The sequence below is a fragment of the Narcine bancroftii genome, chromosome 3 (assembly GCF_036971445.1).
Source record: "Narcine bancroftii isolate sNarBan1 chromosome 3, sNarBan1.hap1, whole genome shotgun sequence".
NCBI lineage: Eukaryota > Metazoa > Chordata > Chondrichthyes > Torpediniformes > Narcinidae > Narcine > Narcine bancroftii.
Genome location: NC_091471.1, coordinates 262,167,652 through 262,311,830, shown reverse-complemented (window position 1 = coordinate 262,311,830; position 144,179 = coordinate 262,167,652). Strand labels below are relative to the sequence as shown.

General features: G+C 40.5%; 3 protein-coding genes across 8 annotated transcripts; 1 reads left to right on the top strand and 2 right to left on the bottom strand.

The window, feature by feature from the left end:
* Positions 1–30,029: 30,029 nt before the first annotated feature.
* Positions 30,030–83,880, bottom strand: pgpep1 (pyroglutamyl-peptidase I). Of its 5 annotated transcripts, XR_011354372.1 has the most exons (8): positions 79,757–80,064; positions 61,244–61,296; positions 51,190–51,306; positions 50,073–50,305; positions 33,922–34,095; positions 32,454–32,588; positions 31,367–32,326; positions 30,030–31,253 (listed from the first exon to the last, which is right to left on the bottom strand). XR_011354372.1 is itself a non-coding variant. In XM_069927910.1 (7 exons), exons 3-7 carry the CDS (start codon positions 65,356–65,358, stop codon positions 47,210–47,212), a joined length of 606 nt encoding a protein of 201 aa, XP_069784011.1. In that variant the 5' UTR covers positions 65,359–65,441; positions 66,261–66,446; positions 69,163–69,244; the 3' UTR covers positions 41,045–47,209. The 5 variants fall into 5 exon arrangements, 4 of the variants coding, with proteins under 4 accessions (XP_069784011.1, XP_069784009.1, XP_069784008.1 ...); XM_069927910.1 differs by lacking the exons at positions 30,030–31,253; positions 31,367–32,326; positions 32,454–32,588; positions 33,922–34,095; positions 79,757–80,064 and adding exons at positions 41,045–47,402; positions 65,349–65,441; positions 66,261–66,446; positions 69,163–69,244; XM_069927908.1 differs by lacking the exons at positions 30,030–31,253; positions 31,367–32,326; positions 32,454–32,588; positions 33,922–34,095 and adding exons at positions 41,045–47,402; positions 83,744–83,880 and having other exon boundaries at positions 79,757–79,944.
* Positions 83,881–84,004: 124 nt separating this feature from the next.
* Positions 84,005–138,502, top strand: LOC138758643 (hippocampus abundant transcript 1 protein). Of its 2 annotated transcripts, none has more exons than XM_069927905.1 (12): positions 84,005–84,244; positions 110,170–110,265; positions 110,801–110,863; positions 112,892–113,019; positions 113,367–113,481; positions 114,508–114,726; positions 117,678–117,791; positions 119,491–119,562; positions 119,744–119,856; positions 123,345–123,442; positions 124,019–124,185; positions 129,302–138,502. In XM_069927905.1, exons 1-12 carry the CDS (start codon positions 84,164–84,166, stop codon positions 129,512–129,514), a joined length of 1,479 nt encoding a protein of 492 aa, XP_069784006.1. In that variant the 5' UTR covers positions 84,005–84,163; the 3' UTR covers positions 129,515–138,502. The 2 variants fall into 2 exon arrangements, with proteins under 2 accessions (XP_069784006.1, XP_069784007.1); XM_069927906.1 differs by lacking the exon at positions 129,302–138,502 and adding an exon at positions 123,596–123,643 and having other exon boundaries at positions 124,019–124,062.
* On the bottom strand, positions 114,768–116,471 carry LOC138756472 (protein SET-like). The gene has a single exon (XM_069922957.1). It carries the CDS (start codon positions 116,383–116,385, stop codon positions 115,555–115,557), a length of 831 nt encoding a protein of 276 aa, XP_069779058.1. The 5' UTR covers positions 116,386–116,471; the 3' UTR covers positions 114,768–115,554.
* Positions 138,503–144,179: the final 5,677 nt, after the last annotated feature.

The following is a 144,179-nucleotide window of genomic DNA, read 5'->3' as shown; positions in this document are numbered from 1 at the left end:
TTGTTAAATATATGCATTTAAGTTTGATTTAAATATGTTTTTTAAGTCTGATATTTTAGTATTAATTACTTTTCTTTTTGTTAGTATTTTAATCGGTTATGTTTTTGTTTTTTTTGTAAGTGGGTTTTTTTCTCACATATATTATTAACTTTATTAATTCTTCACTCTTTATTTTGGGGGGAAAGGGGGGGTTGGACTAATTTGAGTTGGGTTATTAATGTGTAATAATTATTGGGGAGGGTATAGTTTATTTAGATTACTGATATTGTATTGTAATTTTATTATTTTATTCTTAATTTTTTAAAATGTAATCCTATATGTTATTCATGTTATAAAATCTTAAATAAAGTTTAAAAAAAAAAGGCGGGTGAGGAGAACAGGAGGCTGCGGAGAGAGAATGAGAGGTTGTGGAAGGAGAGCGAGAGGCTGCGGAGAGAGAGAGGCTGCAGAGAGAGAGTGAGAGGCTGTGGAAAGAGAGCAAGAGGCTGCGGAGAGAGAGCGAGAAGTGTGAGGTGATCTGGCAACTGATGTGAAGCGTACAGTGAGGGAGCACCTTGATAAAGGCAGAATAATGGGAGGAGTCACGTGATGGAGTAGTGGCCAGTAGGGTAAAACCAGCCCTCTCCAGAAAAAAAGTCAAGAAAAGACAAAGTTCAACATAATATAAAATATAAGAAATAAAAAATAAAGTTGCAGAGAAGAGAAAGAAGATGGCAACCAAGAAGGAAAAAGTAAAAACAACGGGAAAAAAAGAAAAGTCACCGGAAAAGAAAGAAGAAGGCCTTACCTGCATGAAGGAACAGGGAGCCGTGATGGCAAAGAAAGTCCGTTCTCTGAGGTTGGTGTCGGCCCTGTGGAGTCGCGATCCCCCGACTGGTGGACTGCAAAAATGGTTTTCTGAGCCAAACAAAAGTGCGCAACTGCGCATGCGCAAAGAGTCGAGCATGAGCAGTGTGCAAGCAAAGGTAAAAGAAAACACCGACGGGAGGGGGCCTCAGGCGAGGAACGGGCAACCACGGCATGACCAGCTGAGAGATGCCCTACACCAGGGCTCTCAGCTGGAAGATGAGGAAGGCGGCAGGAGAGGGAGTGAAGTACCAGGTGAGAAAGAAAGTCGATGGGGTGAATGGCAAGCTGAGCAGTAGCAGGAGGCCTGACAGATGAGCAGCTCAGAAAGAGAGGACCAACAGCAAGAGACCCAGCAAGAAGAGGCCCGACAAAGTGAGACAAGCAACTCATCAGGAAAGTCAGAAGAGACACAGATACAAAGAAGAGAAGAAGAAGACACAAACACAGGTACAGACACAGAAGAAGAGGAAGAAGAAGACCAAGATCTTCACAGAGACATAGAAGGTAAAACAGACAGACAAAATATAGATAAAGCTTTTTTTCAAGAACAAATGAGAGCATTAAAAGAATGGTTGTCATTAGAATTTAGTGCAATTAAAAGAAAAATCAAAAGAACAGAAGATAAAATGCAAAGATTAGAACTAGTCATGACAGAAAAAGGGAAGAGTAGAAAATGTGGAAGAACAAGAAACAGCTATAGAAATGGAAGTAAAGGACTTAAGAGGAAGATTGGAAGAAAGTGACAAAAAAATTAAAGAGACAAGAATTGTTAGCTCAGAAAATTGATATCTTGGAAAATTATAGTAGGCGAAACAACATAAAAATAGTGGGCCTGAAGGAGGGTGAAGAAGGCACAGATATGAAGGAATTTATGAAAGAATGGATCCCAAAGGTTCTGCGAATGACAGAAATGCAGGAAGAAATGGAAATAGAAAGGGCACACAGAACAATAGCTCCAAAACCACAGCTACATCAGAAACCAAGATCCATCTTAGTAACATTTTTGAGATATACGACAAGAGAAAATATACTGGAGCGGGCAAGGAATAAAATTAGAGAAGATAATAAACCATTGGAATACAAGGGTCAAAAAATATTTTTTTACCCAGATGTAAGTTTTGAACTCTTAAAGAAGAGGAAGAAGTTTAATACAGCAAAATCGATCCTATGGAAAAAAGGTTATAAATTCATGTTAAGACATCCAACTGTGCTTAAAATATTTATCTCCGGGGAGCAAAACAGACTGTTCTCAGATCTGGAGGAAACACAAGAATTTGCAGAACGTTTGCAGGAAAGGAGGAGAGATGAAGAGATGTAATAAGAATGAAGAACGGCAATAAAATATATATAAAGATGTAAAAACAATGTATACATAAAGAACTAAAGAAGGAAAAGAGAAGGGATGGAAGGAAGTAAGGGGTTAAAAAAAAGGGAGATTTGTTATAAGTGTAAAAAAAAAGTGTTTTTTTGGGGGGGAAGAGAATAACTGTCACTGCGAAATCAGTTGACGCTTGCGAACAGGATCGCAATCCAAATGGAAAGGGGAGTTGTGGTTGCCTGGCAAGGGATAAGGGACAACTCAGAGAGGGGGGGGGGGCATTTGGGGTTAAGGTAATATTGGATGTGGGAGTTGTTGGAGTATTTTATGTTTTAAATGTGTTGTCATACATTGAGTTTAAAAAGGGAAAACTGAGAGATGAAAATGGGGAAAGGTGGGGATGGTAGTGGTGAGGGTGAGGAAGCGGAAATGAGATATAAACAAGATATTAGATGCCACGTTGAACTATATGACTATAAACATTAATGGAATACATAACCAAATTAAAAGGAAGAGGCTATTAAATTTACTGAGAAAAAAAATAGATATAGCATTTGTCCAGGAAATGCATCTAACTGAAGTGGAACATAACAAATTAAAGAGAGACTGGGTACGACATGTAGCGGCAGCATCATATAATTCAAAAGCTAGAGGTGTAGCTATATTAATTAATAAAAATGTACCAATCAAAATAGAGGAGGAAATAATAGATCCAGCAGGGAGGTATGTAATGATAAAGTGTCAGATATATTCAGAATTTTGGAATTTGCTCAATATATATGCACCTAATGAAGAGGATCAAAAGTTTATGCAAGATTTTTTTTTGAAGATTGCAGATACGTAGGGGAATATACTGATAGGAAGGGATTTTAACCTTAATTTGGATCCAATGTTGGATAAAACTGGACGAAAGACAAGCAAAAAGAATAAAGTGGCCAAATTTATAGTTAAATCAATGCAGGAAATGAAATTTATGGACATATGGAGGAGGCAGCACCCAAGAGAGAAGGAATATTCATATTATTCGTGTAGGCATAAAACATACTCAAGGATTGATATGTTTTTGTTGTCGGCCCATATTCAAGGGAGAGTTAGGAAAACTGAGTATAAAGCTAGATTGCTATCTAATCATTCACCCCTGTTATTAGCAATAGAACTGGAGGACATCCCACCAAGAACATATAGATGGAGGTTAAACTCCATGCTACTTAAAAGGCTGGAATTTAGAGAGTTTATTGAATGCCAAATTAAAACATATTTTGAAATAAACACAGAATCAGTAAAAGACAAATTTATATTGTGGGTCGCAATGAAAGCCTTCATTAGAGGGCAGATAATAAGTTATGTTACTAAGATGAAAAAGGATTACAATCAGGAAATAGAGCAGTAGGAAAGGGAGATAATAAGTACAGAAAAAGAACTAGTAAAAAGGGATGATATAATGAAAAGGAGACAATTGGCGGACAAAAAAATAAAATATGAAACATTACAAAAGTACAAGGTGGAGAAGAACATAATGAAAATAAAGCAAAAGTATTATGAACTGGGAGAAAAAACACAAAATATTAGCCTGGCAACTTAAAACAGAACAAGTTAAAAGAACTGTATCAAAAAAAAGGACAAACAAATTACATATAACCCAATAGAGATTAATGAGAACTTTAAGGAATTTTATGAAAAATTATACCAAACTGAGAATGAGGGGAAAGGTGATAAAATAGAAGAGTTTTTAGCTAAAATTGAACTGCAGAACTTGCAAGAAAACAAACTGATAAAACCATTTGAAATAGAGGAAGTGCAGAAGATATTAAAAAGGCTGCTGAGCAATAAAATGCCAGGTCAGGATGGATTCCCAATAGAATTCTATAAAACATTTAAAGAGTTATTAATTCCTCCTCTCCTGGAAGTAATGAACCAGATAGAAGAAACACAAAACTTGCCAGATTCATGTAAGACAGCAATAATTACAGTAATACCAAAGATGGGGAAGGATCCATTAACACCAGCATCATATAGACCAATATCTCTACTTAACTTGGATTATAAGATAATAGCTAAAGCATTAGCAAACAGATTGGCAGATTGTGTATCAAAAATGGTAAAACAAGATCAAACTGGATTTATTAAGAAAAGATGAACAGCAGATAATGTCTGTAAACTTATTAATCTAATTCATGCAGTTCAAGGAAATAAGAAGCCAACAGTGGCTGTTGTTTTAGATGCAGAAAAAGCCTTTTACAGAGTATAATGGAAGTATTTATTTAAAGTATTACAGAGGTTCAATCTACCAGAAAAGTATATTAATTGGATTGAAGCATTATATAATGGACCGTTGGCGAAGGTTACAGTAAATGGATATGTATCGAGCCAATTTAAATTAAGTAGGTCAACTAGACAGGAATGTCCATTATCTCCCTCATTGTTCACCTGAGCAATAGAACCATTGGCAGAACTGATAAGAACAGAAAATAAAATAAAAAGGATAAAAATAAAGGAGGAGTATAAAATCAGTTTATTTGCAGATGACATCATAGCATACTTAACAGAACCAGAAATATCAATAAAAGAATTACATAAGAAATTGAAGGAGTATGGAGAAATATCAGGGTACAAGATCAATGCAAATAAAAGTGAAGAGATGCCAATGAAGATTATACAGAATTTTAAAAAGAATCACCATTTAAATGGCAAACACAAGCAATCCGATACTTAGGTATCAGGTTAGATAATAACTTAAGACACCTGTACAAACTAAATTATCAGCCACTAATAAAGAAATTGCAGGAAGACTTAGAAGGTTGGAAAGAATTACCGCTAACGTTGATAGGGAGGTTAAATTGCATTAAAATGAATGTCTTCCCAAGGATACAATACTTATTTCAATCGTTGCCAATTCCCTTAACAGAGAAATTCTTTAATGAACTAAAGAAAATAATAAGGGGGGAAAATAATATTGGAAAGGGGGGAAACCGAGGGTAATGTTAGATAAATTAATGGAGAGGTATAACCAAGGTGGTTTGCAGTGACCAAAATTTTAAAATTATTATAGAGCCGCACAATTAAGGTATTTATCAGATTTTTACCAGACAAGGGAAAAACAAGACTCGACTAAGATAGAACTAGATAAAATAGGGGAGAAGGTACCGGAACATATACTTTATAAGTGGGATGAAAAGCTGATGCAATATTAAAGCTCACCAGCATTGCATCATTTAAATAATATATGAAAGAAGATCCACTTTGAAAGGAAAAAAATTGTTATTGACACAAAACCCACTAATCCCTTTTACAATAAATAACCTTTCCTTTAGAGAATGGGAGAGAAAAGGAATCAAAAGAATAGAAAATTATTTTTTAGGAAATAATTTATTAACATTTGAAGAGTTGAAGTATAAATATGGAATAACTCATGGTACAATGTTTGCATATCATCAACTGAAAGCTTATTTAAAGGATAAATTGGGAAACAGACTGAGATTACCAGAAGGAAGCAGCTTTGAATATGTGATTACAGACACAATGATAATTAAAAGATTTATAACAAACATGTACATTAAGCTGCAAGATAAAGAAAATGATGAAATAAGCTATAAATCTAAACAAAAGTGGGAAAAGGATTTAAACATAAAGATAAAAAAAAGAAGCATGGGAAAAGTTATGTTCTGGAAGTATGACGAATCTAATAAACACAAGGTTATGCATGATACAGTATAATTGGTTACACAGGTTATATATCACGCCTCAAAGGTTAAAAGAATGGGATCCAACATTATCAGATGTTTTCACTGTAAGAAGGAAATGGGAACAACAGTACATGCAATTTGTAAAATTACTCAAATAATTTTTCCCAAACTATACACAGTTCCCCAAGTGAGATCTCATCAGTGTTTTATAGAAACATTACATCCCTGCTCTTCTATACTATCTCTCTAGAAATGAATGCCAACATTGCAATCACCTTCTTCACCACCGACTCAATTTTGAGGTTAACCTTTAGGGTATCCTGCACAAGGACTCCCAAGTCCCTTTGCACCTCATAATTTTGAATTTTCTCGCCATCTGTAATACTCTTCCCATCAATTTCTTCTACCAAAGTGCACGACCATACACTTTCCAACATTGTATTTCATCTGTCCATTCTCCTAAACTTTCTAAGTCTCTCGATATCCTCAGCACCACCTACCTCCCCTACCACCTATTATGGTATCATCTGAAAATTTTACCATACAGCCATCTATTCCATAATCCAAATAATATATATTCAACACAAAAATAAGCGGTCCCCAACACCAGTCCCTGCAGAATACCACTGGTAACTGGTAGCCAACCAGAAAAGGATCCCTTTATTCCTGCTGATCAGCCATGCTAGTATCCTTCCTGTAATTCCGTGGGCTCTCATCTTGTTTAGCAGCCTTATGTATGGCATCTTGTCAAAGGCCTTTTGAAAGTCCAAATACACAGCATCCACTGGATCTCCCCTATCTTTCCTCCTTGTGATTTCATTCAAAAAATTGCAATAGATTTGTCAGGCATAATTTTCCTTTAGGGCCTACCTTTTCATGCACCTCCAGGTATTCTATAATCTCATCCTTGACAATTGACTCCAACAGTTTCCCAACCACTGACATCAGGCTAATAGATTAATCAATTCCTCTCTGTTGCTTCACTCCCTTCTTAAACAATGGAGGAACATTCATGATCCTCCAGTCCACTGGAACCATGCCAGACTCCATTGATTCCTAGAAGATTATTACCAAAGCCTCCACAATCTACAGGTACCTCCTTCAGAACCTGAGGGTGCATTCCAACTGGTCTAGCAGACTTATCTACCCTTATAACATTCAGCTTCTCATGATCTTGACCACACACTTCACTTCTGATAGAGCCATGACAGTATGCTACTAATGTCTTCTATTGAGAAGACTGATCCATAATATTCATTCAGTTCCTCTGGCATCTCCTTGTATCCTATTACAATTTCTCCAGCATTGTTTTCTATCGGTCCTATGTCTACTTTGGTCACTCTTTTACTCTTTATATATATAAAAAAGGCTTTTATTATTCCCTTTGATATTCCTAACCTCCTTTCATAATTCATCTTTTCCTTCGTAATTACATTCTTAGTTATCTTCTTCCAGATTTTAAAAATTTCCCAGTCCTCAATTTTCTTTCATTGTGGTATGTGCCTGTCCTGCACTTTCCTCATTTCTCGCAGAAATTCCAGCCATTGCTGTTCTGCTGCCTTCCCCATTAGTGTGGTTTTCCAATCGGCTTTGGCCAGCTCCTCTTTCATGCCACTGTAATGGATCACCGACACATTGGACCCTGACCTTGCCTTTTCAAATTTAAAAGTAAATTCAATCATATTATGATCACTACCTCCTAAGGGTTCCTTTATCTTAATCTCTCTAACCACTTCTGGTCAATTACACAGCATCTGACCCAGAACAACTGATCCCCTGGGGGGGCTCATCAATGAACTGCTCCAAAAAGCCATCCTCTAGGCATTCCACAAACTCTTTCTCTTCTGAGATCCTGACTTTCCTAATCTACATTCATGTTAAAATCCCCCATCATTATTGTAATACTGTCCTTCTGACATGCCTTATCTATTTCCAGTTGTATTTTATACTCCACATCCCGGCTGCTATTATGGGCCCTTTATATAACTACCATTAGTGTCCTTTTACCTTTACCATTCCTTAACTTAACCCATAAGGACTCTACCTCTTCTGATTCTATGTCCCTTCTTTTAAAACTGTTGCGTCCCCCTCTACCTACCTGCCAAATCTTGCAATACACCATGTACCCTTGGACGTTCAGCTCCCTATGATATCCAGCCTTTAGCCACGACTCGGTAATGGCCACAGCATCATACCCTCCAACCTGTAGCTGTGATTATCCACATTGTTTCTGATGCTGCATGCATTTATGTAGAATAACTTCAGACTAGTTTTTGAATGTACTAGCTCTGCCAACCCTCTATTATTTTGTCTCATTGTCTGCCAATTATCCTTGCTGCACACTACCTTTGCTTTACTGCGGTTTCCCTCTTCTTCAGCCCTAGCACCCCCCCCCCCCCCCCCGCCAAATTAATTTAAACCCTCCTAAAAGATATATTAAACCTTGTGAGAAACAATGTTCAGCAACTCCTGGAGGCAACAAGTCTGGACATGAATTGATTATTACAAAAGACTTTAATTTGCCCGCAAGGGTAAAAGTGGCTACAGGATTCTCTCTCTCTCTCTCTCTCTCACACACACCCACACATACAATCTCATACACTTTCATACACTCACACAGATGAGGCACATGCAATACAGCCACATCGAATGCAATTAAACCAATAATTGCTGCAAACCACATTAAATACAGAATAGAAGAAAAACACAGCATTACTCGCCACCCCTGATTAATTGGAAGAGAAGAAATACATTACAACAATGGCTTGTTTGTGTGCTCCACTATAAGCCCAGGTATGCCCAAACAAGGCAGGTGATTAAAGGAGCCAGTGGTGATATGTGTGTGTGTTCTCTTTTCCATTGGCTGAAGAAGGGGGAAACAGCTTAATGGGGATTTATGGAGGAGGGGAAGGGGTGGTGCTGGGTAAAGAAAAAAGGTTGTCAGGAGAACTGAGGCCTGTGGGCATCACAGGGGCAGAGGTGGTGGGAGAAGAAATGTACAGTTTGTCACAGAGGGGGAGACAGGAAAAGGAAAATAGAAATTTCTAAGGTTTTGTTGAGTTCTGAAAAACTCCAGGTATGAATAAGGAAGGTAACACTCTTGTTGCTGGTAATAGACGGAGAATAAATCATAAAGTTTGACGTCTATGGATGTATCTCCAAAAGAAATTCAACATACTACTCGAGCTGAACCACTAATACCCAGCAATATCCAGATGCCCTGGAATGCTCCTTTAAAAATAAAGGATATCTAGCCCAGCCTGTTGAATAACAGTGATAACCCTCCACAGATAAGCAATGGAAATGCAAGACACAGAATGTGAAAGCCACATGGACTTTACACCTCCTTCCCGTTTTCAGACTTGGGCCTGTGCGGTCACTCAATGAACTATTCAGCGCAAACTGTTAGCGTCCTCCTGCATGCCTGGTGATCATTTCTGTTGCCTCTATACAAAGTGGAAATTGTTCTTCTCCATCCCTTCTGATGGCTGTGGATTTATTGTGTGTACTTTTCATTAGGTGGTTCTGCATCAATTTATGTAAAACAGTACAGGCCCTTCAGCCCTTAATGTTGTGCCAACCCTTACATTCCTTAAAAAATACTAAACCCTCCCTACCCCTTAACCCTCTATTTTTCTTCTATTCATGTGCCTGTGTAAGAGTCTCTTAAATGCCCCTAATGTTTCAGCCTCCACCTCCATCCCTGGCAAGGCATTCCAGGCACCCACAACTCTCTGTGTAAAAAAATATACCTCCAATGTCACCGCTAAACTTCCCTCCATGCATTTTGTACAAATGTTTGCTATTCCTCCTCTAGGGAAAAGATGTTGGCTGTCCACCTTATGTTTGCCTCTCATAATCTTGTAGACCTCTATTAAGTCTCTTTTCATCCTTCCACAATCCAAAGAAAAAAGTCCCAGCTCTGCTAATCTTGCCTCATAATACTTAATTTCTAATCCAGGGACCATCCTGATAAATCTACTCTATACCTTCTCCATAGCTTCCACACCATTCCTATAATGAGGTGACCAGAACTGAACACAATACTCTAAGTGTGCTCTCACAGAGATTTGTAGTGTTGCAACATGACCTCTCTAGCTTGAACTCAATCCCCCTTTTAATGAAGTCCAAAATCACATAGGTTTTCTTAATTATCCTATCAAAATGCACAGCAGCCTTGAAGGATATATGGATTTGAACCCCAAGGTCCCTCTGTTCATCCACATTCTTAAGTAACTGACCATTAATTCAGTCCCCAGCCTTATGGTTTGTCCTTCCAAAATCCCTCTCCTCACACTTATCCAGTTTGAACTCCATCAGCCACTTCTCCACCCTGCTATGCATCTAAGGCCCCTAAGGCTTCTCCTCCAGGAAAAACAAGGACTGGTTCGACGAAAATAACCAGGAAATCCAGGAGCTGCTGGCAAAGAAGCGAGCTGCCCACCAGGCTCACCTTACAAAGCCATCCTGGCCAGAAAAGAAACAAGCCTTCCGTCGCGCATTCAGCCATCTTCAGCGCAAACACCGGGAGATCCAAAATGAGTGGTGGACTAGCCTTGCCAAACGAACCCAGCTCAGCGCGGACATTGGCGACTTCAGGGGTTTTTATGAGGCTCTAAAGGCTGTGTACGGCCCCTCACCCCGTCCAAAGCCCGCTGCGCAGCTCAGACGGCAAAGTCCTCCTCAGCGACAAGATCTCCATCCTCAACCAATGGTCAGAACACTTCCAATCTCTTTTCAGTGCCAACCGCTCAGTCCAAGAATCCGCCCTCCTCCAGCTCCCTCAACAGCCCCTAAGGCTAGAGCTGGATGAGGTCCTCACCCGGGAAGAGACATATAAGGCAATTGAACAACTGAAAAGTGGCAAAGAAGCAGGTATGGATGGGATCCCCCCCAGAGGTCTGGAAGGCAGGTGGCAAAACTCTGCATGCCAAACTGCATGAGTTTTTCAAGCTCTGCTGGGACCAAGGAAAGCTGCCTCAGGACCTTTGTGATGCCATCATCATCACCCTGTACAAAAACAAAGGTGAGAAATCAGACTGCTCAAACTACAGGGGAATCACACTGATCTCCATTGCAGGCAAAATCTTCGCTAGGATTCTCCTAAATAGAATAATACCTAGTGTCGCCGAGAATGTTCTCCCAGAATCACAGTGCGGCTTTCGCGCAAACAGGAACTACTGACATGGTCTTTGCCCTCAGACAGCTCCAAGAAGAGTGCAAAGAACAAAACAAAGGACTCTACATCACCTTTGATGACCTCACCAAAGCTTTCGACACCGTGAGCAGGAAAGGGCTTTTGCAAATACTAGAGCGCCTCGGATGCCCCCTAAAGTTCCTTAACATGGTTATCCAACTGCACGAAAACAAACAAGGTCGGGTCAGATACAGCAATGAGCTCTCTGAACCCTTCTCCATTAACAATGGCGTGAAGCAAGGCTGCGTTCTCGCACCAACCCTCTTTTCAATCTTCTTCAGCATGATGCTGAATTAAGCCATGAAAGACCTCAACAATGAAGACGCTGTTTACATCCGGTACTGCACGGATGGCAGTCTCTTCAATCTGAGGCGCCTGCAAGCTCACACCAAGACACAAGAGCAACTTGTCATGAACTACTCTTTGCAGATGATGCCACTTTAGTTGCCCATTCAGAGCCAGCTCTTCAGCGCTTGACGTCCTGTTTTGCAGAAACTGCCAAAATGTTTGGCTTGGAAGTCAGCCTGAAGAAAACTGAGGTCCTCCATCAGCCAGCTCCCCACCATGACTACCAGCCCCCCCACATCTCCATCGGGCACACAAAACTCAAAACGGTCAACCAGTTTACCTATCTCGGCTGCACCATTTCATCGGATGCAAGGATCGACCACGAGATAGACAACAGACTCGCCAAGGCAAATAGCACCTTTGGAAGACTACACAAAAGAGTCTGGAAAAACAACAAACTGAAAAACCTCACAAAGATTAGCGTATACAGAGCCATTGTCATACCCACACTCCTGTTCGGCTCCGAATCATGGGTCCTCTACCGGCATCACCTACGGCTCCTAGAACGCTTCCACCAGCGTTGTCTCCGCTCCATCCTCAACAATCATTGGAGCGACTTCATCCCTAACATCAAAGTACTTGAGATGGCAGAGGCCGACAGCATCGAATCCATGCTGCTGAAGATCCAACTGCGCTGGGTAGGTCACATCTCCAGAATGGAGGACCATCGCCTTCCCAAGATAGTGTTATATGGCGAGCTCTCCACTGGCCACCGTGACAGAGGTGCACCAAAGAAGGGGTACAAGGACTGCCTAAAGAAATCTCTTGGTGCCTGCCACATTGACCACCGCCAGTGGGCTGATATCGCCTCAAACCGTGCATCTTGGCGCTTCACAGTTTGGCGGGCAACAACCTCCTTTGAAGAAGACCGCAGAGCCCACCTCACTGACAAAAGACAAAGGACGAAAAACCCAACACCCAACGCCAACCCACCAATTTTCCCCTGCAACCGTGTCTGCCTGTCCCGCATTGGGCTTGTCAGCCACAAACGAGCCTGCAGCTGACGTGGACATTTACCCCTCCATAAATCTTCGTCTGCGAACCCAAGCCAAAGAATGCATCTTGTCTATATCCGTTTGTAACCTTGGACAACCTTCAGAACTTCTCTACCCTTTGTATTATCTGCAAATTTACTGACCCATCCTTCCACCTCTTTATCCAGGTCATTTATAAAATCACAAAGAGCAGGGGGTCCCAGAACAGATTCTTGCGGAATTCCACTAGTTATTGAATTTATAATAAAATATAACTGTAAAAAGAAAGCTCTCAGAATCAGAATTTATTGTCATAAACATGTCACAAAATTAGTTGTTTTGCAGGAGCATCACGGTGTAAACATTTATATAAACCACCTTACGAAATAAAAATACTGCAAGTAAAAGTGAAAGTAAAGCTGTGTCTGTGCTTCATTGTCCATTCAGAAATCTGATGGCAGAGGGGAAGAAGCTGTCTCTGTGCCACTGAGTGGTCATCTTCAGGATCCAGTACATTTTTACTGATGGTTGCAGAGTGAAGAGGACATGTCCTGGATGGTGGGAATCCTTGAGGCTGCCTTCTTACAACATCACCTCCTGTGTGAAGATTGGTGTCCATGATGTCACAGGCTGAATTGACAACCCTCTGGAGTTTTTTCTTATCCTGAGCTTTGGCACCTCCATACCTGACAGTGATACAACCAGCCAGAATTTTCTCCACGGTCCACCTGTAGATGCTTTCAAGAGTCTTTGGCGACAAATCGAATCTCCTTAAACTCCTCACAAAGTATAGCTGCTGGCGAGCCTTCTTTGTGATCTACATTGAGCTCCAGGACGGATCCTCGATGATGTTGACACCCAGGAATTTGAAGTTCTTGACTCTCCTCTTCTGAGCCCTTGATGAATGATTCATGTTCTTCTGACTTCCTCCTGAAATCCACAATCATCTCCTTGGTTTTGCTAAGGTTGGTGTGACACCACTCAACTAGCTGAGCTAACTCCCTCCTGTGTGCTTCCTCCTTGTCGTCTGTGATTCTGCTCACAAATGAAATTAGAGTCTGTGCTTCCACTGAACTGTGATTTCCAAACACCATCTGGATTGATTCATTTAAAATGTCAGCAGCGAGGCCAGCAGAGCCTTGCTCACCCATTTCAGGGGGCACTTATTTCAGGGGGCACTTATGAGTCAACCATATCTCTGTATCTCTGGAGTTACATAGACCAAGCTCATAAGCTCCTGAATGACAGTGGTAAATCAAAACCAACCTGAGCTTTTCATTCAACATGTAGTTAGTTAGCTAGATTTATATTCACAGTGGGATTTGAACTCGCATCTCCAGATGCCTGGATCTTAGCCTAGTAATTTAACCATTGTGCAACCACATGCTACATTGGAGTAAGGCACAAAAGGTGGATAATCTATCAGGAGTCAGTATCACATTCTGCTTAGCCCTTGCTATCAACAAGTAACAGTTTGGTGGAGCTGTGTAGTACACATCCCAGAGCTTGAATCACACAGTCTCTTACAATAACAAAAAAATACATTGTGTTCCCATTTTTCCTCAATCAAATCCTCCACGCCTCTCTGTTATACCTAATCCTGGCTTGTATTTATATATAACATTGCACCCCCCCCCTCCCCCCATCCCATCCAAATTCCAGTCTGTATCTTACTCCTGGCTGTATATACACCACCTGAATTAGGTGCTTGCCTGTAAATCATTGCTCCATATACAAAATCATTTGATTAGATTTATCGCATAAATAAACCCCTGAATCCTTCCATTAAAGTTCCAGTCTTTAACTTACCCCCAAGATATTGTTCATTTATATTTAATTCAACAGTTCCCTCTTGCCCCACTTTCTAATCTCACCAGAATCTTTCCATCAGCCTGTAAGTTACTTGGGTACAAATGGCCTAAACCTCTAAATTGGATTCTCAAATAACTCATTCCCAGCATCTGTTCTGTTAGATTTTCCACCCTGATTAACATGAGAGGGTCACATAATAGTGTGATAACCGATTCACAGAACATATAGTTATTTCAACTGTTACAATAGATAACCATACAAAACAAACAATCTGTGACCACCAAGAAGAAAAACAGAAAATGCTGAGCAGGTCAGGCAACATATGTGAAGAGTAGAACAAAGTTGATGTTTCACTGTGAAAAACTAAAAATGGCAGCTGCTGGAAATCTTGGGGGGAAAAAAGAAAATCCCAGAAATACTCAGGGTGTAGAGCATCATGTGTCCAAAGAGATTGTACGGGACTTGTAGGCCAATTGGGTGTAATTGGGCAGCATGTACTCGTGGACCGGAAGGACCTGTGACCATGCTGATTGCATGTCATGTATTGTCTTAATATTTTGGGTCCAGGACCCTTGATGAGGACTAGACACAAATAGGAATTTGGATGATACTGAGAACCTCATGTATCAGGAGCACATGAACCCCGTGTGATGAGTGGAAGGAGGGCCTGCCCTTCCAATCTACCCATCCACCCTCCCCACCAGCCACATCTTTGGAAGAGTCTGCAGTTCCTTCCTTGCCTCAATTCCACCAGGGTGGGTGCAAATCATCCTGAATCTTGAGGGAATTGCAAAGAAGCTTCAGACATTTATCCCTTCTCCTTGGCCTTGCTCTTTGTCGGCTTGTTTGGGCACTCCCCCCAGCACTAATTTAATTTAATTCTTCCTGGATGTACTGATCCTCCGGTTCCTCCCTTAATTTCTGCAGAGCGCATGGCTCTGCCCACTCACTGCTCTCCACCTGCTCTTCTAGCTTCAGATGGAAACTATCTTTTAACATCTTTCAATTAAAAACTCTCCAGCGTTATAAAGACTATTTTATTTCCTTTCCCTTACGTGATCCCCTCCCTTTCCAAAATTTGATCTGAATCTGGAACTGGAGCTCGGGTCTGCTGATGGTTTGGGCTGAACTCTGTGTAGCTGCAAGGCCTGCGGCAGCGCTGGAGACGAATCCACGGGCACTCGGGGACTCTCTCTTGTTTCTTTTTCTCTGAGTATAAGAAAGGCTTCAGGTAGTTTCTGCCGACGGCAAATCTGTTTACCTCACGGCGGACAAAAGCAAATTCCATATAATATTGCACTGTCTTTATTACATGGCAATAAATTGAATCTTGAATCTTAATTGAAAATTTTTGATAATAATCTTGTTAGTTTGTAGACTAATTTACAACTCATTTGTGATATAATCATTACAGTTCTTGTTTATTCCAACCTCTCTTCCACAACCCTTAAAAGTGGCAGCAGACCTACCATCGTGGGAATGTTGAACAGGAGTGTATTCTAGCCTTAGCTAGGGAGTGGTGGAAACAATGAGATTTTTGGATTCTTACTGCTGGACTTGGTACAATCAGCTATGTTGGCAGACTCCACAGTTTGAACCATCCCTTTCACCCTTCTAGCCTGCCTGCTGGTGTCCTGAGGCAACAGGACTCTGTTGTGGATAACAAGAGAAATTAGAGACAGCATTAGTCCAAAGAGAGAGCATATCAATTGGCCAAAAAAAGTACCACAACCGAAGACTGGGAGCAGTTCAAGATGCACCAAAGGAGGACAAAGGGATTAATCAAGAGAGCAAAAATAAATTACGAAAGTAAGCTTGCGGCAAATATAAAAACCGACTGCAAAAGCTTTTATAAATATGTCAAGAGGAAAAGATTGGTGAAATCCAGAGTAGGTCCCTTGCAGTTGGAATGAGGGGAATATATAATGGGGAATAAGGAAATGGCAGACCAATTAAATTCTTACTTTACTTCTGTTTTTACAAGAGAGGATACAAATAACCTCCCAAGGATGTTGGGAAACATAGAGACTAATGCAAGGGAGGAACTGAAAGAAATCAGTATCTCTAAGGACATGGTCTTGGGGAAATTGATGGGATTGAAGGCAGATAAATCCCAAGGGCCTGATAATCTACATCCTAGGGTACTTAAGGAAGTGGCCATTCAGATAGCAGATGCTTTAAGAATTATTTTCCAGAACTCGATAGACTCAGGATCAGTACCCATGGATTGGAGGGTAGCTAATGTTACCCCACTATTTAATAAGGGGGGTAGAGAAAAAGCGGAGAATTATAGGCCGGTGAGCCTTACATCAGTAGTGGGCAAAATGATGGAATCCATTATTAAGGATGTAATAGCGGAGCATATGACTAGCAGAGAAGGGATCGGACGGAGTCAACATGGATTTACAAAAGGTGAATCGTGCTTGACAAATCTATTGGAATTCTTTGAGATGGTGACAGGTAAAATAGATGGGGGAGAGCCAGTGGATGTGGTGTACCTGGACTTCCAAAAGGCCTTCAATAAGGTCCCGCATAAACGATTGGCTTCCAAAATCAAGGCTCATGGGATTGGGGGCAAAGTATTGATGTGGATTGAGAACTGGCTGGCAGGTAGAAGACAGAGAGTTGGGATAAATGGCTCATTTTCTGAGTGGCAGGCGGTGACCAGTGGGGTGCCACAGGGATCTGTACTGGGACCCCAGCTGTTCACAATTTACATTAATGATCTGGATGAGGGGATTGGATGTAATATCTCCAAATTTGCAGATGACACTAAGCTAGGAGGGGTTGTGTGCACGGAAGAGGGGGTCAGGAAGCTCCAGTGTGATTTGGATAAATTGAGGGACTGGGCAGATACATGGCAAATGCACTACAATGTGGATAAATGTGAGGTTATCCACTTTGGTAATACAAATCACAAGGCAGATTACTATTTGAATGGCAATAGATTAAGAGATGGGGAAGTGTAGAGAGACCTAGGGGTACTTGTACACCAGTCTCTGAAGGCGAGCATGCAGGTACAGCAGGCGGTTAAAAAGGCAAATGGTATGTTGGCCTTCATATCAAGAGGGTTTGAGTATAGGAACAAGGATACCTTACTGCAGCTGTACAGGGCCTTGGTGAGACCCCACCTGGAGTATTGTGTGCAGTTTTGGTCACCTTATCTAAGGAAGGATGTTCTTGCAATGGAGGGAGTGCAGAGGCGATTCACCAGGCTGATACCTGGAATGGCAGGAATGACTTATGAGGAAAGATTGCGCAAATTGGGATTGTACTCGCTGGAGTTTAGAAGATTGAGAGGGGATCTGATAGAGACATATAAAATTCTGACAGGACTGGACAGAATGGATGCAGATGGGATGTTTCCAAGGATGGGAAAATCCAGAACCCGGGGCCATGGTTTGTGGATAATAGGCAAAACATTTAGGACCGAGATGAGGAGGAATTTCTTGACCCAGAGGGTGGTGAATCTGTGGAATTCATTGCCACAGAGGGCAGTAGAGGCAGGTTCATTAAATATATTTAAGAGGGAATTAGATCTATTTCTTCAGTATAAGGGTATTAAAGGTTACGGGGTACTGAACTTTAAGATCAGCCATGATCTCGTTGAATGGCGGAGCAGGCTCGAAGGGTCGAATGACCTACTCCTGCTCCTATCTTCTATGTTTCTATGTTTCTATCAGGTATATCTGTGAAGAGAGAAATGTGTTGAGTCAACAATCTTTCATCAGAATGACCTTTCTGGAAAGATATTCCTGAAATACTAACAAGGATAACAGGGGTGGCCTTCGCAGACGACCCACAGCTTTATCTTTTGTGAAATTTTCTTGAAATAAGTAACAAACTAACTGAACTCCAAATTTCATTCATTAAAATAGCTTTGGCTGTGGCTAAGAAATGTATTGTGATTACTTGGAAGTCCGAGTCCCCTGTACAGATAGCACGATGGAAGACAGAGATGAACAGTTGTATTCCTATTGGAAAAAAAATCACATGTAATTTAAAGAACAAATATGATGTGGCAGTACAACATTAGGCAGGCGAACCGGCCCCGCTTTTCACGCATGCGGTGGGGCAGCTGGCCAAACTGGCGCTGTTGGGGGTTGCCTCCCGACTTCGGCACCGGGCTCAGAAGCCCATGCTTGGTGACCCACATGACGCCCCGGTGACGTCGGGCCCCCTCAGCACGGTTCTCAGCCAGGTCCATCTGGGAGTATAAGACCAGCCAGGCAGCCTGCAATAAATCAGTTTTGTTCACTGAACTCAACCCGTCTGGTTGTGCAATCCTTCAGTTAGCAGTGTTGCTGCCGCTACAATTGGTGACCCCGACAGGTTCAAACTTCTTTGAACATGACATGAATGATCCTTCGATCAATGCTATAGCCATCAAGCTTCCTGACTTCTGGGTTCAGGAGCCAGAGACCTGGTTCAGCCACGCAGAGGCTCAATTTCACCTCCACCAGATTTCATCGGATTCGACCAAGTTTTTCCATGTGGTTGCCGCCCTGGACCAGGCCACCGCCAAACGAGTGCTGCACCTCGTTCAGCACCCACCCGCAGAAGATAAGTATGGGACCATCAAGTGGATGCTCACTAGCTCCCTCAGCCTCTCCAGGCACCAGTATGCCACTCGGATGCTGTACCTTGGCGCCTTGGGGGACAGAACTCCAATTGAGTCGATGGACGAGATGCCCTCATGGGCGATCACACCAACTGCCCACTCTTCGAGTGCATCTTCCTCGACCATCTGCCTGAAGACATCTGGCCATTACTATCCCAGGAGAGCTTTGTCGACCCTAGGAAGGTCACTCAAAACGCTCAGGAGCTATGGCTCGAATGATTCCCGGATGGCTCAGCAGTCCAGCAGGTTACGAGTCACAGGCATGACCACGCGCTGCGGTGGAACACCTGGCCCCTGCAGAGCATAGCCAGAAGCAAGCCATCCACTTCAGGCCTCTGCTTCTTCCACCAGCGCTGGGGAGCCAAGGCTCAGAAGTGTCGTTAGCCCTGCTCGTTCCAGGGAAATGAGCAGGCCGGCCACTGTTAATGGCTGCAGTGGCTTGCCAAGAACACAGCCTCCTCTTCCTGCGGGATTCAGTCAGCAGCCGACGATTCCTCATCAACACCGGGGCCAAGATCAGCGTCATCCCAGCCACAGCCATCGAGTCCCAGAACCGGCCTTGAGGACCTCCCCTCCATGCAGCCAATTCAATGGAGATCTGAATGTATGGAGACAAGACTGTCCACTTCCAGATCGGCCAGCGGAAGTTCTCGTGGAGTTTCACCGTTTCGTTCCTCCCAACCGCCATCCTGGGTGTCGACTTCCTCCTCGCCCTCAGACTCCTGGTCAACATTTGAGGTAGGCGATTGGTAGATGCCCATACCTTCCAATCCATTCGCCTCAATGCCTCCCGCACAGAGCAGCCGCAGATGGCCACGGTCATCCACTGGGCTGACATACCCAAAACGGCCATCATCACCCCCTTCGGCTTGTTTGAGTTCCTACGCATGTCATTTGGGCTCAAGAATTCCGCCCAGACCTTCCAGCACCTTATGGACACAGTGGGCAGAGATTTGAATTTCGTATTCATTTACCTGGACGACACTGTCGCCAGCAGAGACCGGGCACAACACAAGTTTCACCTGCACACCCTCTTCTCCCAAATGGCCAACTTCAGCCTAACGATCAATCTAGCCAAATGCCAGTTCGGGAAAGAGTCCATGCAGTTCCTGGGCCATACCATCATGGCCGAAGGAGCTACACCTGCCGCTACAAAGGTCACTGCAGTCAGGGAGTTCCCATGCCCGGACAACCTCAAAGGGCTACAGTAGTTTGCGGATATGGTCAATTTCTATACCCACTTTATTCCAAGCGCTGCGCAGATCATGAAGCCGCTCTTCACCCTCATCACGGCCAAAGACAAGACACTCGCCTGGACTCTAGAGGCCAGCAGGGCATTTGAAGCCACAAAAGATGCCCTTGCGAAGGCTACCCTGCTCATCCACCCACACACCGACCTGCATATGGTGCTCTCTGTCGATGCCTCTGCCACAGCCATCGGCGCCGTCGTGGAGCAGCAGGTGAATGGACAGTGGAAACCACTGGCATTCTTTAGCCGACTTCTTCGCCTGCCAGAGCACAAGTATAGCGTTTTCGATCATGAGTTGCTGGGCATGTCATTTCTGATATTTCTTGGAGAGGAAGCCTTTCACCATTTTTACCGACCACAAACCCTTCACTCAGGCACTCGCTATGGTAAGAGATCCCTGGTCGGCCTGCCAACAGCATCACCTCTCCTTCGTATTGGAGTTCACCACCGACATTTGGCACAAGGCGGGGAAATACAACCTGGTCGTTGACGCATTCTCACGACCAGCCATTTGTGCACTGACACCCTGCCTCGACTTCGACCAGCTCACCCAGAACCAGAAGTCCGACGAGGAGACGCAAGCCTTCAGGATTGCCATCAGGGTCTGCTGTTCCAGGACCTCCCGACTCCTCACGGTGAGGGCACCATCCTGTGCGATGTCTCCATGGGCACCCCGTGACCAGTGGTTTCCCAGCAGTGGTGCAGGTAAGTCTTCCATCATATCCATAACCTTTCCCACCCTTCCATCAGGTCCACGGTCCGTATGGTGGCAGAACGTTTCGTCTGGCACGGGCTTCGGAAGCAGATTGCGGACTGGGCCAGACCTGCACCCATTGCCAGCTTTCCAAGGTACACAGACACATCAGAGTGCTTATACAAGATTTCGAACATATCTGGGAACGGTTCAGCCACATACATGTGGACATCGTCAGACTCTTACCTGTTTCCCGAGGTAACCGTTACCTTTTCACAGTGGTAGACCGCACCACTCGTTGGCCCGAGGTGATCCCGATGCCAGATGCCTCCACGGACTCCTGCTCCCGAGCGCTTTTGAATGGTTGGGTTGACTGGTTTAGCGTCCCGAACCACCTCACCAGTGATCAGGGTGCCCAGTTCACCTCTGAGCTCTGGGCACAGCTCGCCAACAGGCTGGGGATCGAGCTACATCACATCAAGGCCTATCACCCACAGGCCAATGGGCTAGTCAAGCGATTGCACCGCCTCACCGGCCTCAACTGGGTGGATGAGCTGCCTTGGGTGCTCCTGGGCATCCACTTGACACCCAAAGAAGACCTACAGTCGTCATCGGCCAAGCTGGTCTACGGTGCGCCGCTAGCCCTACCCGATGAGTTCGTCAACACACCTCACAACCCCCAGCAGTCACCGCACAGTCTACTTCCCCACCTCCGGGCACAGTTGGACTCCTTCACACCCCCACTGCTGCCCAGACACGGCACACGGGCCTCTTACGTCCCCAGCGAGCTGTATTCCGCAGAGTACATTTTTATCAGGCGGAGCCCATCCACGGCACCTCTATAAAGACCATACGAAGGGCCGTACAAAGTCGTCCAGCGTTCAGGTTCCACTTTCACACTGGACTTCAGTGGTAAGAGGGAACTGTTCACAATGGACAGGTTAAAGCCAGCCCACCGAGCTGGTAGTTGTGGCCCAACCCAAGAAGCGAGGCCACCTGACAAAAAAGGATATTGGTGCCGGTTCTGGGGGGGGGAACCTATGTGGCGGTACGCCATTAGGCAGGCGAACCGGCCCTGCTTGTCACGCACGCGGCGGGACAGCTAGCCAAAATGGCGTCATCGGGGGTTTCCTCCCGACCTCGGCACCAGGCTCAGAAGCCCACACTTGGTGACCCACGTGATGCCCCGGTGATGTTGGGGCCCCCCAGCGCGGTTCTCAGCCAGGTCCAGGCTGGGAGTATAAGACTAGTCAGGCACCCTACCATAAATCAGTTTTGCTCACTGAACGCAACCCATCTGGCTGTGCGATCCTTTAGCTAGCAGTGTAGCTGCCGCTACAATTAAGTATTTATAAAAGTTTGGCAACCATATTTGGATTATATAGGGCCCAAATATAAACAAAAAATTGCTATTATTATAAAAATTTAAGTGATCTCCTCAATGAAGATTTTATTTTCTTAACCCAACTGTAAGCCCTGATGGTACATGGTTTTATACTGTGAAGGGTGGTGGTGGGGGTGTGGTGGAGAGGAGGGACTGTTGTGTTCTGTTTTGTAAGAAAAAGTTTTATATATTTTAACATTGAACTTTTTTGATATGTATATTTATGGAAAAAAAATTCCAAACAAAAATCTTTCATCAGAACACAAAGAAAGAAAAGACTTATGAGAAATCATGTGGTCTCATGTTGACTACCAGTATTGCATGAAAGATAATGCAAATTGTTCACTAAAGCAGTGCAGGCTCCAAACCTGTTTAGAAGGAAAGTCCCAACCATTTTGGTGCCAAAATTATCTCTTCCTGTGCTGTATCTCTAAATTTAAAATTTCTACCCTATCTGGCTATAATATTTTCACTCTACAGCCTATAGCAATTTCAAAGAATAAATAAGAGAGGGAGAGATCAGAAGATAGTTTGTGATGGGCTGGAATTCAGGAGAAATATAAACATAGCCTGTTTCCGCTCCGTACATGGTTATATGGTTATGGTACAACATAGAAATCTACAGCACAGTCCAGGCCCTTCAGTCCACAGTGTTGTGCCGACCTAATAGCTTACTCTGTACAAAGTGAAGGAGGGAAAGTTTAGGGGAAACATCAGGGTAAGTTTTTTTTTTACACAGAGAGTTGCAGATGCCTTGCCAGGGTGCTGGTGGTGGAGACTGAAATAGGGGCATTTAAGAGACAATTGGACTGGCATACGGACAGAAGAAATACAGAGGGTTATGAAGCAGGAAGGGTTTAGTTTTTTTTATAGGAATATATATAGGTTGGCACAATATCAAGGGCCGAAGGGACTGTACTGTTCTGTAATGTTTGAAGTACTGTCTAGAATTTCCAAACTGTGTACCCCTCCATTTTTCTCAATTCATGTAGCTATCTAATAGTCTCTGTAAAGATACTATTGTATCTGCCACCACCACCGACATACCTCTTATTCCCAAGTGCCTCAAAACTATGTCCCCTCAATTTAGCCATTTCAACCCTGGAAAAAAAAGCCTCTGGCTATCCACACGATCAATGCCTCTCATCATTTCTTACATCTTGTTCAAACCACCCCCTCATTCCCCAAAAAGGGATGGGTGCAGGACAAAATGTGGTTATGAGGGGATAAGAAAAAAATCATGGGTTTAGTGATGGTGCAAGCATATTTATTGTCTGACAATAAGGACAGATTGGGAAGCATCTGCAGAGGAAGCAAGAAAAATGATGATTGAGGTCAATGATCCTTCTTCAGAACTGGAAAGACTTGAAAACATGTGCACTTAAGAAGGACAGACCAAGAAAGTTCATCCACGGTAAATGGTAGGGCACTGAGGAGTGTGGTAGAACAGAGGGATCTGGGAATACAGATACATAATGCCCTGAAAATTGTGTCATAGGTAGATAAGGTTGAAAGGAGAACCTTTGACATATTGGCCTTCATAAATTAAAGAACTGATGACTGGAGATGGGGTATTATGGTAAAATTGTGTAAGACCTCAGTGAGGCCAAATTAGGAGTATGGTGTACAGTTTTGGTCACCAAACTACAGGAAAGATATCAAATAGATAGAAACGAGGACTTTGCTCGGACTTCAGGATCTGAGTTACAGGGTTAGGATTTTATTTCACTGAAGAATGAGGGGAGATTTGATAGGTATTTAAAATTATGGGGGGGGGGGGGTAGACAGATAAGATTTTTACACTGAGGGTAGGTGAGATTAAAAAAAAACAGAGGAGATGGGTTAAGCGTGAAAGAGGGCTATGGACTAAGTGCAGAGAAGTGGGGCAAGACAGGAAAATGATTCACCACCATTCTGTGCTGAAATGTTCTATGGTTCTTTGGCAGACGGTGGGATTGAGGGATAATGGAAAATATGGAAAGAGGATCATTTGAAAGATTGAGGGATAGGGTGAGAAAGTTGTAAAAAGATTGGTTTTAATGGATGTCTCAAATATGCTGCTCCAAGCAGTTTTCAATATTTAACAGACTTTAAATTAAAATTTAGCCACGATAGGCTGGAAAGACGACAGTTAAATGAATGGACGTGGTCCGGAGATTTGAGCTCAATCTGTGGCATTCAAACTCGGGTTCGTGCATTGGGACCAGAGAGAAAATGATGGTGGTTCCAAATCTGCGCGGGACAGAGAGAAGTCCGTGAACTTTCGGAAGAAGCGAGAAAGTCCGCCCTGCCCTGGAGGGGCGAGGAAGCCTCGTGATTTCCGATCACTGATGGGATCCGTGGCGAAGCGACTCGTCAGTAGGAGAGTGGAGGCCAGTGAGAGAGGATGAATCGCCAGCAAAAATCGGTATGTTCTGCGCTAGTGTCGTCCGGAGTCGGCTTCGCAGTGGGCATGGTGACAATGTGGGCTATCAACTACGGGACGTCCTTCACCAACTGTCCCAATCAGAAGGTGAGTGGCGAAAAGACCTGGGATCTGATCGGGTCCCGGCAACAAAGTCTCCTCGGGGGCTTGACGCTGAATAAAAAAAGTCTTTGAGTTGGGCAGAATCCAACGCGAGGGCAAAGCAGTGTTGTTCAACATGTTTTTTTATGGCCTTCTCGGGATAGCTGTGTCAATAATGAGATCGTATGGCTGAAGACGTCGGCTTGACTGGTTTTATACCAGATTGTTGTATGTGGCACCATCACCGATTCCCAACACCTTGCAAATACACGTCTGGTGACTTTCCAGCAGCGCCTTCGCCGAGATTCCAGGCAGGCGGCTCCGAGCCCCTTTCGCAAGCCCAGTCAGGGGATGGGCAGGAAATACTGGCCTTGGGTGAAGGCAGGGAGAGCCAGAAAGGGGTCAGAAATCTTCCCCCCTACCCTGCCTTTTCTCACATCTTCCTCGCCCCAGATTTCATCTGAAATCCATGACTGCACGTTGTTGATCAGCGGTTCTCAGCCTTTTTCTTTCCACTCACATCCCACTTTAAGTATTCCCTCTGCCGTCGGGGCTCTGTTAAGTGGGTGGAAAGGGAAGGTTGAGAGTCACTGCTCTCGACCCCATTGTGACTGAAATCATTTGCTTGAGAAAAATGGTCATTGGTCCATTTCCTCTGGCGTTCTGAAACCGTGCACATCACGAGTCAATGAGGGACGATTAAAACAGTGGTTTTCAAACTTTTTCTTTCCACTCACAACCCCCCCTTAAGCAAACCCTTACTAATCACAGATCATCTCTGGCATAGGGAATACAAGTGGAAAGAAAAAAGGTTGACAACTGTTGTGCATGCAGTCACACAATTAAGACTCAGAGATGTGATGCTTTCCCATCCTTTACTTCTATTAGACAAACCACACAGGGTTTTAGATTATATATACATATATGGAAGGGTGACATCACGTCGTGGGCGTCAAGATGTCCAGCAAGGCAGACTTATCCCCACAAGAACTATTGCACTATGCCAACCGTGCCACCCAAATTATTATTTGATTCCTTGCCCACCACTGTGTGACATTAACAAATTCAGATAAGGAGTTGGAACAGTATTTAGTTTTACAGTCATGGGTGAAGAGGGAGTATAGTAATGATTGAGTACATATCCTTTAGTAGGAGTGCCAGTGTTGAGTGTGTTCGTGAATAAGATGTTGCTGCCCATTTTCACTGACTGCAATCTATTAGATTGCAAGGATCCAGTTGTAGAGGTGGGCACTGAGGCTTAGATCCTAAAAGTTTGGGAATGAGTTTGCCTGAGATTATGGTATTGAAGGCAGAGCTGTAGTCTATAAACAGCAGTCTGGAACATTTAGATGCCAGTGTCCACATGCTGTGCCTCTTAATGCATTTCAAGATGATGGAAGAGAAAGTTGATGGTCATTTACACCTGTTGTTGTGCTTTACTTCAGTACTGGTATCTCGGTGACCTTCTTGAAACAAGTGGGGGCTTTGGTGGATCCTTGCCTCTGGAGCACCCAAGGCCATGACCACCCTCCTATCAGAGCTCCCAAGGCCCTGACCACCTGCCCATCTGAGCTCCCGATGCCCTGATCGCAGACCCTCACCCTGGCTGCCCGCCGAAGCTCCTGACACCCCCAAATGCGTAGTCATCACCTAGTCCCAGCCATCTGAGTTCCCAATGCCTTGAACGGCACAGATAGTTACCGCGGTCAAAAGTTTGACCTGTGTAAAAATGATCCCCTCCCAAATATGACCCGAAAAATATGTCCAAAGAATTTGGCAATTACTCATGAACATAATTTTTAAACAGGCAAGCAAAACTCTGCACAGTTTTCCAGCTGCAGTCTCATCAATATCCTTTATATTTGTAGTTTCTGTATTCAAATGTTTTTGAAATAAAGATCAAGAACCACTGCTTACACATTCACTTGCTGCACCAGGTAATTGCTTTCAATAACTTTCATACAATGCATCGAGGTCCTTTTGAACATAAACTTTCCCCAACCATTTAAAAATGTTTTGTTTTACTGTTTTGTGCAACAACTTGGATGACCTCACATTTGTTCATGTTACATTCCATCTCTCATGTTCTTGGCATTCGCTTAACTTGCTTCTTGAACCCTCCATACATCTTCCTCCCTATTTGTAACCCAAGAGAGTTATGCAACAGTATGACGTTTCGTACACTCATCCAAATTTTTGACATAAACTGTGATTAGTTGTGGCCTAAGCAGCAATCGCAGTGGTCCCCCATTAGTCATAATGTTCCGACCTGTGAAAAATCTGTTTATTCTTCCTCTTTGTTTTTTATTTTCATGCGCGGTGCTGTCACAGCACCCGCGATGGGGATTTGGGGGGCTGGTTTCCTTCCACCCTTCAAAAAAAATGTACCAGTTCAATTGGGTGTAATTAGGTGGCGTGGACTCGTGGGCTGAAAGGGCCTGTTACCGTGCTTTATGTTTAAATTAAAAAATTTAAAATTCTGTGTGCTCTAATGTTTCTCACCAACTTCCTGAGTGAGACTTTATTAAAAGTGTAAAAGTCAAACAATCTGTGAAGAGAGAAAGAGAGTCAGCATTTCAGGTTGACAGCCATGAATACTGCTTCTACCCCCTGGGTGTTGCCAGCTTTCTGCCATTTGCTGGTTTTATTAAATTACTCAGCATATTGTGGTGCAGTTAGTATTGCAGTTAGCACAATGCTACTACAGTGGCAATGACTGAAGTTTAAATCTGACAGTGTCTGTAAAGGGGTTGTACATTCTCCCCCAGTCTGAATGGGTATTCTCCAGGTGCTCCGGTTTTCTCCCACATTCCACGAGGTGCCGGCCCGTGGACCGGAGAAGTCTGTAACTATGCTGGGTCTCAAAGTTAAGTTAAAGCAATAGAACCCTGGAGAGTCATGGGTTTATTTCTCAGCGTTGCCTGAGCACATTTCAACACGGCTCTCAGGAGGGAAGTTGCCAGGACTGAAACAAGCATCAACTGAGGGCTAAAAATAAATCACCTGACTTTGCAGTGGAATTGAGTGATAGTATGCCTCACGGGCTGCATGGCCCTTGCTGTGCAGTGGAGTGCACAGTGCACGGTGGCTTATTTCCATGGTTAAAATTTGGGGTTCAGTACTTTAACTTCACTTATTTCATCCAAATGAAATGTATAACTATGGGGCTAAGCTCTGCTGCTTTCCCTTTTTTTTCCCCCAGCACACTGATGACTTGCGTGGGTGCTGCTTCCTGTCCTTGTACAGACCTGGGAAGTTCAAAGTCAAAGTTCAGATTTATGATCAGCAAATGTACATGATATCACATAACCAACCTGATATTTTTATTCCTGGGAGCCAGGCAGAATTTCTACTTATTAGTAGTAAAACAAAGTCCCATGGTCAAGAAAAGATATGTATACAAAGGAGAGAAATGTAAACATGAAGGCAGTGCAAACAGTGTAATACGAAAAAAAAAATCATTAATTTAAATATTACATTTAGACGTGCAGCAAGGTTACAGGCCCTTCCAGCCCACAAACCTGTGCTGCCCAATTACCCTAATGAACCTACAACCCCCACACATTTTGAAGGGTGGGAGGAAACACCCAGTGAGGAAACCCATGCAGCCATGGCGAGAATGTACAAACTCCTTACGAACAGCGCCAGATTTGAACTTGGCTGCTAATGCTGAGAGCGCATTGTGCTAACCATGCCTCAATAAGTAGTGTGCAAAGTAAGAGTCCTTAAATAAGTCTCCGAGTTTGTTGTTTAGAAATCTAGTGGTAGAATGGGTAGCAGCTAATCTGAACCTGGTGAAAGCTAATCATTCCTGATGGTAACAGCAAGAACAGAGCACATACTGGATGTTTGGCGCTCTTCCATGCAGATTTTCTGAAGGGTGAAGAGCGTTTTGCCTATGATGTGCTAAGACGTGTGCACTACCTTTAGCAGACTTTCTACCGAGAGACATTGATGCCCCCATACCAGGCTGTGATGAAGCTAATCAGCACATTTTCCACTCCATATTTGTCGAAGTTTGCCACAGTTTGTCAATATGACATCAAACCTCCACAAACTTCTAAGAGAGGCGCTGACGTGATTTTATCTCGATGACATCCGTGTCATTATTACTCGCCCAGTGGCCACCCATTTCAATTCCCCACCTTTGCTGATGCATCTGTCTAATGCACCACCAGACTGCCCGAAAATGGAAGGAGCAACACCTCATGTTCCATCAGGGCCCTCTCCAGCTGAATGGTATTAATATCAACTTGGCCCCCCTCCGCCCAAAACCATCTATCCCTGCGTTTCCTCTCTCTCCCTCTTTCCCTTGTCTCCTTTACCCCAGATCTCCACTCACAGAGCCTACCACCCCCCCCCCCCTCACTTTCCCAACCAATTCTCATTCCTGGCCACCTATTTATGTCCAATGATCACCTTTTGTCTGATAGTATGCACTCCTTCCCCTGCCCTTTCTTTCCTTCTCCCCAGTTTTTTTAAATTTAGATGCCTGTCTGCTTTTTACTCAGACAGTGTTCACTTTCTTAATCACCATTCCAGAGCAGAGATGAGTCACCAAGAATACTCCAAGCTATGTAGTAGCCTCTGTCGGGAAGGGAGATGGTGGAATTCCTTGGATCTTCTGGTCATTAAAGACATGATATTTAGTTCCCAGAACAATATTAAGCACAGCTCCACACCCTTTCCCACCTCTTCACTCACCTGCAGAATATCTGATCCATCTGGTTCCCTCTTTCTTCTCGACATTTATTCATGACTGTATGCATGACATTAATCACCTCAGTTTTTCCACTCGCCTTACTCACTTGAGCCCACTCTGAACTTGCATAACTCTGCTGTCAAAGGAAACAAACCCAACATCATGGTTAGACCCACTGACCAATTATTGCCTGGTACAGTTAGAATAGAGTCAAAATGCCTGGAAATGTTCTTTTCTTAAAATGCAGGAGAAATCTAATTTAACTACCGTATATTTTGGCGAATGTCAACTGGTTGACCCCTTTTTTTTTTAAGCTGTTTTATGGTACATCCAGCCTTTAAGCTGACCCCCATTTTTGGGCCGTCTGGCCTCCCAGGAGCAAGCCAACCTTTTTTTAAAAAAACACCCCAATTACAAGTGACAAAACTGTAAGTAAGTAAAAACACCTTGGCAGGATCAGTGATGTCGTGCTCCCGGTGGGAGCTGGAACCTCGGCCTACCAGGCAGGAGCGGCGACGTCAGGGTCCCAGTGGTGGGGAGGTGTCGGGGAGTGGTGGCAGGGAAGTGCTTCCAACATCAACATATATGCTGAATTGATGTCAAAATCTGGATTCTTCGGTGAATTTAAGGTCTCAAACCATCACCTTTGTGATAGCAGCTGTCATTAACAGGTTTTAGATTTATTGTCACAGTCAATACAAAACATCACATACAAACCTGAGATTCTTTTCTCTTGTGGGCAATACAGAGTTGGTAGTGCAAAAAAAAACTGTCAACAATGTACACATGCAAACAAATTGTGCAATATAGAAAAGAAAAAAAATAAAGTGCACAAGTAAGAGTCCTTAAATGAGTCCCTGATTGAGTCTGTTGTTGAGGAGTCTGATGGTGGAGGGGTAGCAGCTGTTCCAGAACCTGGTGTGCGAGTCTTGTGGCACCTACACCTCTTTCCTGATGGTAGAAGCGAGAACAGATCATGTGCTGGGTGGGGTGATCTTTTGATGATTACTGCTGGTGGATGTGTGTGGAAAATGCAGAGAGATCAAGATGGATGGCTTAGCTTTAATGAGGATTGCTGCAGGTGAGCGAACTTAGAGCAGTTGAATCATGGATTCTGATAGGTGCTGGGAGAGGCGAGTTCACTGGAACTGCTGGGGTACCACTTCTGCAATATAAATACAATTGTCAGCTATACTGAACCAGACAAAAGGGTTAGAAAGGAAATTCCTCTGTGTGCAGGAGAATTAAGGACCATGGCTCCCAGAGAAGATTTACTAGGATGCTGCCCAGACTTCAGGAACTGAGTTAGAGGGAAAAGTTAAACAGGTTAAGACTTTAAGCGTAGAAGAATGAGGGGAATTTTGATAGAGGTATTTAAAATTATGAGGGGTATAGACAGAGAGAATGTAGAACCTCTTTCGACTGAGGGAGGTGAGATACATACCAGAGGACCTGGGTTCAGGGTGAAAGGAGAAAAATTTAGGGGAAACAACTTCACACAGAGAGTGGTGGGTGTGTGGAACAGCTGAAGAGGTGAATGTGGGCTCAATTATAAATTTAAGAAGAAATTTGGACAGGTACATGGACGGGCTATGGACTGGGTGCAGGTCAATGGGACTAGACAGAATAATAGTTTGGCACAGACTAGAAGGGCTGAAGGGCCTGATTCAGTGCTGTAATGTTCTTTGGTTCTAACTAGACAGGGCCATCCCAGAATCCTTTTGCCTCTTCTTTCTTCCTCCATGCACTTACACGCAGAGAGCTTGCAGTTCATTCTGCAGTCAGCAGGGTTGAAAAACGGTTCTTTTTTTTTCTTGATACAAATTGATGAATTTTTATTTTCCATTCACATCATCGATATGTTTCGTGATGAAAAATATCATAATTTTCCAATGAAGCAGCAACTTAAAAAAAGCCTGAGGGAGACATAGAACAAACATGTTTTTAGAGTTGACGTAGTAATGCTTTACTTTTCAAGATTCAAATTATTCTCATGCACGCAAGATGCACTTTAAAAAAAAATTTTGACCTGCAAAGACAAGGAGTTGCCACGTAGTCCAACACTGTTTTGAAAATGAGAGCCGCGATAGAGAGCATTTCTTGATGCAAGTACTGTTTTGATAATAATATATGGTTAACAATTGAGTGCAGGAATTCACCAACTGAAGCTTAATATTTCAACCAAATGTCCCTCTTTTAAATGTCAGAATGAATGCTTCAACATTTAACACAACATTTACCACTGTAGAAAAAGTGTCACCGTTCCTTGGTAATGGTAGCATTTGGGGGAAGTTGTGTGTGATACTATCAAGAGAACATGACTCTGCATCCGACTGTATTTATTGGGAACTGTACACTGTGCAAGTCATGTTGTCCCTGCCCTCGGAGTGTTTGATGGGATAGTGAAGATTTTGCACCTCATTTGTACAGTCCCTGTGTTTGATGGATGTTATGTGAACCCGACATGAGCATGCTTGTCAACTCTGTGTAAAATCCCTCAGTTCTGTTCATCTCTTGCAAGTCTCACCCATTCATCTCTGATAACAATGGACAACTTTTTTTCCTAAAGGTTCGCTTCCTGAAAAAAAGGATCATGCTAAACAACTTCAAGCTGAACACAAAGATAATTTCAGATTTGCTGTATCACATAAGAAGTTGGAGAAACATCAACTTTTATTGAATTTAGTGTGTTTAATTGCTTAATGACACTGACATATTTCGTTAGTTCTACTGGCCTAGAAATGTTTTGCCGTTGATTTTCGTTTGTACTCAGCATCTGATGCCTCTTGTGTCAGTGGCCAACAATAGTCGGCCAGCATTAATGGATTCCTGTTGCCCTGATACCAAGGTCGAAATTTCCTGGGGAAACCTTTCACCATATTCGTTACTGGCTGCACCAAGATCAACAAGGAAGACATCTAAATGCGAACGTAGAAAATGAATTTTCAACGACATGTTGCACTTCGTGGTTTTGTAGACTGGACGTAGACTTAAAATACAACAGAAAATCACAAAAATAGGTTATTGCATGTACCGTTGTATAGAATAATTGTCAAAATTTTTAAATTTCACCTTAAAATCAGGGTCGTCCTATACAACTGGTCTAAAATTTTTACCTTAACAAAGTAGCAACAGCTCAACAATCTTCCTGTCGGCTCCAATGCAATCGCACATGCAAAGCCTTAACGTTCCTCCACAGGGTCCATTTGCCCAGTCTGACTGCTGTTGGCTCTGTATAGGCTTTAAACGACCTGTAACAGGAGCCGACAGAAGTTTATTTTAAAATCTCCAAATAAAATTTAAACTGTTAAATTATAATTTCTGATTAAAATATTGTGATTTGTTTTTAACAGCATCCATTGGTCAATGGTTAGTGCCAAATTTTTTTGGTTTGGAGTGGGGGGGTGAGGTCGTCTCGTACAAAGGGTATCATTCATAACTAACATTTTAGCCGGAAGTTCTGGGGGTCATCCTATATGGCTCCGGCACCTAAAAAATTAGCACTGCACCCCTGAATATAACCAAAAGTTTTCAGGAAGCAAAATCTTCATTGCCCAGTGTAATTTTACTAACTCATTAATGTTGACTTCTCATGTTCTATTTCCCATAAACTCTACTGCCCAATGTTCAAACTCTCACCGAGTCCCATTTACCCATCACCTCTTTAACTCACTAACCTATACTGGCATCAGCCACATCAATATCTCATCCTTATTTTTATATGTTTACATGGTCATATTTCTTACTATATCTGTGCACCACCTTGAAGCCTTCCAATATTGGCCACTTGATGATCTCCACATTCCACTCCTCCTGAACCGATAGCCATTCATCCAGACACAATGGTCCCTAGCTTTGGACCTCCCTCTTTAAATCCCTCTTATCTGTCTGTCTCTTTCTTTGAAGACCAGCTTTCACATCTTTGGTATTGTCCAAGTTGTAGTCAGCATTTTGTTTAACAATTGCTTCAGTGAAATATTTTGGGATGCTTTCTCTCTGATAGTCAGGAAAGAAATGAAAGTTGTTGCTGTTATAAAAGGATTTCATTTGCCATCCTAACATCCCATAGCTTGATGTCATTGTCAAACCACAACATATCTGTGACATTACACAACCATGTCTTGCAGGACCAAATAACAGCCTTGGACATGAAGGTGAAAGACCTGCAACACAGAGTTCATAACTTGACTGGTGAGCAAGAGCAACTGATGTGCAACATTGAAGGCCATTCAGTCTATCAGGTTCTGCCAACCCCCATCAGTTCCATTACCAGTCATTATTTTACCCAGAACCCTCCTGCTTGTTTTCTCACATACACCCAATGCCTGAATGATTCTTTGCCACTCTTCTAAACTAAGGGGCTATTTACAACAACTAATTAACATACCAGTCTCGGGAAATGGGAGGAAACTGGAACATCTGACAGAAATGGAACAGTTAGTGCGACACTGTTACAGCATCAGTGACTGGGACCAGGACTCAACGGGGTTTTGTGGCATTTCCTCCTGTCTGTGAGCTGGTGCTCCTCCCCCATCCCTCCCCCTCATAATTTTATTCAGGCACCTGGTTACATTTTGCTCATACCTTGATGAAGGGCCCATCAAGTGACCTTGCACATCTTCCCCGTGGCTTCATTGGTTTCCTCCAGGTGAGGTGCAGTGGTTAGCACCAATGTCTTGCACTTTCAGGGTCTCAAGAACACAGGTGCATCCTGTTTGAAGTTGGCCCATTTCTTTCTCAAGCAGTATTTGTCGGCATCTGCAATGGCGAACCCAAATGTATCAAAACATACTAGTTAAAATGAAGTGCAAGGAAGAAGTCTGCATTAAGCCAGGTTCTAAATTCAGACACACCAATGTGAGTCTCAGTCTAGTGACCTTGCAAAGACTTCCCCATAATTATCTGGGACTGGGACTGGGACTGATGTTGAAATTGAAGGAGGTGTCCCACAGATTAGTCAAGCATCGATTTGCCATAGTCATACCACACAAATAGAAGTTTAGGTACAAAAGAAACCCTGTTTGTTTCTGGGCACTGAGCTAATTCTGGATCCAATTTGTCCATTTCTCTATGATCATAGAGACTTACTTTCAACCAATTTACCTTGTGGGGTTTTGTCATAAGCACTGGCAAAATCCATGCATGCAACAAGAATTGCCCTCAAAAACCCACTTGTTACCTCCTCTAAAAATTAAATCTGGTCACGTCTGACCTCCCTTAGCAATTCCATACCAACAATCTCTAATTAGTCTGTTCCTTCCTACATATTGTCCCTCTGTATCAGTGGTTCTTTCCACTCACATACCACTTTAAATAATTCCCATACCATCTGTGCTCTGTGATTAGTAATGGAAGGATGAGAATCATTGCTCTAGACCCAATTGTTATTGAAATATTTTGCTTGAGAAAATTTGTCATTGGCCCATTTCCTTTGGAGTTATGAAACCGTGCACATAACGAGTCAATTAGGTCCGATTAAAACAGTCGAAAGAAAAAGGTTGAGAACCACTGCTCTGGATTAAATTAAATAATCTTAATGGTACTGGTTAAACTAACTGTCTTGCAAATATTTGGTTTATTTAAAAAAAAAACAATTGTACAGAGGGACCATTCTTGTGGCTGGAAACATTTAAAAATTCGAGTCAAAGACCAGAGTTCTCTTTTTTGAAATGGCTAGGATATATTTCACCCAGATGGCTTATCAATTTTCATAAACGATAAAACTTTCAATGGTTCCTCTTTTGCCACACTTATCCCATCCAATGTTTCACACTCAATATCCTTTCATGAAAAAATACATTATGAAACATCCCACGTCCTTTTAGTTCACACTCAGGTCTCTCCCCTTTCATTAGTGCCCTCTTGCAACTTGTGCACTTATAAAACTTCTGAATTTTATTTCAGTTCACTTTAAAGAAGATGTTTATGTTTAACAGCTTCTGATCAGAACTATCAAAGGCTGAACAAGGAATATGAAAACTGTCTGACCAGCAGCCAGGCACAGCTAAGTGAGAAGATCAATGAAATCAACCACTGTCAAAAAGAGAAGTAAGTGACTACAACATCTATTTGCATGGAATTTGCATGTAGGTTTCCCTTTGATCTGTGTTCATCCTTGAACCTTTCCCAGTGAATGTGCTGTTACAGTGATGTTGGGGAGTTCTATGATTTAGACCAAGTGATTAATGCAAGAAGCATTCGGAACAAGGTAGATGAATTGGCTGTGGAAATTGAGACAAACAAATACGATTTGATTGGGATTACAGAAACATGGCTGCAAGGTGGGCAAGCCTGGGAACTTAACATCCCGGGATATACAATATTTAGGAGGGATCGACAAGAAAGAAAAGGGGGTGGGGTAGCTTTGATGGTGAGAGAAGGGACCGACACGATTGACAGGAAGGATATTAATTCGGAAGATGCGGAATCTATATGGGTAGAACTGAGGAATAGCAAGGGGCGGAAAACATTAGTGGGGGTGGTATATAGGCCTCCAAATAGTAATGTAGAGGTGAGGGAAGGCATAATAAGAGAAATTAGAGAAGCGTGCAATAAGGGAACAGCTGTCATCATGGGAGTCTTTAATTTAAATATAGATTGGACTAGCCAAATTAGTAATAATACTGAGGAGGAGGAATTCCTTGAATGTTTACGGGACGGTTATCTAGACCAATATGTCGAGGAACCAACTCGGGAGCAGGCCATTTTAGACTGGGTATTATGTAATGAAAAGGGGCTAATCAGCAATCTTGTTGTACGAGGCCCTTTGGGTAGGAGCGATCACAATATGATCGAATTCTCACGACATGGAGAGTGAAGAAATTAAAACCGAGACTAAGGTCCTGAATTTAAATAAAGGGAATTATGATGGTATGAGACGGGAGTTGACTAAGATTGATTGGGTGGTGTTTATGGGGGGCGGGGGTTGACAGTGGATAGATAATGGAAAGCATTCAAAGATCTAATGGAAGAATTGCAGAAATCGTTTATACCGGTTTGGCATAAAAATAAATCAAAAAAGGTGACTCAACCGTGGATAACAAGGGAAATTAGTTAGGTCCAAAGAGAGAGCATATCAGTTGGCCAAAAAATGTACCAAATCCGAAGACTGGGAACAGTTCAAGATGCAGCAAAGGAGGACAAAGGAATTAATCAAGAGGGCAAAAATAAATTACGAAAGTAAGCTTGCGGCAAACATAAAAACCAGCTGCAAAAGCTTTTATAGATATGTCAAGAGGAAAAGATTGGTGAAATCCAGAGTAGGTCCCTTGCAGTCAGAATCAGGGGAATATATAATGGGGAATAAGGAAATGGCAGACCAATTAAATTCTTACTTTAGTTCTGTTTTTACAAGAGAGGATACAAATAACCTCCCAAGGATGTTGGGAAACAGAGACTAATGCAAGGGAGGAACTGAAATAAATCAGTATCTCTAAGGACATGGTCTTGGGGAAATTGAAGGGATTGAAGGCCGATAAATCCCAAGGGCCTGATAATCTACATCCTAGGGTACTTAAAGAAATGGACATTCAGATAGCAGATGCTTTAAGAATTATTTTCCAGAACTTGATAGACTCAGGATCAGTACCCATGGATTGGAGGGTAGCTAATGTTACCCCACTATTTAAAAAGGGGGGTAGAGAAAAAGTGGGGAATTATAGGCCGGTGAGCCTTACATCAGTAGTGGGCAAAATGATGGAATCCATTAAGGATGTAATAGAGGAGCATATGACCAGCAAAGAAGGAATCGGATAGAGTCAACATGGATTTACAACAATAACACCATCTACAAATTTGGCGCCAATACGACAGTACTGGGTTCTATAAAGGAAGGGGACGAGTCAGCATACAGGATGAAGACTGAAAACTTGGCTGAATGGTGCACCAACAACAACCTTGCACTCAATGTCACCAAAACTAAGGAGCCATTTGTTGACTTCAGGAAAGGAAAGCTAGAGATATACGATCCAGTGGTAATTGGGGGCATCAGAAGTGGAGAGGGTGAGCAAATTTCAGTTCTTGGGAGTCACTATCGCAGTGGATCTTTCCTGGACCCAACACGTCATTGGAGGTGCTGACGTGCTTTCTTCACGATGCCACTTACTCAGGAGTTTGCAGAGGTTTGGTATGACACATTTGGCAAATTTCTACAGAGGTGTGGTGGAAAATGTGCTGACCAGCTGCATCATGGTCTGGTTTGGGGATACCAATATTCCTGAGTGCAAAACCCTCCAAAAGGTAGTGAATACAGCCCAGGACATCACAGGCAAAACCCTCCCCACTACTGAGTGCATCTATAGGGAACACTGCCATCAGAGAGCAGTAGCAATCATCAAAGACCCTCACCACCCAGCACAAGCTCTGTTCTCACTGGCACCATCAGGAAAGAGATTACAGGTGCTACAAGACTCACACCACCAGGTTCAGGAAGAGCATCTATCCCTCCACCAGACTTCTCAATGACAAACTCAATCAGAGACTCATTTAAGGACTCTTACTTGTGCTCTTTATTTTTAAAATTCTCTCTGTATTGCAGTCAGCTTGTTTACATTAGTTAAATGTTTATGGTTCTTTGCTTAGATGTTTATGCTGGTACAGTTTTTATTTGCACTACCAATTAGTGGTAATTCTGCCGTGCCCGCAGGAAAAAGGAATCTCAGGGTTGTATGTAATGTCATGCATGTAGTCTGACAATAAATCTGAAGTACTGGAGCTAATGGAACCTAGGCTGATGGGGAATTCAACTTGGTGCAACGTTAGAGATGGGCAGCAGGGCTTTGATGCCAAGTGATCTGGGATGGCCTTGATGATGTCTGGGTTAACAGAAGCAGAAAATAGGTCATCAACAACAAACAGAAAAAGCCAAATCACAGATTCTACAAAAGGGTCTCATCTGAAATGTAACAATAATATTGACCTGACATCTGCACTCAAGAGAATGGAGAATATTAGGATGTTTGGAATATGAGAAATAGCTTGAGTGGAGAAGGTAGTGGATTAAAAACATTCCTGAAAGAGTTTTTGTTATGGCACTCAAAAAAAGTGTTTAGGGCTGTAGCATTTTCACATCCCAAAGAACCTTTGAAAGCTGGGAATAGATACAGTCAGTTTCTACATGGCAATCTCCCAAGAAAAACCATGAGAAAGGTCCTGATCAATGTTTTAATGGCAATAGAATGGAGGTCATTATTGGCCCAGGGGAGTTCTTCTTTGAAGAATGGGTGTTGGTAATGATCATGTGTGAGGCAATAGATTGCAAGGAATAGGGACATTGGATTGCTGAGAGCTAGAATAGACTTGATGGACTGAATAGCCACCCCACATATTGTAATGAGACTATGCACAAAATATAAATACTTGAATTTTCTTATTTTCAGAAATGAATGTGAAAAAAAACTGGAGGAGCGCAGTCACGCTAGCAGTCTATACATGGACCATACATGTTGGACGGTTCCCTTTGTCATCAGCATGTTACTGCCAAAATTCGAGGCAAGTACCCTCTCATCCATCAATTTCCCTTTCAGGTTTGAGCACCAAGCCAACTTTATTTGTCAACTTTATTAAAAAGACAATGGGCTCTGATGTCTTTCCAAAAAAGACCATGACAGTTGAAAGTGTTTGCTTGTGCACATCTAGAATCTTGTATATTTAAGGTGAAGGCAATGCATAAAGAGTCCTCAAGGTTGCTTTACCGGATGAAGGGGTTGTGTGGTGAGGAAAGATAGGCCAATATCCATTGGAATATAGAAGAATGAGGTGATCTCAAATTAAAACATACAAGATTGAGAGGGGCCTTAACAAGATGGATGCTTTCTCCACTGGGGATATCTAGAACCAGGAGACACAAGACCCTTTCAAGCAAGGAAAACGCCTGTCTGTGAAGGTGGAGGCTCTTTGCCCTTATGCCTAAAGACTTACCTCTCTGAATGTGCGGTGGCTGGCTCTGAAAAAACACAGTGGGTGGGACTAACTAGAAAGGTGACAAAGCAACATGAGTTCCTCTGTTCCTGTACAGCTCTACAATTTCAAAACTCTGTTTTGCTTTTTAGGATTGACATTCAGACCGAAGAACAAGAACAAACAGAGGCTTTAATTAATCATAAAGCTTTCTATGATACAAGATATATTTTTAAAAAAAAATCTGATTAATCTCTACTGCCTCTGTGCTGATGCCCAAAGTACAACTGAATTGGAATGAGACTCAGAATATGATATTCATTTTGTTTTTTAAAAAGCAGAAGCTGGAAATCTGAAATGCTGAATGCACTTAGTAGGTAGCACACTTGAAAGGAGAAATAGTTAACTTCAAGTCTGATACTCTTCATCAATGAACCACATTATTTCCATTTTTTACATTCTAAATGACCTTTACAGTTCTGTTTGTTGGCATGAGTTGTCTGAAGAGCCTGTTTTAGTGGACACCAAACAGTTAGCAAATTTCAGCACTCGGCAAGATATTGGCAGATTTACGATAGCAAAGAATCAGATTAAAAAAAACTCTGGTTATATTTATGTACAAACCAATTCTTCAGCTCCTTTGAAACCATCATTACATTTCCAGCACGTAAAGCTTCAAATTTTTAATTGTTCATTGAATCCTGGGAAGCTTCTCTCTCCCGAACACTGAAGCAAGTTTGGGATTTCAGTCTTATCAGCGAAGGACAACATCAAAAGGTCTCAGGGACATGATGAATATTTTGATGAAAAGCAGAAAGAGCTGGAAATACACTGCATCCATGAAGTTCTGAAAATTAATCTTTTAGCTGAAATGTTAACTATTTCTCTTTCTACCTGTCATGCTCAATGTGATCTATTTTGTTCTTAGAAAGTGGTGAATCCCTGGAATTCTCCACCCTAAGGAATGTGGAGGGTGGAAAACCCCTGGAATTCCCCACCCTATGGGTTATGGAGGGTGGAATGTCAGAGGTATTCAAAGAGGTTTTTTTTAAGTTTGGGAAAGTGGGGGGTCGGCAATGTGAAAGTCACAAACAAGAGTCCAGTTTTCTGCATCAGTAGTTCTTTAAAAAGAAATCATTTCCATGCTGATGAGAGATCCCAGGATATCACTTACAAAAGAAGGAACTCCAGTTTGTACAAGCAGTTTATTCTTTAGCTTTTTGTTGATTTATCTAATGGAAAGTGGGATCATAATGCAGCTTGGTGAAGGAATTTGCATGTTAACAGTTTTGGAATAAAAGAGAAACATTGACCTGGTCCGATTGGAGCATTAATTGTGAATTGTTCTTTGTATGTGATGCAAAGCTAAGCCAACAATTATTTTCCTTCCTTGGTTTCCCATCTCCTTCACCTTTTGCTCCCATCTTATTACTTTCCCTCAAACTGCTTTAGGCTTTGGTCCAGACACTGCCATCAGATAGTGCCAATTCTCAGTCCCAAGCCAAATTGATGATCTCCATAATACAGGTTCATAAATCAGCCCAGTACAGTGTCACTGTTGATCAGAAGCTCTTTCTGGTGGAGTAAGGGATCCTATAGCCATTATTTCTAAGGAGGAGTTTCTCATTGTAGTGGCTCAGTATTATCCTATCAGTATCAACACTGGGAGGAGCATTGATCACAATCAGAATTTATTTAAATTAATTGAATATAAATTCCACAACTGGTGGGGGCCTTGAACGCTTACCTCCAGATCAATGGATACCAGACTTGTAACAACCACTGGGTAAGCCCATGAGGGATTCCACAGTTTATTAAATTATCCACAACTTTAATCATATTCAAAAAAATGCATTTTTATTTTTCAAACCAAATCTTCACTTTTCTTTCAAGCTAGATTAGTATTTTTATAAACGATTTCCTCAAAACTAAATTTTTAAAAATTCTCTCCACTTCCAACATTTTTGTCATGGGACACAAAATCTAAGTAAACTCACAGGGTTAAAAAAGGATACAGTACATTTTCAGAAGAATCAGATTACAAGTCACAAAAGTTTCAAGTTAGTGACTTGGGATAGGCGCAAAATTCTCGGCAGTTTTCTGATCCTATTGGAATCGTTCCCCTTCAATAGATTAATTACACCATTGGAAGACTTGCTTACTGTAGTCATTCTTCATTAAAGTGTATGTGACAGACCCTGAGGTTTGTTATGATTTACAGTTTAGTATCTAGGAAGAATAAACACAGTAGGGACAGAAGTGGATGAACAAAGCCTCCTCTGCATTATCCCTCAAATAGCCCAAAGCAGGAAGAGCAGAGATTACATGCAGACTAGTGCTCCTTTCAATATACCCATGAAACATTCTCATGCCCATGAAACATAGATTAGATCAAGAGTAAATCTCCCTCCACACCATTCTTTCAAAAATTCCATTTGGGGACAAAAGGATAGATGCTGTGGATTCTCCCAATTATAATTCTATCTTAATGTGATTCCAGTAAGAATTTGGTGAATTTTGTCACATAATCCAGGTTAGTCCCAAATTATTTCTACTGAACACATGTCATGAAATCTCACGACAGGTTAGACACAAAGTAAACTTCTCTCCACTGTCCAACCAAGTTCGATGAAGAGACAGCAGAGGTTGGACACAATAAAGATATTCTTGAGTTTTACGAATTAAAATGGTTTCTTCCATCAAGTTGTTTTGCTGAGGAACAACATTTTTGGACCTTCCCTCTGCATGATGCAGAGCTGTAACACCAGCTGGAGCTCTGGTCAAACAGGTGAAGATTCATCCTTGTTTCAATTCAACTGTCTGAAATTTGTCTGTTGTTAAACAAAGCACAGACCACATTTCCAAGCACAAGAACTGATTTCCCATGTATGTTCTGCTTCCTTCATCCTACACCCATCATTTCAGCTAGAGCAGCAACCTAACCAACATCTTTCACAAACAAATGCCAGGTCCTCACATACTCCAAGGTTTAAATGTTGTACTTTGAAACTCCAACAACTCATACAGGATACCAACATCTTCAGACCACTGGATCTTCATTCCAAATGTATAAATTGTCTCTCACCATCTTTAATCCCTGTTAACATGAACAATATTAGCTCTTTTGCCCAAATATTCAAAGACCATGTACATTCTTACTCCTCCACAAGTCTAAGCAATGCTAGCACCCAACTCTAGTCCTCTCTCCTGCTTTAATGCACTTTCCCATTATTGTGGAATTCCCCACCTGCCCAAGTATTCCTAGAAAACGAAGGCACACCAACTTTTAACAGGTGTACAGTAGTGCAACTAACAGTCCCTGCCTCAGTGCCATCCACCCGGGATCAATACTGAGCCTGTGTGTGAAGTAGAGTTTACATGTTATACATGTGACTAAATTTCCTCTGGTGCTCTAATTTCCTCCCACATCCCAAAGATAAGTGGGTAGGTACGTTCATTGGACACTAAATGCCCCAAGTGTGTATCCAAGTACTAGAATATGACATTGAAAAGTTTGTGGAAAGAATGCAACGGGATTAAGGTATGATTAGCATAAATAGGTGGCAGGGAAACAGTTTCCATGCTATATTTTCTGTGCTCCATGGAATTTCAGTTCCACTGATCTCATCTGATTATTGGTCTCCAACCCTTCCCAGGCGTTTTGTAATATTAAAATGAAACTTTGCTTTTTCTTCATCTTGGGAGGAAAAAAATTTTTTTCAATAATAGCAGTTCTGAAACAAAGAATACTAATTTTTCTGTCATTGAAGATCCTTAGGTAGGGGAACTAAAGTGGCTCAGTGTTATTTTTCTCCTCAAGGTCAACAGTGTGGAATCCTAATAAATGGTCTTTGGAGCAAACAATTGCAGGTGCTAAAATTCCAAAGCAAAAACACTGCTGCAAGGCTCAGATCAGGTGGTATCTACTGTGAGAGAAATAGAGTTGATGTTTCAGGTCAAGGATCTTTAATCAGGGGAAAATGAAAGAACCAGAGGGAATATCATGCTGGAATCAAAGCAGTTATCAAAATGACTTCAATATTGGTACATAAAAAAATGAAACCCCCCCCCCCGTTTTTCGTACTGGCTTTTCAAGTAATTGTTACCTTTCCAACTTGGATCTACACCAGTGGTTTTCAAACTTCTTTCTTTCCACTCATATACCACCTTAAGCAATTCCAATATTCCAATGCCATAGGTGCTCTAGACCCAATTGTTACTGAAATACTTTGCTTGAGAAAAATTGTCATTGGCCCATTTCCTTTGGAGTTATGAAACCATGCACATAACAAGTCCATTAGGTACAATTAAAACACTGGTTTTTCAAACTTTTCCTTTCCACCGACTAATCACAGAGCACTATGGCATAGGGATTATTAAGGTAATCACTGTAATCAGACAATCTTCTCTGTTCTCTCCATTTCTAGCTTCTGAAACTTAACATTACAAGTGTAAAAAGCTCTCAGAGATTCAATCTAGTTCCAAATGAGTACTAGGTCACAGTGCAAAGTCACCCACATTTTGCAGAAAATGTAATTTTATGCAAATGATCAATAAAGAAAAGGTCTGGCCACAATGAAAATTAATTTGAAGTGAACCAACTACTGGACTGACGAATCTGACAAACATTTTGGATCTCAAAGAGATCAATGGGCTGGAAAATGTTGCCTAGAACAGAGAGTGCCTTCTCTTCTCTGGTCAATGTTGCTGATTGTTAATATTCCTTCTGGACTTGGCTTGCTTGACATCATAATCCAAGTACCAACATAAAAGTTGGATCTTGCAACTCTTCGAGCCCTCCTCCACTACCAAAGTCAAGTTTTCATTCCACCCATTTCCTGTAAGCAATCTCTCTCGGTGGCAAAAAAAATCTATTCTCTGCAACTTTGAACATAATCATTGACCGTGGTCCTCTGGAATAACACTCCAGCAAATAAGTTGCTTTTCAGTTCAATCTCCCATAGCAACACCTTTTACCAAGGTAGTATGCCTACCATATTGCCATTGCAACTATGTTGTGTAACCACAAATCTCAAAGATATAATAAACCAGAGGATACAAGCCAGAAACAAAGCATCACTCTTTCCAAGAGTCTCCTTTGGGAGATGGTGGAAACACTTAACTGTTGATTAATTTAGCACCTTCAGACCACATTTAGGAGTAATTTGAGAACGCATCTGCAAATTCCCAAAAGAGCTACAGTGTGATCTGTTCTTTCCCTGCAAAAAAAAAACCAAATTCCCCTTTGAAGCTCCTTCCACTTTCCCTCTTGGCAATGTTTTTGAAATGGACATGGATCACTAAGCTAAATCAATGCTGCAATTAGCATAACCGCATGACTATTGAGATGGTGGACAGTAGATATGGATCCTGAACTTTTATTGTCTAACAATTCCCATAAACTTGAAAAGGAACTGTGTGCAGGTCCCAGAAAAGATCAATTAAAGAATCTGGCCAATCAATGACTAGTACAGTATAGACCCTTGGAGTCTAAAACAAGTGAATCAGTATTATTTCTTCTTCCCCATATAAAGAATGATTACCATCCACTCTCTCAACTTCCCTCCTCAATTATGCATATGATCAGGGAGAAATCTCATCAAGGTATATCCATCATTGTGGGAGAAAGAAAAAAAATCATCATCAATATTAAATCAACCCTATAGTAGAGCAAAGCTCAGTTAAAAATCCTTATATTCCAACCAGAGGCTGTATCCAATGGGTTTGTTCTGGTTGGCTTGAGCACTTTAATGTTTTGTCATCCCTTTCTCCAGTCCAACAACCCACAGATCTCTGCCCTCAAATTCTGGACTTTTTAAATTAACCTTAATTTGCATTTTGCTACCCTTGATCTAGACTGAAGCAATGAGCTCTGGAGTTCCCTTACTATTCCCAACACCCTTCTTTGAAAATACTTCTTAAAACCTATTTATTCAACCAAGCTTTTGGCCACCTGTCCCAACATCCTCTATGGCTCGGAATAATTGTCTGATTATACTCCTATAAAATCCTCAGTATTTATTATGACAATATTACTATATTAATAAGACTGTTTCTAAAATTGACAGAAGCTCCTTAAACAATACACATATTCCTACTATATATACATTGCTCCATCTGAACCTAGTACAGTATTAGAAATTCAGCATCTTAAACCTATCCTTTAAGTCAGTTAATTACAATTAAAATCCTTGTAGGATTTGCTCACTGCACATCATGTTTGGAAATCAGTTCTGTACTTAACCACAGACTTAAGTCTCAGCTCCAAATGTCACCAGCTCATTCATCAGCAATTCCATGAGAATTTAACATGATAGGGGCCCAGTCATAGCCTACTTCAGAGACGTATCTTCTCACCACATTCTACAAATTCATTCCCCACACTTTCTCCACTCCTTCTCAGGAAGCACGTCAGGATATCGACCAACTCCAGTAATAATGCCAGTTGAATACTATTTGAGAGAAACATTTGGCCCAGCTTTTGAAAGTTGTCCAATATTCTCACTTTCATCTTACCCTTTGGGAGGACGAGTTGCACCTGGCATCATTCTAGTTTCACCGTAAGCAGCAGTTCACTTGAGCCACAAACCAAGCTGGGGAATGTTTATACCTGCTGAAAAGTCATCACTGCAAAGCCATTTTGAACACAAACCAGCTAACAGTGGCACCGTTTACAGGACACTCAACCCACTCTGGATTATACTGATGTAGAACACAATGAGGGCAAAGGGTCAGAAGCTTTTTCTGACGTAGGATAGTTGAGAAATAAGAGGAAGGCTCATTCCATGGGTGCTCAGTGCTAGATAAGTTCTACCTGAAGGAATGGCTCATTCTGCTTCAGCCTCCCCCAAAGCATCTAACCCATCTGAAGGAAAGTACATACTCAATGAAAAGCAACAGTATCAGAAGACAGATGGTCAGAGGCTATTAGCAGGATATGGCAGCCCTTTGGGGAAATTGACAATGCCCCAAGGGGAGATATCAATCCTTTGCAAGTGACAGATGGGCAGCTTTTAGAAATAGCATTGAACTCCAATAATGTTCTAGAATTGTGGCCATAAAGAGCTCCTCAAAGCTGGTAAGGGGTGGGAAATGAAGAAATACTAAAAAATACTACAAGGGAAGCGAGCTAAAGTTTTATATCAAGTCTTACTTGGACATTCGAAATTCACAACCACAAAAACAACAACATTTTAAAGAAACTAAATTAAGATAAAATTATTTCATTTGGATTATGTTAACCTAACTCAAAGTACCTAAGCTATGGTTAGTTTAAGTTACACCTTACTTAATACAAAGTCTAGTCAAGACTGAAGTACAAAGCAAACATTGCATACATAAGTTGAGAGCATATCTTTAAGTAGTTATAATATCTAAGTGCTTAAGTGCATCCATCCTCAAGAACCATGATATTTTTGACTGGGTGAAGTTCAGCAGGGTGCTCCAAGTCTGGGGTTTGTAATCATTTGTCTTGTAACTTGAGCATGAGAAATATAGCGTGATTGCCATAGAAATAAAAAATGGCAGAAAGAAAGGGGAGAAAAATTAGACAAACAGAAGTACAGTACTGAGACTTTCATACACAGACAAACAAAAAGAAAATTATTAAAGATCAAAAAAATCTGTGCTGGGCTCAGATGAGAAATTATTAACTGGAAAAGTTATTTTAAAATATACACAGAAATGAACATAGCATTAGGTGCATCTTACTGTTTACAGAACTCCAAGAGGTGGTTACTCTCTTGTCACCTTAGGGCTGCAAGCTATAAAGGTTTGTGCTTTCCCTCCACCCCCAAAGGAAAAACAATAGTTACCAAGGTACAGGCTCCACTGCCACTCAATTGCCCTACCCCACTCCTAGATCGGAAAACTTTACAATGGCATCTAGGACCAAGAAAGCCCCCACAATGGTTTGTAAAGAAAAGTTTTGACGTTGAGGTTGGGTCCACTTGCGCCTTTTCCGACTTCTGAAAGCTCAGTGCTCCAACAGGCAGTTCATCTTGACAGTGGAATGCTCCAGCATGCCCAGCATCACCCCGATAATAGTTTGGAGAGCCCGTCCCAACTGCTCAGCAGTGTAAGGCTTCCCCAATGGAGGGACATGAATAAAGGCTGATCTCCCATGGCTCAGGTGCAGAGAGGTATAGTAGGTAAAATCACAGAGGTATCTGGGTGGAACAGAGACAAATCTATAATTATTAATTTAATCAGTGGTGCAGGAAATAACTATTCAGATCATATGCATGCTTGCCCCAAGTTTCCAAATGATACTCCTTCCTCACAACTCAACATTATCATTTGAAAGTCCTCACTGAAACTGTTAACACCAACTTGGTCGGGTAATGCTTTCACAAAAACTCACTCTATAAAACATTTCCCAATCCCCTTCTGGTCTCGTAGCAAATTTCATTCAATCACACTCTCTTGTCACTGACATGTTCGCCAATAAAACTGGTATATCATTTTCTTTATTCCAGCAATCAATTTCGAACCCTTCTCACATGTTCCTTGATTCCACTGGAACAACTTTCTAACCATTTAAATTTCTGGCTTTGGTGGTGAAGTGACAAGCAGTGTGTAGTGAAATGACATTTGGTATTAAAGAGAACCCAATTCCTTAGTCGATAATAGGATGGTCATGATTTCAAGATCAAAATCGTTCCCATTACAGCAACCTGTCAACATTGAAAAATACTTGACACCAAGCCAAACAGGCTTTGGGACTGATCAACAAAACTGCAGTCATTAAAGAGCAGTTGAAAGGAACAGAGGTTTAGAGAAGGATCTCCAGAAATTAGGACACACGGAATTGAAGAGAAGGCTACCAGTAAAGCAATTAAAGTTAGTTAGAATCATAAAGAATGTGAGAATGTCAAAGGTATGTGGGGCAGCATGAAGTTATATATAAATGCTGAGGAGAGGGGATCCAAGAAGGACCCTGCAAAACAAAGGTGAGGATTAAGAGATAAACATAGGAATCCCCATAAGAAAATAGAAGTAGGCCATCTAATCCCCTAAGCCTGCCAACCATTCAATATGCTCATGGCTGATCTGCCCAAGGCCTGAATTCTCTGTGCCAGTTCCAAATAATGGCCTCTCTTTCAAACTCCTCTTATCTAGCCAAGTAGGTCCAGTGATCTAGATATTGGAGCAGAAGCTAGCAAGCATAAAAGAGCTTGCCGAGCTACAAAGAGAGATGGATGAACACATTTAATGGTACTAGATGGAATAATCAAGCCTATCAGTAACAAGGGCATGGAAGAGAACTTGTGCTGATGGGCAGAGTGGAGTTGAGCAATGTCATAGACGGTATGGAAAGATAGTTTGTTGCTCAGCAGCTAGAGTTCTGAACCATTGATCAAACAAGACACGTTTGAATCTCACATGGTAACAAGAACATTTAAATTTGAGTAATTAAATACATCTGAAATACCCAGATAGATATGTACATCTAAGGATATTTACCATGTTTGATGGCATACAAGACTCACATTTTTTTCCCCCCAAAGAATGGCTCAAAATATCCCCCAGGTCTTGTATGGAAAGTTGAAATTAAAGTGATAACGGTGAGTAACATGGACAGTGATCATCGTTGCTGTGTGGCTCACTAGTATAACTGCCATCTGTTGTTGGGCACTGGTGGTGGACTGTTGGGGAGTGAGATCGGTGTGGGGGTTGGTGGCAGCGGGACCAGCATGGGGACCAGCGCGGTTTTCGACAGCGGGCAGCTGGGAGAGCGCGGGACCAGCACAGGGATCCACAGCCACATGTTGTTTTTATTTTCTGCTATAGCTAAGCTGCTTTTGTTTCCTCTTGTAAATTACAGCAGTATTATTATTAAAAAGATTTTTCCTGTCATCCTAGTAGAATGTTTTGTCCAAGTTTTTTTCCTGTTATACTGTAGCTACATATTTCAATTACATTAAACACACTAAAAAAATTCTTAATATTCCCTGCTGAAATGGGAGTTGGAGGGGGAACTTTATTGCCCTGGGGTTTTATATGCCATCAAATATTATACTTTTACTTTCTGATGATAATTTCTATTCAATATCACCCATCTATCTTGTTTAACATAACATGACAATTTACAGCAGGGAAACAGGCCATTAGGCCCTTCTAGTCCGCACCGAACCAAACACCCCTTTCTAGTCCCACCTCCCTGCACAATGCCCATAACCCTCCATCTTCTTCTCATCCATATACCTGTCTAACCTTTTCTTAAATAATACAATTGACTCTGCCGCCACTATTTCTCCCGGAAGATCATTCCACACGGCTACCACTCTCTGAGTAAAGAAGTTCCCCCTCATGTTACCTCCAAACCTCTGCCCCTTAATTCTTAACTCATGTCCTCTTGTTTTAATCTTTCCTCCTCTTAACAGAAATAGTCTATCCACATCCACTCTGTCTATCCCTTTCATAATTTTAAATACTTCTATCAAATCCCCTCTCAACCTTCTACGCTCCAAAGAATCCCATTTAATATTCACAAAACTGCTCAAAGCTGAATTGTTCAATAGCAATGCAAGAATAGAATGGGGCACATGGACTCCCTGCCAAGTACATAATCCCCTCAATCAAATCTCTAGAGATTTCCCTCTTCCCCCTTTCATAAATCCCTCTCCAATCTTTTTTCTCTCATTTCTCTTTCTGTGTCCAATTCATATCTTTTTCTTCTTACTTTTCCAGTGTCTAACTGGATTTTCAAACTGATTGGTACCAAACATAGGCTGACAATCCTATCCCTCAGCAAGATTCCCATTCATAATAGCAAAGTTGTAGAATGTCACATTCCAGCAAACCTCAGAGCAATATCCCCCCGGAGATATTCCTACCTTCCTGCATCCTTTGAAACCGAAATGACCACATCCAGCTGTGGACCCGTGATCTTGTTGCACACAACATCCATATCAACAATGGACTCAAGACAGTCGGGTCCTCCTTGGATGCAGCAGTGAGTATCTGGGCAGTAGCAGCAATTGTCCAGGCCTTTGTAGCCTTGATTGTGCCCACATTTCTCCAATGTCACAGTAGTGGCCATTCCTGAAACTCCAACATGGATGAACAACTGAAAAACAAAACAAATGTACACAAGGAATTGTTGGGCAAGTGATTCTAAAAGGCTCAAGCTCTCTACTCTATTTTTTGTTCCCTTCATCAACCATGCCTTCTCTACCTCAGACCTTTTCCCAAGTCTAGAATACAATAATTCCCTATTTCTGCCTTTGACTTCTACTGATTTTCTCTCCCCACGACCCAACTACTTCACCCATTAGCTTTCTTGTCACGGACACCAAATCCCAACTTTTGAAGTCAAGGCTTTTTTTTTTAATTTAACCAGCCCTCTAATTTTCTGCAAAACCTTGGATAAAACTCTTCTTACCCTAGAATTTAATCTTTTAATACAGTAGTAGATATTCTGGAACATTGTTGCAGACAAAGATAGAGCAGCTCTTCTTTGCTCACTGAATATCTCTTTACTCATCTCTCTTTCACTCATTTTCTCCCATCTCCTAAACCTCACTCTTTGAGTAATTTTTTCTTATTTTAAAAAAAAGTCAGACTGCTCCTCACCCCCATTTATTGATCTGATATTTGGGCAGAAAATATAATAATTAAGGGGGCAAAGAAATAATGTAATGTTGAAGATACATTGCCAATCACTTGATACAGTGGTCCAGATCAGGCTCACACTGACAAGTGAACAACTGTAACAGGAACACAAGAAATGGGAAGAGGAGTCAACTCCATCATTCGATACAATGACGTCAATCTATTCCTTGATTTCAATTACAGTTTCTTGCCACAAGCATGGACTTCATTCTCTTAACATCAGCACGATCACAAACCCTGACTGGCAATGGAATTACCCAATCTTTTCCTTTCTGGCTTGGATGCTGCAGATTAAATAATTAAAGGGCAGTAACATTTTCCAGGAATAATGGTTCTAACCTCAGGATTATGGCGTTTCCACAGAGAAGGGATCAAATCCAGGACCTTCTGGTACTCCACTGGAATCTCATACACGTGCAGATTTACTTCATCACCCAGCCCAAGCTTTTGCAGCTCCTGTAATGAAGAAAGAATGCAAATTACAGCAGTCTGACTAGTGCCCAAAAGAAACCACCTTTTCTTGCAAATACAATATGCTAATAGCACCTTGTGTAATGATGAGTATAATATACAAAATTCTGCTCATTTGTAGTGGATGCCATCACATAAAGGTTAAGTAATTGGGTCAGTTGCTGGAGTTCTGCACTCCCTCTCCAAAGCCCAACATGATGGTTACAGAAATGAAAAATATCAACTAAATTAAATCTGGCATTAAAACAGGTCTCAGAAAGGATCAACATGAAACTATTCAACTTCCTAAACCTGGAAATCAGTTATCCTTACCAGGTCTGACTTCAATACAACTCTGGACCTAATGATGCACTGGATTTCCAAGTCAAAGTAGCAAATATTTGACCATCCATTCCTCCTACCAATCTCTGACTAGGAATCCCCCAACTCAACCCAAGGCCACTAGTTCCTCCTCCCCACATAGCCAGCATCACAAAGTCCACTTCTACTTTCAACCAAAAATCCATAACTATACAGGCAGTCCTATTTTTTTCTGCTTGCCATTGCCTGTTCTTTCCTTGACACTATTGTTTCTTTCCAGTCCAACCTTTCCCACTTAGATCTGTGACATTTCAGATGCCCTGCTTGAATACTTAACAATTCCCTGTTTCAAACTGGCTCATCTTAGGCATCTGAGAGGCCTCCGCTTCTTCCATTAGAGAGGCCCTACTGTTCCCCACCATCAACACATCCTGACAATCAACAAATTTGGAAATTCCACTCACTTTTTCCAGATCCAAGATGCTGCTTGGCATTTGTATGAACCTGTGCGAATTCACGGAAGAGTCTTGAAAATTTCAATGTTGCTGTTAATTTCCATCCTGCTCTCACCTTCACCATAGCTGGCATTTCCCTTTCTGCTGAAGGAACTTAATTGGACTTATAGCGTCCATAGGAGGTAAAGATATTACTGATGTTTTGGGCCTGAGCCCTTCCTCAATATCATCCCACAATATTGCCATGGAATCTTCCACATCAATTACCCCTTTTACACAGCACTTGAAAGCCAGGTATTATCCACTTTTTGAGCACTGTATGAAAGCACTGAAGGCAGATTTGGGGGGGTGGCAGGGGTCTAGACTTACCAGGATTCTATCCACCAAGGTAGGTTGCATCAGCGGTAGAGCATATTAATGCGGGACCTCTCTAAAATGGGCAATGCATGTTGGCTGGTCTAAACAGCAAGGGAAAATGATGTTGGGTCCAGAAAAGATTCATTGTCATAGGTGCACAGCAAGTAGAGCAGGGGACTCTACTAAGCGCATAGTGTGCAAATGTCAGGGTCTGGACACAAGGATTTCCAATCACACGTAGCTTTTATTAACACACCATTTGTTGAAGATCGTGGCAAAATATTAATGGGAATAAAACATACATGCACACAATATATAAAGGAGCGTGGGAAAAGGCTACAGGAATAAAATGCGCACAATTTATAAAAGAGATTGGGAAAACGCTAGTGTAGCGTGCACTACATGAAGTATGGAGCAAGATTGACACACACGCAGTCGAGTCAAGGTCGAAGACTTATTTATTGCCAGCTGTGTTCATTTTCACTCCCCCCCATCACAGCACCAGCCTCTGACTGGTCAGCATTCCTGCCATTGTCTGTTGTTTCCCACCATGCGGAAGGTTACACAGGATGTCGGCCTCACGATCGCCATGTTCATCGGTCATTTTGTTAGCCGAGTCACAACTCGGTTCGTGGGTCGCTACACGAACCCCCCCCCCCCACCCGAACCAGCGATCGGAGAGTCCTTCGCCGCTTTGAGCGGCCTACCTCTGCATCATGGGGGCAAGTCTCGACTGGGTGGCTAATGTCTACATGGGCTGGTTTCAGGCAGTCGAGGGTGCATGCTTACTCTTTGCCAACAACTTCCAATACACACCTCAACTCATTATGCCCGATGATTCGGTTCAGCCCCTTGTATGCTGGAGGTGCCCAGTGCACTCCTCTTCGCACAAAAATATATTCGCAGGTGTGCAAGTCTTTGGGGAAGAAGGATTTGGGCTGGCCATCTGGCAGGGTACCCAGTCTTTCCCTCAGCTGTTTCAGTACACCATGGGGGTTTCTGAATCAATGGCGGCAGCCAAGAACTACTTTAGGATTACCAAGGGTGCGCCGTACACCATTTCCACTGCTGAGGCATTAAAGTCCTCTTTTGGCATGGTGCTTATCCCCAGGTGGACCCAAGGACACAATTGAGTGTCTGTGGAACCGCTCTACCAGCCCATTGGCCTGAAGTTGATATGCTGTGGTATGGTGGAGTTGGGTTCCCAATAGTTTGGCCAGCACCACCTAGAGCCCTGAGATAAACTGTCAGAGGTGAGATGCTCTGGAACTTCAAACCTGGACATTCAGGTGCTGATTAGTGTTCTGGCGCAGGTCTCTGTGGTCTTGTCAGCCATCAGGACTGCCTACAGCCACCTCGTGGAGCAGTCAACCATAGTGAGGTATCTCACCCCACAGGAAACCGGTGGTGGCCCTACAACGTCGACGTGGCTGAACCTACACCTCACTGGCTCAAAGTCTGGAGAGGTGCTTTAGTGTGTTTGCACCTTGGATGCCTGGCAGAGCATACAGATCTTGGCCCACTGACTGTCCTGCTTGCAGAGCCTGTGCAAGATGAACCTGCTGGCCACCATCTTTACCGTGGTTCTGATGGCCTGACGCGCCACGTCAAAGACCTTCCATCTCCATGCTGCCGGCCTGATAGAACGGGGTTTGCCGGTGGAGATGTCGCAGAGGAGAGTCTGGTTGCCAGGGGCGATGATAACATCCTCCAACCACAGCCTGGAAAGTGTCGCCCTGTGGCCCCTTCATGGTGTGAGGTTTTGTGAACTGCCAAATGGCTTCCACCTTCTTGGGCAGTGGTTTCGCCCTGTACCTGTTGATCAGATGCCCCAGGAAGTCAATTGTGTCCCACCCGAAATAACACTTGGCGGGGTTAATGGCCAGCTGGAACTCCTGTAGGCGGGTGAATAGTTGTCTGAGGTGGGCCATGTGGTCTGAATGGTTGCGACCGTGTATAAGGATATCGTCCAGGTAGATGATTGTGAATGGGCGGTCCCAGCCCACCACATCCACCAGCCACTGAAAAACCTGAGCAGCATTTTTAAGCCTGAAGGGCATCCTCATGAATTTGAACAGGCTGAATTGGATGATTATGGCAGTTTTGAGTATGTCCTTGGGGTGCACTGGGATTTGATGATAACCCTTGATCAAATTGACTTTTGAAACATTCATGCCCCCTTTAAGTTGGCGGAAAAGTCTTGGATATGATGCACGAGATATATCTCTGGGTCGTGGCTTCATTGAGGAGTCAGTAATCACCACACATCCTTCAGGACCATGTGCAGGAGGAGGCCCAGGGGCTGTCCAACTGCTGCACTATCCCCAACTTTTCAATTTTCTTAAATTCCTCTTTGGCGAGAGCAAGTTTATTTGGGTGGGGGGGGGGGTCCGGTGTGCCCTAGCATGTGGTGCACACCCCACCCCCCAGTGAGGAGTGGTGCCTTACCCCCATGCTTTGGTCCCGTGGAGAATTGTGGCACCACGATTGCAGGAATCCTGCAAGCATACGCTGTTGGACAGCGTAATGGAGTTGAGGTGGGGGGGGCCGATAGTTTGGCTGCTTTTCCCAGGAGCATCATTTGAAAAGTTCTGGCATGCACCAAATGGCACTCTTTCAAATCTACCAGCAGGCAGTGGGCGTGCTGAAAATCAGCTCCCAGTAGTTGTTGCGACACTGCCATGACAGTAAAAGTCCACCTAAAATCAGAGGCCAGCAAATTGTAGGGGGATGGTGCAGATGCTGTATCGAGGTGCTGTTCGCTATCCTAAGTGCCAGGTGTTGTAGGCAGTTTGGGGGGGGGGGGGGGGGAGTGGGTGAGAGGGAGGCCACATATTTTGGTACCGGTGTCCACGAGGAACTGTCTTCCTGACAGTGTTGCCCGCTGTTTCCCCCCTTGCGGGAGGTCATGCAGGATGAAGGATGTTGATCCCTGTGGGGCCCTTGGGTTCATTGGTCATTTTGAGAGTCAATTCGCGGGCTGCTACAACAGGAATAAAACACAAACACGTGCACTATTTATAAAAGAGCATGTGAAAACTTTAAACAGTACACAATTACTGTACTGTTTAACATTTTCTGATGCTCCCTTATAAATTGTGCATGTGTTTTATTCCAGTTAACATTTTCCCATGCTCTTCTATAATTGTGTTAAAAACGGCTACACGTGATTGCAAACCTTGTGTCCAGACCCACCGAATCGGATTCTTTTCTCAACAAGTCACACTAGGTGCTAACGCTGCTGTGCTACACATCTCACCTCTTTTGCTTCAGGAAGCTGACTTGTGTAAAAGGACTGACAGACTGACTTTTTTCTGTACTGTGTGACCAAGCCAGCTTCTAGAGACGAGTTGTGTATACGGCAATAACGTGGCTATTCAGCGTAAAAAGGGCTAATGTGAGAAAGCAGTGAGGAACACATACCACCTCCTGATAAAAACCAGCACTTTCATCAAAGTAGCTTGGTCAACATTGGTCTGGATTTTGCACTGTTCTCCACAGTGACACATGAATCTACTCATTTCTGATTTGAGGACAGCAACTATTATTCCCCAGTGCATGGACTCTGCTGCTTAAAAGATAACTTAACCAACGCTTCCCCAAGAGGTGGTTGCATGGCATGGAAGCCCCACTTATTCAATGGAGCATCAGGTTATGCAGTAAAGAGAACAAAGGGTGAACATCTAAAATCATTCTAGCAGATAAAATTGTAAAATTACGTCACCTTGGACAATTTTGAGCAGTAATAATTCTACTTGCATAAATATTTTAGCTGGGAAATCTTATGTAGTTATCAAACCAATTAAATAAGGATTTAACATCTTTGGTAATGTAGGAACAAGTAAAGCTTTGCCTTGTCTCACTGATTTGGCAAGAGAGTGCATGAAAAACATTTTGCCACTCCAGAACCAACTGATTTAAAACTGCAACTTTCTGATTGATGCTCCTGTGATTAAAATGCAGATGCTGTTGTCATGGGGAACAGACGTCTCGTCACTTGCCTTTGTGTTGGCTCATTCCCGCTGCCTGCTGTCTGGAACTGTGCTAACATCACAAGTGTGTGTGTGCCTGTGTGTGCAGAGGGTAGAAAAGAATCAGGACCTCAAATCAATCCTAAACCAGTTTTGTCTTAATGGATTTATCAGGAGAGATTAATCATATTTAATGCATCAAATTCAGCCTGAATTGCGTTAGAAACTACATTTCATTTGGCTCCAGTTCCTTTACCATTAGTGTGGCCCATTGAGGATTTAAACAAAGATACAGGATTAAAATACCAAGTCTGTGCATATAACCATGAAGCAAGGAAAAGTCTTTGATAATGATCTCCATTGTCCTACCAAAAGCATCCTGCCCCATCTGAGTCCGTAAATCAGGCAGCAAATCATAACCCTTCAACAGTAGCAATGTTTCAACAAGTTTATATTGAGTTTTACTCAAAAAAGTCATCTGAGAAAGCTTCTTGCAGTGAAAAAGATTTTTTAGAGAAACTTCTCTGACAAAAAGCAAGCAATCTGCTCCAGCCCTGACTATGACAGTTCCCGGTGTGGTTAAGACACAATGCTGGAGAATCTCAGCTGGTCAAACCTTACCTTGAAGGGTTCTGGCGTGAAATATTGGTTACGTATCTTTATCTTTGCTACATGAAGAACTATAAAAAGTACACTGATCAGCTGAGTTTCTCCAGCATTCTGTTTTTTTACTTCAACCACAAAGTGTGCAGACTTTTTTGTTTTACTTTAGTATCCAATGTGGTTATGTTTTTGTAAAGCCTTCTATCGCAATTTAAAGAGCAAAACAGAAAACCTATTTGAGAATTTAGATAAGAGCTGCAGGGTTTGTACCAATGATGCAAAAGAATGAAGTTAGTATTTGCATTCCCCAAGATGTTTACAGTAGTAGTTCTTTAGTTCTTTGTTGCAAATTAAATACCTCTAAAGCATAGCTATGGAAATATAACCCTCCTGGTATTTCTGCCTCCACCAAGATGTCCTTAAAACCAACTGTTTGGTCAGTTATTCATAACAACTTCTTGTGACTTGGTGTTCCAACTTTTTAAAAAAAAATTATGTTCCTGTGGAGTAGCATGTTCTCCTCATTGTGGATCCTACATTCAAGCTTTGCTCAATCTTTAACCTCTTGAAATCACAACATTCCACTGCATTTAGTGAAGAGAAACATTTTACTTTTATAGCCTCGGGCTACACAAAAGCACTCTGCAGTTAATGAAAGATGTTCTGTAGTGTAGGAAACATAGCAGCAATTTACACACAGTAATCGCCCTCAAACTGTGATAACCTAGTTGATGTACAAACAGGACACTGGGATAATTTCCCCATTTACCTTCAAATCCATACCATGTGGTTATTTTTTTTTTACCTACCACAAAGGGCAGTGCAACTCAGCTTAGTGTTTTGGTAAAGGACAGCAATTGTGACCTCTGCAGTGCTTCCTCAGTACTGCACTAGGAAGGTCAGCCTAATTTGTTTTTGTTCTCTCAACAAAACCTCTGAAAGGGAATGCAAATCTACCACATTTTTAGTCAAGGTGTAATCTGCTAACAGCTGGAATACTGATCAATTGTGGAAAATAAAAAATAGTGCTCATAAAACCCAGACTGCATGGAGTACCTAGTCAGTTTTCCATGGACTTGACTGGAGAAGGTCTTGTCTAATCCAGTTCCAACCTACTCAATACAGGACTGATTAAAGTTTAAGTTATCACAGCATTTGCTGCATCCTCTAATGCAAGTCTACGTTTGATTGATTCTCCTTGGACTAAAGTACCATATATTTCAGCAACGAAGTCATTAAACCCTAAACAAAATCTCAAAAAGGGTCAACTTATACACTGGATATACTTTTGAGACCTTAAATTCACCAAAACAAAAGATTAATGTCAATTCAGTGTATAAAGCTGGTGCTGTCATTCCCCAACACCTCCCCACTGCTAAGTGCCACCTAACCACTTCTACTTGGGACCCTGAGGTCGCTGTCCCTGATCCTGCTCCCGCTGAGAGAACGATGTTAGCACTCCACCTCTGCGGGCAGTTGGTGACTGGTAGGCCAATATTTTTTTAACAACTTATTTTACAGCTTTGTTACTTGCAATTGGAGTGTTTTAAAAAAACATTGGGTTGTTCCTGGGAGGCCCTGACAGCCCAAAAATGGAGGTCTATAAAACCCTTAAAATTAGGCTGAAAAAAAATGGGGGTTGACTTGTACATTGAAATATACGGTAATGACCCTACTTCGTTGGGGACCAAAATGCTAAAAACAGGAGGGAAGACAATGGCATAAGTGAAAGAAAAAGAGTATCCAAGAAAGACTTAACAGGCTGTGATACAGTGGATACTATTGGTCAGTCATCAAGAAGTAGATTCAGCAAAGAAAAGTTGACCCTCCTCGCTAAAGTCTCGTCTGTCTTCTCTATAGTATGCAAAAGTTCCCAGGCACCATTTCAAAATATTTCACAAGTTCTTCCAGGTGACCTGGGTCAATATTTAATTCTCAATATTTCCACAGTAGGTGATCACATTACTAATGTTCATTGGATCTTGCCATATGAAAATTTGAAGCCATGTGCCCACATTACAACGTCTGGATTTCAACAATATATAGACAATTGTATAAAGCTTTGAAGGATAAGAAGGGTGTGCTAGAATATGAACTTTTCAAATTAAGGATCAAAAAGATGGATATGCAATTGTAGAATCTATAAATGAGGTGAATTGAATAAAAACTGACATATCCCAACGTGTGCAAGTGTTGACTCTGTATTGGGAGTATTTGATAGAAATGTGTAGACAGTGTAGAGGAACTAATGACATGGTCTTTGCCCTCAGACAGCTCCAAGAAAAGTGCAGAGAACAAAGCAAAGGACTCTACATCACCTTTGTTGACCTCACCAAAGCCTTCAACACTGTGAATAGGAAAGGGCTTTGGCAAATACTAGAGTGCCTCGGATGCCCCCCAAATGTTCCTCAACATGGTTATCCAACTGCACAAAAACCAACAAGGTCAGGTCAGATACAGCAATGAGCTCTCTGAACCCTTCTCCATTAACAATGGCGTGAAGCAAGGCTGCGTTCTCGCACCAACCCTCTTTTCAATCTTCTTCAGTATGATGCTGAAACAAGCCATGAAAGACCTCAACAATGAAGACGCTGTTTACATCCGGTACCGCACGGATGGCAGTCTCTTCAATCTGAGGCACCTGCAAGCTCACACCAAGACACAAGAGCAACTTGTCCGTGAACTACTCTTTGCAGATGATGCCGCTTTAGTTGCCCATTCAGAGCCAGCTCTTCAGCGCTTGACGTCCTGCTTTGCGGAAACTGCCAAAATGTTTGGCCTGGAAGTCAGCCTGAAGAAAACTGAGGTCCTCCATCAGCCAGCTCCCCACCATGACTACCAGCCCCCCCACATCTCCATCGGGCACACAAAACTCAAAACGGTCAACCAGTTTACCTATCTCGGCTGCACCATTTCATCAGATGCAAGGATTGACAACGAGATAGACAACAGACTCGCCAAGGCAAATAGCGCCTTTGGAAGACTACACAAAAGAGTCTGGAAAAACAACCAACTGAAAAACCTCACAAAGATTAGCGTATACAGAGCCGTTGTCATACCCACACTCCTGCTGGGCTCCGAATCATGGGTCCTCTACCGGCATCACCTACGGCTCCTTGAACGCTTCCACCAGCTTTATCTCCGCTCCATCCTCAACATTCATTGGAACGACTTCATCACCAACATCAAAGTACTCGAGATGGCAGAGGCCGACAGCATCGAATCCACGCTGCTGAAGATCCAACTCCGCTGGGTAGGTCACGGCTCCAGAATGGAGGTCCATCGCCTTCCCAAGATAGTGTTATATGGCGAGCTCTCCACTGGCCACCGTGACAGAGGTGCACCAAAGAAGAGGTACAAGGACTGCCTAAAGAAATCTCTTGGTGCCTGCCACATTGACCCCAGCCAGTGGGCTGATATCGCCTCAAACCATGCATCTTGGCGCCTCACAGTTCGGCGGGCAGCAACCTCCTTTGAAGAAGACCGCAGAGCCCACCTCACTGACAAAAGACAAAGGAGGAAAAACCCAACACCCAACCCCAACCAACCAATTTTCCCTTACAACCGCGTATGCCTGTCCCGCATTGGACTTGTCAGCCACAAACAAGCCTGCAGCTGACGTGGACATTACACCTCCATTAATCTTCGTCCGCGAAGCCAAGCCAAAGTAGACAGTACTTTTCTCCTTATGTAATCCATGCATATCACTGGCATACCTGGTGTTTCTAAAAACACTTTTGTATCATTAATTATCTCCAATGTGTCAGAATTAAGACTGTAATCTATAGAATCAGAATTAGGTCATTCAGCCCATTAAGTCTGCTCCATCATTCGATTGTGACCGATTTATTTTCTCTCTCAACATTCTCCTCCCTTCTCTCTATAACCCTTGACACCCTTACTCAACAAGAACACATCAACCTCCACTTTAAATGCACCCAATGAAGGCCTCCATAGCCATCTATGGCAACAAATACCAGCAATTCATCACTACCTAGCTAAAGAAATTCCTCCTATTCTTTGTTTCAAAGGGACATCCTTTTATTCTGAAGCTGTACCCACTGATCCTAGTCTCTCCATTTACTGGAAACCACCACAACATCCACTCTATCCAGGACTTTCAATATTTGGAAGGTTTCAATGAGTGCCCCACTCAACCTTTCAAACTCCAATGGAAATAAATAACAGGCAGGTAGAAAGCTAACAAAAGCAAATGATTGAAAAGAAAAGTCTTACCTGCACAGCAACCCAACTCGCATTGGTAGTGTGCTCTCCAAAGGGACCAAAACCTGAAATAACAGAAGAATTTGATTATAATAACATATTGCTTTAGAATCAGTCTCTGAACAGTAGTGATAATCAAGGTACTTGTATGAAAATCTTTGCTGGTTATTTTGTGATGACCTAACTCACTTTTAAGTATCACCCATGGGTTAAAGAGCTGAAAGTTTGTCAGTCCAAAGCTTGAATTCATTCATAACATGTATACTTTAGCTGTTACTGGAGCATGAATAGAAGTGCTGTACTTCCAATGCTAATAAACAAGGCCTTTTATGTGGGACCAAGAGGATCCATGACTTTTATCCAGATGATGAGCAAAGGAATTCAATGCATTTTTATCAATCAACGTAACGAAAACAATCATCTGCTCAGTAATTTCACAGTTGTGTGCAGGAGCTTGCCTTATTCAAATTGGAGTGTCTTATGTTATGACAGAAGCACTTAATTGGCTTTGGCATGGTGCAAAGCACTAAACAAAAACAAAATTATTCCTTAATTTTTAAAATATCAAGCAAAGGAATTTGATGTATGTGGTTTAGACATTCGAATAGTTGAAGAATCCAAATATCAAGACAATTATGTACAAAATGTAAAACAGAAATACAAATTCCAAACAGTTCATGCTACTCTTTATAATTCAACTACTCAGACTAGATTTTATTTGCTCCCATCTATCAACCTCCTATCTAGCCCATTCTTAACCACTGACAAGCATTGTTACAATCACCAGCTCCTGTCAATGTACTGCCTCAAAGTTCTCCCCTTTGCTTTCCTATAGTTTTTAAATTATTGTTATTCAAGGCCCTCCATTCTTCATCCTCAAAGATTTCAAACAATTGGATCTTAGCCCACCTATGCAAATGTAAACAAATTAACCAATAAACTCTCTCCTAAAGAAGTACATCCAGTCCTTTCATGTTATTTAAATTTGGGCAATGATTTAGTAAATCGCCTTCAAATTTTTCATCATGGGGCAGGTATAGCCTGTATAGCAGGTAACACCTGTTGCTGCATAACTCCAGGGTCTCAGGTTCAATCCTAATCTTGGGTGCTATATTTGTGGAGTTTGGACTTTCTCTTTGAAATAGCATGGGTTTGCCCTGACTGCTCCACTCCCCTCCACATCCTAAAGACATGCAGGTGAAAGATTAATTGGCTGCTCAAAATGATCCTTTGTCAAGTGGAGGACAAGAAAATACTTTTTTTTAAAAAACTTTATTTAAAATTATTAAAAATAATATAAAAAACATTACATGAAAAATACAATAACAAAATAAGATGGGACTTGACAGGAATGAGAGACAATATATTACAGGTAAATAAGTATGGGAATAGGACTGAGCTGAGAGTTGGCACAGATTTGATGTGCCAAATAGTCTCCTCCTAGGTTGTATGAAATGGTCTTAACATTCAGAGTTTCTACTTCACACTATGGTCCAATGTTTTAAATTAATTCAGTCACACTAATTTAGACAACAAGACCCAGGAGCAGAAACAAGAATTCAGTCCACTGAGTCTGCCTCACCATTCAATCATGTGTCTGGCCTCCCCACAAACTTTGATGTCCTGGTTAATCAGGAACCCACTAATCTCTCCCTGAAATACACCCAATCACCTGGCCATCACAAGTGCCTGTGGCAAGAAATTCCACAAATTCATCACACTCTGACTAAAAAAAATCCTCTGCATCTCTGTTCCAAGTGGATATTGAAGATGTGTCCCCTTTCCTTAGACTCTCCTGCCATGAGAAACAAGATTTTTGCAGCTACTTTGTCCATGCCTTTCACCATTTGAAATGTTTCAACAAGATACCCCTTCATTCTCCTAAATTCCACTGAGTACAGGCCATTAGACACCAAAAGTTCTATTTCATTTTCAGAATCATCCTTGTGAACCTTCTCTGAACTCTAATATCAACACATTCTTTTTTAAATGAGGAGCCCAAAACTGCTCACAATGGTCCATGAGGTCTCACCAGTGCTTTACAAAGCCTCAACACCACATCCCTGCTCTTAGATTCTATTCCTTTTGAAATTAATGCCAGCAGTGCATTTGCCTTCTTCAATCTTACCAGAAAGGAGTAGATATATTTATCAGGAAAGGCTGAGTATTCTAATGCCTTTCTTCTAAAATTGAATATAGAACCAAATGGAAATCTTCAGAGTGTGGTGGCTTTATAGGTAAAGTGTTAAGGAATGTTTCCACATTAATCAGTGGATCTAGGGCTGAGGATATGGAGGTTAATTTTAACTAAAAATTCAGAAGAAACTTTTTCCAACCTCAGAGTTTGATGAATGTAGAAATCAGTGATTAGAACAATTTTTAAAAAATGCCTTTAAGTTAAATAAGTGATATAATTGGGCGAAGAGGAGTAGGATAAAAAAAAGTCATATGGGGCGTAAACCACCAGCATGTTCGTTGGCCCAAAAAGTCACTTCTCTGCTTTAGGCTTCACACAAGACAAAGCATCAACAAAATGTCACTTTTATAAAAGAGCATTTTCCACATTTTATGGTATTTTTTAAAAATATATAATTTGAATCTCTCTATTATTCCAGTTTCTTCTTTAGAACTTCACCGTTTAGCCATAACATTCTTCTAATTTTACACCTCTCCCTTTTCTTTAGCCTCAAAAATATTTACTCCCTCACTTTCACTGCAATTCCCTCATTTCCTTCTATCCAATCACTGCAATCAGCACTATCGGGATCACCACAAAATACCTCCCCTTCACCCTGTCCTTCAGTAAACTGTTCTTGGACTAGATCAATTAACAATCCATTAAATTAGAAAACAAACAAAAATTCAATCTGGATTTGTAGATACAGGAAAGAAAATAGGAAAACAGAAACCAAAGATCTTTGATTTCTGACCTGAGCTCAGACTTCATCTGAGTTTCCAAGATATGAGCCTTTCCTCTGTGCTTTCACCCATCCCACCATTTCTGGCCAAACCAAAACACCAACTTGGTATCAATGGGCTAAATTTCCTGTTTTTATGTTATAATTATTTAAAGATTCTGCACTCCCCAAGAAACACCAAACTGGTGCTGATTTTACACATTTTTATGTTCATTTAGCAGTCTCTGCAGGCCCTTTCCACAGATTTGGCAGCCTAGAACTGCTCTGGTTCTTTTCTTTTAATTCAGCCCTAGAGGTGTTGGCCTTGCTGACAACGAAAGCATTTTATTGCACATTCCTCAGCTGTCTGAGGTGATGGTGTTGATCAACCACCTTGAACAACTGCAGCCTGTGTGGTAAAGGTGCCCTCGTTGTGCCGTTTGAGAGGTCCAGGTCAGGACCATGCCCAATGCATGAATGGCAAAGCATTTCAAAAACAGAATGATGGACAATTGAGGCGCACAATCAAATCATTGTAAACTTCCAGAACAAATCAATCCTCATGAACACAAGGGAATGGAACGCAAATTTTTGAACATGTCCACGTAGGTGGGCCCTGGTCCTTGGGTAAACACTCACCTTCAAGCACATATGGCTGCATATGTTAAATATCTCACAAACTAACCCATCATGCACAAGCTCAAAAAAATATAGGGCATACCGTTTCAACAAATAACCAGCTCCCTTCCCACCTCATTCCATCTTTGAATCCTCTTTCTTGTAGTGCAGGCAACAGCTAATTTCCATAAAGGTAAATGCTTAGATAAGCTGTTATGATGTCTTGATAATCAAAGGAAAACAAAGTCCATGGAATGTGACTCCTGACAATCTGAAGTCTACAAGATAAATTTCTGAGTCTGGAAACAAGTTGCTTGAGCCAATGAGAGAACATTTCTCCATAATCACCCATATTGATTGTGGTAGGAAGCCAGCCAATTGAGAAATAGTTTACTCCTCTACAGAAATATAACCATATATATCTAATTTTTTTTTTTAAACAACTAGTCAACAATGCAGAAGTGTGGTCTGAATGATACAACCAGAGCAGAAGATGTAAAAATCCCAACCAACCCTTACCAAGAATACACAGAGGCAAATTAATGTTGGATTGTTATAAACTAATCAGCGTTTAACATAACTATCAAGTTTTAGGATATTACCACATTGCATGAAGCTTCTTTCATCGTATAGCAGTTTTTCTTGGACAATTACAGATGAGCATTAAATATTGGCCTCACCAGGAATGCCCCCATCTTGTAGGAATATAGAAAAATCTTGTAATAAGCCATTGAAAAAAAATAAACTACAAGATGTCAGAAGATTTGTTTACTTAATCATGGGTAAGGGAACACACATGCATATATTGACCATCTCCAATTGTTCCAGAACAGGAAACATTTCAAAGTCATCCACAATGTTGGACCTAGAGCCACATATGGGCCAACCAGATAAGGATAGCAGATTTCCTTCCCTGAAGGACATTAATGACTCAAGACAGAGGTGGGAGGCAAGGAGCAATCAATATTACACAGAATGTATGAAATGGTTACATATTATACAACTGTTCAATGGACCCAGGCCTCCTCCTACTTATAGCTTAAAACAGCTACATCTGAAACTGACCAAGTTCAAGATTCCACTCCAATACATAATCAGGGCTAATATGCCATTAAAAGCCAACTACTACATACACCCTCAATTATGAGCAACCCAAAAGCTCAGCAGAGCTTTCAAATGGACATGGAAAATACCATGGCCATTTAGAAGGGAAGCCTGGGAGTTCCCAGTATTCAGGTGAGTACATCCCAAATAATATTGTTTATCTGTTGACCATGTTGTGGGTTGTGGTTTGAGGAAGCTTGCTGTGACCCACTTAATATAAATTGTGTAATTTAGTGCAAATTGGCTTCGCATTTCTGAGATTACATGGGTAACTGCCCTTCAGAAAAATTACTTAATTGGGTGTGAAGCTTTTTGGGACATCCTAAGAATATAAAATGTGCTTGTGAGTTGAGTTTGTTCTGTGGTTCTTTGACTCCTTCCTATCTTGACATGGCTCTTCCTGTACTCACGAGAGCGGGGACAGTCCAGGTCACGATCTGTTACCCACGGCTACTGTCAACATCACACTGAGGTGCCCGACAGGAAGCAGCAAGGACGGACGTGGTGCCTAGTGTGCGACAGGGCTTCTGTCCCCGCACCGAGAAGCTCGCAGAGGGGCTGGGGCGACACAAATCTCGAACCGTCCTCTTTCCCAGCTGAAATAGGAGAGGAACAACAACAACAACTGACCAAACAAAGGATTTTAATTTTTTTAAAAAAGCAAATGAGAAATTTCACCTGTGATTCGCTACCAGGACCTGTGTCTTAGCAGAACGGCCAGACGAGTCAAAGTAATTGGAGAGCTCTTTTGAAGAGCTAGTCTAAGCAGGATGGGCTGAATGCCTTTTAATTCATTCTGGCTAGTGACTTTAGTGACAGCATCATTCCATATGTGCCTGGATCAAAATGTCCCAGATACTTGTGCAGGTCGTTTACACATTATAAGAGGAGACTAATATTAGCACTTCAAGGCATATCAGAGAATTTTAAAAAAAACTTTATAATCAGAGTAACTGATTAACCATTTATTTGAAATGCACAGAACATTTATTTTTGTTACTTTTAGTTACTTTACTCTGACACAATCTTATCACCTCCCTATCCTTACAAGTGAAGCTTTTTAATATGTTTCAGAAATAGAACACTCAGCCCCACAAACTACCATGGTGTAAGGTACAGGAAGACATTTTCTTGACATCATTGCTCAACAAAAATCTATACCAAATTTTAAATTAACATTTGACATGGGACCAGATCAAATTTTTTTAACCATTCCAGTCATACAGCATGGTAACAGGCCCTTCAGCCCAACATGCCCATGCCAACCAAAACGGCCCACACACAGAATCACACCTGCCTGCATTTGACCCTTATCCCTTTAAGCCTATCCTATCCATTTATCCATCTTACTTGCCTGCATGCAACCCATAACCCTCTCTTATCTTATCTGTGTATCTGTCCATTTTTTTATTATAATGGACAGTCTTTTGGATGAAATATTTCAAAGATTTTATTCCTAAAGTGATTAATGTTTTTAATTTCAGGGGACAATGCCAGCTTCAGGCACTAACTTGTGTGTCAAGAACAGCATGGCTCAGTAAAGCTCTCTTTGCACTGCCCCTAATGCACTCCCAAGTCCAAAATTTCTCACTCAAGGAATAATCATTAAAACAAATAATCTGGTTGTTAAGATCTCTTTTGGAGTTTGCTATGTTTTCCATCCTGCTACATTTTAGCAGGTGACATTCTAGTTACTATATTCTTGCTGCTCCCTTCATGCAGTAGGTACAGAAGTCTGAAGACCAGCACTTCCAAGTTCAAGAACATTTTTCATCCAAAAGTTATCAGGCTTTTGAACATCCTCGTACTACTCAAATCCTCAGCATAAACTAGCCCAGAACATCCAAAAGATCTGAGAAACATCACTTTTTTTTCTTGCACTAACTGCAATTTTGAGTACTTTCTATTTAATCCTCTGATCTTTATCTCTTTTTCTACCTTTGTGGTAATTTGTTTTTTTTACTATTGTAGCTGGTGTGTCTTAAATATTTGATTGGATGCAGAAATTCTGGTGAATTTGTATTATAACACTTGCATATACAATAACAAACTTGCATTGAAAATTGAAGTACTTTTACAAGTGCAGTCAGTGGCTGTAAAATGAACAGGGTCGGCTAAAGGTCAAGAAAGGGGCTATCGAAAGTCACAGAACCGAGACAAAACCTTTTAATAGCCTGTGTCTCCAATTTTCTTAGATAAAATAAAAGCCTTGTACAAATACGTGTAATGGCACATTCCTTTCACTTTTCAACCCCTGGATTCCTGTACTGCCTACTCTATTAATCTCTCCTTTCCTGGGCCATGCAAAAATCAGACAAAAGTTGTACTGCAATCGTCAACACCCTTAGAAAATAAGTTAAATTGATACTTTAAAAACTGTCAGAATGTAAAGATAAACTGTGAAGAAAAATTATTGAAATCACTCAAAGAATGTGTTCTCCAAGCTTAAAATTAAACACTAATCTCTTTTTTGTTTAAATCTGTCTGAGTCCTTCTCTATACGCCCCTTCCCCCAGACCCACTTTACCTTCCCCTTAACTAGTTAAAGACTTTGTATTCCCTAAATGCTTGCAGTCAGGCAAGTCGTCACAACACGACAAGCTCGCAGACACTCAACAATCCCAAGCCTTTCATGCTTGGTCTCATTTTCCTAATGTTACTGTCTGGCCCCAGACTCGGCCCCTGTCTGACCAACTCCCTTGTCCCTTTGTCTTGCAGAGCTCTGCATCACATGCAGTATAGCAGAGTTAACACAATGGCTCCCCGGCACAGCAATAAAATGTACAATCTTTCTTGGCTTGTTTTGCAATTTATTTTCTTTTGACTATAATCTTTTGACAGATTTCTATGGCCAGGACTACTGCAATTCAATTTATGGCAATAAGGATATAGGCACGTATAAACATTCTGAACAATATAGCATTCTTACCTTTGTTATTGCTGATTATTGTTCTTGTTCAACGTGTTTTATAACTTGCACTATTTTTGATTTACAGTGATTGCAACAGGTGTTTATACTTCAGCTTTAAACCACAGCGTCGGACTGAAGGAGAACTTTTTACCCAATCAGGAATAATTCAAACTAATACTAGCTTTCAAAAACATGCACACAGGAAATTCGAGGCAATCCCGGATTTGCGGCACAGACACAAAGACGTGTGTTAGGCTGGAGGGGAGGGCTCTGCATCTCAAGCCTTAAACTCTCAGTCAAGTTGCTGGAAGCCCCCAGCCCAGGGGTTTCCCCGGCAGCAGCAGCTGGTTGCCAATTACTGCAACAAAAGTACATTGTGGCAGCGAGGCCAACCAAGTTACCTGTCACCACCACCGTGCTCCGGCTCCTCTCCATCTCCCCCAACTCGGCACAGTCTTCTCCCTGCCCACTTCTTTTTTTTCTTCGTTCTCCTTTCACTCAGTCTCCAACTGACCAGACCCACCTTTGCGTCAACATCTCACGCACGTCCGGACGACGGCGCGCCTGCGTCATTGCAGCCTCGCCAGCGTCCCTCGGTCTCTCGGTGTCGCCAGGGGATGTGCTGCGTTTGCGAAAGGTCATTTGCAAATTTTTTGCCGCACTCCACCCCAATTTTTAGATGCCAAATAAAATAAATTAAGGTCCCTTAAAGAAAAGAAAAGCCAGGCCCTAAAGGGTGAAGAAGGAGGTTTGCGACTGAAACCAGGATCCAGCAATGTAACACTCATCAATGCAAAAAGGCCTCAAGTAAGGTTGTAGATACTGGAGGCAATTGAGACCCTCGGGCAAGAGCCGTGGGTCTCAACCTCTCCCCCCCCCCCCCCCCCCCACTCACATATCACCTTAAGAGATTCCTTCAGAGGCCAAGTGTCAAGTAATAGTTCACCTGAAGCAAATGAAAGAAAGCAAGACAAATATATTCTACCAACTTTTCATGCTGTACAACACCACTCTCCAACAGTAAAGATTAATAGCAGGACCATCTAACACCTGGAACACATCCCTAACTTTAGCAAAGATTGAAAATATACTACCATTGATGCACGAACACAGATAGATAATTGAGGAAAAGGTCACTTGTAGACCAAGCCCTCAGACCAAGAAAACTCTTGATCTAATGGGCAGCAATGATCCCCGCCTTCTTGTATGCTTAAGGAACTTGGAAAAGCATCTCAAGGCATTGGAGTTATAACAACATTGTCTCCACAAAATCCTCCAATTTCACTGGAAGGGTAAGTGAATAAATATCAAAAGTTCTCTCTCAGGCCAACTTCCCCAGTGCCTAATAATACTTGGTTGGTTCCACTGGGCAGCCAACTTCTTTCATATATTTGTCACCAGATTCTCAGAGTGTAAATTATTTTCTGAACTCTTATGAGAAGGATTTATCCTATAGACAAAGGAAGAGATTCGAGGATGTTTTTGAAGCCCGATTGAAAAGAAAATGCAACAATCTCACCAACTCCAAGGAACCTGATTCACAACCACCCAATGTGGAGAAGGAGCATTTGGATTAGCATTGAGAACTAATGCATTGGGAACACACAGGTTCACTCCTTCACCTGTTTAAACAGTGTATCACCTTGAAAGGCACCAATGCTGTGAGACATCTCTGAACCCATTTGTGGAAGAGTCTTTGTTTCCCACAGTAACCTCATGAAACACCTTAGAACCTGCAGAATTGGAAAGCAAGCAAATAAACCTTGATTGCAAGGGACAACTTGAAATGACGGAGGAAATGCTGTGAAGCCTCGTCTCCTGGTCCAGGCCCAAATCTATGCAATCAGATTTGGGTCAGGTCAGCTTTGGTAAAATCCAATCCATTAGGAATGAATTGTTGTTGCTTTATAGCCAGGATTTTCTTTAACAAGGTATCATAAATATAACCAAGTTAATGATGAATATTTAGGCAATTCCTTAAAAGTCCTTTGAGTTAAATATGCTGCAGACCATTTCAGAATCAGGATTTATTGTCATGAACAAGTCATGAAATTCAGTCTTTTGTGGCAGCGTCATAGTGTAAACATTCATATTATAACCATCTTACAACATTACTATAAAAAATAAAATAAAACTAACAATAATAGTGCACAAAAAGTAAGGCAGTGCCTTTGGTTCATTGATTATTCATGAATCTGATGGCAGCAGGGAAGAAGTTGAATTTGTGCCGCCGAGAGCCAGTCTTTAGGCTCCTGTACCTTCTCTCCCCCCCCCCCAATGGCAGCAGAGTGAAAAGGGCATGGCCTGGGTAGTGGGGGTCTTTGAGGATAGAGACTGCTTTTTTAAAGACGCCGCATCATGTAGATGTCCTTGATGGAGTGGGCTAGTGCCTGTGTTGTCGCAGGCCAAGTTAACACCCTCTGGAGTTTATTTTCATCTTGAGAGTTGGTGCCTCCATTCCAGGCAGTGATGTAATCAGCCAGAATGCTCTCCACAGTACACCTGTAGAAGACTTCAGTGACATACCAAACCAGCTCAGATACCTCACAAAGTATAGCTGCTGGCAAGCCTTCTTTGTGATTGCATCAATGTGGAGGCTCCAGGGCAGATCCTTGGAGATGTTGACACCCAGGACTTTGAAGTTCTTGACTCTCTTCACTAATTGAATCCTCAGTGAGTACAGGTCATGCTCCCCTGACTTCCTCCTGAAGTCCACAATCATCTCCTTAGTTTTGCTGATGTTGAGCACAAGATTGTTGTCATTACACCATTCAACAAGCTGATCAATCTTCCTCCTGTATGCTTCCTCATTGCTGTTGGTGATTCTGCCAACAACTGTGATGTCATCAGCAAACTTGTAGATGGCATTGGATTTGTGCCTGACCACACAGTCATGAGAATATAACAAGGTGTATAATAAGTAGAGCAGTGGGCTAAGCATGCATCCTTTGGGTGTGCCTGGATCGATGATCAATGAGGAGATGACATTTGTACTGACTGTGTTCTTCCAACAAGAAATTCAAGGATCCAGTTTGGGGTGGGGGGGGTGGGGAGGGGGAGGATGGGAGGTGGTACAGAGGCCTAGAGTTTGTAGTTTTTTGACTAGCCCTAAGGGAATAATGGTATTGAAGGCTGAGCTGTAGTCTATGAAGAGCAGCCGTACGTATGAATTGCTGTTTTCGAGGCGATCTAGAGCTGAGTGGAGAGCCAGTGATATTGCATCTGCTGTGGAATGATTGTCTCGATAAGTGGGTCCAGATCTTTACTTAGGTACATGTTAATTCTGGCCAATACCAGCCTCTTAAAGCATTTTATCACAGTAGAAGTTAGTGCTACTGAGCGGTAGATGTGAGGCAGCCCACGCTACTCTTCTATGGTACTCAGATGATTGATGCCCTTTTGAAGCTGGTGGGAACACTGACTGCCATAATGAGGGGTTGAAAATGCCCATGAATACTCCGGCTAGACGGTTGATGCAGATTTTCAGTACCCTGATGCTTTGTGAGTGTTCATCCTCTTGAATGATGTTCTGACGTCACCCTCAGGGACAGATATCACAGGGTCCTCAGCCTTTTCAGTAAGTCTTGTTGGCATTGTTTGGCTCTTCTTCTTAAAGCAGGCATAGAAGGTGTTCAGCTCATCGGGTAGTGAAGCATCACAGCCATCTTATAGTGTTCGCCTTCACTTTGTAGGCTATCTGCACTCCCTGCCATAGCTGACGTGTATCAATCTCTGTCTCTAGTTTCCTCCAGAATTGTCACCTGACTTTGGAGATGACCTTCCGCAGCTCATACCTGGACTTCATGTAAAGACCACACTGAGCACTGTGATGAACAGCCGTGAGACAGCACATCCTGATGCCTTCCCAATCATTGTGGGAGACTTCAATCAGGCCAACCTGAAGAAGTCTCTGACAAACTACCACTAACACGTCACATGCGAGACCAAGGAAACCAACACTCGACCACTACTACACCACCATGAAAAGTACATACCAAGCCATACCATGACTGCACTTCAGCAAGTCTGATTACCTCACTGTACTTCTACTCCCAGCGTACAAGCAAAGACAGAAGACCACAGCACTAGTTTAACCCCAGCCTTAAACACCCTTGTTCTCACCCTCTGTAGGTTTCAAATTCTCTGATTCATCCAGGGTTTCTGGTTGGGGAAACACTTGGTATTTGTGCATGGGCAAACATTTTCATATTCAGTCTATGAATCTATTCCAATCCACCGATTCAAAGCAGTCCTGCAGATGCTCCTTTGCCTCCCTTGACCACACCTTTGCCATCTTCACTACTGGTGCTGTGGTCTTTCGTCTCTGCTTGTAAAAAAGCATATGGGGTGCAGGTTAATAGGATGTAATTTGGGTGGTATGGATTCATAGGGCTGACTGAGCCTGTTACAATGTTGTATGTCTAAGTTTTTTTAAAATGTCATTTGCCTTTACATGACAACAGGGCTGGCATCTGCAGGTGCAACAAAATTTCTGGCAGCCTAGCAGTTAGAACTGAAGACTTTCCTGCAAGAGTAACAGAAGAGAATGTGTGGTATTACAGGCAGAGATGCCATGTCTTCTCAATGACAAATTACATTAAGGGAATGCTTCCTCTTCTTTTTAGACAGGTCCTTGAAACTGAGGTTAGTATGCTTTCATTCTGGTGCTGTGGATTCTGAGTTGGCTGGTGAGACCAATGTGGGGATCAGAATCTTCAGTGGGTAATTTACTAAACCGTCTGCTTCATCAAGGCAACAGGCCCTTCAACTCAACTGATCCATGGAGACCCAAGGTGCTAGTCCCATTTGTCTGCATTTGGCCCATGTCCTAATTCTTTCCTATCCATGAACTTAAAGTATATCTACCTTTACCACCTCCTCTGGTAGCTCATTCCACATAGTCTCCTATGTGAAAAATATGGCCCTCAGGACCCTTTAAAATGTTTCCCCTTAAACCTATGCCCTATCTTTTTGACCCACCACCCTGGAACAAAGACGATGACCATCTACCTTATCTGTGCCCCTCATGATTTTATGAATTTCTATAAGGCCCCAGCTTCCTTCGCTTCAGGGAGAACCGTCCCAGCATATTCAGTCTCTTCCTGAAAACTCAAGTCCTGACAACATCCTTGTGAATTCTGTCTGCACCCTTTCTAGATTAATCACATTACAAGTCTCATCTGAGGCCTTTCCAAGCCTTGTCATCCTTCCTAAATTATGATGTCCATATGTAATATGACACTCTAGCAAGTTCTGAGAAGAGGACATTTTGCCACAGTTCTGCAGAGTTGTATTTTCCCCTTCCCCTTTGAAAATTTAATTTGAATCTTTCTTTTTTATAAACTGTCCTTTCAGGTCCCATGAATTCCATGAACTTGATCTTATCCAACCTCTTCTTCCCATGTTCTAATATGTACTCTTTCATTCACTTACCATTCCAGCTAATTGATCGGCATGGATTCCTAATTTATTAACATTCAGTCAATTTATTTTAAAATTCGATCATAGTCTCACCTCCTTCCTATCCCTGTGGTCAACATTAACTTTCTGAGCTCACTATATTTCATCAATCTTGGGTTCTGGAAGAACCATGAACTTAATTGTTCCCCAATATTGAGCAATTTCAGCTGCTGAGATTGTAACATCTCCATGACTCTCCCTTAGTCTCTCTGCTTCCCCACTTCTATCTCCTCTTTTATACAATTCCTGACAATCTATTAAGCTTTTGGCTAGCCTCCAAAATACTAAGTGGCTCTTTACCGAATATTGTTTGTTAATACATATATGAAGCACCTTAAGATTTTTTAAGGATTTGGAGTTGTTATTTTTATTTCATATTTGACTTGGCTGATTATATAGAAAGCAGTCCATGCTTTCCAAGGTCCTGCCATGACAAAACACATGCTATTCTGAACTTTGTCACAATAACCAAGCAGGATACAATTGACAATCTCACATACATGCATTTGAAGTAGCTTTAAAAAAAACCTGAATGTCCCCTCTGTCATTTCCTGCCCCATCTCTGAATAAACTTTATTTATTCGTTCAAAAAACAAATAATATATGACATGTGCAGCAATTAAACATATACATGAATGTTTTTTTAATATATAGAAAAAAAAAAGGAAAAAGAAGAACCCCCCCCCCTTCAGCCAACTCTCCTAAGGAGAGCCATAAAAAAAATTAAAGAAAAAGTTAAATATACATATTGAAATCTAGTCAATATAAATTTAAATATAAATATTCCGAGTGTAACAGCCACTTATTAATAAAAAATTATAATTATCATGTGAAACATGTGTAATATTTTCCATTATTAAACAATATTTCATCTCATTATGCCATCTATTAATATCAATCATATTGTATCTTTCCACGTACTAGCAATACATTTTTTGCGCTACGGATAAAGCTAAATATACAAAAGCAAGCTGGAGCTTATCTAATCCCAAACCTTTCAGAGGTTGCAAACTACCCAATAAAAATACTGTTGGATCTAAAACTATTTTAATCTTATACAGATATTCTAAAAATGATTGAATTTTCTTCCAAAAAGATTGTATATGTATGCATAACCAAACAGCATGAATAAAAGTTCCAACCGTATCACCACATCTAAAACACAAATCTGATTCATTAAAACCATATTTTTTTTATTTTTCAGGAGTCAAATATAATTGATGTAAAAAATTTTAATTAATCATTGCATAACGTGCATTTATCTAGTTACACTATCATAACAAATATCTAACAAATCATCTTCAGAAAAAGTAAAACCAATATCCGCTTTCCATTTAATTTTAGATCTATCCCAACCATTTTTATCCATACCATCCTGTAATATTTGATAAATATATGAAATATGACCCTTCTCTGGTACCTTCATAAGAGAAGTCTCAAATTTAGTCATTTTATGTAAAATCATATCTCTACCAAACATACATTTTACCAAAGATCGAATTTGATTTTAAAGAAATAAAGAGTTCTTACCAATACCAAAACCTTCCCTCATCTGATTAAAAGATAAAAACTTACCCTCTTTAAAACAATCTCCCAAATTTTTCACACCTTTAAATCTCCAATGCAATAAACTTTGATTATGTATTGAAAAAGAAATAAGTTGATTATTATACAACGGAGTCAAAGCCGATAATTTACCCCTAGAGCTTGTCATTTTATTTTTCTTTATCCATAACTTCATTAAATGTTTTAGTATAGGCACATTATATTGTTGTAACAAATTTGGCTTGGCTTGGCGGACGAAGATTTATGGAGGGGGTAAAAAGTCCACGTCAGCTGCAGGCTCGTTTGTGGCTGACAAGTCCGATGCGGGACAGGCAGACACGATTGCAGCGGTTGCAGGGGAAAATTGGTTGGTTGGGGTTGGGTGTTGGGTTTTTCCTCCTTTGCCTTTTGTCAGTGAGGTAGGCTCTGCGGTCTTCTTCAAAGGAGGTTGCTGCCCGCCAAACTGTGAGGCGCCAAGATGCACATTTGAGGCGTTATCAGCCCACTGGCGGTGGTCAATGTGGCAGGCACCAAGAGATTTCTTTAGGCAGTCCTTGTACCTTTTCTTTGGTGCACCTCTGTCACGGTGGCCAGTGGAGAGCTCGCCATATAACACGATCTTGGGAAGGTGATGGTCCTCCATTCTGGAGACGTGACCCATCCAGCGCAGCTGGATCTTCAGCAGCGTGGACTCGATGCTGTCGACCTCTGCCATCTCGAGTACTTCGACGTTAGGGGTGTAAGCGCTCCAATGGATGTTGAGGACGGAGCGGAGACAACGCTGGTGGAAGCGTTCTAGGAGCCGTAGGTGGTGCCGGTAGAGGACCCATGATTCGGAGCCGAACAGGAGTGTGGGTATGACAACGGCTCTGTATACGCTTATCTTTGTGAGGTTTTTCAGTTGGTTGTTTTTCCAGACTCTTTTGTGTAGTCTACCAAAGGCGCTATTTGCCTTGGCGAGTCTGTTGTCTATCTCATTGTCGATCCTTGCATCTGATGAAATGGTGCAGCCGAGATAGGTAAACTGGTTGACCGTTTTGAGTTTTGTGTGCCCGATGGAGATGTGGGGGGGCTGGTAATCATGGTGGGGAGCTGGCTGATGGAGGACCTCAGTTTTCTTCAGGCTGACTTCCAGGCCAAACATTTTGGCAGTTTCCGCAAAGCAGGACGTCAAGCGCTGAAGAGCTGGCTCTGAATGGGCAACTAAAGCGGCATCGTCTGCAAAGAGTAGTTCACGGACAAGTTTCTCTTGTGTCTTGGTGTGAGCTTGCAGGCGCCTCAGATTGAAGAGACTGCCATCCGTGCGGTACCGGATGTAAACAGCGTCTTCATTGTTGGGGTCTTTCATGGCTTGGTTCAGCATCATGCTGAAGAAGATTGAAAAGAGGGTTGGTGCGAGAACACAGCCTTGCTTCACGCCATTGTTAATGGAGAAGGGTTCAGAGAGCTCATTGCTGTATCTGACCCGACCTTGTTGGTTTTCGTGCAGTTGGATAATCATATTGAGGAACTTTGGGGGACATCCGATGCGCTCTAGTATTTGCCAAAGCCCTTTCCTGCTCACGGTGTCGAAGGCTTTGGTGAGGTCAACAAAGGTGATGTAGAGTCCTTTGTTTTGTTCTCTGCATTTTTCTTGGAGCTTTTCTTGGCACATTATATTGTTGTAACAAATTTATATTCCATCTAAACAAAAATTGATGTGTTTCAAATTCAGAAATACTTGCCATCTCAATTTTAGCCCAACTGGGAGGCTGTACCAAATTCATCAATGAACTAATAAATTTAAGTTGGGCTGCTTCATAATAATTTCAAAAATATGGTAAACATAGTCCCCCTAACTCACATTTCCAAGTTAATTTATTCAAAGCTACCCTCGAAAATTTACCCCTCCATAAAAACTCCCTAGCCATTTTATTCAAATCGCAAAAAAAAAAATTTTTATCAAGTAAATACGGAATAGATTGAAACAAGTATTGTATACGTGGAAAGATATTCATCTTAATTGTATTTATCCTACCCATTAAATTAATAGGTAAATCTTTCCATTTAATCAAATCAGTTTTTTTTTTCATTAACAGAACATAATTTAATTTATATAAAAATTGATAATTAACACTCAAAATTATATCCATATATTTAATTCGATCAGTCCACTTCAAATTAATAATATTCTTATAAACGGAATAATCTCCTTCACTTACCGGTAATATTTTACTTTTTTCCCCAATTAACTTTATATCCAGAAAGACATCCATATTGTATTAAACATTCCTTCAAGTGCAAAAGTGACTGAGCTGGGTTTATTCAATACATCATCAGCAAATAAATTAATTTTATACTCCTCATCTAAAACTTTCATACCTTGTATCTGTGTATTTTGATTTATCAACTGTGCTAAAGGTTTAATCACTAATGCAAACAAAGCTGGTGATAAAGCACAACCTTGACATGTTGATCGAGTTAACTTAAAAGATTCCGAATTCAAACCATTCGTCAATACTCTAGCCTCCGGTTTACTATATCGACCCCTAATCCAACCAATAAAAGGACCAAGCTTAAATTTCTCCAAAACTTTAAACAAAAAATTCCATTCAACTCTATCAAATGCTTTTTCTGTATCTAAGGATATCACCATCAAAAGATTGTCGAAATCTATTAATCAAACTAATCACGTGCAAAATGTTATCTGAAGCATATCTATTCTTTATAAAACCTGTTTGATCAATATGAATCAACTTAGGTAAAAATTTAGCCAATCTATTCGCTAATATTTTAGCTATTATTTTATAATCTACATTTAACAATGAAATTGGTCTATATGAAGATACTTTCAAAGGAGCTCTATCTTTTTTAGGAATTACTGCAATTAAAGCACTAGAACAAGACTCAGGTAATTCATAATGTTCTCCAACTTGACGTAATACATCCCCAAACAATGTAGATAAATCATTATAAAAAATTATATAAAATTCAACCAAAAATCCATCTCTGACAGAGTGAGCAATTCCCATATTAAACCAGAAAGGAAGCTTGCTATCCTCAATCCCAAGAGATTTTCTAAGAAGTTATTTTTTTCTTAATTCTGTGAAATTCTTTTGTGCAATATATATTGGCAATCACAATATAAACACAGCAAACTTAAAACACATTGAAATCCTTTTGGAATGAGGCTTTTTGTGAATTATTTCCCAAGGGATGGGCTGGTCCTCAGACTCAGAGTGAACTACAGTATTTGAGAATAACAGCTGGTTTCACAGATACCCTTAAACCAAGTTAATTAATTTGTCCATTATTCAGTGCTTCCCTTTTAATCTCAATTACACAGATGAATTCAGTGCCAAGAATATTAATGGTTCTCAATGGCAGCCATGTCTGCATTGCAGGGGATGATATAAACTGTTAATCAACCAGTGTAACAGATTGGATTTACACAGCAAATTAATTACTATAATGAAATGTCAAATTTGCTTGAAGTTTTTAAACTAACTTCCTTCAAATCTTCCTTCCGACACCACTCATCCTCTCTCCACTTCTGAAGGCATTGATTCTTGCTAGGATAATATTTCCTACCTGTGGATTCTTGGTGGAACATACTTCCCCACAGATGGTGATTCTCCTTAGGATGATTTTTTTTTAAATTTAATGTTTTCACAGAAAATTGTTATCTTTGTGATACAGGTTTCAGGTTCCACACACTGAACTAGGAATTAGACCAAGCTGTTTGCTTGATGAGAAAGTAACTTGGATTGCCTTAATGCTGTTTGTAAAGGTGGCTTAGACAGCAAAACTTCAGTTGCAACATTCCCAGAACCATGTTGCTGGATGTAACATTGACACTCATACTTGGTCTCAGCAGAGTTCCTACTTATTTACTGCAAGTTCTTGCAAGTCAATACAGGTCATAGGAATCTTTATACTCAACTTTTAAATGATTATAGCCAAATACAGACAACATCCTACTAAATTAATGGGTGGTGGGTTAGAGAGTACCTCCAGGAGTCAGGGAGACCTGAATAGGCTTGTGAAGAACTGTGCCCAGTGAAGTCATAATCCTTGCACAAGATGGCCATGAAGACCCTAGCAAGATGTTAGCTGGAAGATTCCTGTAAAGACCGAGTGCAAGGTTGCTCTGTCTGCTGCTATTTTTCTTCCTCGATCACTGGGCTCAGTTGACATGCCTAATGAAACAGTGAATAAAAATTATGCAATTCTGAAGCTATCATGAAACAGGTATAGTTGGTTCAGAATCTGCAGTGTCACAGTTTAACACAAATAACTTGTGTCACAGAGTCCCAGTAGACCACCTATGATTTTTTTTTATAATTTAGAAATATAGCACTGTAACTGGCCAATTTGGCCTTATGACTCCATGGCACTGAAATTACACTGCATTAACCTAAACCCTGCTACGTTTTTGAATGGTGGGAAGAAAACAGAGCTCCTGGAGAAAACCCATGCAGACACAAGGAAAATGTACAAACTCCATACAGACGGTGCAGGATTTGAACCCAGGTTCGGTCCTGATCGCTGGCACTGTAAAGGCATTGCGCTAACCACTATTCCAACCAAGCCACTGCCAGCAGCTGGCCTGTACACTTCCTCTACTCTCAAGGGAAACAAATAATTGGTTAGGCATCACACTACCTGAACCAAAGGAATCAGCATAAAGTGGGATTTGGGTGCCAACATTCACACAATGCACAATGGACTAAATAAGCTGCAGGTTGCCACTTCCCTATTCCCAGAAAGAATGGTTATAGCTAGTTGCGAAACAAGAAAGTCTGCAGACGCTATGATTGCAGTAACTACACAGCAGTGCTGGAGAAACTCAGCAGATCCAACAGTGACCATAGGAGGTACAGATATAAACCAATGTTTCAGACCTGAGGCCTTGATGAAGGGCTCTGGCCCAAAACATTGGCAATACATCTTTGCCTCCTATGGAGGCTGCGGGAACTACTGAGTTTCTTCAGCACTGCTGTGATAGCTGGGTGATTCTCTTCCAGTTCTGAGAGTTACTAGGGTTGATGCTAAATGCTTCATTTTTCTGCTACAATTTTCCACTTGCTAACTGCATTTTGCGAAGAAATAAAAATTTTTTCTTTTAAACATGGGAAAGCAGTTTTAATTAAATGGCTCAACATAATAGAAAGGAGTATGATTTTCCAATTTGTCCCCCAAGTCTGCTCAACCATTCAATTAGAACATGGCTGATCATCTATCAGTATCTCAAGTCCACTTTCCTGGAATTTTCTTTGATTCCTCAAGTATACAAAGCTGCTTTGACTGCACTCAAGGAATGAATATTAAGTAGAGAATTTCAAAGGTTTTCAAAGGCACTTTTTATCATGAGTCTTTGCCTTACAGTTTTGCATTCTCCAGCCAGAGTAAACTATTAGCCTTTACCCTTTCATGTCCTTTAAAAATCATCAAACATTACAATGTGATTGCAAGATTCTTTCTACTTAATATCTCCCCAATGTCTGTCCTGTCATCCAGGGAAGCAATAATGTTACTCCCTCTAATGTAAAAATATTCCACCCAAACTGCATGATGTGACAAGACCACCTCTGTCTCCCATTCATATGCTGACAAAGGGATTTTCCAATTCTCATCATCAGTGTGCCCTTCAATTGAATAACCCCTAGAAGTCCCACAAAACTGGGAATAAATGGCTTTTGAGAAACAGTGCCAAATAGTGTTTTGAGACAACTTAAAGGCATAGCTCATCTAGTAAGGAACAGGTCTGTTGTGGAAAGGCATTTTCACCTTATGACATGCTCTATGATTTTGGCCACAGCTGGTTAAAGAGATGTTGCCATAAGTTAAATGGAGTAGCAGAGACAAGATTTGGTATTTTATTCTCAGACCACTTTATAACCTCTCAGTGGAAGGCATGATTGACTGTTTCTCTAAAGATAGAAATTCAGTTCCATGTATCGATACCAATAAAAAGAAAGTGAATAAAGCATTAAAAAAAACTTTTATATGCCATATTTCAGGATGCCCCAAGTGTTTGTCAGCCAATGAAAAATGCAACTTTGTCAGTGCAACTTACGTGGCAACACATGACCCCAGGTAGCAGCCATCCCCACCTTTGTGCATGCTTCCGAGTCCTGGACTACCTTTATCTAGCACCTTAAAGCATTGGAAAGACAACTGATGCTCTCGAGAGAAAAAAAAACTTCATACATATTGCTAATGTCAATAGTGTTGTTCAGATGAAAGATAATCATCTGACAAAACAAATCCTCTACTCCCCACCTTAAAGAAGTAAAACGTAAAAGAGGAGGTCAACAGAAAGGATTTAAAGATGTCTTAAAAACCAACATAAACATCAACAATTGGGAAAACAATGCCAAGGACGGGAATCTCTGACAAGCCATCATCCGAGAAGGAAAAGCAGAGTTTGAAACCAATAGATGTTCAGAATTAGGAGAAAAGAGAAGAAAATGGAAAGAGAGGCAACAACCAAAGCCATCTGATACTACCTGTTCTGAATGTGAAGATCTTTCAAAACCAAGATTAGACTCATGAGATAGGTTTCTCCAGGACCACAGAGCACATTACACAAATAGAAGTTAAGAAAGCAGTTAAAGCATTAAGGTATTAAAACGTTTACACTGAAAGTGCATGGCACACTATGCACATCTGTACTGGGAGTTCAGGAGTCTGATGGCTTGGGGGAAAAAGCTGTTTCCCAGTCTGAGTGCTTCGGTACCTCCTGCCAGATGGCAGAAGGAAGAACTGTTTACATACAGGATGTGTGGAGTCTTTCACAATGTTTATTGCTTTGCACCTCAATCAAGTGTAGATGTACATGCTAAGAAGAGGATCCACAAAAGGTCTTTTCCACTGCCTTCTCTTTCCTCTGCAGCGTCTTGCAGTCCAAGGTGGTACCTCCTCCAAAGCAGACGGTGATACAGTTGCATAGGATGCTCTCAATACATTCTCTAAAAAATGTAGTGAGGACAGAGGGTGGGAGATGGACTTTTCTCAGCCTTTGCAGGAAGTAGAGGCACTCCTGGGCTTTCTTGGCTGTGAAGCTGGTACTAAAGTGAGGTTCTTTGCCAGGTGTACAGTGAGGAACTTGATACTCTTGTCAACCTCAATGTTAGAGCCATCAATGGTCAGGGAGCGTGATCTCCCTGGGCCCTCCTGAAGTTGACAACCACATCTTTTTTGTAAATCATTCAGACGCAGGCTGTTTGCTCTGCCCCCTTGTTCTCAATGATAAGGCTCACCACTGTCACGTCATCAGGAAACTTGATGATGTGGTTTGAGCTGTGTTTGGCCGCACAATCGTTGGTCAGTAGGGTAAACAGCAGTGAACTAAGTATGCAACCTTGCGGGGGGGGGGGGGGGGCCATGTTCAGTGTGATAGCCTCGGAGGTGCTGTTTCTGATCAGGGCTGCTTGAGATCTCCCTGTCTGGAAGTATTCATATATACAAATAAATACAAAAATATTGTTTTGTAAACATGAGATGGCTAGTGTGAGCAGTTCCTTTGGATGTTCAGCATTCTCACATCCCGTGGTAAGCTGTTCCTCAGCTTGGTAATGCTGGTTCTGATATTTCTTTCTCTCTTTCCCGAGAGGAGCAGCTGAAAGGTGCTGTGTGCGAGGTGGAAGGGGCCCTCAATAATTTTGCGTGCCCTCTTCAGCCAATGATCCTGATAGATCAGATTCATTGGAGGGGGAAAGGAAGGAGTCTCCAATGATCCCCTCTGCCACTCCAATCTATTGCTCTGCAACAACTGTTCCATACTGTGATGCAGCCAGCCAGGTCACTCTCAATAGAGCTCCTGTAGAAGGTTGACATTGTGACTATAAATAGGAAGATTGATATCACCAATGCCTGGTTGCCCATGATAAAACTTGCTCTTCAAATGAAAACACAAAATGGAGAAACTCATCAGTCAAACAGTATCTTGGTCTTCGAATGCACAAAGGCCTATTATCATGAAACAAAACTTACTACTATTCCAACGGCCGGAATCCTTTACAAAGATGGCGAGCCCATGGCGTCAGCACTGAATCACGTCTTTGAATCTGAGCCAATCAGCACCGAGGGAGGGACGGGCTCCAGTGATTGGCTTGGTCAACAGCCTCTCGGGTTCCGGGTTGATTGCGTCAAAGTGCGTGATCAGTCGTCACCAGTGAGCGCGAGCGGCGGATGGGTTGAGCACACAATGGGCGCGATTTCAGCACGGAGTCAGTCGCGCGCCAGCAGGTTAGGGTGCACCACGCACGCTCACAGGGTGGGGCAGGCGATTGGACGGCGGGGCGAAGTTCGGTTGAGGCAGCGGCTGTCCGTGCAAAATGGTGGTCGGCGACCGGGGCGGCCGTGAGTCGCGGCCGTTTCTATGGCGATGAGGCGGGTGGGGCCACAGGAAAAATGACACAGGGCAAGAAGAAGAAGCGCCTGAACCGCAGCGTGCTGCTGGCAAAGAAAATCATCATCAAGGACGGAGGCACGGTGAGTCGGGAACGGCCCTCCCTCCTCCCCGGGAGGGACCCGGCATTGGATGTGTGGGCCCGAGAGCATGGGAGGGGTGTTCAGGCGCGGTTGCTAAAGTCAGCAGGCGCCGTGGCTGAAGTCAAATCACAGCGCTAGAGAAGCTCAGCAGGTCGCTTGATACCAAGCGACGATTCGGGTTTGGGCCCGTGGTATTGGGAACTGTGTGGCTGCATGGGGTGGGCGGCAGGCATGTGCGGCGAGTGAGGGGGGGGGGGCAATGTCGGCGCCGCTATCGTGATTGGGGGGGAGGGTTAATAATTAAAAATCCAATGCCATTGGTGATGGAGGCGGTGAGATTGCCGCCAAAGGGTTGTGTTTGGGACGTGTTTCTCCCTGCCCCCACCCCCCGCCCCTTGAATGAGTAGGGGTATTCAAATGGGTCGGAGTAGGAAGAATGGAGAGGGATTTTTAGGTGGGGGGGGGAACATATGAAAGTGGAGGTGTGGATAAGTTATGGAGGAAGATTTATGAAGGCCTGAATTGCACGTATATCTCGGAATCAGAACTTATTGTCCTGAACGAGTTGCGAAATTCGTTGTTTGCGGCAGCATTACACTTAGGATTTTCCAAAGTAAGGTAGTGTGTATGATTCATTCAGAGGGGGAAGAAGCTGTCCTGGTGCCGCTGAGTGCTCGCCTTCAGTCTCCTGTACTTTCTCTCTCTCTTCTCCCCCCCCATGGTCGCCTAGTGACCATGGGTGGGGGGAGAGATCCTTTAGGATAGAGGCTGCATGTAGATGTCCTCGGTGGGGTGAAGTCTGGTGCTCGTGATGTCCCAGGCAGAGTTAACAACCCTCGAGTTTTTTTTCTTGTCCTGAGAATTGGCACCTCTGTACCAGATTTGGAATGTAACGTTGAATTGTTTCATATTTTTCTGTGGTCAATGTTTTGGGTAGCAATTGGGCATAAGATTTAGGAGCAGAAATTTGTCCGTCGGGTCTGCTCTGCCCATTCAAAATATTAGGAAATGGATGAAGTGTAATTTATTTAGGGACATGCAAGGTGAGTACAAGGCTGGTCAATGTATGTTGTGAGTTGTTATGGAATGTTTTGAGAGCAAGTTCAAAAGGTGTGGATAGGTTAACTCTCAAGGTGAGGGAATAGAAATGGACAATACATTCTGGACCATGGGGTGTAATGGACATGGACTCAAATGTGTGGGTGTATGATTATGTTTAGATTAGATTTAGATTATGTGGCTTTTAATGATCGTTTGTTGGGAGAGGAGGCTAAGAAAACAGTAGCAGAAGTAATAGACCAGATTATGGGTTGAATGTGGTCATGATTCACATGAGTGCTGTGGGTGGATGTATGGGATAAGTGGAGGATAAATGGAGGAAGACTGGTAGGTTGAAAGCCCTTATGGTTAGGGTATTGAACACGCAGATGGCTTTGTGTTGAGCAGTGTTACGTTATTTAATTCAAATAAATAATGGCATCATTGTTTACAAGTTAATTCATGGCCTTCTCTCTGTCTCAAATCTGGCACCCCACAATCCTGGTCTCTCTGGCATTTAAACTGCTCTCATTTGTGCACTTCCTTTTGCTGCTAAACATCACAAAGTTCTGGTATCCCTTTTCTACACTTTACAACTCTTTAATAACTCCTTTAACTGGTCCAATTTCCCAGCTTCTGGTCATCTAATACATGAATCTACTTTAGCTTGATGCCATATACAATTTAAACTAATGCTAAATATCATAGAAAAAAATACTTTCGTTAATCCATTAGTATAATGATGAATAAAATAAATGGCCATTTCCTTGCTGTTTAAGACTAGAATGGAAATGCTTGTAAGGCAATGTGGCTTTGGCTTATTAATTTTGTAACTTGACAATTTTCTTGGTTGTGGACTGCAGAATTTAAATGAGGGTATTTGCAAATGATGTGCAAATTTGAAATTTTCTGGAAGGTAGGGTTTGATTTCTTTGATCAGAAATGTAATGCCTGAAAAGGCAGTTAAAACAATTTGACATAATACCAAAAGGTGTTGGTGAACTACTTGAGGTGGAATAGTCAAAAATACTAGTTTGAGAATTAGGATATTTAGATACCAAGTCTATTCTTGATTCAAAAAATGTGGGTGGGTTTAAAATTTCAGTGAAATGTGCACCCACTGCAACTCATAATTTGTAATGGGTGATAAAGTTCTGCCATTTCTCCCATTTCATGTGGTTTTGATGGGTTTGTTTTGTTCTTAAATCTGAATTTAATCTAAAACACTTCCACCTGTAAACTATTGGCTTTGCTACTTATTTTTAAAAAAAATATTTTTCACAATTTGAACCATATTGACCAAAATACACATAAACATAACCCTCTTGAATATACACAGTCATTTTCTCCCCTTTTTCTTCCCTCCCTCCTTCCCACCCCCCCCCCCAACGCTCAACATGTATGATACATTAAACCCATTAAACAATGTCATCACACAATGAAAGTAAACAAGAAAATTGTGTCATCTACTTTTACACACTGGGTCAGTTCATTTTGTCTTTTCATTCTGTGATTTTAGGTGGTGGAGGTCCGCGGTACGACTTCTCTGTTGTGTTCCATGTACGGTTCCCAAATTTGAACGATACTGTGATGTTATTTCTTAAATTATATGTTACTTTTTCCAATGGAATACATTTATTCATTTCTATGCACCATTGCTGTATTCTCAGGCTATCTTCTGATTTGAATGATGCTCTACCCAATGTCTAGGTTAGAATGGCAAGTTGATGATTCGCTGGAAATGAATGAGCTCAGTGTTCCATTGCTAACCTTTGTTCTAGGTATTAGACATTTCACCTGTGCCATCAATCTTGTCTGGAAAGTGAACAGAGAGAGGGGCCAATAAATATTGTGTGATCTGAGATGCCAATTCTGAGCAAATCTTAAAAATGGAAAGTGTTCTATTCATTTTGCTCCTGTATTTTGGTCTTAACAAATTCTCAGTATGTTTGCACTGTGTTTTCTACTTAGAAAGTTGCTCTATTGGACTTTAATTAATTCAATTATACTTTTAATAAAACAATAGTTGTTTTACTTGGCCTTTTCTCTTTAACCACTTCTATTTTTATGCTACTTTGCATCCATTTAAATGATATTTTAACCAAATAACCAGTTGTTACAATTACATTTCCATCTATTTACTCCATGATATTCATCTGAAATCTATTAGGTTTGACTTAATCACAGAATAGTTCTACACATTTGGACAGTCAAGTCCATACAAGAGTTTTTCAGCATGTGTAATTTCACCACTCTCCTATAGCCTTGTAAACTTTTTCTTCATAATTATCTAGTTCACTTTCAAATGCAAGTGAATTTACAACCTTTGAACCTTCTAAATGATTATTAATCCAATGAATAGAATCCTCACACTTATTTTGCCTCTCTGATTTATTCCATATGACCCAGCTCATGTCCACTTCACATTTTTGGTCTTTAATTCTTCTGTCTGATCTGCTCACAATCTTTCAGGCGGGAACAACCCCACTTCCTTTTGCCTTGATTTGACAAATTAAACTTTATTTGCCATTCCTTGGCCAATTTGTCCATTTTGTCAAAATCCCACTGTCAACTATACCACCAATTTTAATGACATTTTAAAAATTTGGAAGCCATGGCACCAATGTTTTCATCCAATTGTTAGTATAAATGACAAATAACATTGACTTGGAACCAAATCCTGTAGCACTGGTCACAGACCTTCAAAGTGAATAGCAGACCTTCAATATTACAAATCTTGTGGGTTTTTTGTATTCAATTAGCTAAGTCAAACTAAATCCTATGTGATCTCATATTTCAGATTTGTTGCCAGAGTACATGCATGACATCACATACAACTGAGGTTCCTTTTTCCTGCAGGCATGGCAGAATTACCATTAATTGGTAGTACAAAAAAAGCATAAAATGTGAAAACAAGAAATTTAAACAAATGGCAATACAGAGAAAACAAAAAAAATCAGTAAATGCACAAGCAAGAGTCCTTAAATGAGTCTGAGTTTGTGATTGAGGAGTCTGATGGTGGAGGGGTAGCAGCTGTTCCTGAACCTGGTGGTGCAAGTCTTGTGGCACATGTACCTCTTTCTTGATGACAGCAGCGAGAATAGCATGTGTACTGGGTGTTGTGGGTCTATGATGATTACTGCTGCTCTCCGACGGCTGTGTTCCCTGTAGATATACTCAATAGTGGGGAGGGTTTATGATGTCCTGGGTTGTGTTCACTACCTTTTGTAGGGTTTTGCACTTGGGTATTGGTGTTCCTGTATCAGACCATGATGCAGCCGGTTAGCATGCTTTCCATGGCACCTCTAGAAATTTGCCAGGGTTTCTAATGTCATAGTAAACCTCTGTAAGCTCCTGAGGAAATAGAGGCACTGATGTGCTTTCTTCACGATGCTGTTGCTGTGTCGAGCCCAGAAAAGATCCTCCAAGATGGGGACTTCCAAAAACTTCAAATTTGCTCACCTCTCCACCTCTGATTTCCCCCAATGATCACTGGATTGTAAACCTCTGACTTTCCTTTCCTGAAATTAACAATCAGTTGCTTAGTTTTAGTGACAGTGCAATTTTTGGTACACTATTCAACTAAGTTTTCAATTTCCCTCCTGTATGCTGATTCATTCCCCTTCCTTTACACAACCCACTACCATGGTATCATCGGCAAATTTGTAGATGTTATTGTACTGAGCCATACAGTCATAGTTGTTAAGCAGGGGTTCCCAACCTTTTTGTTCTTTTGTACCCCTTGGGTATTTTGTAGGTTCCCGTGTACCCCTAAAAATTAAGGATTTAAAAAAAAAGACATCTGACTGCAGATGTATTGTGCAGTAGTGGTTATTCTCTCAGACCCAATGTACCCCCTGAAAAGTGCAAATGTACCACTGGGGGTACATGTACCCCAGGTTGTGAACCCCTGGTGTAAGGTGAGTAGAGCAGGGGGCTAAGAACACAGCCCTGTGGTGCTCCAGAACTGATGGAGATTGAGGAGAAGTTCTTGCCAGTCCTTACTGATTGTAGTCTGGAGGAGAGAAAATCCATGATCCAATCTTGCAGATCTGCTTACCATGTCGTACCTTATAAAATGCATTGCTCTCGCCCATGTCGACAATGACTACCACTATTCTTTTGTTAATCAGTCTCTTCCAAAAGTGTCAACTGTTAATGCAATTGGATCCTATCTCTCTGAATGCCTTCCAGTAACTTATCCATGAATGTTAAACCTGATTGCTCTCTAGATCACAGGCTTATCCTTGCAGCCAATCTTAAAGGGACAAAATGAGCTACCTTCCAGTCTTTTGGCTCCTCCTCACAATTTCTTCCCTAGCTTCCCACAGGGTCTCCCCTCGCTTTGTTTCATTGCCATCTAGCTGCCCATTCTGCCAGCCATGAAGTTTATTACTATCCTTCTCACAGACCAATATGCATCCAAGTTTTGTATCATTTGGAAAATGCTCTAAGTCCAAGTAATTAAAATATTAAAGGAAGTAGTCCTAAGTGATTGTGCACTTTTGTCTGAAATGTATGGTAACCTTTTATTGCTCTTTTCTGTTTCTCAGTCAAATTTCTAATGCTGTTACAGCTAGTTTTTATTCTGTCTTCAGCCTTGATGACGTCTGTTGTATAGAACAGGTTGAGAACCCCTTATCAGAAGATCCAGAAACCAGTATTAGCGCCAACATCACGTCATAAGTGGGGGGGGGGGGGGGGTGGATTCAACGTCTGATGAGGTTCTGACACACTAATGCCAGTTTGATTACAATAAGTTTTTTTTTAAAAACCCGAACTGTTTCTGGCTGGGAAGATGCTAACTGGAGCTGGGTTCAAGTCTTCCGCATTGCCTGCAGTCGGTGACCGTGACTCCATTTTCAATATCGGGTGTGGTGGCATTGAAGAAGTCGCCTTGGGCTCCCGGGCAGGAGTGGGGACTGAAGTCAGGCCGGTGGTAGGGAGGTGTCAGGGACTGGTGATCTTTGATTGTAAGCAGAGATCTATTTTTTTAAATTTTGGTAAGTACTACACACTATTTCATGTCTAACTCAAAAAGTCTGCAGTTTGTTGTTGCTGTTTAGCCACTGATGCATGTATTTTGCTGATGCTACTGTGCTGCTTAGTTCATTTGTTCGGAAAACTAAAAACCTGAAAACCCCTATCGTTCGGATAGGGGTACTTGACCTGTACATTATTAAATGTCTTCTGGAGAACTATGTATTACATCAACCATATTTCTTTTTACTCTGTAATCAAAACAAACCTTTAAAACAAAACATGCCTTTAACAAACTGATTTTGGTCCTCAAATCAATCCACATTTGTCCAATGACTCATTCTGTCCCTGTTTATTTTTTTCCTCGAACTTGCCCCAACACTGAGTAATTACAGACCAAAACTGGTCTGTAATTGTAGGTTTTATCACCATCTTTGAGGATATAATATTCATAATTTTTCAGTCTTTTGGCACCCAACCTAGATATTTCAAGGTTCCTTTTTATTGTCATGTTAAAATTAGTACATGTTAGACTTTTGTCGACTGCAAGGCAAACAATGTCACTGAATATTGTCAGGTGACCCTAACAAAAAGAGAAGCAGTCCTTTCAGAAATACTGAGTGTCTGTGGATTTGCCTCCAGTGCTCCTGCAGCTGCACAGACTTCAGTTCAAACCAACGGATCTCCAGTATGATCAGGAAGCTTTCAGTGCTTGAGGCTCATCGGGAGCCTTTCTTGCTCTCAGCACTCTCTTGAATCCCAGTTCCAATACCTGCTTCCCATGAACCATTCTCCAACAGCTTGCAGTCTGTGAGAGACCTTGACTGCAAGTCGCCAATCACCCTCAGCCTGTGTCGGTTCTTCATCTACTGAGTCACTTCCCTGTAGGGTTGTCTCCCATGCTTCTCATTGAGGGAGGGAGGAGTGTTTTCCCTGTTTTGGAGTCTGGAACCCTTAATGATTGGCACTGCCATTTTGGGCACAGACCTTTGGTTTCAGGATTTTTTAAAAAAGCCACACCGTAAACTACTTTAATAGGCCATTTTAAAGCCTGCATGGAGTCATTGGCATCAGGACCAGCCAGTAGGACACTTGGAGTAGCGCTGTGTCTCTGTTCCATGTGCACAAGATCCCCACCAGCAATTGGGTGGTTTCCTCCATCATCTTCTTGGGATGTTAGATGCATTTCACTTGGGCCAGATGATTTGTCCAACAAGTATAGCTAGCCTTACTAACATCCTGTACAAACAAAATGCTGGAAGCATGGGCATTTATGAGAAGAGAAACAGACAGTGTTGAAACCTGAGATTCCTTCATCAAATTGACAGTCAAAAATTGAATCTGCTTCATGTCCTGGAAAAGGGGAGGGGAGGAGAGAAAGAGAATGCTGGAACTGACTGATGGGTAAATAAGAGGTGGTGAGATCAGCTGATAGAAGGTGAAGAAGGCTTGTTAATCTCAGTTTATCTGTCAAAAGAAATGCAAATTGGAGTTGAACAGGAAGGAGAGGCAGGGGGAAGGAATAGAAAGAAATCAAAGTGTGCTGAGAATGGTTTATGTTAGGTGGCATCTCTCAAACTAAAAAATCTTTTTGACATGACTTTTAAAAATAGCGAGTTTTGACTTAATGTAAAAATGGCTCATCTGAATTTGACAAATTCAGAGTTGAATCTTGAGGGCTGTGATATGTGGTGAGAACATGAGATACAGTACAATTCTCCAAACTTGTTCTGGTCTTTGGAGCAATGTAGGAGGCCAGAGACAAATCCAAGTGGGGAAAAATAGAGAATTAAAGTTTCAGCCAATTCGAAATCCAAGGTCATCTTTGAGGACTTGATGTAGATATTCTGCAAAATGTTCGTCCAATCTGTTAGATTTCTCCTTTGTAGAGGAATGTTTCTGGAACTTTAATTTGATTACCGTATTTTTGGCCCATTCAGGTTGTCAATTACTTCATCCTTTTCTCATGCTTAAGCAGTATCTTATTTCTGATGTACTAGTTTATTATATCAACTATGCCTCCATGTGTTAAATACTTTTGACTCTTTTAAAAAAAGTTCCACCTCCTTTTAAAACACTTTTTAAATCATATACCCCTAACATATTTTTGGATTTTGTTTTCTGTATTAGTTTCTGGTTTTTCCTCATGTTTTCTTTATCTAATATCTAATCAGTCTGGATCTCGTGTATTAACAACATGGGACCAATTGTGTGGTCTTTTCTGCATTGTTTAACATGAAATATTTCCCTTCTGGAGGTGTACATAAAGTTTAAAATCTCTCTGCCAAAGGCCTCCCACTGTTCGGTTACAGTTGCCTGCCAAGCTTTGACTTGAAGTTTCCCGGGCCAGATCGATTCTCATCCTGTTGTACTTGGCTTTTCTCCACTGAACTTTTTTTTACCTTCCTGTTGCCTACATCCTTTCCAGTTGCAATTCTAAATCATATCTTTCTTCTAGATGTCGCCACACTTGGTGCAGCAATACCACATGAAACTCTTGTAAATATATTTTGGAAATTCCATCCTCTCATCCCTTGTATGCAATCAGCATTTGGATTTCTGAAGTCCCTCACAATTTTTAAGGTAGTTTTTTTTTTGCACACATCTGCAGTTTGCTTGCATATTTTGCACCTTGGTCCACAGAATAATCCTCTGATTTGTCATTTTATTTGATGCTGTACATCTGTTAAACCAGCACATTGTTCTTCCACTTTAACAATCTTTCTGATGCCTCTCTAGGTCTCTACCAAAACCATAATTAATACTTTTATTACTTCTGTTTACCATTCCAATCTCCTAACTAGCTCCTATCTTTTTAAATTTTATTTAATTGTTTGCATGATTACAGGAAAAAGTGAATAAAACATTAATCAAATATCCATAACCAATGATACAAAAAAGTTCTTTTATATATTTTCTCCCTATTCCCCCCTCCCACCCAAAAGTAAGAAAAGGAAAGAAAAGAAAGAAACACCTACCATATAATTAGCATAGACAATCATTAATTGTTATTAAAAATTACTAATTAAGAGGACTGGATAAGATGGGTAGATGAAAAATTATCCATAAAATCCATATATAGTTTGCAAATACTATATAAAAAAAAAAAATTTCAACTCTATTCCTTAAATACCATGCTCCTGTTCGGCTCCGAATCATGGGTCCTTACCAGCATCACCTACAGCTCCTAGAACGCTTCCATCAGCACTGTCTCCGCTCCATCCTCAACATTCATTGGAATGAACCAACATCGAAGTACACGAGCTGGCAGAGTCCGCAAGCATCAAATCCATGCTGCTGAAGACCCAACTGCACTAGGTGGGTCACATCTCCAGAATGGAGGACCATCGCCTTCCCAAGATCGTGTTCTATGCTGAGCTCTCCACTGGCCACTGAGACAGGTGCACCAAAGAAGAGGTACAAGGACTGCTTAAAGAAATCTCTTGGTGCCTGCCACATTGATCACTGCCAGTGGGCTGATCTCGCCTCCAACCGTGCATCTTGGCGCCTCACAGTTCGGCGGGCAGCAATCTCCTTTGAAGAAGACCACAGCGCCCACCTCACTGTCAAAAGACAAAGGAGGAAAAACCCAACACCCAACCCCAACCAACCAATTTTCCCTGCAACCGTGCCTGCCTGTCCCGCATCGGAATTGTCAGTCACCAATGAGTCTGCAGCAGACGTGGATATACCCCTCCATAAATCTTCGTCCATGAAGCCAAGCCAAAGAAGAAAAGAACATTTTTTTTTCCAAAGGTATACAATTTCTCATCTCATTATACCATCTACTTAACACTTATCTATTATCTTTCCATGATATCGCTATATATTCCTTTCCAGTTGCTATTGCAACACTTAAAAAAAAAAAAAAAAAAAAAAAAAATGTTCTTGGTATTTGTCCAATTTCAATTTTGTTTTCATAACTGTCTCCAAGTAAAAATATTCTTGGATCCTTTGGTATTGTTATCTTCATATTTTGCCCTAATAATAAACTCAGTTCATTCCACCTTTCCACTTTTTCACAAGACCACACTGAATGCAAAAAAAGTCCCTATTTTGCACATCGAAAACACTTATTTGAATAATTAAGATTAAGTTCATTTAACATGTGGAGTATAATACAATTGATGAAGAAAGCTATATTGAACCATTTGATTTCTAACATTTACTGTATTCATAACAGTGTCATAACAATTTTGACCAAATCTCCTCCTGAATTTGTATATTTAAATTTTTCTCCCATCGGATTTTTGATTTATATAAATCTTTTTTCTTTATAGTATCTTGTAATTTTATATACATATTAGTAATAAATTTCTTAACAACAAATGTATCTGTTATATCTTCAAATTGACTTTGTTTAGGGAGTTTCAAATCTGCTCCCAGTCTCATTTTCAAATACTTTGAGGTTTTTGTCCTCCTGTTATCAACAGGATAAAAAACCAGCTTGGATTCAGATAGAAATGAATAAAATTGGTGAGACTATTCCGGAGTTAATTTTGTATAAATGGAATAGTGAGTCATTTAAAGGAAGTAAAGATTTTTCTGTATTGAAACATTTTAAACATCTGGAATAGAATTCATATTGAGAGAGGAATTAAAATTTATTAATTAGCAAAAAATGTTGTTAAAACAAAATCAACTTCCTTTTTGAATAATTCTTTATTTGATAATTGGTAGAGTAAAGGTATATAGAGAATAAAAGATTGTTTCTTAGGATCTTTTTTCTTAAATTTTGATCAATTAAAAGATAAATACAATATACATAATACAATTTTTGCATATTATCAATTAACTAGCTCCTATCTTCTACGTTCCATCACCTCAAATTGTTTCAAAACATTGCAGTCTTCTAGCTTCTGTTTGGTTCTGACCTGCACAGATGGGTTCTCAACCCAACAGCTTCAATTTTTAAAATCCTGCCCGAGTTTTCAAATCCTTCTAATAGTGCCTCATTATCTCAGTCAACTACCCTGAAATATTACTTTGTTCTGTAATGTCCTAGTTTGCAGCACTATTTTTGTCAATTCGCATTATGTGCTCTAACTTGGTCATTTGGCCTTCTGTCTCCAAAAGTATTGCACATTGTGTTAATACAAATGACCCCTGCATTCTTGGGGGAGGGAGAGGTGTGTTCCAAAAAGAAAACTGAATTAAATTGCAAATTCTGCATAATACAAGCAGGTCATCTGTGCATATATGAAATGCTAGTTGAAAAGAATTTTTGCTTTTGCACAAGTCTGTGAGCAAATTTTATTTTGCATCTGAGCTTTTGGATCCTGATTCGTAAGTTAAGAATTCTATGGTTGCAACAGGGTTGCCCGTAATCGTGCAAAACATGTTTGTATTTTTATATTGGTATCAAAAATTTCGTGAAAATGAAACCCAAAACCCAGAGATGTGAACCAGGACTGATGTGGACTTTCATTCTACTTCATGCTGGGGTTTGATTGTAACAATGCTTTTAATTTATAAATTCTGTCTTGATGCCATTTCCAAATCAAATAATCCTGGCAAACTTCTAGTAACTTGATTCAATTTTATGTTGAAATAACTAAATGAAGTTTTAAATTAAAACAGTGCTTTCCACCATTTGAGTTGCTGCTGTCCTTATTCTGACTTTGTGGGTGTAGATGTGGTTTTTAACCTTTCTTTCCACTCACACATCACTTTATGTATTCCCTATGCCGTAGCTGCTCTATGTTCAATAAGGGATTACTTAGTGGTATGTGAGTGGAAAGAGAGTTTGAAAACCACTGTTTGTGCCTAATTGACTTTTGTGCATAGTTTCATAACTCCAAAGGAAATGGGCCAAAGACAATTTTTCTCAAGCAAAATATTTCAGTAACAATTGGGTCCAGAGCAGTGGTTCTCAACCTTTCTCCCTCCTCCCCACCCCCCTCCCCCACTCAAAAATCACCCAAAGTAATCCGTCTAATCAGAGTACCGCTGGCATAGTTATTACTTAAGGTGGTTTGTGACTGGAAAGAAAATGTTTGAAAACCACTGGTAAAGATGCATGCTAAGCAATTATTTAAATAGCAAGTTCCCATCTCTCCAAATAATTTATATTCCTCTTCAAAAGAATACCCATTTTTCTTTGCCCGGCTGCTCGTGTGGACCCGACCGTGAGTCCACGCACCAGCCACCCAGACATTCCAAATTCCTGATGCCCTAGCTGTCTGCTCATTCAAGCTCCTGACCACAGATCTCTGCCCTGATCCCCCCCAACCGCCTGCCCATCTGATGCTCCTACCACGAGATCGCCAATTGGTCCTGACCATCCGAACTCTGGACGCTTTGAGCAATGCAAATACTTGCTGAAGTCGTGTGAACGTGGATCCCTCCCTTGGCCCGAAAAGTGGTCCAAAAAAATTTGACAATTACAGGATAATATATTGTGTGTTACATTAAATTGCGAATCCGGGTTTTCCATTGGCTGAGTTTTTTTCTCCTGTTGTTTCTGCAAGGCAAATCTCTTTACTGAAAATGTAACTTGTGTTTGCTTATTGCAACGGGTTTCAAGGAGTATATACAATTTAACATTGAAATGCCTAAGGAAATGAATAGGGGGGGCATGGCAAGATGGTGTAGAGTCTAGACGTGTAATCTCGACCTCTCTGGCCAGACTTTTAAATACTTGTTTTTTTAACCCTTTGTTTTCAACTTTAAACTTTTAAAATTTTAGTTTAAAGTATTAAGGAATTATTATGGCCACTAATGGTAAAAACTAAACCTCAAGTTCACAAGAAGTTACATTTTCGAAGTGCTGAAGATTTGGGGCCTAGACAACTTGATACAGCCCCAGGTTCAATCTCTTCATTGTCTAAACCCCAAAGATTGCCTGTGGGGGCTTGAAAGAAAATCTATTGCTCACCAAATGAAGGATGGTGCTGGAATTACCCATTCTCCGGAAGAAGGTGGGTGTTCCCAAGAAGTGGACCCCGATTTGGAAAGCCTTTCGATTTCAACGGAGGGAGCATTGTTGGAAATGCATCAGGTAGCATTTCAATCTGAAGAAATCGTTTTTCTTTGTGAATTGATGAAAAAACGAGATGCGGGGTGAGACCAATGGGTGCCGTCGCTGGGAGTCCAGACCCGCAGTAAAACTTTTAAAATGCCTTCTGTTGAGTTGCAGCAGGAGCTGCAGTTACCTTGTTCTGCCACTATGTCAGAGAGAGCAGGGCTGAGCTTTACTGAATCAGTGTATGCAATTAAATGCTATTGTTCAAGCTGTTATAAAACCTGGAATGGATTTGTTGACATCTCAAATGAATGAAATGGTTCAAATGAATGCTGGTATAAGTTCAGAATTAAATATGGTTAAAGCACGTGTGGATGCATCTTATGAAGAATTTTTAAAATTTCAGACTGCTTTTTTGGACTGTAAACAAGTGACTTCTAACACAGAAAAAGTGTTGAACGTGGAAAAATCAATCATAGAACTAGGAGAACGTGAAAAGGAGCGAGAAAGAAAAACAGATTACTTGGAGAATCAAAGCAGAAGGAATAATGTGAAAATTGTTGGTTTTCCAGAAGGGATAGAAGGACAAGATCCTCTTAGTTTCTTTAAAGACTGGATTCCGCAAATATTAGGGCAAGAATTTTTCTCTGGGGGATTGGTACTGGAAAGAACCCATAGAGCTTTAAGAAGAATACCCTCAGCTGGTCAACCACTGAGACCGGTAATAATTCAATGTTTGAATTATTTGGACAGAGAAGCAATACTTCGACTTGCAGAACAAAATGCAAGACAATGACAAACCCCATTATTGATTCAGAATAGCAGTCTTTTTTAATCCTGATTTGAGTCAAGAGGTCATTCAACGTCGATTCAATCCAGTTAAAGAAGTTTTGTGGCGTAAGGGTTATATGTCCACTTTTCGTTACCCTGCAGTGTTGAAGATGTTTTATGGAGACTTATCAATTTCGGTTTTTTGAAACTAATCGTGAAGCAATGATTTTTGCTGATTCATTGCCAGATACAAGAGGACAAAGACATAGTCCACCATTATCTCCAAAAGAAAAATCTGGTTGCTCTGGAAATGGAAGAAATGGCAGAAATGGGAAAAAAGGGAATGGAAAGAGTCCACCTCCTTCTGAAATGGGATCTTCGAGATTGGAATCTTCTGGATGAAAAGAAGAATTTTCTTATTCTATTTTTTCTTTTGTTATTAAGATATTTTGATGTTACTGACTGTTTTGCTGGGGAGGGAGAGATTTGCACTAAGTTCTTTACTAGTCATCAGCCACTGGTGGGTGACCCACACCCAATTTTTGTTTAGGGGATTGCTACCTATTGGTAGCTTTTTTTTTGGGGGGGGGTTTCTTTGTTTTTAATTTGTGGTTTTTTTTTCTATTGGAGGGCCTATATACGTTGATTTGAGTTTTTATATAAAGATATTATTGGTATTTAGTAATAATAGATATGTCAAAGTTGAGGTTTGCTACTTTTAATGTTCGAGGATTAAATAGTACGATTAACGTAAGCGAGTCTTGGTGTATATTAAGAAAATGAAAATTGATATTGCCTATTTACAAGAAATACATTTGAATGTGAAGGAAAGCGTGAAATTAAAAAGGGACTGGGTTGGGCATGTATATTCTTCTTCATTTTAATTCTAGAGCTAAAGGTGTAACAATTTTGATACATAAAAATTTATCTTTTGAATTACAATCAATGGAGGAAAAGGCAGGATGTATTCTTAAATTGAATGGTAAGATTTTTAGTGAATTTTGGACTTAATATTTATGCCCCAAAAGCAGATGATGAAATATTTATTTCAGATGCATTTTTATGTTTGGGTCAGGCTAATGATAATATTTTAGTTGGTGGTGATTTTAATTGTGTTTTGGAACCTTTATTAGATAAATCTCCAAAGAAAGTTAAAAAATCCAAGATGGCAATTCAGGTCCAAGCATGGATGAAAGATCTTAATTTAGTAGATATTTAGAGACATCTTAATCCAAAGAGAAAGATTTTTCCTTTTATTCATCTAGACATGAATCATTTTCAAGGATTGACTTCTTTTTAGTATCGGCACATTTACAAGGGAAAATACAACAAGCGGAATATAAAAGTAGGGTGATTTCAGATCATTTTTTGTTATATTTTACATATGAAACTTCTGAGAAAACTCAAATAGCTTATTGTTGGAAATTTAATACAATGTTGTTAAAAAATAGGGAATTGATTTTTTTGAAAAAACAAATTAATTTTTGAAAGAAAATTCTAATTCTGTTCAAAGTAAGTATGTATTATGGGATGCTATGAAAGCCTATTTGAGAGGACAAATAATTATACTTCTAAAATAAAAAATAATCAATTAAATCAGAGTCTTGAATTAGAGAAACAGATCGATAAGTTAGAAAAGGAATTTCAGAAAGATGCTACAGAAGATCAGAAAATAGAATTATCTAGGCTGAAATTGAAATATAATACTTTGCAATCTTATCAATTTGAATGTGTGATTAATAGGACTAAACAACGGTATTACGAATGGGGAGAGAAAGCACATAAGGTATTGGCGTGGCAATTAAAGAAAGAACAGATATTGAGGACTATTAATGCTGTTAGATGGAATTCTCTTATTACTTATAAACTTCATGAGATTAATGATGGATTTTATAAAAAGTTATATACATCTGAAGGAAAACAAGAAACCGGATTGATTGATCATTTTTTATCACAGTTGAATTTACTGATATTAGATGATGGAGATATACAGAAGTTAGAAGAACCATTTACTGATTCGGAAATTAAAATGGCTATGCTAGAAATGCCGAACGGTAAATCGCCTGGTGATGATGAATTTTATAAAATTTTTTGATTTATCTACAGTGTTTGAGGATGTATTACGTCAAGTTGGAGAACATTATGAATTACCTGAGTCTTGTTCTAGTGCTTTAATTACAGTAATTCGTAAAAAAGATGAGAGATCTTTTGAAAGTATCTTCATATAGACCAATTTGTTGTTAAATGTAGATTATAAGTAATGGCTAAAATATTAGCAAATAGATTGGCTAAATTTTTTACCAAAGTTGATTCATATTGATCAAACAGGTTTTCTAAAGAATAGATATACTTCAGATAACATTTTGTGCGTGATTAGTTTGATTAATAGATTTCGACAATCTTTAGATCACCCGATGGTGATATCCTTAGATGCAGACAAAGCATTTGATAGAGTTGAATGGAATTTCAAGTTTTGGAGAAATTTAAGCTTGATCCTTTTATTGGTTGGATTAGGGGTCAATATAGTAAACCGGTAGCTAGAGTATTGACGAATGGTTTGAATTCGGAATCTTTTAAGTTAACTCGATCAACATGTCAAGGTTGTCCATTATCACCAGCTTTGTTTGCATTAGTGATTGAACCTTTAGCACAGTTGATGAGACAAAATACCCAGATATAAGGTATGAAAGTTTTAGATGAGGAGTATAAAATTAATTTATTTGCTGATGTATTGGTGTATTTAACAAACCCAGCTCAGTCACTTTTGCATTTGAAGGAATGTTTAATACAATATGGATGTCTTTCTGGATATAAAGTTAATTGGGGAAAAAAGTGAAATATTACTGGTAAGTGAAGGAGATTATTCAGTTTGTAAGAATATTATTAATTTGAAGTGGACTGATCGAGTTAAATATCTGGGTATAATTTTGAGTGTTAATTATCAATTTTTATATAAATTAAATTATGCTCCATTAATGAAAAAATTAAAACATTTGATTAAATGGAAAGATTTACCTATTAATTTAATGGGAAGGATAAATACAATTACGATGAATATCTTTCCACGTATACAATATTTGTTTCAATCTATTCTGTATTTACTTGATAATTTTTTTTGATATTTGAATAAAATGGTTAGGGAGCTTTTATGGAGGGGTAAATTTTCGAGAGTAGCTTTGAATAAATTAACTTGGAAATATGAGTTGGGGGAACTACGTTTACCACATTTTCAAAATTATTATGAAGTAACCCAACTTAAATTTATCAGTTCATTGATGGATTTGGTACTGCCTCCCAGTTGGGCTAAAATTGAGATGGCAAGTATTTCTGAATTTTAAATACATCTGTTTTTGTTTAGATGGAATATAAATTTGTTACAACAATATAATGTGCCTATACTAAAACATTTAATGAAGTTATGGATAAAGAAAAATAAAATGATAGGCTCTTGGGGTAAATTATTGGCCTTGACTCCGTTGTATAATAATCAACTTAATTTTTGTTTCCATAAATAATCAAAGTTTATTGCATTGGAGATTTAAAGGTGTGAAAAATTTGGGAGATTCTTTTAAAGAGGGTACGTTTTTATCTTTTAATCAGATGAGGGAAGATTTTGGTATTGATTTCTTTATTATCAAATTCAATCTTTGGTAATGTGTTTGGTAGAGATATGATTTTACCTAAAATGACTAAATTTGAGACTTCTTATGAAGGTACCAGAGAATGGTCATATTTCATATGTATCAAATATTACAGGATGGTATGGATAAAATGGGTTGGGATAGATCTAAAATTAAATGGGAAGATGATTGGTTAGATATCTGTTATGATAGTGTAACTAGATTGATAAATGCACGTTATGCAATGATTAATTACAATTTTTTTTACATCAATTATATTTAACACCTGAAAAATTAAAAAATATGGTTTTAATGAATCAGATTTGTGTTTTAGATGTGGTGATACGGTTGGAACTTTTTTTATGCTGTTTGGTTATGCATACATATACAATCTTTTTGGAAGAAAATTCAATCTTTTTAGAATACCTGTATAAGATTAAAATAGTTTTAGATCCAACAGTATTTTTATTGGGTAGTTTGCAACCTCTGAAAAGTTTGGGATTAGATAAGTTCCAGCTTGCTTTTGTATATTTAGCTTTATCCGTAGCGCAAAAAATGTATTGCTAGTACGTGGAAAGATACCAATATGATTGATATTAATAGATGGCATAATGAGATGAAATACTGTTTAATAATGGTAAAAATTGCATATGTTTCGCATGATAATTATATTTTTTTAATTAATAAGTGGCTGTTATACTCGGAATATTTATATTTCAATTTATATTGACTAGATTTCAATATGTATATTTAACTTCTTAATATTTTTTTCTTATAGCTCTCCTTAGGAGAGTTGGCTGAAAGGGGGGAGGGGGTCCTTTTTTCTTTTTTTCTATATATATATATATAAAAAAAACAAATGTTCATGTTTAACTGCTGCATCTGTCATATTTGTTTTTTGAACGAATAAATAAAGTTTAAAAAAAAAGGAAATTAATAGATGGCCAAAAGCTTCTAGGTTTTAAAAAAAAAGCTGAATAAAGAATTGGTAAGAGCAAAGGATTGGTAAGAGCAAAGGAGGGAAACTAAACTTCCACTAGGAGGAGAGACTGGTTGGTCTTGGTTGTCAGGTATAGCAGTTGTCTGAAGCTCAGCTCAAATTTGTGTAGGATAGCAAAGTTTTGAACAATTGGGTAATTATTAGGAAAGTAATTGTATTAAATGCATTAGATGAAAGTGTTCCTTTAGTCTTTAATCTGAACCTTAATATTTGGAAAGGGCCTAATTTAATTTGCAAGCTGCAGGAAAGTTCTGTGGCTCCACCTAGCATGTGCTGGAGTCACAGGCACCTATCAAGAATTAAATTTACAGGAATAGTATAAATGTGTGTGTTGTTTCAATTTGTGGTGCTGTATCGTTTTAAATAGCCTTCACATCAATCTTCAAAGCAATTTAGTTTTAAAAATATTGACACAACATTCCATTATCTGTTTCTCTGGTCACTTTTTACCAAAAGGAGAGAGATAAATGAGGTCAGGGCTAAATTACAGATTACTAATAAACTAATATCCCAGTCCTCATTTCCCATTGGATGCATAACCTCTGTCATGGTAGACATGTCTTCCACCATGAATACTGACTTATAATAGTAGTTTAAAGCTTTGCCATTTCCTCGTTACCTAATACTTCCAAGGAACTGACATTCAGTTTAGCCAGCCCTTTTCCTCTTTATATAATAAGAACTTTTACTGTTTTATATTTTGTGCCAATCTTTTTTAATAATCTACCTTCCCTTTCTATATTGATCGCTGTGGTTCTTTGTTGCTTTTTAAAGTTTTCCCAATCTTCTAGTTCTTGGCAACTTTGTACATACGGGCTTTTAGTTTGATATTTTCCTTGCTTTTAACTCTTTCCTGATCTTCCTGAAGAATGACGCCTCATATTCCAGGCTGCTGTTCATCAACTTCAGCTCAGCATTTAATACGATTATTTCCCAAAGGCTGGTGGTGAAGCTGTCTTGGTAGGATTCAGCAGCCCTCTCTGTAACTGGAATCTAAACTTTCTAACAGAAAGATTACAGTCCATCTTGTATGGCAGCAGAATGTCCCACCTTCATGCGGAGCCCTGGTGAACCTCTGGGCTGTATGCTCAGTTCACTCCTGTTCATGCTACTGACCCACTACTGCAATGCCAAGGCCAGCTCCAACAGCTTCATCGTTTGCTGATGTCACAACGTAGTTGGTCTTATTAACAACAATGAGTTGAACTACAGAGAAGAGGTGGAAAATCTTTATGATGTGAGAATAACCTGAGAGATTGGGGTCCTTTATGGTGTTGGCTGTCACCTTGATGTAGCACACCTCACATAAGTGTGTTCCATGGATGACAGATCCGAACCTGTGATCGACCTGGCTTTTTTTTTGCTTTGTGTTCCTGGGCACTTGATTCCTAAACCAGACTATGATGGAATGGAGCCTGTTCCTATACTTTCTGCAGTGCCCCCACCTGTGAAAGTTTGAAAGAATATTTTATGGCTTGCCAAATCTTCTCAGACTAAAAGTAGAGGTGTTCCTTGAATGCTGGAAATCTGAAATAAAAACAAATTGTGGATAATAATCAGCAGGTCAGACAGCAATTGTAGAGATGAAAAAGTATCTTTTCAAGTTGATGTCCATTCATCGTAATTAATAATGTGTGCATTCAGTTTTTGAGCTATAATTTTGTTTTATTGCCCCAATTGCCTTGCTGCCTGTCCGATTAACCTGTTAGTTTTGAATTTTGGGTATAATACAACGTGCCTGATGTCAAGGCACGCTTGTATTGTCCAACTGAAATGGAAGTTTAAGTGGATGGTGTGTTACTCTTTGACTTGCTGCAGACTTTGTGTGTGTGTGGAGGGGGGGGGGGGGGGTGTTTTGGTATGGCTGTGTACTGTTGAGTACAAAGTTGCAATATACAGATCTACTTACAATGAAAGAATGCTGATATTTCCAAGTTGAGATAGAGTACATTGAAAGGAAATCTGGGTGTTAATTTTTAGTCTTGGTGGTAGAAATTACAAGTCTGGGAGGTGCTAAAAAGGTATATATAAATGAGTGCATTTTGCAGACAGCACATACTGCAATAAAGATGGACTGAAGAGTCGATGAGGAAAAATAAAATTGGAGGGGGAGATATTGGAAATGCGATCAATATAGAAAGGGAAGGTAGATTATTAAAAAAGATGGCACAAAATATAAAACAGTAAAAGTTCTTGTATAAAGAGGAAAAGGGCTGGCTAAACTGAAATGAGCTTCAGTCCAGCTTCAGAACCCCAGGTTTGATCCTGATTTTTAGCCATTGTTCCTATAAATTTCCATAGTGTAGGTCAGTGGCAAGGAAATAAAGGTATATGGGGGTGATGGACAGAGATTTTTGAGGAAAATAATGGAATAGGATTGCTCTAAGAGCAGCCATGGTCAATGGGTCAAATGGCTGTCTCCCGTGTGGAAAGGAAATATGAATAAAATGAGAGCAATGACTGCTAAAGTTTCTTAGAAATGTGTAAGAATGGAAGGTTCAGCAAAGGTTAGTTTGGGTTCAGATTTGTTGTCAGAATGCATCACGTACAACCCTGAGATTCCTTTTTCCTGTGGGCATGGCAAAATTACCACTAATTGGTAGTGCAAAAAAACTGTACATGTAAACAAAGAACTAAATATAATGAATGTGAACTGTGCAATAGAGATAACAAAGAAAATCAATGAAGTTCACAAGTAAGAGTCCTTGAATGAATCCCTGATTGTGTTTGTTGTTGAGTTTGATAGTGGAGGGGTAGCAGTGAGAACAGTGTGAGTGGTGAAGGTCTTTGCTGATTGTTTCTCCCCTCTGACAGCAGTGTTCCCTGTAGATGTACTCAGTAGTGGAGAGGGTTTTGCCTTTGATGTCCTGGGCAGTGTCCACTACCTTTTGGAGGGACTTGTGTTCAGGGGGTACTGGTGTTTCCATACCAGACTGTTATGCATCCAGTTGGCACACTTTCCACCATGCCTCTAGAAATTTGCCAGGGTTTCTGATGTCCTATCAAACCTCCTGGGGAAGTAGAGGGAAAAATTACTTAGCAGTGATATTCCTTAGAATTTCTTACCTTTTAAGAGCAAAAAATCGCACTGCATGGCATTCTGTGATTTGCAGCGGCACATGACAATGTGCCAACAACTACAAAAAGTTCTGTGAGGGCAGAAGAGCTACAAGGCACAGTATTCATCTTTGCTTGTGAAGGAATGGGCCATGATGAAGTGGGGAAGAGAAAATGTTGAATGGGAAGTTGGTTCGAAAGACTGTTCAAAGCTCTGAGGCATGTTTTTAATTGTATCTCTTCATTAAAATATTTCAAAGCTCTTTCACATCTTTCGTTTCCTTTCCTTGAAGTATTTACTCATTGTGCATCTTTTGCTGTTTTTAAGAAAAGTTTTTGTTACTTTTGTGGCAATTTTCCTCTTCCACCATTTCACTCACTTTTCAAATCTAGCCTGCTATACTTTCCAGACCAAATTTTCTTTTAATTAATTATTATCAATATTATCACTATGTTGAAGTTGTGTGCACTCACATGCACACAATTTTATTTCTCATAACCAAATTTGGGAATATCTGATCTTTGTAGGGAAAATGACAGGTCTGCATATATTTTAAGAATGTATTTCTCTTTCGTGCTCCCATTCTGCCTTGCTTTCCCCCACGCCTTATGCCTTGCTCTCCCCAACTCTTATGAAGCACCTTTTACATGTTGGTTTATCTCATGCAAAAAATTAATCTTTGGCTCCATGTGATCTGCACTGGTGAATTGCTTTTTCTCCTGTTATAAAAAAAATCTTTTTGTATGTTTAATGTGCTTGGTTTGTGGTGCCATGTTTTTATTGGAGTACAGGCAAACAAAAACCATAAACTGAGTTATTGTAGAAAATAGCAAGAACATGAAGCTACTGAAAATAAAATACTGGTTACATTCATGTTTTATTCCCATTCCATTTGATAAAAGATCAATACAACATAATGCTTCCAATGACCTGAATAATTTAAAAACTTGTAGCTCCAGACCTATTCCTAGAGTAGGTATGCATAATCTCAAAAACAATTGTATTGGCCACTGATACATTTACACTTGCAGAACCTATACTGATTGGTGCAGGGAATAAATTATTCAGTGGTTACTGTACTTGAATCTGAACTTATTGCAGGGACAGAACAGATGGTCTTTTACCCATGCTTTAAGTTGCTTTGTATCTGCAGTTACCATGGTGTTCCGGCATACTAGCGTGATGGCTGAAGATCAAAAAAAAATCCTTAAACTAGTTAATGATTAGTCTGTGATTAAGGATGCTTAAGAAAATGAGTGTTTTAAACTGAGGAAATACAGGCTTCAAAATTTAAAATAGCATTTTTAAGGTTTAAAAGAAAAACAGTTGAAGCTTAAAAACTGAATAGTTATTTGCATTTTATAATTTTTAAATCAAGTCAGTTGCTTGCATTATATTTAGTTCTATGCAACCTGTTAACGTGAATGGTTTTGTGAATACATTGTGATCAGGGTTGCAGTTGACAGACTTGGCTTTGCCATTGAAAATGGGAATACTGAATTTCCTAGAAGCTTTGCTTGGTCAAACAATGGATATAGGGTTGTAATCAGCACTGCATTTTAATGCACAAATTTAGCATTGATCTGGTGCTTTATAGATTCTAGAATTTGGGGCAGGACTAAATAGTAAATTATTGTCTGGAGAGAATTTCGAATTCATCTGCATTTAGTCGGGGTTGTAACAACCTAATAACACTGTCAGTATTACTGCTGAACGTGAGCTATCTGAGTAAAGTTATAAAATGAATCTTTGGTGCCAATTGATTGTAGCACTGAAATTACTTATCTTCATGGCATTCTTCAGGATTGGGGATGGCCAACTTCCATTCCTGGTATGAGTACTATGGTAGCTTGAGGCCCAATGTGTGAACTGTAGATGGAGCAAGTGGTGGCAGACTAGAAAGTGTGGTGGGTAGTTTGAAATGCTCCACTCTTACTGCCACTTCAGTGTCTTTGCATGAGCTCTGTTCTTGGTACCATTGGGAATGCTGCTTTTTGTTTTCACAAAGCTATTACTGGAACAGACATCATTAGGAGTCGACATAGATGTATTTCTTCAAGGAAGTTTTAAGCCTATCTGACTTTTGTTTGATTGTTTATCTCTTATGACAGCACAGAATAACATTTATTTTTGCTGAAATGGCATTGGTGATATTTGTCTCATGACTCTAGTTGGTACTCCTGTACTCAGACATGTAGATGGGCAGTCATATGTCTGATGTATTAAGAGTTGTGCCAGGTTTGAGGTCTTGATCTTCAAATTTTACCTGTTTTTCTTTATTGACCAAAGGCTATGCTAGTGCATTGAAGGCAGTGATGAATTTCATTATTGATATCTGCCTTTGACAAGTAGTGCCCCCTGCTCTATGGGTGTTGAGCCTTGAAAGTAAGAATTGTTAGATAACTAATGCAATAAGTGCAGGCTGGCAGATGTCAATTTTCTTGCAGTGTTTTGGGTAAGGGATGGGATGAGTTTTGGAGGGGAGTAAAAGGAATAATTCTTCCACCCTTGGGTTGGATGTAATCTGGAATGCTGCTTGAGTGGTGGAAATGAGTATTCTTGCAACATCCAAGAATGATCTGGTAAGGATTTGAATTGGTAAGAAGTGGAAAACTGGTAAAGGAGATTCATGTAAATGAGTAATTATTGGTAGTCAGTATGGGCTTGATATGCCCTAGTCCTGTGTGATACTTGGTTGTAAGGCCTATTCTCCTGTGTTTGAGTGAAAGCATCACTGATGACTTGGAGCTTAGCCTTAGTGTGAGAAATTGCACAGCTAGTGTGAAGCATGTGTGCAAATGACATGAATGAATAGTTGATCAGAAATTGATATTGGACATCATTCTTTTGTTTGAAATGTTATTCTGTGGATAGTGTCAGAAACAAATTTGGATTCCATGGTGGGACGAAGCATTCTCACTTGGAGATGAGATTCGTGATGCAAGGTGCTGCAACCATTGTAGAATAAGAATTGTGTTGGATGGTAAAGGATGAGAAACATTAAGACCCATACAATTTATTATTAGTACAAAACTAATTCTTCTGACAGTTTGTTTCTCCATATTGCTCATTTTTCAAGAACTTGAGAGATATTCCTTAATGTTTTCCCTATTTCCTACGGTAAAGTATTTGAATATCAAAATTTTGACTCCTCAGCAATGAAGGAAGGATGATGTATTTCCATGTCAAGATTAAATGCATGATTTGGGGAGGAGCTTTATAATAACCTAACTGCTCTTGTCACAGTTGGAGCAAAAATGGGCTGATGGAGAATGTTTAGCAAGTTGCTGTAATGCTTCTTGTCGGTGTGCACAATGAATGCACCCATGGTTCACTACTGGTGGGGGAGATAAATATTTATGATGAATGAAGAACAAATTATCATTAGTTTGTCAAAGGGCAAACATGAACTTTGTGTTCTAATTGTGCTAGAAAATGTGAAAACTAGTATTTCTGTTTTCCAACCCTATCCCACCTGATTATGAAAACCCACAGTACACTGGGTACTTAATTCACTAACTTGATCAGCACCTTTTGGGATTGATAATTTTAGACCAGGCATGCTCTCTCCCTTCTCACTACTTAAGCTATTCGTATGTATAGCAAGAGAGATCGCTGATTTGTGAAAATCACTGAAGCTGGCACAAGAGTATTGACCACTTAGTATTTGCCATTGAACGACCAGATGAGGCCCTCAAGCAGCAGACCTTCCGTCTGTAGGGTGAACAACCAGATGAGGCCCTCGAGCAGCAGACCTTCCGTCTGCAGGGTGAACGACCGGATGCGGCCCTCAAGCAGCAGACCTTCCGTCTGCAGGGTGAACGACCGGATGCGGCCCTCAAGCAGCAGACCTTCCGTCTGCAGGGTGAACGACCGGATGCGGCCCTCAAGCAGCAGACCTTCCGTCTGCAGGGTGAACGACCGGATGCGGCCCTCAAGCAGCAGACCTTCCGTCTGCAGGGTGAACGACCGGATGCGGCCCTCAAGCAGCAGACCTTCCGTCTGCAGGGTGAACGACCGGATGCAGCCCTCAAGCAGCAGACCTTCCGTCTGCAGGGTGAACGACCGGATGCGGCCCTCGAGCAGCAGACCTTCCGTCTGCAGGGTGAACGACCGGATGCGGCCCTCAAGCAGCAGACCTTCCATCTGCAGGGTGAACGACCGGATGCGGCCCTCGAGCAGCAGACCTTCCGTCTGCAAGGTGAACGACCGGATGCGGCCCTCAAGCAGCAGACCTTCCGTCTGCAGGGTGAACGACCGGATGCGGCCCTCAAGCAGCAGACCTTCCGTCTGCAGGGTGAACGACCGGATGCGGCCCTCAAGCAGCAGACTTTCCGTCTGCAGGGTGAACGACCGGATGCGGCCTTCAAGCAGCAGACCTTCCGTCTGTAGGGTGATGTTGTTTCTTTTGACCAAGCAATTCTATTTGATCTGATGTTTAAACATGTGTAGTGACTCTGAATTGATTTGGGTGTATTTCCTTCACGTTCACAGCCACAAGGGATAGGTGAGCCTAGTGTCTACCATGCAGTGATTGTAATCTTCTTGGAATTCTTTGCGTGGGGATTATTGACGACTCCAATGCTTACTGTGAGTATAACTTGCACAATTACATTTCATTAAAATGGTGTCCTGCCCACAGATTCAGTGCGCAAGTTCATTAGACAAGACTAATCTTGCCCCTTCTGGTTTCTCATCGATGCATTCACTATACATTGATAGTTATGCTTGGAACCAACCAGTGAGTAATTCTTGCCCATGTTTTGTTCGTACAATTGGTTACAGGAATACTGATGGGCTGTTGATTGCTGCAAATGTGCATATAGCATGAAACTTCAAAAGTGAAAACTGGGCAGTAGGAAAAATGTAATGTGATGAAACAAGTATTACATCTGTATTACTGGACAGTATCTGACATTAAATTCATACAGACAATGGCAGCACCAAAATAAATGACCCTCTTAATCAATATGGAGGCATTATTGGCTTTCATCCTGGCTTCAAGAGGCCATTCCTTTGTGAGATTGGTACTAGCAACATCTAAGCAGGTTAGCGAGAGTTCTCAACTGATGGCTAATTTTGTAATCCTATAATAATTTCAACCTGTAATGTCATTTTTCTTCAGGTTTTACACCAGACATTTCCTCAGCATACATTTCTAATGAATGGACTTATTCATGGGGTGAAGGTAAGAAAATGCAATCGCATACTTGACCTGGAAGCAAAGTTTGCTCTGTTCCATAGTGTAGGTAAATTTGAGGTGTTTTTATGGAGGGCCTCCACTTCAAGGCCAGCTCCATCGTCAAAGAAAAATCTCCACATTCCTTTTTAGAGAGCAGCCCTAAAAGGCTGAGGGGCACCTCAATGCATCGTCCGGAGCCAATGTAGGTGGGCCAACTGTTGCTGTGGTGCCGCCCATCAACCTAACCACATAAGTGTGCGGTGAGCAATGGCTGTCTTTGTTACCCATAATCCTCCACACAACTGGAACTACTCTGGGAAACAGACCGGTTCCAGCTGCATGTGGGATGATGGGCAACGAGTCGGCCATTGATCATCTGCCCGACCAAATCTGTTTTAGAGAAAAATCTAGCTTTCCCAATATGAGGTTGACCCCTATCCAACATTGTCTTCCTCTGCTTGCTCCTGGGCACTTTCGCCACCTTTGGTGGCTCCTCAGCGTCCATCGCTGTGACTTCGCCCTCTCCACAGCTTCATCATTTGGGCAGAGAGCACCAGGCCTGCCCACAGAAGCACACTGTAGCCCCAAGCCCCATATCTCTGAGCTGTGAAATCAACCTGGTGGTGTTGCAATGAACACAAAACACTGAAGGTTCTGAGGGCAAGAATAGCTGGAAAGGCTGGGCAGGACAATTAACAGCTGTGTGGAGAGGACGTAGACCAGGCTTCAGAATGATGACCTCTCATCTAAGAGGGATAATGCTGAAATGTGAAAGCATCTATGCAGGTCTTGACTAGGTCCTGGGCTGGCTGTATCATTGCAACATTATCAGCTCACCCCAAGCCAGCTGCTTGCAGCAACTGTACATTTATGAAGTGAGGTGGAGCGCATGATCATTGGGCCTACCCCCTGGAAGAAACAGGGTCGGCATCTTGGAGCTGCTCCCAGAGCATTTATGTAGGTAGGGTGAGCGAAGTGAGGGTGGAGGATCTCAGCCTTTTACACACATTTTTACTCTACAAAAGGGCCTCTAGACATTCCTTGAAGAATAGGCATTTTTTTTCTATTGACCTGTAGTGGAATTCTGAAACTTCTTCTTGGCACATCTATGAAGAGAAATGGATCAAAATAATCTGTTATGGGCACTTAGTAATGGATATTAATGCTGATCTTCCAAAGAAGTATTTCATAAAGATTTTTTCTATTTAAAACAAAGTAAATTCACTAGTCATCTGCTTGATCTTCCTGATCAGGTGGGGACATTAAAGATCCTTTTTTATATTTAAAAAAAAAAATCACTTTAAAATAGACTGACTTTGATTATCTGAAGTGAGCTGCAATTGATGCTCTTGGCTATTTTAAAACAAATATAATTTCAGTCACTTAGATTCCCCTTGTACCCACATCAGTAATTTTGCTCATCGCTAACATCCTTCAGGGAGTTGGCTGTCTCTGAAGGTTTTTGGTTCACTTGCCAGTTCATCTGCTCTGTGCTTCCCACATTGTTTTTATTCAATTTAAAAATTTATCCCAGCAAACCCACTTTGCCTGTGCTTGTTTTGCTTTCTGCAACAAAACCATTGCATGTATGCACATCTTCTGTGTACAATTGTGCTGTTTTGGTAGGTCTTGACAGCAGCTATTCAATTATGTTCTGTGAATAGGTAACCCCTTTATAATTTCTGACAAATCCCCTCTATGATTGCATTCTAGCTGTTTTAGTTTAATTAAGTTGCTGCATGCTTGTATTCTATGTGTGAAAAATTTGTTTTGTACATTTGATTAATGCATATGAATGTCTTTCTTGTGACACACCTGCATGCATGGTTCACTTTTACTGACAAAACAGCCCAATAAAGTTCCTGCAAGTGTGTTCTGTGCTGGCATATTTTGCCTTGTCAACAAAGCTGCTGTGCACATGTATTTTGGTTTTGCCAAATCTGCACGTGTCTGGTTTTGTGACTGTCTTGGCTTGTGGCTGATTTGTAATGATGAACGAAGTCTCGAGTTCTAATGCTTTGTTTGGATCTCCAGGGAATATTATCATTTCTCAGTGCTCCTCTCATTGGAGCATTATCGGATGTTTGGGGCAGGAAATCTTTTCTTCTCTTAACTGTATTCTTCACCTGTGCCCCAATTCCTCTCATGCGAATAAGCCCTTGGTGAGTTTTGCGTTGATGCATTTTACTACTTATTGTTGCATATTGTCCATTTAAGACATTTCAGTCATGATGTTGATGGAGATGCAAAATCTCACAAACTGCTCATTCACAAAAATGGGTCCATTACCCACAATTGAAACATGATGGGCATTGTCAAATTGAACTAAGTAAAATCACCAGCCAATATTTAGAAGTGTTAATCTTATCTCCATGTAGTATAAGCTGGTGTAATTTAATTTTTTTAGTTATAAATATGTGATATACCACTAATTTGGGTATAGTTCATTAAGTGACATGTTTTGTGTTTGTGTTCCAATATTCAATAATTTTTAAACTATTCTCTGCAGGTGGTACTTTGCAGTTATTTCCATGTCTGGGGTATTTGCAGTCACGTTTTCAGTGATCTTTGCCTACGTAGCAGATATAACTCAGGAGCATGAGAGGAGCACAGCTTATGGACTTGTAAGTCACTAAACTGTTGCTTGAAAATAAGATTCCCTTCTATTGTGGGGCTTGGGTTTTTAACCATCAGGAACCCTTGTCTAATCACAATTACTGATGTGTTGATCAAAGACATTTTCTACCTACTACTCTTCTGAGTTAGAAAGTTTTGTTTTCATGAAATCTTGAAGCTTGTAGGCAATGGCTCATTTAGGCTTTCATGCCTTTGACGTTTTGCCCTTGCCCGGCTGTCAAAATCTATTGCAGTTATTTAGATGAGACTATCTAGTGTAAATTTTGCATGTTTGCTCATGAATTCTTTAGCTGAGAGGGTTAAATGAAGGTTTATACAAACTTTACCCTCTCAGCTAAAGAATTTAATAAGCAAACATGCAAAATTTACACTAGATATTCTCATCCAATAATTGCCATAACTATATAAATAAAAACCTGGTTGTCTGAATTACAAGTAATTAAGGTCTACTGTTTGAGTAGAGAATAAAAACTTGCATTATGTATGACCCTCATAAAAATTGCATTTGGAATACTGTAGGTAGGTATCCCTACCTTAGCAAAGAGCAAATTTGAATCGAGGGAATGCAACAAAGCTTCATCAGATTGATTTCTGGGATGGATGCTATGTTGTATTAAGCAGTTGGACTTGAACATCTTTAAAGAGATTATAAAAATGAGAGATGATCTCAGTGGAAGATAAAAATTTGTCTAGAGCTTGCAAAAGTAGATATAGGGATTGTGTTTGCCTGTACAGATGCAGGAGTAAATATTACAATAGAGAGGCGGCCTGTCAGGGCAGTGATTTTTAAAAAGATTTTTTTTCCACCTGAAATGTTATGAGGTTTTATAATTCTTAACCCTACGAAAACTCATTTCCTGTATGTTCCAAACAGATCTATATGTTTTAGGATATTAATATTTTTATTTAAGTAATGCCTTTACTGAGTAGTGGGTGCAGGCATGAGGGAATGAATTACCTACTTCTGCTTTGATTTGTATAAAGCAGGTACAACCTTTTCCTCCCAATTGCAGGTATCTGCAACATTTGCAGCTAGTCTTGTGACCAGCCCAGCTATTGGAGCGTACTTGTCATGGGCATATGGAGATAATTTGGTGGTAGTTCTTGCCACTGCCATTGCCTTGCTGGACATCTGTTTTATTCTTGTGGCTGTGCCGGAATCTTTACCAGAGAAGATGAGACCTGCTTCTTGGGGAGCACCAATTTCATGGGAACAAGCAGATCCTTTTGCAGTAAGTATCTGATTCATTCACCAGTCATTGATTCTTTTTTTTTGTGTACACATTTAGTTTTATTGTAACAAAGCAACTTGTACACTTTTAACGTTTAAAACTGAGCAATTTTCCTTTCCAGTGAAACAAAAAAATTACATTAGAGAATGTAGATTTCAATAAGATTCTACAGGTTGTCACCTTATGTTGTGGGGCTCAAATCAATTAATATTTAAAAGTGTTGGCTTTGGTTGCACAGGATGTTGTAAAAATATACAATGCATCAACATGCTAAGTACAGCCACATCCTCAAAATATCCAACAAACCCACCCATTAGAACCCATCCGTCTGCATCTACCCCAGATGCCTCAATCATACCCGAATTTGTTACAAGAGAGAAGGAAACAAGGATTTGATGGTAACTGCTATTTGTCCACATCACATGGAAACACAGTGTAATCTCTGGGCCAAACAGGTAGGAAAAAAGCCTATTCAAAATCATCTATGGTCACAGCACAAAGATTGAGAAGTTCTGGGCTTCCAGCAGAGGGAATTTGTGGTTGTGTTGGTGGTGGTAAGGTTAAAATTAAAAGTAAAAAAAAAATACAAATCACATTACTATGGAGTTCTGTGTGCTGATCAACTGGTAGAACAATTCTTATCAGTTCATGGAAAATGGCAGAAAGAGATTGCCACTGTAGTTTGCGCACGTAACTCATCCCAATTTTGTATAATGGTTTAAGGACCTCAGGAGAACAAGGAAACTGAACACAAAAAGAAAGTAAATTGCTCCCAGGGACTAAAAAGAAAAAAAGTAGGGGGAAGAGATGATGTCAACAGCAAACAGATCAGTCATCTTCACCTTCCTCCTCCTCCTCTGCTTCTTCCCCTTCCTCCTCCTCCTCTTCATCTTCTTCTTCATCCTCATCTCCTTCTTCATCAATGTCTTCCAAACCTTCCTCCTCTTCCTCATCTTCATCTTCCCCATCCCCTTCTTCATCTTCCATGTCTGGAACTAAATAGTACTGCAAAGGGTTCGGCCAGATGTCATCCTTGATAACCTCTCCCAGTTCATCCGCACCTGCATCCAAGTGATCAGTAAACCAGGTGAAAAAACTTTCTGGCTCTTCATGTTGTCGCTTCCTGCCCACTTTGGTTTGTGATTGGCTGGAGCGCTTTGTCAGGTCCTTTCCTGGCTTCCATTTGATTTCTGTTGATTTTGATGATGGATCTCCATTTTCATTCAGATGAAACTCTTTGGATAGAACTTTACTATCAAAGTATGGGTTTTCATCAAAATAAAAATCTATTCTATAACCTGATTTGATATCTTCAAATTCTGTCACTTCCACTCTTGTCAGATAATGCATTGCCTCTTCATCCTCTTCTCCCAGAAGTGCAGATACTTGTGGATGGTTGACAAACGTAGTCACCAAAAAATTGGGGATTTTGGCAATGGGTTCTGACCGCTTCTGGAAGTATGGCTGGCGTAGCTTGTTGTATTTTTGCTCTACTTTCAAAATTTCCTCACTTGCCTGTTCATTCAGTCTGTCTATTTCATTTTGTACTTCATCAATGTGTTCAATGGCTTCCTGTTGCTCTTTTTCTGAGGTCTCGTCTGCTCCATCATGGTTCGAGTTCACCTCTTTTTTACTCATCTTTGTCGCTGGGACCGACATCTTGGAAGAAGGAAAGAGGGGGAAATAAAAAAAGGAAAAAAAGATGAAATGCTCCGATTCGCGCTTTATTGAATCTTCCCTTCTTTTGGTCTCCCCCCCCCCCCCCCCCCCGAAGGCTCAGAGTGGGTCTCGTGCCTCTGCCACAGTAAAAAAAAAACGCTCGAGCCCAGTCCCAGTCATTGATTCTTAATGTTTCCTTTACCCTCCCATTTTGCCTGCCGAAGCTACCTTGCATCTTCACTATATAAATACAGCAAGATCCCTATTATCCGGCAGGCAATCAACCAGAAACTCAATCGGCAAAATAAATATTTATATTTTTATAAATGAAGTTTTAAATAAAAGTTTAAAATTGTAAAAGTAAATGTTCTCTGAAGCAAGATACAACCCCTTGGGAAGCAAGCATTCAACTAATGGAATGCCCTGGTCGTGCCACAGAAGCAGTGATGGCCAGTCACTGATTCTCAATCCCACTCCCTTGCTAACATCTCTGGCCGTGGTCTCATGCACTGGACTGGATGTCATTAATGTTGCCTTCTCTGGCTTTTATTTAAATGCTGGCCCCCTTCCCTCAGCTCTCTCACTCTCCATTCTGTCCCCTTTTGCACAAACAATAAATTCTTACTTCGTCTCTTATGTCCATTTAACAGTCTAAAACCTTTTATTGATCTGGACTCCTCTCCCAGCCAGCAATGACTGAATTCTGAGATTTCCTGCTTCTGGATTATTCTGCTCCTTCCTTGTAGAAGGGCTCACACCTGAAAGGTCGGCAATATATCTTTGTCTCCTATAGATGCTGAAAAGACCAGTTGAGTTCCTTCAGCTTTCTGGGTTTTTTTTTAATCGTAAGAGGAAGCCTCAGGCAACCAGAAAAATTTGCATTTCCGGCACCAGTGATACCCTGTAGGTGCTGTATAATGGGGATTTTACTGTATATAAATGTGTCCAGTTTGCGGCCTCTGAAATTTTTTTTTGGTGTCCTCGTCTTCACCCCGTTCCCAACTCAAAAAAAATAGTTAATCCATTTGGGCTCATGATACTCTTACAAGAGGGGAAAGTGCTATGCTGTATCATTGGGAATTTTAAAGTATCCCATGCTGTGGGATAAGTGATTGTACAAAGTATATGGGTGTGGTGGGGAGGGAACGTGTGCCAGGTGTGGATTTATCTTGATTGCCATCCAAATCCACACCCACCTCCAATGAGGGTGAAATTCCTGTTGAGTAGTGAATCGTGAAGTGTCCTTTGGCTCAGTTTGTCAGCTTCATTGATTTTTATTTCCTTTGTTCCAGTCTTTGAAGAAAGTGGGTCAGGATTCGACTGTTCTGCTAATCTGTATTACAGTATTTCTATCGTACCTGCCTGAAGCAGGCCAATATTCCAGTTTCTTTCTTTATCTCAGACAGGTAAATAGTCCTATAAAATTTTACATTTCTCAATCCAAATGAATGCACATGGGTAATTGCAGTTTTATTTTCCCTTCTCTCATCTCATGGAATATGTAACCCAGATGTCATTTCCTCAGGATGTGCTGCATGTCATAGCTTTTTGTTCTTGTTAATGAATCTACTTGATGCACTTGCCACCTTTTTACAGGTAATGACTTTGAAACCTGTAGGCCCACATGAAGACAAGTTTCCATCCTTTCTCAGTAGCACATGTACCATAGCTTATGCTTTCATGCACAATGTGTGATTGAGTCTCCTCATAAACATTTTAAATGGTTATCATTTATGACTGAGCATTTGGAAATCACTAGCCAACTGGAATGGTGTCATTATTTGAGCTTTTTTGTAACTGTCTTTATTTTGTGGTGATTTGTTGACAAATGGACACTTTGGTTAATATAGTAATACCACTTTTTACAAAATAGATTAACTTGGATGCAAAAATGGAAATTGCTGGAAATTATTACCAGATCAGACATTAATCATGGAGAGAAACTGAATTAGTTCTTCATCTTTCTGATCTTTCATCAGAACACAAATAAGAGAATTGGGTGCAGAGAATTTAACATTTCCAAATTATGTAATAAATGTAATGTGTTAGAGATCATTTTGTAAAATTCAGTTTTGCTGGTTTCACTTTGTACTGCTTTCTCTCGTTGGTGTGTGCAGTTTCTTGTCAACATCTGGGTTGTGATTCTTGATCGCTTTAGCTTGGTACAGTAGATGGAAGCCTTACCCGAGTCAGGCCTGACACAGCTTCAAATCCAGCCTGAATTTTCAATTTCAAGGCCTTGAGTGTTTGATGGGTTGGCATCTTTCTGATGGAATGCCATCAATTTTGTTTGACTTTGTGTAAAATGGCTGTTGTCCATAATGGAGAATAGTAACCTGTTTTTCCCCAATTCAGCTTGCTTTCTTGCCTCTGTTAAAAAGAATGACTGGTCAAGCATCCCATTATGGTTTCTGTGTTAAAGACTTTCTGCCCTTCATGCAGTTAGAAGAACAGATATGCAGGCAAATTGAAGATTGAAATATATTTGTAGTAATGGGTAATTTTAACTTTCCTAATTAGTACAGTATAGGGTGGAATTGGTAAAAATACACCTGTCTTTTTTAAAAAAAAAAGCAGTATGTAGAGTTCCGCTAATGAGGAACCAAGTATTAGAGAATACTTGTATTAGAATACTTGTCTAAGTATTAGACTTGGTTGTCGTGTCTGGGCAGTAAGCCTTGGGAAATAGTTTATAGTTTGGTAAGTTTTAAGGTAATTTTGGATTTCATAATCCTCAAGAGAGGCCCTTAAACTAGATAAGGAAGATTTCAAAAGTAAGAGATTTATTGGGAGTAAAGTCTGATCAGGAAGGCAGTTAAAAGACGCGTTGGTAGTAACTAGTATGACCTCCTGTAATATTAATATTGGAAATTGGTTTAAATATGGAATGTAATCCCATGGGGTGGCAAGCAGGTTAGTGTATGCACGTGAAGAAATAAATGCTTGAGAGAAAAGGGAGTAGATTGTTTATGGATCTGAATGAATGATGCAAAGGGGGTTTGTGCACAAAGTCAGTCTAATGTTCATTTTCTGTGCTGTAGGTACATTGAAACAATGTATTTTTAAGCCACACAGACTTTGTTCTATTTGTTGTTTGTTCTCTAGGTAATTGGATTTTCTTCAGAAACTGTAGCTGCTTTTATTGCAGTTGTGGGAATCCTTTCCATTTTAGCTCAAGTAAGTGTATGTTGCATGTGGCAGCTGTATTTTAAATGCATTGTGCTTGCTGATCCATTTACTTGAATACTGAATCCAATAGTGAATGGGATAAAATGACTTGAATTAGTGAAGCTGATTTGTTTTCTATCATTGTAATGTTTGTCTTCTGCTAGTAAATGTTTCTCTCTTTGATTTGTAGACTGTGGTACTTGGTGTCCTTATGAGGTCAATAGGGCATAAGAACACAATTCTCCTGGGCCTTGGCTTCCAAATTCTCCAGCTGGCTTGGTATGGTTTTGGGTCCCAGCCCTGGTAAGTTGTGTATTTTGAATGAAGAATCACCTCGTATATTCTTTGTACAAAACAGGTTGCACATCCTGCACTGTGGATGCACCAAATAACCTGTTAGACTTCAAAATCTCCAGAGTAATTAAAGAGATTTGGGATGCAAATATTGTTCAAAATTCTTGGCACTAGTAGATAGCACAGATGTGAAATTAATGGGATACATCTTTAGTGGCTGCACAATTTTGTGTGCCTTAAAAATAGCCAAATTAGCTTCAGTTTTGCATCATTGCATTTGCTAGAGTTAGATCAGTTGCATGATATCAATTAACTGGATATGGGAGAAACTTGAGTTTTATCCATGAAGGTGTCGTATTTGATCATTTCACTTGTTTAAAACAGACCGCCAAAAGTGCAAGAGTGCTTTCAAGCAAACATATTCTGCCACAAAAGGATAGGTTGGGGTAGATGACCATAAAGTTGGTGGAAGAATTTGATCTTAAGGACCATTTCAAAGCCAGAAAGAGGTGTTTGTGGGTGGGGTTCTTGAGCTTGCTCCACCAGTGGCTTAGGCAATTACTTTTGGTGGGTAAGATTAACGAATGCCAAAATTTGAGAATGTTACAGGGCTGAAGTAGCTCACAGAAGGATACATGAGGGGTTTAAAAATGGAAGCATTCCTTAACTGTTGGTTAGCAAGCAGAGTGATAATGATTTTGTGCAATTTAGAATGCATTCCCTTTCCAGATGATGGAAAATAGGCAAGGCCGAAGTGTATTGGTTACTCATTTCCAGAGGTAATGGAAACATTGGCAAGGATTTTTGCAACAGTTGAGCTAAGCACGCTCAGATGGGGTATTAGGAGGCAGATGACAGCACAAATTTTTTGAAATCTCTTAACAGTGGTGATTGTTATATAAAATAGCACGGTCATCTTGGAGAAGAGCAATGCTGAACCAAGAAAAGCAAAAGTGAGCTAAAAATAGCTGTTTTAGAGCTGTCATTTTGAACTTGTTGCATCTGTGTAATTATGGATTCCTTCATTTCTAACCTGAGCTATAGCAGTGAACAGCATTGAATAAGCTCCATTATGTTCCATCATTATGGTCTGGTGAGTCCAGGTGAGATGGAAGAATAATGAAAGTGAAAATAATACCAACTCCTGAAAGTGAATTGAATACTCATCAGATGTAATGTTGCTTGGTATTGGAACACCTGATTTTTGATGAATGAACAGATTTCCCCTTGATCTGAAGCAGATTAAATGCTCTTTGCATTGACATCCTTCCATTTCAGTGAGGTGCTTTGATCCTCCATGTCAGATTACCCGTCACACCAATGTCTCGGATGGATTTTTAAGGTTCTTTCATTGAGTCATGTAACCAGCAAGGACCTAACTGACACTCAGAAAAGCCTTGATCTATTTTCATCCAGTGTTCTTGATATTCTTAGACCTCTTGTTATGACCCCAGAGGACCCCAAAACCCAGCACCAATAGAAATTCACCAAGACAATGGTTACTTTAAAAAAAAAAGTTGCTTTTAATTTTCTTTAAACATAATAACAAGATCAAACTTTAACTTATTACTATTAACTTAACCTCCTTATAATTCTAAGCACACATCTATGTAATGTGTATATGTTCAGAAAAGTTATTTGTTTCACAGTCCAGTCATTCACTTCTCACTTCTCCAAGTTAACCTGTATCGGGCAATTCTTGTTCGTGTGCAGAATTTAACATTTATGAATCTTCAGGCTCTGGTACTTAAAGTTAAACGGTTACCACTCAGGAAGGTTCTCGTTGGTTTCAGAGAAATATTCGTTGCTCGATGGACACACACACAAACTGATTTCCTCTAATCAATCATTTCAGTATCTTGCCAAAAAAACTTGCCCCATCAGTTTTCCAAATGATAGCCTCCTCTTCCAGGTCACCAGAGTTCCTCTTGCTTCTATTATTTTAGGAGAAACACTCTAGCCAACCATTTCCTCTTGTAAGGACTACAAGGGTTTTGAACAGGTTGAACTCACAACCAGTATTCAAAATAAGGTCTTTAACAAGCCTGCCAGCTTGCCATTTTGCAGCCTCAACTGCTACTGTAGAACTGACTTCTCTCAGGGAGAGATCGTTTTTCCTTCTCTGCTTGTAAAAACCAAAAACCTCTCCCAAGGCTTCAAACCCAATCTTTGAAAGATATTATCAGTACTTCTGAGCCTGGACTTTATTGCCCATACACAATAAATCAGCATGGGAAAGTTGGTTGCGATATTGGTGCACAATATCGAAATATCGTGGGATAAAGCAATGGTGGACCTGCTCCCCAAGAATGCCATGCAGGTGGGAGGTGAGCGGGGCAATGGTGTGGATGTGTGCGAAAAATTTATTTTTTAAAAAAAAAATGTCATGCGGCGGAGAAAGAGCTGTATACACGACTGCATGCATGGAGCATTCATGGAGGGCAAAAGGGCTACCAACTTTCCCACACTGTTTAAAAATTGTCTGCTATCGCTATTTATTTCTCTTCTGCTGTAACTTTCCTCTGGCAAAATTTATACCTTCATTTGAATCTTTCCTTCACGTTCCTGCACTCAAGTAAAATCTTAGGTCATTTCAGTCCCACAATGCTATTGCCCGTTCTACACTCGCCTGATTGCAATGCCAGCATCTCCAGATGCTAGGGATTGTACTAGGGGTTGAGGCTGTCAATCCCTAATGTAAGATGATGTCATCTCACATCGGTGTTGAGACAATTTTCCTTTCACACTAGACACTTTAAAGGCTGATTGGTTGTTAATTCCTGAGACCACTTGCAAGTGTGAAAGAGGCTTTTGTTTGTATAAATATTCTATACCTCCTTTTCCACTGGCACCCTGTCCCAGAATTTACTGTGACCGGGTCCAGTGGAAAAGGAACACTGTCGGAACGCTGACGGCAATTGACGTCATTTCACGCCAGGGATTATCTGCCTCTCCCTTACTTGTATCTCTGGTGTTTACTAAAGCTGGCGTGCTGATAAAACCAGTGGAAAAGGGACAGCAGAAAGTTGCCAGTTTCCAGTTGAAGGTGGAACACTCCGATCCCTGGGGGTGAATTAGTTCAGTGGAAATGCAATTAGGGTCCTAGTAAAGGGTTACCCAGTGGAAATGATACAAAGGCTTCCTATCCTGGGACACTGCACAGCCAATTAACTGGAGAAGTTGGAGGTGATTCTTACAATCAAGTAACGATGTTCTCCATCAGCTGCTTTACTCCATTTTTTTCCCCACATACTATACCAGAGATGCTGTGGGGGTGACAGTGGCACTGACTGGGGATGGGGGGTGCACTGACTTTGTAACACGTGCATTCAAAACTACATGATTCATGTTGGTGTCACCATTCTGCACTCCCCTAGTGACACCAGTACGTCTGGTTATGCTGTTGGTGTATGAACAATGGGATACTTGAATGATACTGGTCACTTGTCCTAATGTTGGTCATTAATGCAGCAAATGCTCGTATGTTGTTCTTTCAGGATGATGTGGGCAGCAGGAGCTGTGGCTGCCATGTCCAGCATTACCTTCCCAGCAGTCAGTGCCCTTGTTTCAAGGAATGCTGACCCAGATCAACAAGGTAAGAATTTTCACATCCTTTCTGAGCCACACTTTGTCTAGAGTAAAATTATTTTAAAACCTTCCAAAAAGTTGCAATCTGAATCATTTTATATTAAACAATTGTCAGCAGCAGGCATTTGTCTTTTATTGTTCTCATTTCCTTTCCCATCAGATGAATGTGAAAGATAATTTGATTGGAAGAAGCCATAAAAACCTGCAGGTGCTAGCAGAATGTCTATGCTGTATATCTTTGTTCAATGGCTGATTTGGTTTGATGTGGCGGGAATATAAACAGATTGAAGAAATGTCCGGGTTTTTATTTCTAATCATGGTTGCATGAATGTTACTGTTAATGTATTAAATGCTTAGCCTTTTATAATCAGTCAATTGGTTAACATCTATCTTGAATTCAAACATGGTCAATTAGATGTGATACTACTGCCAATTATAGAAAAATTCCATAGGAAACTCCAGTGTTTTGGGGGAATCTAAAGGAAGAAAAATATTCTCACTGAATGATTTAGACAGCTGAGGTGGAGATGCAAATGAAGTTTTTGATTGATGGAGATATTTGAGTTGATCTTTGTTTCTGCAGGAGTTGTACAAGGAATGATTACAGGAATCCGTGGACTGTGCAATGGCCTTGGTCCAGCACTGTATGGATTTGTGTTCTACCTTTTCCATGTAGAACTAAATGAAATGGGAGATGTTGATAACTCTGGTAAAGTTCTGAAAGGAAATATGCAGAATCCCACAGATGAGGTAAGGAAAATAACCTGTATACATGTGAGTCTCTGAAATCATCCACAGTCATAGTCACTTTAACCTTTTTAAATGTTGCTTGGGTTTTTTTACTTCATAATTAACAGAATAAAGTGCAAAAGTCAAGTTGTACTTTTTAGAAGACACTATTTAGGTGTCAACTGGTATATTGTGTTTAGTCCTGAGAATCTTGCTTTCAGAAAGGTATGTCAAGGTATTGGCAAGAATCCAGATGGTACGTCCCAGAATAGCAGCAAAATCGTGGGGAAACTGGAAATGTTGGTGTTGATCTCATGCACCCAGGATTGTGTTTCAAAAAGCAGAACACGATCCTTTATTCGGACATCTAAAATCCGGAAAGCTCCAAAATCCGGCAATTGGAGGAGGCAATCGGGGGAGATGTCCGAGCGGTCGGGGGAGGCGGGCAGGCGGGGCACTGGATGCTGCAGCACAATTCAGGTGGGCTTTCCGAAATCCAGAAAAATCTGAAATTCGGAACACACTGTCCCCCAAGGATTCCAGATAAAGGATTGTGTACCTGTACTTGTCTCTCACATTTGTTCACTAATTGCTAAAAATGAACAGGAGTTAAAGTTGTTAAAATTAAGTGCTTGATTTTGTATATTTTTTAAATAAGTACATTTCCTGAAACATGAAATATTGGATGTTCTCAGTTGGTTGGACAGCATCCGTGGAATGTTGATATTTCAGATTTGTATTAATTCCAGTGAAAAAATTATTTACTTGAAAATTAGCTGTTTCTTTTTCCCTGCAAATGGTTCCTGACCCAATATTTTACTTCAAATTTCCAGCAGTATTGTTTTAATCTTTTGGAGATTGTGTAATTATTATAAAGTTTATGTACACAAAATAAATTCAAAAAGCATGCATCTTGAAACTTGTCCATCTTCCTCCTTTATCGCCATTAAAATTGATTTGAGGCTCAACTTTTAGCAGGAGCTTGGTGCTATGGTATTGGATTCCATGAGGCATCCATGTTGACGAGTGTTTCTTAAATGTTTTGGGTCGTCACCTACTAAAACATACATGCACAGTCTTCACCCACTAAAAATGCGTGCATTTGCAGCATTAAATCAAAGAAACAAGTTCTAAATTAGGAACCATTTAAATAATTCACTCTGGGAGGACAATGGGAAAGCATAGATTTAAGAGATACGAGGCTGGAACTGCTGTAATCTAGAGCAGCCATTCTCAACCTTTTTTGGCTATGGCCTCTTGGACTATTCTCAAAGCTTATAGGCTTTCTTCCCTGTGAAGCAGTCAAGTTTAGTTGGTTTTTTTCATACTCCTCCTACTGACTACATTAAAAACACTAAATATTTGTTAGGTGACATGAAAAGAAAACCAGGCTTTTGCTCTGTGCAGAACAACTGTTGCTTGTGATTCCAGGACAGACAAATGGGAAATTATTATTGATCATGTAGAAAGAAGGAAACATGAATGCGCATAGTACAAAAAGATTTTTGGAGAGCAGTGGTTTGTGATGGACGAAGGTCACCTCTTGTTGTGATATCATCTGTTCCTGTATTTTGTCAAGGAAAATATCTTACTGAATCCACATTCAACTGAGTTACGTTGAGGGAAAGGTCCTGAAAAATATTTCATCCTTTTTCCATAGTTTTGGAAATCTATTTGCATTAGTGAGGTTTTCTCCATGCTTATTATAATAAAGAATGGAAACCATTGTATCCCAGAGTACAACATAACAATGAAAACCATTTTCTTTGGAATAGATGGTCTTGAAGGGGATGTGATTTTATAAAGTTTGCAGTCTATATGACAATTGTAAGTGAAGTTTTTAGACAGACATCCTCCTTCTGAATGGCAGGAATGACTTATGAGGAAAGATTGCTCAAATTGGGATTGTACTCGCTGGTGTTTAGAAGATTGAGAGGGGATCTCATAGAGACCTATAAAATTCTGGCAGGACTGGACAGAATGGATGCAGATGGGATGTTTCCAAGGATGGGAAAATCCAGAACCCGGGGCCATGGTTTGAGGATAATAGGCAAACCATTTAGGACCGAGATGAGGAGGAATTTCTTTACCCAGAGGGTGGTGAAAATCTGTGGAATTCATTGTCACAGAGGGCAGTAGAGGCAGGTTCATTAAATATATTTAAGAGGGAATTAGATATATTTCTTCAGTATAAGGGTATTAAAGGTTACGAAGAGAAGACGGGGACGGGGTACTGCACTTTAAGATCAGTCATGATCTCGTTGAATGGCGGAGCAGGCTCGAAGGGTCGAATGACCTACTCCTGCTCCTATCTTCTATGTTTCTATGAATGATTCAATGAACAGTAAAGGCCGAAGGTATAACCTTTTTCAGTTATGATCAACCCTATTTCATCCAACTATTAACTTTCTTTTCATATGGAATACCGTTCTTGTTTGCGACATTCTTAAAGAAATGTCAGTCCTTTCGTATCTGTTTTAATTCTCTGGCAAACATCTGGTCTTCCATCAGCTTGTTTCCATTCCAGAATCTGGCATAGACCTTATGAAGAGCATTGTTCTCTTGCAGAGTGGATTCATTTAATTGTAAAGAGAATTTCTTGGATTGAAAAATACTTAGTCATTTTATTACAATGTCCCTAAGCCATCTCATCAATTCTTCTAGAAACAATTTTGGGGTAGCATAGAAAAGATGTATTACCAACTCTTTGGTGTAGCAAAGACTATTGCGAACATTTTTGCCAAGAAATTAATTTGTGGGTAAAGTTATTTATGAAATTAACAAAAATTATCTATTATTAAATGAAAGCACTTCTTACAAAGGTTAGCTCAAATATTGGCTTAAATTTTATGGAAAATAAACAATATAGTTCCTTCAATAAAAGCTAGCAAAAAGAGGCAAGCATTCACTAACAGCCACGAAAACTTCAAGCTTGTGGATTTGAGAAATATGGAGCAAGTTTTTGGCCTGCCCGCCTATTTCCTGGAATTGAAGGCGATTGGGGGTGGGGTTGGGGGGGTGCGGAAGGAAAACTATGTGGATGGCAATTTGTAGCGAAAGCTGGTTCCATGTCAGTCAAGCACAATCCCATCAAAGCAAGGAATGCTCTGAAAACAGTTAATTTTCCGTATTTATGTAGGTAATTTGAGGTTGTATTCAAATGCTTCAAACCTTGAAAAAAAAATCTCATGTTGCTTGGCAACGAAGGGTTGCAGCGAAGTATTTTCTTTTTAATTAATCCATGTCTTATAATCAGATTGTCTGTTAGTTTCAAAAGGTAAGGAAAAGCCCAAAAAAGCCAACATAGCTAGATTTTTCAATTTTTCAAAGTTCAATTCCATTTCTACCCAAACAGGATGATCTACAACTATCAAACTACAATAACAATAATACATTTTGTATATAACTGCCCAATAAATAATATCTGAAGTTTGGAAGAGACAACCCTCTTTTGGTTCTCTGTATTTGTACAAAGCTCTTTGCCTTGCCATGTATATGAAGAAATAATTGAATCTAATGAATCAAAATAAGGTTTGAGAATAAAGATTGGAACATGTACAAAAATGTAGGTAAAATATTCATTCTAATTAATTCGTCCAATCATAGTCCTACACAAAGGTGTCCATCCTGATGGCTATTTTAGTATGTTAAATTAAACATGAAAATTTTATTTTAATAAATTTGTAATTGTAATTTCCAGATATTTGAACTGGTCTTTGATTATTTTCAAAGGGAAATTGACATAATGGGTAGCAATTCATTCATCAAAATTTAATTTGTACCCTGAAAACTGACTATATTGAGCAAACAAGGATAATATGGTTGGTAGTGAAGTCTCAGGGTTGAAAATAAACAACAAAGTGTCATATGTATATAAACTTTGTTCAATTCCCTTCCTTAAAAATACCACTAAATTCTAATATGGTGGTAGTAGTAAATTATAATGTAGTAGTAGTATTTTTCCTCAATAAATGTTCAACCTGTTTAGTTTCTTTGCCCCCTATACACCTTGCTGAGCCCCCTCCCCCATTAAAGATTTCAGTACATGTCCCTTCTTAAATTTGCTGTGGCCATCAAGGAGCTGAAGGGTCCCTCTTGAGAATGGCTGGTCTAGAGGAAAAAAACAGTTGAAGGGGCTCAGTGGGTCAGGCAGCATCTTGGAGCGGAAGGGATAATCAACATTTTTTTGTCCAGTCCTGATGTAGTCTTAACCCAAAATATTGACCATCCATTTGCCTCCATTGATGCTTCCTTGCCCAAGTTCTAGCAGTTTATTTTTTTCAGATTTGAGATGGTTGGCTTGGGGTGAAAGGAGGATAAGCAACCATCGTACTTGCCATTATCATATTCTGAACTTCAGAAGTACTGTAATGGGTGGATGACCAATAAGTTTTTTTGATCACAGTAGAAAATTGTGATCTGGAAGATGCTTTTAAAAGTCAGATGCAACAGAAACTCAAAGATTAACTGGTTAAAAGGTGGGGGGTGGAAGTGTTGAGCTTGCAGAAGGTCCCAATTGGAGAACTTTAGAAAGATACATTTCTACAAACTTATTTAATCCCAAGATTTATGTAATGTTAGTACAGTTATTACTTTAATAAGATGTTAGACTCTTCACAATTGGAGGAATTGCAAGAATGATCTGCAATAATATAGGATCTTTAACATGTATGCTTGATTCACAGAATTGCATTCAAACCATTTATCACCAAATTGGAACAAGTAACAAAAATTTGTCCATGATTCAAGAAATTTGTGGAGAGGCGGAAAGGTTTGTGGAGGTCATTGTGCAGCATTTGGCCGAAATTGCTGAATGCGAGGGGTTTGGCTTGATTTCTTGCTCAGTCATCACTAAATTCTGGGTAATTTGTATCATAGCTGTGAGGTGAGAACTCACTGCTTCACGCCTAGATTTCCATGTTTTAGAGGTGTCGTGTATATGAAAGTTTATCACTGTTTTCCTCTGGGTGTTGGTGACCACAAGAAGTAACCAGAATAGTGAGAAAATATTTTTAAACAAATTGACATTGCTTTGTGTGAAATTCTACCATTATTTGAAAAATCTGTTCTCGTTGATTCATTTCTGAAAAGCTAACATTGGTATTGCCACTGATCCCTTTTTTCTTTGTTTTCTTAGAGCACCATAATTCCAGGACCGCCTTTTCTCTTTGGAGCATGCTCAGTATTGCTTTCTCTGCTGGTTGCCTTGTTCATCCCTGAACATAGTGGCCTCCCTCTGCGTTCAGGCAGCTGGAAGAAACACAGTAATGGGTCCCAGAGTCATACGCACAGTCCGCAGAGCACAAGCCCTGAGGGGAAGGAGCCTTTATTACAAGACAGTTGTGTATGATACAAAGATCTGCCTGTTGCTGCAGCTTATAATGGACGTGGAGATCAGACATGGTTATCAACCTAAGATTTTCATTTCAGAAATATTAATATTTTAAATTTTCAATTGAATGTTTTCTTTTAATATTTGAAAAAAAAAATACATAACACCTCTGGTCCTACTTGGCTCATTAGAGTTTGGAATCTCTTGGGTTGTTTACATCAATTGATACAACCTCCAAATCCCTTGGGTACAACATTTTGCTCTGTTTTTTTGTTTCCTTGTGCAAGACAACAGACGTTTGTTACAGTAGCTTGGGAAATTGTTAATCAAGCTCTTAATGTGTTTTTTTTAAAAACGTTATTGGGGCTTCCTGGAAACACTATTATCTGATGCGATGCAAGCTAGCTATAATGCTGCAGAGATCACCAACACAATCCATACAAAATAGTCTTCTGACTGGACAAGATCAGGCAAGACCCTAAGTTTCCAATTCAAATTTTCGGTCACTGTGGCAATCTATTGAAGGTTTTGACTAGTCTAAAGGCATCAAGTGTGATGGGGTTGAGATTTTGGATGGGAATTATTTGAATTAGATGTTATATTGATACTCTGCTTTCTGGTCTTGTGCTTAAGCAACTTTTTTGCAAAACTTCAAATTGGCATGTGAGCCATTGACACTGAGCACTGCTTATTTGGATAGCACTATGGGCTCCTGTGTTTTTTCCCCTCCACTCTCTAGTACTTGGGGCTCATTCAATTTGGACTTGAGATGAATACCCAGACAGCACTTTCCAGCCTTGTTTTCTGTGATGATAAACTCCTGTTTCCTGTAAGGTAGTTGTGGAGAACCAATCAGATGAGGAAGCTGGTGAAATCAGCAAAATCAGGTGCCCATTTTATGGTGTAGAAATGGAGATTACCCTGGTACATGGCCAGAGCCTTGTTCATTTTTGTGAGCAGCAGAAAAGATCACTGCACTTAATTTCCAGGCAAATCATCACCATTCATATCAATGAGTTATCCTTGAACGATGATCCCAATTCTATCAGCACATAGCAAATGGCCAAATTGCTGAGTTAATTTTTCCTCCTGGTCTATTGCTAGCTGGTTCTCTTCCAAAATCTGATTTTCACACTTGTAGGACAATTTGTTCATTAACTGGACAGGATCAGAAACCATGGTCCAGTGGACAGCAGACATTAGAGGAGGATTTGTAGTTCATTAATGCTCTGCTTTGACTTTATTCCAAGAACAATCTTAATTTATGATACTTGATGTATTCTTAAACATTTGAGTTTTTAACACCTGCGTATATGTAGCTCTGAGGGAATCAGTTGGATGAAGGTGTCCAGTTAGCTCATAGGAACCAAGTTGAAGTTCGAGTGAGACTATCTTTGACATTCTTGTAAACTATACTGTCTCAGGTAGTGTTTCAGGTCAATTAATCTTCAGTGGTATTGATATTAGTTTTAAGAGGAAATGTCCCTAGTTATTCCAACAGGACCTTGCTACAAGGCATCTGTTAAGTTGGAATATGTATTTGCCTTTTTTAACCAGTCCAAATATTTTGACCCTGGCTGTGAACATCACCATTGTTGTAATCTAGGTGTGCATGATCTACAAAATGAGAAACACTGGGCTTGCTCATCAACTGAATTACTGATCATTAAGAACTGGAGGGTGCATTGTCCATTTTTATAGTCGGTGTGAAGAAAAAAAAAGGCATGGTATTTCTAGGATGGCCACAAACTTGGGCTGATTTAGCAATGCTGCTTTTATTGAAGATTCTGTGTCCATTTCTCCACTTGCTGAGATGCAGGGCTCATTTGCACTTATTCTGCCACTCTTTGTGCATTTTTTGGGTTTACAGGATATGTGCTAATGCAAAAAACCAACCATTGGATCTAATCGGCGTGCTTTTTTTTTGCACATCTATTTCCAATGACTGGTTTTCTATTAATGTGCCATTGTTTATTTTCCATGGCAACTATAAATTTTATTTTGTCCTTTGTATTTTGAAGTGAATTGGAGAGGGGAGAGAAACAGGACATTGAGGATACCTTTTTAAATTGGTGGTCAAGATTTTCTCTGATGAACTCATTCTGTCTACTTCCATGGGGGAGGGCAACAATATAACTATATAGTCAATGAGTTTGTCCCTCTAATCTTACACTGTAGATGTATTCTAGAAGTTGGTCAGTAGGATCTGAGAATTGGGGAGTTCCTATGAAAACTAACAATCTCATTACCACAGTGTATCTTGTGGAAACACAATTGTTCTCATTGGTTTTAAATGAAATCTGATGTGCAGTAACCAAGTGACTCAATCATCCACACCAGTTAAACTTTTAAAAATTGTATATACTACTTCCATGCCAAGATATGTTTACAAATTGTGCTCTGTTGAATATCCACAGGTTGAAAATTATTTTTGGGTGGGAGGCAAGAGGAAAAGAAATGCCATGCTACACCCACCAATGATCCAAAGCAATTCATTTGCTTACCACCAGGTTGCAATGTACCATGATTTAAAATGAACATTTTAACCACTTTCAATTGACAATATTTAATTACCCATATGACGAGTAAAATCTGATGGGGTAACGAGCTTTATTGATGTTCCTTTGCGGGCATTGAAAAATTATAGACCTCAAAGGGTAATTTTGCAACAGAGTACACTAAAATTCAACAAGATAGTTGGTGTAACATTTACTGTAAAAGTTTGTGTAATTATAGAATTATATATTATATCAACATATATGCCAAACTATATTTCAGATTGCTGTATCTAGATTTTTCTTGAGTGTCAATCAAGTTAGCCTTATTGTGTATGCTATTTTAGAGCTCGTTTTGAGTTGGGCATTATTTTTGACGGCTTTTTAGGGTTGTTGTATCTTGTACCATGTTCCAAAATGTTCATTGGATTGTCTAAAGGCTGACCTTCATAACTTGCATAGTGACGGCTTGGGCAGTGGCTCAGATTGCTGATGGTCTTCCCTTTATCGTGAGCAGGCAGATAATTATGGCAACTTAATGGTGTTTGGTAATTCAGCGTCATGATAGTACTTTTTTTATAAAAAAAATATAAAGTAGTTGAAAGATGGTGATCATGGCGCCCAGTAAAGGTTAGCTCCAGCATTTGGTCAACAGTGAGATTGGAATTTGAGAACTGTTGGCCTGTGGTTGAACTGAGCATTTTTTTTTACATTATCTGATAAATAAGAATAAAACCATCCTCTTGCCATGATCTAAGAGCTCCTACTGGATGTAATAATTCTGTTGATTGAGGATGTGATCATTCTGATTAGGCTTACCTAGTCTGATTTTTGTGGGATGATCGCTATGTTAGGGTGTATGGAGCCATAAGGGAAAGCCCTATTGGATCTTCAATGGATTCAGGACTCGTAAGTAATTATGTACAGTCTTTCTAAATGTTGGCTTTGAAAGACCACTTCCCTTTAATTCAAGGTATGATTTGTATTGATTGGTTTAATTTCATAGTAGAAGCTATTGCTAATAACCAATAATACATTTGAACTCTTTGTTATAGTGTATTTCATTTGGAAGTCTGGGGGAATCCTCTGTATTTATGAAAAAAAAACTTGGCTGTCATATTTGTGTAGCCTGCAACTTTTGGCTAAACTAGGCAGTATTTCTGGCACTACATCCAGTGCGTAGAAGCAGGTCAGAATTTGTAGCACACAATTCTATCTAAACCTCAATCGCAGATAGACTACAGAATCTACTTAGTCTACAAACTGGAAGATTCAAAATTCATGATTGAATTTAGAGACTTCTGGTAATAAGGTGACTTCTCTAGTGAAGAGTGGAGGGTAATTTAATCAATCTCATTCTCTTGCACCACTGCTGTCTGAGGCATGATGGTGAGTTAACTAATCAGTGCATCACCTTATCAAAAGGTAAGCTTCTTCTGAAGTCTGTGCTCAAAACAAATACGAAATTAAACAAAATAATTTCAACCTTTTCCGTCAGCTGGGAGAGTATCATTCATGCATAGACTTGCTGTGACATTTGTGAATGGTGATCAGCTAAATGTTTTAAACTTCCACTTTTACTCATCCAAACTATTTCTCATGGGGCTCTTTTTATAATTGGTATGAAAAGTTATGTGTTTGCATGAAGCTCTTGCAAGAGATTGATCTGGTTTTCAAGAGAATATCAACTAACTATTGTCATTGCCTGGCATCTATTGGACATATGAAATGGTGACCAATGTTAGGCTTGGTGAACATGTTCTGTAAGAGGCACTCCCTTCATGATGTAAGTTATTCCAATCTTCCTAGTGTTGTAGGCAGTGTTTATCTCAGCAAAAAGGAATATGTATGTTATCTCATCAAGAGCACTTTGCCAATTTTGCAACCTTGCAGTGCAGGCTTTCACTGCTTTTCTAATGTGTAATGATCAATGCACTAAAGCAGCAACCTTGTTTCCACTCACATACCACTTTAATTCCTATGTCATTGTGGTCTGCGATTAGCAAAGGATTGCTTAAGGGGGTACGCAAGTGGGAAGAGAAGGTTGAGAATCACTATTCCAGACCCAATTGTTAGTGAAATATTTTGCTTGAGGAAAAATTGTCATTAGCCCATTTCCTTTAGAGTTATGAAACCGCGCACATAATGAGTCAATGAGGTACAAATAAAACAGTGGTCTTCAAACCTTTCTTTCCACCCACATACCCTCTTAAGCAATCCCTTACTAATTATACTTAGTGGTATGTGTGAAGAAAGAAAAGGTTGAGAACCGCTGCACTAAAGGGTTGTTTCTCTTTGGGACATCCTGACATGGTTGTAGGCACTATGGATATGAAAGGCCTTTTTCTTAATGGAATTATAGTTCAGCTCTTGTGCTCTCCTTTATTTTTGTATTGTATGTCTGTCTTGTCAAAGGGATGCTTATTTGGCACCACTGTTCTATGTAGATAAGGGGACCCTTAGTACATAGGAGGCACCTGGAATGAACCAATACAGCTTGAATGAAAACTCCAGTCATACAGTTGGCACAATTCAGTTAAACAAGGCAAAGATTTCAACTGTGTCTCCTCTCTGACTGCAGTGATTCAAATTGCAAAACTGCATGATTTAAGCAAGGAGTTTTATTAATTTTTCCCCTCACTTTTGTGGTATTGGCTTCTTAAAAATGATGCAAAATTTTAAGATCCACGGCACCAAACCAGTTTATTCAGACCAAAATGGTCCCACATGGGACTTGTTCAATTTTCATGCGCTTTTTTTTCCTATTTATTTGGTTTAGCTGTACATGTTCATTTTGAGGTTGCATGAATTGATCTGTTAGTGACATGTAATTGCAAACTGATTGTTTCTGCCCTTGAACTTGCTAGATCATGGTCTTATTTTCCATTGTCTAACACAACTGTCAATCTAACATTATTTATCTGCAACAATATTCAGTGCTTTTCATTTATTTTTTTTAAAGTTTAATGTTTCAGTATCAACTTATCCCAGCAACAAAAATGATAAAAATTTTCCACATATTTCCAGTTAATAAGGTGTAATGGAAGGGATGCTGCCTTTTTTCCTGTTATGTGCTGGCGTCTGGAGTTAAGAAACTGGTAATTTGAGCCTGTGAACCAGACCATTGTGATATCCACATAGCTATAAACTATATGGTTGTGAAATCTCCACACATTACTTAACAGAACTAAACTTAAATTCTACATGTTGAGAACAGATAGGTGTTAGCTATTTACTTTTTCTGAAAAGTACAACCAATGACAATTGATTTGATGGGTATCTTGGGTAAACTGTAGCTTGATGTGGTAGTCTCCCCTATTTGCACTTCCCTTGTGGACCAAACAGGCTTCATTGCTGTCAAATCCATGTTGCATATGGCTGTAGTCCATCTTGTAAGCTTGCAATGGCTTAAAAATTGTGCTCAGACTTTTTGAGCTCTGTGCTACATTAGGCAAGTCGTAAAGTATTGTACTACTTAGAGTATTGAGGTGTCAGTTGAGATGGGCAGTTTTGTGCTCTCTGCAGACATTTTCTTCAAATGAAATGGACCTGAAATTCCTGAGATTTGGTGGGGAATAGCTAACACGCCGGAAATTGTCCTGTTATAATCCATGAATTTCCATTTCAGGTTTTTTGGGAAATTTGGTAAGGCTTTAGTAAAACTTGAATTGTGACATGGTGCGGAGACCCTTTTTGGAGACTTTTACCACAGCTCATACCTTTACTGGAAAAAATTTTTTCCCCTCATTGGAAAAGTGTGGGTTTTTTTTAAACCCTTTTGGAACATGAGAGAATACATTTGGAGAACTAAGGTTTGGTTGGAAATCTGTGACCTGGCTTTATGAATGGTACAGATCCTGAAATCTGTGCAAGGGACCAGCTTTGGCTTGGCAAAGTGGAGCATTTTTCTTGTGTTGGTTAGCAATCCTGTGGCATTTTAAGCCAGCATTATGGCCAGTATTATTTGCTTCGCTTTGATAAATCCTTCTGGGAGGAAAATTGACCAGGAACTGTTTGAGTTTGGTCTCTGAACATGGGCAAACTTCGATTTCTGACATTAAAGATGTAGCACAATTAACCTGAAAATTTCAGTCTGAGCTATGTCAGGAACTTGCCTTTATTCTTTTCTGGCAATCTTTACAATCTGACGGGGTTATTCCATCCACGACCACCCATTTATCATAATGATTTTTGTTTCTGATTGAGCTTCATGTAGGAAAGTAGAAATTCATGTCTGAACTTCACGTTTCTGGACAACTTAATTTTAAGATTTTTTTGTTCTGAAGAATGATAGATTGTGTTAATGAAGAGTATTATGATAGGTGGCTAAATAATTAATTACCACACTACACCTGACGTAAAATTGCTAAATGAGAATTGAGCTGTAGGCTTGGTCTTTTTTTAACTCAGGCAGGCAAACAATGGCCAGTTTTGCAGTGTCTGTATTGGCATTGTTAGATTTCACAGATCCCTGGGACAGTAACAAGCTACATCTTTGCCCCTTTTCTTTGCTCTTCAGCTTGCACAGCATGTGATTCTGCATCCAGGAATTGGAATGTTTGCTGCTGCTATTGTGTATCATATTCTGCTGTTTAAATGACAGTAATCCGTTTTATTCGTGTTCCCCTTGTTACTATTTCTTCCCCCCCTCTCTCTCACTCACTCACTCACTCACTCACTCACACACACACACACACACACACACACACACACACACACACACACACACACACACACACACACACACACACACACACACACACACACACGCTTAAACTTTCCTTTTTTTCCCTGCACTAATTCACCTTCCACCCCAAACGCCAGTGTTATTTTGAAGTTCTGGATAGAACTGACTCAGCTTCACATACAGTCTTTGTTACTAAAAGATGAGGAAAGTCTGCGTTTGCAACCCTCATCCTAATGGATTTGATCACTGCACACAACTTTGAATCTCAGATTTTAAAACTTATTCTGGTAGGTTTTGTATTTGGATTGTTTTGACTCCAGCATCGTTTACATTATAAAACATATCTTTGTTTTTGAATGAGAAGCCTGGCTTTGTTTGTACAACTTTCTACTCTCTCTGTTGGTTGTTCCATTACCAGGAATTTATGGTTGGGTGAGAATAAGAATCTGGCTCGGCTATAACTCAATTCGAGTTTGAGTTTCATTTGGAAGAGTGATGACTCTGATACACTCGGGTTGTGGCACAGTGGTTGTATTTTTCAGATCCTATCCCATAAAAATGAAAGCGGTTATGTGTTTGAGATAATGGTGTTGCGTGGGGTGGGGGGGGGTTGAAGAGAGGTGGTGATATTAAAGGTGTGGAACAGGTGATTGTCTGCACTGAAGCTGAAAGCAATTCACCTGGCTAGTTCTTGAATTTGCTGCCATACTGAGATGATTAGGAAAATTGTTCAGGAGCAATTATTGAAATCCTACCCCTGAAACTTTATGACCAGTTAATGAATGAGAAATCTTTGTCTTTATGCAAAGATATTAAGTAATATGAGATTCTGGTCACATGGCATTCTTCAGGAAAGATGCTCTGTTATCCAAGTTTCAGCACATTGAGCTAAATGGCCAATTTTCAGATCTCTTCCATTTGACTTGACCTGTTTGAATCCAAAATGTTGAAATATTTTATCCAAGGAGAACATGTGCTACAGTAGGAAACTATTCAGTGCTTTGCTGCCTCAAATCTCAACCAAAATGTTGTTCACACATGCAATACAGTACTAAGATTATCAAGGCAAAATACTTTCCCAATTCTTAAATTATATTTTTTTTAAATCCACATGCTTTAGGAAATGCTCCTTGGATTTGCATTGGGAGTTTTGTGCTTGTGTGCCAGCCCTATCTCAGTGGGTAGGAGTCCCATGTATACAAGGTGGGTTTGTCACCAGCAGAATTCTGAGTATGAAATATTGGATGTCCTAATTAGTGTAGTGGCAGGGAAGTACAACATAGTTCATAGCTATCAACTGTTCCATCATATTTCTACAAGAAGAGAAAATGTATCCAGAGAAGACAGTGAGGTTTTCTTTCCATGTCCAGACCATCATGCATCCCTCACTTCCGAGCGTTTACTTGGTCACTTGCCTCTGCTATTTTTGTGGGAGCTTGTGGGCAAATTAGCCACCAGGTTTCTGACATTACAGCAGTGATTGAACTTCATGTGCATTGTTTCAACCAACAAAATGATGAGCCATAGTTATTGGTATTTTTCAAATTGCTGCACATCGTCAGCTTTGTTACTTGAATTTTCATGAATCGTATCTTGCCAAGTGAAAAGCCCTGTTCTGAACTGCATCTTTAGTCTGCTGCCTAACTTTTCAGACACTGGGTTCAATACAGCATCTGCAAAAAGTACATGGTGTAACATTTTAATTTGTCTCTGGAGGTTTTGTTTAAAGCTTGTTGCCTCCTACAAATGTGCCTACCAAAACTGTACAAATTGTAAATAGGAATTGTCAAAGAAAAATATTTATTAAAAATGTACATGAAATTAGCCTGAGTGCGTCTGACTATTTACATCTTGCTGCTATTCTTTGGGGAAGAATGTTTGGAGGAGTCTTCACTCTGAGGTTTTTGTGTGGGGAGGTTTACCAGGAGGAGTCATCACATAGTTGCTAATACAGTAACATTCCATTATTATGGCACTCTAGGGACTCGCTTGACTGGTAGGTTTTCCTAGATTGTATAATTTATTCCTTTTAAAATTTGCACTTTCTTCAAGATGTTACACTGTATACCACTAACACTGATAGGAAGGATAAACTGTATTAAAATGAACATTTTCCCAAGGATACAATACCTATTTCAGTCATTACCAATACACTTAACAGTGAAATTCTTCAAGGAGTTAAAGAAAATAATAAGGAAATTTTTATGGAAAGGGGGGAAATCGAGGATAGCACTAGATAAATTAAAAGAATGGTACAAACAAGGAGGCTTACAACTACCAAACTTTAAAAATTATTATAGAGCCGCACAATTAAGATAACTATCAGATTTTTATCAAACAAGGGAGAAACCAGATTGGACCAGATTAGAACTAGTTAAAATAGGGGAGAAGATACCTGAACATGTACAAATTTTTCATCTCATTTATATAGTATAATGTAGGAATTCACCGGTATTGCATCATCTGCTCAACATTTGAAAGAAGATTCATGTAGAAAGGAATAAAACAAATGACCAACTACCAAAACTAATATTGATGCAAAATAAGCTAATCCCTTTTACAATAGATAACCTTTCCTTTAGAGAATGGGAGAGAAAAGGGATCAAAAGAATAGAAAATTGTTTTTCGGGAAATAAATTATTATCCTTTGAACAAATGAAGGATAAATATAACTCACGATACAATGTTTGCATACTACCAACTGAAAACCTATTTGAAGGACAAATTGGGAAACAGCCTGAGGTTACTAGAAGGAAGCAATTTTGAATGTGATTACAGACACAATATTAATCAAAAAATTTGTAACATGTACATCAAACTGCAAGAAAAGGAGAACGAGGAAACAAATGGTAAAACTAAACAAAAATGGGAACAAGATCTAAACATAAAGATAAAGAATGAAACATGGGAGAAGCTATGCTCTGGAACTATGAGAAATACAATAAACACGAGGTTACGTATGATACAATATAACTGGATACACAGGTTATACATCACACCTCAAAAGTTAAATAAATGGGACCCAACAGTATCAGACAGATGTTTTCGCTGTAAAAAGGAAATGGGAACAACAATTCATGCAATTTGGACATGTGAGAAAGTGAAAAAATTTTGGTAAGATCTAAACCAGATATTAAATAAAATCACAAAAAGCAATTTACCAAAAAACCCAGAGATCTTCCTCCTAAGTAATATAAGAAACAAAGAATTTGGACTTGATTTGGATGGAGCACAAAAAAGATTTGTTATGATAGCCCTAGCTGTAACAAAAAAATGTATTATGTCAACCTGGAAATTAGAAGATGAGAATACAACAATGGTATATAGAAATGTATTCCATTAGAAAAAATAACATAACTTAAGAAATAACATTACAATATTCAAACAAATATGGGAGCCATACGTGAAATACAATAGAGAAATCCTACCATGGACTTCCACCACCTAAAATGACAGAAGGAGAAGACAACGAAAAGAACTGACTCAGTAAAATTTATTGTTCATTTTTATTAAGTGACAACATTGTTTAACGGGTTTAATGTATCTTATAGATTGAACTTTAAATAAATGGGAAAGGGGTGAGGGAGGGGTAAAAAGGGGGAGAAAATGACACTATATATTTAAGAAGAAAAATGTCTGTATGTATCTTGGTCAATATGGTTTATAGTGTGAAAAATAAAAAATTTTAAAAAAAATGTTACACTGTATATTTTTGCAGTAACCCTTGTAATTTCAAAAGGGATGCAGAAAGCCACCCTGCAAGCTCAATGCTGAACCAGTTAGGGTTATTGAATAAAGCATAGATGATCAGAATTTATTGTCATGAACGTGGTACGAAATTCATTGTCTTTGTGGCAGCATCAATAGTGCAAACATTTTATATAAACCTTACAAAATAAAAATAGTGCAAGAAAAAGTCAGTGGGGTAGTGTCTGTGGTTCATTGTTCATTCAGGAATTTGTTGGCAGTGGGAAAGAAGCTGTCCTTGTACTCCTGAGTGCTCGTCTTCAGGTTCCTTGTACCCTTTTCCTGATGGAGGCAGAGTGGGGCCTGGTTGGTGGGGGTCTTTGGATTATAGGAGTTTGGATGTGAATCTTGTTAGGAATTCTGGGTAAATTCCTTTCTCCAGTGAATAATGAGAATGTTGCACCCAATCCTGTAGGAAGTGGACATGAGCATTTATAGGATGTATAAACAGCAGCACAGACCTCTTGGGCTAAATGGCTATTTTGAATTCAACGGACATTCAAGACCATTCAGTTAGATTTAAAATGTTAACGATACAGCACAGTTGGAGGCCCTTCTAGTACATAAAACCTGTGCAGCTCAATTAATGGACTAATCTTGTACATTTGAAAGATGGAAGGAAATGAGTGATTGAACAAGTTAATCCTCTTGAAATGGGAATTTGTATCCCAACAATAGAATTAAAATTTTGTTAATCCTCTCATTTAAAAAAAAACAATTTTAACAATCCAGTAGTTTTGAAATTAAAAAAGTCTTTCTAGTTCTTCAGAAAAGAAAATAATTCTTACCATGTACTTTCAGAAAACTGGTGTTGACTGTTGCGTACAAGGTGAAATAGCCAAGTAAATATTCAGGCAGTTGGAGATAAATGCCTGAATGCAGGTCCTGAAAAATGAATACTGTACAAGTGGTTAGCTTGGATTCATTTCCAAGCAAAAACTGAGTATCAAATTCTGGAAAGTACTGAAGGGCAAATTAAAATGAGCTTTTTACAAGATGTCCAATATTAGATTGGATTTTTAAGGTGATTGGCTGAGGTGAATGGGCATTGGAAGCGGCTGGCATTCTTCAGCTGCCTGTTCCGCCTGCTGGAACGCAAGTATAGTGCCTTTGACTGCGAGGTACTGGGTATGTACCTGGTGGTGCGCCATTTCCGCTATTTTTTGGAGGGGAGGACTTCTACCATCTTCACTGACCACAAACCCCTTACCCAGGCGCTCGCAATGGCAAAGGATCCCTGGTCAGCCCGCCAGCACCGTCACCTCTCCTTCGTGTCGGAGTTTACCACCGACATTCAGCACAGAGCGTGGAAGGACAATGTGGTTGCCAATCCCCTCACCAATGGACTCTGACGACTGGCCATCTGCACGCTGATGCCCGACCTCTACTTCGATCAGCTTACCCGGGACCAGGAAGCTGATGAGACAAGGGCCTTCAAGACCGCCGTCACCAGCCTGCGGTTCTGAGACCTCTCGATTCTGAGTGGAGAAGGCACCATTCTGTGCGATATCTCCTTGGTCAACCCATGGCTGCTGGTTCCTTAGCAGTAGCGCAGGCAGGTCTTCCATCACATCCACGACCTTTCACATCCGTCCCTCAGGTCCACGTTCTGGATGGTGGCAGAATGGTTCATATGGCATGGGCTGCGGAAGCAGATCGCGGGATGGGACAGAACATGCACCCATTGCCAGACATCTAAGGTGCACAGGCACACCAAGGCGCCCGTACAGGAGTTTGAGCACGTCCGGGAATGGTTCGGCCACATTCACGTTGACATCGTCAGGCCATTACCTGTTTCCTGGGGTAACCGTTACCTGTTTACGGTGGTGGATCGCACCACTCTCTGGCCCAAGGTGATCCCGATGCCAGATGCCTCCACCAACTCCTGCTCCCGAGCCCTGTTGCATGGTTGGATCGCCTGGTTCGACATCCCAACTCACCTCACCAAGGATCGGGGCGCCCAGTTCACATCTGCGCTCTGGGCACAGCTCACCAACAGGTTGGGGATACAGCTCCACCGCACCACGGCCTACCACCCACAAGCCAATGGACTGGTCGAACGTCTGCACCGCCACCTTAAGTCAGCGCTCATGGCCCACCTCACTGGTCCCGACTGGGCGGACGAACTGCCTTGGGTATTCATGGGCATCCACTCCTCTCCCAAGGAAGATCTGCAGGCATCATCTGCTGAGCTGGTCTATGGTGCGCCGCTGGCACTACCTGGTGAGTTTGTCAACGCACCTCACAATCCCCAGCAGTTGCTGCATGAACTACTTCCTCACCTCAGGGCACGCTTGGACTTTTTCGAAACCCCACCACCACTCAGGCATGGCACCCGCCCGACTCACATTCCTGGTGAGCTGCTTTCCGCAGAGTTTGTTTTTATTCGGCAGGCACCTCTGCAGCGACTGTACGAGGGGCCATACAGGGTTATACAGTGTTCCGGCTCGACGTTCATGCTGGACATGGGCGGTAGGCATGAGCTGTTTACCATGGACAGGCTGAAGCCAGCGCACCTCGATCCCACCGAGCCCGTGGTCATTGCCCAGCCCAAGAAGCAAGGCCGCCCGGCAAAACAAGACATTGGCGCCGATTCTGGTGGGGGGGGGGGCTGTGTGGCGGCTCACCACAAGGCAGGCGAACCGGCCCCACTTGTAAGCCACACGACGGGGCAGTTGGCAAAAATTGTGTCGTCAGGGCTTTCTCTTCCAGCTTGGGGCTCAGAAATGCGCTTGGGGACCACGTGATGCCCGGATGACATCAGTGCCCTCCAGTGTGGTTCTCACAGCCAGGTCCACAATACTGTATTTGTCCACAGAGGTTGCCTCACATGTGTTTGTAATAGTTTCTTTTTATGGAGGATATGTGACATTGAAGGACTTTTCTGGCTTGCAACTCCCTGAGAGTTTTAGCCAGTAAGGGGGCCCTCTTCTAGATTAAGTTAAACTAATGACATTAAAGCCTTCATGGGTAGATGTTGAAGAAGCTAAGGAATTAAGGAGAACAGGGAAATTTTCCCCAATGACTTCTCCCATATTTCTGTAAAATGGGTTATCTGATTATTATTCTAATTATCATTATTGATTTTACTTGGCTGTATGTGGAACTTTGAAGCTTGGATTCCGGTAGGGTACATTGATGCAAGTGTCTGATCTGTTCACGCTGTCGTGCTTTATCCCCAATTGTCTTGAACTTTTTTGATAGTGGACTAAGATCTTGTCCTGCTGCCACACACTTGATGAGCAATCACACCCTGCCCTCTTCCACTTATAATTGCAATGGAACTCACATGCATGATGTCACATACAGCCCTGAGATTCTTGTTCCTGCAGGTGAGGCAGAACGACCACTTAGTGGTGGTGCAAAAAAAACTACTCTAGAAGATGCGTATACATGTAAGCAAATAAAGAAACGTAAGTAAACAGCAATACAGGAAAAAAAGTGCAAAAATGAGTCTGAGTTTGTTGAGTCTGATGGAGGAGGGGTAGCAACTGTTTGTTTACCTGGTGGTGAGTCTTGTGGTACCTGAACCTACCCCTTCCTGATGGTAGCAGTGAGAACAGACTCTGCTGGATGGCATGGATCCTTGATGACTACTTCTGCTCTCCAACGGCATCATTGCCTGTAGACATTCTCTATGTTGGGGAGGGTTTTCCTTGTGATGTCCTGGGCTGTATCTACTATCTTTTACAGGCTTTACTGCTCAGGGGTATCGATGACCCCATACAAGATGGTGTTGCAGGTGGTAAACACA

Bases quoted from the DNA above. Each gene is read 5' to 3' on its own strand.
- LOC138756472 (XM_069922957.1), bottom strand. From the start codon at position 116,385: ATGTCGGTCCCAGCGACAAAGATGAGTAAAAAAGAGGTGAACTCGAAC.
- pgpep1 (XM_069927908.1), bottom strand. From the start codon at position 79,814: ATGACTTCACTGGGCACAGTTCTTCACAAGCCTATTCAGGTCTCCCTG. The intron at 61,297-79,756 runs GTACTCTCTAAC...CTGTTATTTCAG, and splicing joins GGTCTCCCTGACTCCTGGAG to GTTTTGGTCCCTTTGGAGAG. The intron at 50,306-51,189 runs GTTAGAACCATT...TTTGTTTTTCAG, and splicing joins GGAAACGCCATAATCCTGAG to TTGTTCATCCATGTTGGAGT.
- LOC138758643 (XM_069927905.1), top strand. From the start codon at position 84,164: ATGACACAGGGCAAGAAGAAGAAGCGCCTGAACCGCAGCGTGCTGCTG. The intron at 110,864-112,891 runs GTAAGAAAATGC...TTGGATCTCCAG, and splicing joins GACTTATTCATGGGGTGAAG to GGAATATTATCATTTCTCAG. The intron at 113,482-114,507 runs GTAAGTCACTAA...TCCCAATTGCAG, and splicing joins GGAGCACAGCTTATGGACTT to GTATCTGCAACATTTGCAGC.